We start from the raw sequence: 140,590 nt of genomic DNA on the forward strand, positions 1-140,590 counted from the left end.
GGTAAACAAGTAGGCTGAGATCCAGTAGTTCCGAGGGAAACCGGACAATCTTTGGGGGCCAAAACAATACACCTGCCCATGTGGGGCACCTGAATTGGGATTGTTGGTATCAACCTCCATGTACTGGAGCACACAAAAGCCATGACTGAGGCACTGCATGAGTCTGGGAGCAGATTCTCTGTGTTTGTGGGGGTGGGGATCATGGGCTCACCCCTGAGCACTGCCATTGCTTGAGAGTTGAGGTGGTGATGGTTTGAGCTAGGCATGACCATGGAACTCACCCACAGTCATGGGTACTGGGGTTAGGAACAGGCCAGGCTGGTTCAGGCCACAGGCACACCCAAGAAATGGGTTTGGAGCGGGTCGGGCTGTAACATCCACCAGCATGCACAGAGGCTGAAACTGGGAGGGAAGGCTATGCTGGGCAAGGACCTGGCACCCAATGGAATGCATGAGATCTGGGTCTGGGAGTGGGTCTGGTGGGGGAAATTGGGTAACACCCCTGGTAGGCTCTTGCTGATGAGCACATGATTCAGGGCTGGGTGTTGGTCAGGTCAGGCAGGGCTGCATTACTTGTTTGCAGGTGTGTAGGGTGGTTCTGCGACTAGGGTAAGGCCAAACCATAGCACAACTGGCATGTGTGAAGGCCAGGATAGGGTGCAGACCATGCCAGGTTATGCTCAACTGTCAGACTCACCAGTCTGCCTGGCAGGGGATGGGGGCAGGTGGGGTAGGGATAGACTACAGCATGCACCAATGAGAGACAGTAATGGTGACAGGTTAGGCCGCAGCACCTGATGGGTTATGCCAGGCTGGGTCAGAGCAACCACCAGCATGAACAAGCTCTGCGGTTGGAAGCAAGCCTGGTTGGGGAGTTAAGGGGAAACCCCTACTGGGCTGCAGTCCCCACTCGTGAGAGCAAGAACATGTATGGGGACAGCGAGCTGAGCTGGACATGGATTCGGTATCCCTCAGAATGGATGTAGACTGGATCTGGTGTGTCCCAGGCTGGGTTAGGCTCTAGCACCCATGGGTGCTTACAAGAGCCAGAGTAGGTATAGGACAGGCTGGACTAGGTCTCAGCATCCACTGAACCATGTTGAGAGCTGTGTCTGGGTGTGGACCAGGCAAGGTGTGTTGCACCCAACAGTAAGAGCCAGAATGAGTGTGGGTTGATTGGGAAAGGCTGCTGTGCCTGCCAGGACAGGAGGTAAGCCAAGTCAGGCCATGTCAAGAATCCAATGGTGTGCATGAGATCTGCCATTGGGAAGCGACCTCATATAGAAACTTGGGGAAACTCTTCTGTGAGGATACAGTCTCTGCAGGCGAGTACAATCATCAAGCCTGGGAGCAGTTCAGACCAAATCAGGTTACAGTTCCTTTCAGCATACGTGTGGGGCAGGTTTGGGAAAGGCCAGGCTGGGCCAGTTCATAGCACTCACTGACATGTGAGAATCAGAATGGGATCCAGGACAAGCTAGATTGGGCCAGAACAACAGCCAGTTAACATTAAGGCCCGGACTGGGGGCAGGCTGGCAGGGCTGGACTAGCATGCAGTATCCACCAGCATGAGTTAGTACTGGAGGCAGACTGGGCTGAGCCAGGCTGCAGCACCCACTGGTAAATGTCAGTCTGGGTTGTACCTCTCACCAGCACATGTAAGATCTGGGATAAGGGGTGAGCCCCATAGAGGGCCTGTGGGGACACCCTGCTGAGCCACTGCTACCATTGATGAGCATGACAGTTAGGATGGGGATAGAATAATCTGGGCAGAGCTACAACACCCATTGCCCTGCACGCTAGATGGGTTAGGGAGCGCGACAGGGTGGGCTAAGTGACCATACCCACTGATGCATGCATGAGCCTGAGTTAAGTGCAGGCAAGTTGGGCTTTGCCACAGCATCGGGTAGCAGGTGCTAGCAAACAGAGAAAGTGCCATCAGGCAAAACGATAAAACCACCTGAAAAGTGCAAGATCTGGGGAGGGAATAGGCCTAGTAGGGAAATTGTGCATACCCTTCTAACGGGATGAAGCTCTCACTGGTGAGCATGAGATCCAGGGATGCTGATGGGGATAGGCTTGACTGGACAGGTGGTGGCATCTGCTGGCATTACTATGGGCTGGATAGTGGGTCTGGTTGGGCAGAGCTGAACTCCAGACCTACTGGTATATAAAAAGCTGAATGAGATGCAGGATGGACTGGACCAATCAGCTGCACATACCAGCATTCATGGCTGGAGGTGGAACTGGAAGGGATTTTTGGGTATTGGTCAGATGAGACTGCAGTTCCCACTGGTGTGTGTGGTGGACAGGGTTAGGTGGTCTGCGGTATCCATTGTTTTGTTTATGATATAGCTTTGTGATTAGCAGATGATAGGTTTGTTGTAGGCTAATATGGGTGGATTAAACTGGATTCTGCACTGGTTGGCACACACAGGAGTCAGGTCTGGGTCTGGTGAGGTTTCTTCAGAGAACCCCCTAATTGGATCACTGGACGCAGATCTCCATCCATGGTTAATCACAAGATCTGTGTTTTTACCATAGAGTGCATGTGTAAAAGGTGGATTTTCACAGTTGCTCAGGCCTTTACATTGGACAACATGCCAAGATGCTCATGGGGGGGGGGGTGCATAATAACAAGTTCACTGAGGTCTGCAGAGGATGTCTAATACCATAGAAGTTAGAACAAATTGGACAGCTCTCCTGCAAACTTTGACAGTGAGTATCTGGGGGAATTTTCAACCAACGGGCTTTGGAAGGATTTCCTAAACCTTAGAGCAAGAAAAGCAATATAATCTCAGGACTACTAAAACCACTTAAGCAGTATCCTCAGAACATGCTCCACATCAGGGACCCTGGAATGATAACCAGTGGTACTATCTCCATTCCAGGTACTACTGTGGCTGGACTGCAGGGAGTCCCCTTCTACCCCTTTCTCTCTCCACTCTCCCCAGATGCAGGAAGAAAAAAAGGAGATTGGAGACAATTGTCTCATCTACTTTCCCCCATTCCTCAATACTTCCCACCCAAATCAGTGGTCCACATGGGCATGCATCCCTCTCAACTATACATAAAGATCATAAAACATAAAATGAAAATGTTATTTAAAAACTTATTACTATTTTTAAAAATGAATGGGCTAGGCTATGGTATCTGCCAGATCATGAGGTTGGGTTATACCAGGCTGGCCTAGGCCCCAGTACTTGCCAGCAAGAGCCGTGACAGGTGTGAGAATGGCAAGCTAGCCCACAGTATCCACTACTGAAATGTCAAGATTTGGGGTGGGCCATGTCAGACTGGGCGACAGCAATCATCAGCACATTGAAGACCAGGGATTGAGAGGTGACCTGGTAGGGGAACTTTGGGGGCCCCTTGGCAGCCCACATCTCCCTACTTGGGAGCTCAATAGTTGGGGCTGGGGACAGTGAGAGCCAGAATTGTGTACAGGCCAGGCCAAGCTGGGTTACATTTGCCAGTTCACATCAGGGCTGGGGTATGAGAGATTGTATTAAGGCTCTGAATCCGTTGGTGAGAGCTGGGACTGGTAAGGGTGGGACTGGACAAGGTGGCAACACTCATTGGCACATGTGTGGGCCAGGACTGGGTTGGCAGTGTGGGCTGAACTAAACCGCAGTACCCATGGGTGTGCATAAGAGCCAGATGGGATGTGGGATAGACTGGGCTAGGCTGTAGCACATGCTCACACATGCAAAAATGTGCTGGGGCAGGCCTGGAGGGAATTACTGGAGGGGTTTCTCTGACTATGCTGCAGCACTGCTGGTGTGCATAAAGACTGGACCTATATAGTCTTGGCTGGACTAGGCTTCAGCATCTGTCTACTCGTGTAAGAGGGTGGTGGACTGGAGTAGAACTGATCAGACAGTTGCATCCACCAAGATGTGCACTGGCTGCTACAGGTGACAGACGAAACCTGGCCCCACACTAGCTGGTGCACAAAGTCAAGTCTGAGATCACTCCAGGTAAGGTTTCTTGGGGGAATCCCTAAATAGACCACTGAACTCAGACCCCGACCACAGGGAAAATCAGATTTGAGGTGTGACCCTGGAATGCATGTATCAGGACTGGGCCTCCTCTGTTGTTGATGCCTGTGCAGTGGACAGCATGTCCAGATGCACACAGGGGACATGAGTGGCAGCTCATTTAGGTCAGGGGAGGACATGGAGTGCCTTGTCAGAGGACAGAAAGCAGAACATACGGGACAACTCCCCTGTCAAAGCTTTGCAGCAAGTATCTGGGCCTGTGCATGCAATGTACTAGGGTGGACTTGGGAAGATTTTCCCATAGCTGGTGCAATGAAGCCAACAATGTCTCAGAAGTATCAAAACACCTATGGAACATTGTTCCACACAATGGGTTCTCTAATCAAAGGATCCTCTCCCATCCCCACTTGCTGATGTAGTTTGACAGCAAGGAGCAGCTCTTTCCTTTCTCTCACCCCAGCATACACAGGAGGAAAAAAAAAATTTAAAACAGTTGTCCTACCCCTCTTCCTGCACACCTCAACTTTCCGCATCCTAATGAGAGGCCACATTGATGTGCAACCCTCAACTATGTAAACTGTACTACAAATAAAATCAAATTTAGAGAGACAGATACTTTCACCCACTGGCTCATTCCCCTTGATGGTCACAGGGACCAGCCAAAGCCTGGAGTCAGGAGGGCTAGGCCACCTCACCTGCCAGATCATGAGATACATGTAGTACATATAATCATTTTTGAAATGTCCCTTTTTGGTCATAATACTTTCTCTTAAAGTTATCCTTGACATTTTACTTTCAACTTTTTAAAAAGATTTATTTATTTATTTATTGGAAAGTCAGATATACAGAGAGGAGGAAAGACAGAGAGGAAGATCTTTCGTCCCATGATTCACTCCCCAAGTGAGTGCAAAGGCCAATGCTATGCCGGTTAGAAGCTGGGAACCAGGAACTTCTTCCGGGTCTCCCACATGGGTGCAGGGTTCCCAAAGCTTTGGGCTGTCCTCGACTGCTTTCCCAGGCCACAGCAGGGAGCTAGATGGGAAGTGGAGCTGCCGGGATTAGAACCGGCGCCCATATGGGATCCCGGCGTATTCAAGGCGATGACTTTAGGGCTACTTTCAACTTTTACCATATCTAAAGCGGTCTTTCAAAAACATCATATGGTTGGCCTTTTCTGAATGACAAAGTATTTTTTCTTAAATCTGATCTTCTCAGGCCTTTAGTACTTAATGCAGTTACAAATACAGTTCATCAGTTTTTCAGTTGCACATTTTACTTCCCACATTAGTATTATGTGTCCCTGATTTACTAGACCACACCTTGTTTTTTTCTTACGTGAAAATTCCAAGTTCTTGATATTTGAGAAGTGAAACTTTCATTTCCTTCTATTTCTCCATGAAATTGTAAAAATTGAGAAAAGCATCCTTTTAAAGAAGCTCTGTACTCACCACAGCATTCTGCATACAGCATGTGGTCAATAAAAGTTGCCGAATAGGCTGGCTCTTGTACACATGCACACAGAGCTTACATTCCATTTTTCTGGTCTAGTTCAGCACGAGCTATGGTTCTTTCTGTGCCCATGAAGGGAACAAATGATAGCAAGACTACAACACTGAACTTGGGGCTGGTAGGATTAGCCTCTGATTGCAGCAATGGCATCCCATATGAGAGCACTGGTTCAAGTCCCAGCAATTCAACTTCTGACACAGCTTCCTGCTAATGCACCAGGAAAGGCAATGGAAGACGGTCACAGTGCTTGGGCTCCCACCACTGCTGTGAGAGATCCAAATGGAGTTCTGCCTGCTGGCTCTGGCCTAGCCCAGATCAGGCTGTTGCAGTTATTTGGAAAGTGAATTTGTGGATAAAAGACCTTTTCTCTCTTACAACCTCTCCTTCAGTCCCTCTCCTCTTTCAGTCAAACACATTTTTAAATTGTGGCATCACCTGAGGTTCTTATACCTAGCCTCACCTTCCTGACTTTGACCGTTTCAGTGATGTTGTTTCTGTTTAATGTTTGACAGCTGTCTAAAGAAAAGGTTCACATTTAGAACAGAACATTTTTACATTCTTAGATTCTGGTCTCTTACTATACCATGATTTTTTACTTCATAAACGAAATTAGGAACATTCATAAGGGGAAGAGAGAGTGTGAGTGTGTATGTGTGTGTGGTGGGGGTAGGTCTTAAAGCAACCCTGCTCTGTAGTCACCTTTGTGAAACATTAGTAATGTTGGGAGGGTGGGGCAAAATTTGGGTCTGCTCCCTGACCAACATATGTATGTGTGCACAGAAACACATTGAGAGAATAGGAGACGAAACATCAGTTAAGATGATCTTAACAAGGTTCAAAAGACTGGTGTGTTCCTAAAGGAGGGAAGGACCTGGGGTTGTCAACAAGAGAATGCTAATTGCAGTTATCTCAAGCAAGTTGGTGAGCAGCAAATGAGAGGGCCCCAAGTCAGTAATTTCCCAACCTTCTCTCAACAACCATGGGTTTCCAAGGTGAAACTTCCTTCAGAAGAGCCCCCCTGGACAAATGCTGCTTCTGCATCTACGCCTAAGATTTGATTGCCAGAAGGTGAGGGATAGAATAAGGACGGGGGTGAGGAAGGAAAAGAGCCGCAAGTCACTGACACCAAACAGGAAACCTAGGTCAGACTGATTGTTGATTTTATTTGATTAAACCTTTTTCCCCCTAACTCTGAGAAACCAGCACAGTGAAGCGGAAATAGCTTGACCAGGTATTAAAATACATTATAAAGTACACTTCCCTTTCTTGTATTTAAAAGAAAAAAGCATGGTCCTCATACAAAACAGAAACGAAATGCATAAAGTGTTAACAGGAATTTTTTAATGAAAGCAGTTTTGAAGATAGCTTCTCTGAGTCACCCTTTATAAGGGTGTAAAGTCACCCTTCACAGAGAAACAAGAAACCTGAAATCGGGAGGAGGTGGGCTCTGCACAAAGTCTTCATCTTCTCATAGTTTGAGTTTGCGAGGAGAGCCTAAATGTTGTTGCTGTGGGTTTCCTTCTAGATTCGGATATCCTGGGGCAGCTGGCAGAATGCTGGCTTCATGAAGCCTCTGTTCAACAGGCTCTTCCACATCCCTCCCCTACCCAGGCTGTGGGACTGTCCTGCGGCCAGCTGGTCCTAGACAATGAGGCAGAAGTACTCACAGATGTCCTTTTCAACCCTCACCCAGACGAGACACTCATCACAGCAAACACACACACCCTGCCACTTGGCTGGTTCAGAGCTATAGATATCAGATTGGCTGGGATGGGGATCACCTTGTGTGGTTAAGTTTTTCTTGTATTATTTCACTTAAGAGTTACAGAGGGACGAATGGAGCAGTGGAAATGGGTTTTCTATCCACTGGTTCACTCCCCACATGGCTACAATGGTTAGAGCTGGGTTGCTTCAATGCCAGGAGCAGCATCTTCCTGGTCTCCAACATGGGTACCGTGGCCCGTGTGAGCTCTTTGGTCATCCTCTACTGCCTTCCCAGACCATCAGCAGAAAGCTGATTGTTACTGGAGCACCCATATAGGATGCCAGTGCCTCAACAGAGGATGAGCCTGCTACACTTCTGTGCCTAAGATTTTTAAAGTTCCTCAGTAGTTAAGGCTGAGAAGGTGATTTAAATGATCAGGTCTTTGGTTTCATGCATTTCGGAAAACTGTTCTCTGGTGAGGCATAATTGAGAGAATCTAAAACTGCTTTTCAGCTACACTGCTGCATAAACATTATGCTTTCACAGCCTCAGAATCTCCCACGGTGGGGCCAACAGGTTGGGTTCGTGGAGGAATGCTCACATTTTAGCAGCTCTTTGGCAGCACATCTGTTCTGGGGAGCAGGTGAGAGTTGTCAGGCATATTGACTGCAGTTGAGATGTGCTGTTGCTGCAAACCAGATGCTGCCCCTGGCCTCTCAAAGTTGTCCTTTGGTGGCCAGGTGCACAAGAAGCATCTCAACAGGCCAGCTGCTTTTGCAAGCTGTTAAAGCCTTCTCCACCTCCACAGATAGATTAGCAAGCTGCTCTTTTCCTGTGGTCTTTCATTCAGTTTCTGTTATTTTCATGTTCAAAATAAACACCTGGATGCTCATTTTAAAATGTGTTGGGTGGGGGTGAGGGAGATAAGCATTTAGCCATCAGTATGTTTTCATACTGGAGTGCCCGGCTTTTGATTCTCAATCCACCTTTCTAATTCCACTTCCTGCCAAGGCAGACCCTGCGAGGCAGTGGTTATCTTGAGTTCTTGCCACCACATGGGGTATCTAAATTTCTGTGCTCTGGCCAGTTCCCAGGGATTGCAGACACTTGGTACAGGCTCTTCACTACCCCAAGGGAGAAATCCTTCTGAGATTTAAACAAACATTTGTAAGGCACAGCACCACTCTCTCCCTCCCTTATATCTTTTTGCTTCTCCCACTCTCTCTCACACACATATGCAAAATCATCCATTGGCCTTTCAATCGCCAAATGGTTGCAACAGCCAGGGCTCCACCAGGCTGAAGGCAGGAGCTGAAAATTCCAACTCTATATAAAGATGGACTTACTAGGGGGACTAGCTCACCCACTCAAGGCAGCTGAGAAATCTAACAGGTGTGCAGGTGGAAGACCCAAGCATGTCTGTAGGGTTGTTCAGCCCAATTTTGAGGGTTTCAGAACCAGAGAAGCTGAGGGTGAATTTTTAAGTTTGGCCACTGGTGGAAGTCCTAGAGTCCAGAGGCCAGCAGCTGTCTAACACAAGAGTCCAGCAAGTTCATCTTTCAGACACTGATCAATTCACCTCCTTTGTAACTGTTCCCAGGGCCCCAGCCAATGGATGAAGTCTGTCCAAATCAAGGGCAGAATTCAATGCCCAGACAAACCCAAATGCATTTCCTTAAGCAAGCTGACACTGAAAACTAATCACACAACCAAAAGTCAAACTAATATGGCTGTCTCTGTTCTTCCATAATAAATCCAATTTCCCTTTGCTCAGCACCTAATATTGTCAACTTTCAATTCAGGGTACAGTGGCCGAATCCTATATTTTTAATGGTGAATATGGCACAATTTGTACATCTTACCATTTTCTACACATTTTACAGTTTTCAACTCTTTTGTGAATTGCCTGTGTAGACTCAACATTTAATATTTTTATTTTTAAATCAAGGTAGAAGAACATTTTGCGTTTTCTGGGTTCTAGTAGTTGGTATTATCAATGTGGTAAATACCTTCTCACCACATATAGCTTGCCTTTTCACTGTCACTCTGCTATCTTTGGATGAACTGTGACATAGCAAGATACCTTTGTCAGGTTAAGGAAATCCATTCACATTCCTACTTACATGAAATATGAATTATATAAACTGCTCTTTGTTTTTTTCCATCTATCAATAGTTATATGATTATTTCTATAATGTTAATGGAACACATAAAAGCCACCGTTTGCTAATGTGAAACCATGAACGAATTCCTAAGATAAATCCAATCAATTCTTCTATCTTCTCCACAAGACTTTTACTTCTTCCACCTTAACAAACAGTCCCCTCGACGCCATAGTTCTAATGCAACAACCTTACATCACAGCCCATTTTCAGAACTTTTATTTAAAAATCCTCACCCCACTTAAATCTAGATTTACCTTCATCACTCCACTGAAATTGTTCTTGATTGTAATGACTAGACTTGGCACTGCTTGAGAAAGCAAAAGGCAAATTATCCATAATTTGTCCATCCTAAAATGTATATTCACTCCTCCCCTGCATCTTAATGGGACATGCCTTACAATCAATAATTGAAAGCAATGAATCATAGTTGAATTAAATTTGACTCTTTGTTTACATAAATGTTATATAGTTTCAAATATGGTGTTTCTGAAATTCAATGTTTAAAAACGAATACTTAATTTTTGTGCTGTACCAGCTTTCAACTCTCATCATCAGTTCTTCAAATATTCCACATCCTTTTCTCTTCCATTCCAACTGTTTCCTCTCATTTTCCTTGTGTTCCTCTTCGAATCTTTTTTCCACTAGCCATTGCTTCTGGATGTGTTCATTCCCTCTCATGGTTTTGTTACTATTACCTACAAGCAGGAGGATATGCCTGTAACTCATGATAGTATGTAGGCATGACTTCCAGACACAGCAGTGATTCATTCTTGTTCCCACTGAAAAGTACCAAGTCCAATAATGCTTTGGGTCAAGTTCCCAGCCCTGAAACTGATGTACCAAACTAAGTTTGCACAAGCAATTATGCCGTGAAACTCAGTGTGCCAGACAAAGTGGTTCTCAATACACAATCTGATGGCTACACAAACACGGATCAGGCCTGTAAAGAGCCACTGCAGACTTTCAGGCTTAATCTAAGATATACACTGCCCACATGATCTTTGTCCTTGCAGGCTCTTGGGAGTCTAGGTCAGTGTGCTGCTTTCCTCCCAATTTCTTGGCACTTGTCACCTCTACTAATCACCCAAACATGCACACCATTTCTGCTTTCCTCTGTTGATGAATGCCTGCTACTTAGGTGCAACATTTTCCATAGAAATTAAATTTCTAGTCAACAAAAGCCAAATGTAAGAATTTATGCACCACAAACCTATCAGGATCTGTGATGCAAACGAAGTTACCAGCCCTGCCCTATAGAGCTCACAATTTAGTAGGGAAGACATGACAGTACATGGTAAACCAACACATAAAATAATAAGGTTGGGATCAACACCATATGGGATGTAAGCAGGGCAATCTGATGGAGGCTAAGAAACAACGACTTTAGACAGCCAGATCACAGAATGCCACTGTGGGTTTAAAGCCTGACAGTAATTACAATGTGCAGTCTGAGGCAAATTTCTTAACCTGTCAAAATGATTTTGCCATTTGTAAACTGGAGATAATCATAGCGAACTCAACAATTGCTCTGTTAGTGATCGTAAAAACTCTTCTGGATGTCTTGTTTTATAAGATTCTCATGATCAATCTGTGCATATTTCCCTCAATTGTCCTTTGAAAATTTCCAGTTATCCTTAGTCATTGCTGACAAGTTTAATCTGCTATTTCTACTTGTTCAGCAAATCAGTCAGTTGCCTTATCTATGTGTTCTTAGAGCACTCTGCTCTTCATCTTTTACCATTAAAGTTGCAACCTTCCCATTTCACTGCTCAGTGCATACTACTGTAGTGCAACTTTGGTACCTATTTTCTATCCCAAGTGTCTGACACAAAGCCTGCCACAACTGAAAGCCAAAGGAGGCAAAAAAAAAAAAAAAAAAAGAAGAAGACGTCGTGAGGGAAAGTCTAAACAAGATCCTGAAAGCCACAGGACATGAAAATCAAAGGCCATACATATAGCTGAACTGGGCTTAAAGGCACACTGTATTCTCCAAGTCCTGAATGATGTCCATTCACTGACTCTTCTGAGTGACTTACATAGCTAGGTCATCCTGAAAAGGGTTTAGTTTGAAAAGGCGAGTGTTAACTTTTGCTACTACAATTGATGAACAGGGCCACGTTAAGTCAAAGTGCTGACAGGAGACTCTTACGGGAGTGGCGAGGGCTATTTAAGGCTCTTGAGAATGGATTGAGAATGGAGCAATCCAAGCTGGACAAGCAGTAGAAAGGAAAGCCAATAAGAGTGAACAAGTAGGAGTGGTGTTAGGGATTCCAGAGGTTCAGTGGGGGAAAATGTTAGAGGTAAAACAATCAAAACGTTGAACGTTCTAGATTGTTGGGTTAAAACAAAACCCAAAAGAATGTTGAAGACAGAACGGCATGATTAGAGATGGGAAAGAACTTTGTAAGCTAGGAAGAAAAGCTTTCAGCAATGCAAAAGGAGTGAACAGTTGGTTATAAGTGAACAGAGAGGGCTTATGGCATGGGCTTTGGAAGGGGAGCAACTATCAGCTTTCAAGCCAACACTTGCTGCAGCACACAAATTTGTTAGAGCAAGTAAGTAGAGAGAAAAATCAAAAGAAAGGTTCCAAAGAAGCCAAGCATGGTTCAGGAGGGAGGAAGTGGATGGGCAAGTGGGTAATTAAAATCAACACGGGATGAAGTGACAGTTAAAATGCATGAAAAAGAGGTTTGCATTTCTTGAGAAGGAATGCACAAAAACCAAAGCTGAGTCTCATGGACGATTTCTTCCTCTCATGCTTAGTGTAAAACTTATCATTGTCTCCATTAAATGACTCATCTCTGTTTAATCTCGTCTTTGTAAATAGCATCATTAACTTCCAACTTATAATAATGGAATAGGAAGATAATAACACCATTATCTTCCAGGCTTAAGAAACGTACTCAGACTTTACTCCCATTTCCAAATAGCCACAAGATCTTGAGTTTTACTTTGCAGTTGTCCCAACATCCATTCCATCTTTATTATATGGTCATTTTCTGAAGCAAGTTTTCATAACTTTTTTGGCTAGATTCCCACATCTATCTCCTAAATACATGTGATAACTAATGACACTTTAGTCAGATTTAGAGACAGGTCTACATCAGATTTCCCACTATTTGTTCACTGTGATTTTAAGAAAGCTACCTCAATGCCTCTTCATTCGTAAACACTACCTTCCTTTGGTAAACTGCTGCAAAGAATGAAATACTATTGGGACACCGCCACCTTCTTCTTAGAGAAGAATTCTTAATTTTTAACAACTTGATTATAAACCCTTTAAACTTGAGATTAGGTCTTTTATTTGCAGCTGTCACACTAAACAAACATTTTCTAAATAGTCTGAAGAAGACAAAATAAGAAATATAATCTACAACTTAAGTTTCAAGAACACAAAGATGTTTTGTAAAGTGCCATATAGAAGGGTAGGGGGCATGGGACTTGGGTAATGCATGTGCCAGGCCAATCAAGAAAACATGACATCTTGACCATTTGAAATACCAATACTTTTCCTTTCCCCACAGCTGCTCTTTAAACATAGTTAAGACTGACTGCCAATATAAAATGAGAAAATAACACAAAGTGAAACAGTCAGACAAGGTCATCCCTGTGTTTATTGTTTGAGCCTTACCACTCTTCCAGTTTGGGTTGCATTGCCTTTGGCTCAGTGGATCCTACTGTCTTTAGGGACCTCAGAAAGGTCAAAATGGAGCCTACAAGAGGAGGAAAAGAGAGAGCTGGGTACTGAGGGCTGGCCCTAGACAGAAACAATTTTCAAAAGATGGCAACATAACTTTGAACCAAAATTTGAAAATGTAGTCAGAAAGAAAATTTGTGTTACCACAAGTACAAATAAAAATATGTAAAAAATCAGCTGAATATTTACATTTAGGTGTTTCTGGAACACAACACATATTTAAGGCTGAGAAAGACTGAAAGAATCTCTGCCAATTACTTTCCAATCAATTCTTCCAGTTTATCAGGGTCAGAAGAGCAGAGGGTCTCAGCGCTGATGCCAGGTTTTGAAGACAAAAATGTGCATTCTTGGGAACCGTAACTAGACAAGCTTTCTCCTATCATTACACTGCAGCATAAATTTGCACAACAATTTGGAAAGGGACCAGAAAGCCATTCACATCCTTGACGTAGGACATTTAATTCTAGGAATTTATCCTTTTAGAAACAACTTATACACTTATATTCATTTAGCCTTATAAGATGTAGTCTGTAACACTCTATGGATTACAGCATAGCCACACAATGAAATATCATGTAATTAATCACTGGTGACTTTTTTAATGACATAAAATAATGCCTATAGATTGAGGGCAAAATAAGGATGCATTTTTTTTTTCTGAGAAGAAATGAAACTGTAAAAACAATCACAAGTAACAAGTAGTCTGGCAAGAAATATATAAAAATGTGGAATTCCAATTTTTTTCTGTCCTGTGATAAAATTATAGGCATTTGTTATTTTTCTTTAAACTTTTCTGTATTGCCTAATTTTCCCTAATAATCATGTACTATTGACAAACAGGAACAAAAACTATTCAATTCATAAAGCATCAAAGATGAATAGACATTTTTATATGGCTTTGTCTCTTCTATAAATTGTAGTGTGGTTTCTAATTAAGAAAATAAAAAGGTGGTGGTACAGTTTAAACCAATCATTTATTGCACAGCAACATCAAATTCTTAGAAAAAAAATTCATAAACATTTTCTACAAGTCTCACCAACTCATGTAGAACTGCAGCAGCAAGGATAGTGATTCTCACTTCAAGCTCCAAACCACAGCAACCCAGGGCCACTAAATCCCACGTGTGAACGAAGTTGAAATGGTGTATTGCTTTACAGTTTCCAAGATGAGACCAGCTGGGAATTCATTATGACATTCCACAGAAATTGGGCAGGGGGAAAACTGTTCACTAGAAACAGAATAAACCAGTTGTGTTTGTGTGTGTGTGTGTATGAATGTGTATGTGTGTTAAACCCAACTGGCCATACAGAATGAAAATAATATTTGAGAATTGAATGCTTTTTAGTAAAACAAAAAATGATTTACTGAAGAAAAAATGTAAACATAACTAAATGAATACTCCATTGGCAAAAGACAGACAACTTACTTATTAGGTTTTAAAGCACAAGTATCTGAAGGGTCTGAGTATCAAAATCAGCATAGGCTCTCTGTTCAACATGACTTCACTGAAACCCAACACTTTCTCTTCAATGTTCTTCAGACAACACTAAGAGCAATTTGCTTTATACTAAGAGACCAAGAGTTACAGACCTACTTAATTACCCCCACAATCTCTTTACCTATGCATCGTTGTTTTTGTTCTAGCTCTTTTGGAACACAGGTTAGGTGACACATAATCTAAATTCTCCTTGGCTGTTTCATTTCCTCCTTTGTAATTATCTAAGGACAGATGCCAAGCATTCCTAGCTTTTGGCCAGAAACAGAAATAAAATCCTAAAGCGGTTCATCTAAGGGTCAGAAAGTATTGAACAGAAGCAGACCTTATGTGTGAAATTATACTCAGCACCTATTATATTGTAGGTATTTATTGAAGCAAAGCCCTCAGTATTTCTAAGTTAAAAAAAAAAAAAAGTCAAAATGGTTGACTAAGAGATTTGCGGGGTATTAACTGTTCCTCTCCTACACCAAGAAATCCCTGACAACTGTTGGTAGGTTGACATCCACGTAACAGCTAATGAAACCTTTTTTTTTTCACTAAACTCAGTTAAACTGAAATTTGAACTAGCAAAATACATTGCTAAAGAGGCAAAATAGTGAATATACTGAAATAAAGAAAATGGTTTAATCAGGATGTTGCCACAAAGCCAAAGGCATAAAAAGTACTTACCACCTTTAAGGTACATAAATGCTGTAAACCTCAACCTTAAGATGAAAAATTTACAAGTGTATTTTTGAAGAGTCAGTAACCCATGATAGTTTTATATGTAATATCAGTGTGAAGCACCATAAATGAACACTAAAACTGTTTACAATAGATCACAAGCACAGAAACAGAAGTATCAATTACAAGAATCAAGTAAGCAAACTAATTTCTATTTTCATTTACTTTATAAAACTTGATTAAATTGTAAGAAAATCTCTGATAATCTTAAGGGTAATAAAATGATAACAAACATGTTAATTTCTTTATTTACAAATACTACACAAATCAGGTCACTTTTTCTATCTGATTACATATTAAGATTTTATATTAAGAGCAGCAACATAAAATCTCAATGGGTAGAAACATCATTATTTGGATTAAAATACTTTACAAAACATGGATTGGAAGTTTAGAAACTAAAAAAAGAGGTAAGAGTGGAAACTATGGTGCAACTACTATAGAGATATTCAGGTTCGCTTTGTTTTTCTTATGTCTTAAGGTAAACAATGGCCTTCCCAAATGCATAGTACACTACATAAAAGATGCTGTAGACAAAGAGATGATGTAGAAGGCCACAAGAAATGAAAACAGTACAGACAGAGCACACATGAGCCAGGAGAATCTGAGGAGGCATAAAACACAAAGGGACAAGTCAGCTCCCTCGAGTTTCCTCAACTCTGAAGCAATGTACCTACCCCTAGTCTAACTGAAATTGGAGGCAATTTTTAAGAGACTGCAGTTCACTACTTACTCATCTAACAAAGAATTTTGTTTTTAAAGCAGACCTGCCTTGGGAGAGAAAGCCTGTATCAGGATTAAGTCCTTCTTGAGAGTTCAAGACTGATTTAAAAGCAAAAGACAGCACATTATGGATAAAAATTTTATCCACCAGTAAAACTGTTTTCTGAGTGGTTTAAAATCAAATACACAAGAAAGAGTAGTTTTCAGACTGCACCCACTAAACCCCTGGGAATGGGGTGTTTGGAATGGTACGGTATGACATGTACCTTCCTCCCCAACCTGGCCTTACTTCAATTCAAAAATTCCTAATTTGGTTTTGTCTTTTGCAGCTTTAGGATAGATTTCCTTAAAAACAGAAAAGAAAAAGAAAAAGGAACCTGATGTTGTCTCTACCTCTTGACACTGGTCTTTTCTTTAAGCTTCAAAACCACTGATAAGACTGAAGCTGTACTGCTGAGAAAAGCAATGAACTATAAACCCTGATTTTTATGTTTTATTAAAATATAAAATTTCAACAAAGATGTATATGTGAATCTTTAAAGCAAATGAGTACTTAGGAAGCAATAAAACTTTGTTATTCCAAACTCTCTTTAAATCTGTTTTATTGCTGCCTCTAGGCAGACAATATGGATCATGAACACTCCAGCCATACCTTACCTCCAAAGATGTTTCACTCAACAGCTGCACAGAAATCCTTTTTTGAGAGAACTTTAGAATGAGAATGTATAATTACCAAGACAAACATGTAAGGGCAAAATCTGTTAGTGTTCTTAACATGACCACTAACAGAACAGCCAAGTCCCACAACACCCCTCTGCACTCAACACAGTGTCAAAGCTGGAACAGCCACAGGGAAAAGATGTGTAACACATAGGCCAGTCGTCTTTGATAAGACCACAAAGAAAAGTGGAATTGCAAGAAAACGGAACTCAAGTGTTGGCCACTTATTCAAACTTCACTCCAACAAAATAGAACAAATTTCTATGAAAAAGATTCATTCAGTGAACATGACTTCTTTCTGTATTTTTTCCTGCACATAAAACAGAAGTTGCTGTCATTCTAGAATCAGTGATTACATCTTTTTAATTAGAAAAGTTTAATATTTACATGATTTTTATTGCTGTTTAACAAAAATTTTTTTGAAACTCACTTGTAGCATCCATCCAATAATGCATGAAAATTGCAATCCACCACTCAAGAGGATACAGTTATGGCTGAATGTGTCTGAAGCTCAGAGTTGAGTACAGCACAAGTAAGACAAATCCTTGAATGTCATTCGGTTCTTGCTGCTGTCATCTGTGTTCATCTCTCAGAAAGCAAAAGAATCCATCCGACATTTCAATAAATACCAAAATAATTGCCAAAAAATATATATATATAGCTTCCACGGACCACAGATCCAAGAAAGAGCAGTTCTGATGAATGATTCTCAGAATCAAGTGAGTTCTCCTTTAGTCCAATGAGATGATATCAGGAATGTTACTTCCACTGCTGGTTATGACCCCTGTCTCACTCCTGCTGCTGGATGAACTAACATGAGTACTGCTTTCATGGGAACTGGTGGTGGTGACAGACGTACTGCTTGCTGTTAAGGGTGAGGTGAGACTATCCAAAAACATAGGAGGACAGTACTGCTTGAAACAAACAATGATGCCAATGAGGAAAAGGCTACACTGATTTTAATAAATGAAAAACTGTTAGATATGCATAAGTGATAGTTGCATATTTAAATCCCATTAGGGTTTAAAAGTATCTCAAAACTTCACATCTTCAGATGAAAGGTGCATGAATTTAGCTTGCCATTTGACATTACTTAGTGAGTGCAGCATATTAGTGATTCTCTCAAAATGCATACAACATATCATATACACAGTTCAAAGCATAGATGATGTCAACAATGACTGAAGTAATTAAAAACTAATATCACCCCAACTGTCACACTTAATCTCTAAACAATCTGCCCACTAATTGCACTGACAGTTTAAATCACACTGTAAAATTCTAATGCTTCTTCAATGAGGTAGAAATACTAACATTTAACATTTCTTTAAGATTTATTGTCAAACTGATTCTTTGTGAATGCTAACAGTGACCAGCTGAATGATAGTGCTAGCCCCTTTTGTGTGTAGAAGTGATGATACTTGTGTAGTTAGATTTCATTCTAACATGGAGATTCCGCAGCAACTAACAACAGGATGCTCAGGATGACTTAAATGCAATATAAAAATTTTAGAACACACTGCAAATGAGACCTACTCTAATCTTCCTCAAGACGCCTGAAGACCCGTCTCCAAATGTTCAGATATCAAGTCCTTCTTACCATCTTCGCTACCAACTCCAAAACAAATACAAATCAGAGGATGTTTTAAAGATGACCAAGAGTACAGAGAGGCAAAAACTAAAAGCTCTCTTTTCCGATTTCCACCCTATTTTAGGTGAGAAACAACTGTACTGAATTCAACAAAGTGAGGTCTAATTAATATTCCAAGTGAGGTCTAATAACATTCCAAGAAGGTATGTTCTAAATCTGTGCAAAAGATCAATGAGGATATCCTATTTATTTAATATTTCCCATTCTGAATCTTATTCAGCTGGCTGTTGGAGATACTGCATTACAAAGAGGAACTTAAAAAAAATTGCTTAGGACCTGGTGGCGTGGCCTTGTGGCTTAAGTCCTCACCTTGACCGCACTGGAATCCCATACGGGTGCCAGATCTAATCCAGGGAGCTCTACTTCCCATCCCGCTCCCTGCTTGTGGCCTGGGAAAGCAGTCAAGGACGGCCCAATGCTTTGGGATCCTGCACCTGCATGGGAGACCTGGAGAAGTTCCTGGCTCCTGGTTCTGGATCGGCACAGCACTGGCCGTTGTGCTCACTGGGGGAGTGAATCATCGGACGAAGATCTTCCTCTCTATCTCTACTCCTCTTTATATATCTGACTTTGTAATAAAAATAAATAATCTTAAAAAAAAAGTTGCAAAGAATACATGATTTCAAGGACCATAACGGGAACAACCCTGGGTTTAAGCTGCCAAGCAGAAGAGCAATATATAAAACTCAGGCTACCTTTGAATAGAATTAAGCTACTTAATGTTGTAGACAGATAACTGTCTTGGTTCATCAGTAGGATGAACAAATTCAAGAGACAGTGGTTATAGGGGAGAAGACTGGTTCTTCAAAACCTTCTAAGAAGCCTTAAAAACTGCTGAACTGCCATACCTTCTTTGAAATCAAATCAATTTTAGTATACTGAGGGGAAAATCTGGAGAAAATGCCAATAAAGTTACATTTGTATTTATATTCCCTCTCAGCCTGTTGGGTGTGCCAAAGTATAAAGATACTCCTTTTCATTTATAAAATGAGTGCAAAGATGCAAGTAGCTCTGTTTCTCCCTAAATTCCTCCTTCCTTATACACATACATACAATGGGCACTTATCTGCACAAGGATAACAGCAATTAAAGGATAGTAACAAGGGAAATTAGAAAAACCTATGGATTTTAGAGTAAAGTGAAGGTACAATTTTACCTCTCTTCTCCTAATTTTTGAAATAAGTTAGCTCACTATGTGTGCCTAATAGAGCTATAACATAAAAATCTTAGGTTTTAAGATTAATAAAAAAAGGTACTACTTACATGGAAAAATCAATAGTCTTTTAATAGAAAAAAGCCCATTTCTTAGAAAAACAGGTGCCTTTGACTACAGAAGTTAACACCTATTAATGCTGCCAAAGCCTACTGCATATCGTCTTGTCTCAGATTTCCAGGTCTGTCTGATTAGGTGCAGAGCCTAGAACAGGAGGCTGATCCCAGCAACCCTGGAGGCAGTGGCTGACAATTCTTCCTCTATCCCTTCCTACATTTAACATCAGCTATTTGTACCTTTTTCCAACTGATTCACATTTTCCTTTTTCTTTTCTGATGTCTCTCCCAACTCTGCTTGGCCTATGCTCTAAACCTGTCAGGGAATCCCATGCTCACTGGTCTTTCAGGCCAGAACCCTAGGAACCCAGAGTTTCTTATCTTTGATAGAGACAACAGGTATGACTGGGATACAGCAACTTTTAACTGGGGCACCCCAAAGTCTAAATTTGACTGTCCTACAAAATGGAGAACTAAGCTAATGAATCAAGTCTGTTTAATCAGCAATATCTATTACTTTCCATGTATATAATGATTACATGCAACCAAATATTTGACTTGTACAATTTTAACCTCCAGATCAACACTACACTTATTCTCAATACTCAGACACTTCCAAGAAATGCCACTTGACTGAGTTTGATAAATTAAAAATGTAGGTATAAAATTTAAAGAACCAAAAAACAGCAACTTTATTTTTCCTAATGTAAGTTTGGATAGTTACACAGTACATATTTTTCATTAGTGTTAAGTAATGAAGTGTTGTCTGTCCTGATTTTATGCAACTGGTCATTTTTAGTTAGTATGACATAACCAACAATCAAATACAAATTAGTTGCTTAAATTCAGGATACATACCTGGGGATCAACTGGAATAAGGGAAAGAAAATCCAAACCTAAAACAAAAATGCTTTGTTAATAGTTGTCTCATATTTTGGAGACTAGAATTATTTCCCCAATTCATTCTGTATTTCTTGTAAGTCACAAAACTCTGGTTATTCCTTCCCACTGTGCCATACGAAGGTTCTATATTATAACCAGGGATAGTTAATGTGCATGAAACCCAAAACTGAACCCAAATTTTGTAAGACAATTAAGGAAAACCTTTCCGCAACTCAAGAGGCAGCAGTCCAAAGAGCAAGAGACTGGTAAAACAGGTGTCTCCTCTTTTACCACTTAACAGGATGAGAGGCAATAAATGATTAGACAATGATCATATGTGTTCTTTCTCGCTCTCTCTAAAGCATACTAATGCTCATGACATACTTTTTATTTATTTATTTTTTAAAAGGATCACATTAAGGTAGACCTAAAATATCAATTTAAACAGATGTCTACTTCACTGACAGTCACTGCCCCTCTGTTCCCACATTAAGTAGACAGTTTGATACTCTGTACAAATCAAGTGGCTGGAAGAGCTGCTCACTAACAAGCCCAAGTGTATCAATGGGTACTGCGTTCTAAGCTAAAACAGTTTTCTAAGTCAAAGAATTTTCCAACTATGGTTTAGAAATAGGAATGCTAAAAACACTGCCCAATAATATCACTCTCAAATAATACTAAAACTTCAAGATTAAAGCAATAAACATCAAAGGCAGTTCCGTCAGACTTCCCTATGTATCTACACACTCAATTGTTTCAAAACATTAAAAATCAAATATGAGGGGTAAGTCATTAAGAGCGGCTAATTTCTATTCAACCCATCAGTTTTATAGGATGGCATTCAATATCACCCCCAAATGTAACAGCCACATAGAGTGCACATTTGATGTTGTGACTCAAAACACAGTGTTATCAGAGGAAATGACTTCTAAAATATTTAGTATCCTGTATGAACAATCTTAACTCAAAAACTATGAAGTATACTTATTCTGTTACAATCTGTAAGTATTACAAATATAAGGTGCAGCACCAACCATGAGAAACAAAGTCAAATAATATCTGAAGCATGTTAAACTGTCAATTTCTTATTTTAGACCTATGTCACTAGTTTGATGATACAGCAGTTTAAGCCAACAATGGAAAACAGAATTACCACAAAATCTTCCAAGGACAATCCCATTAAATCAATCATCACTAAGTGACAGAGCTCAGTATGTAGAGAGCTACTCTCTTCAAATTTTTCATTTTTTTTTTCAGAAAATCCTTTTTTTTTTTTTGGCTGAATGGTATTTCAGTAATTGTTTCCCAAATTTTGACAGTTTGTTTTATACATTCAGCATCTTTATTATGGACTATGATAAAAATCCTACTAGAATATTATTTATATGATTGCTTTAATTTTATTTAGCTGTAAATAACATTTTTTATAGTCAAAATTTTATGTTCAGTTGTCTTCAATATTTATTAACCCAGAAACTTAAACTTTAATAACTCATAGCTTACTTTATGGAGAAATAACTGCTAGAATACTGTAAATTAAAGTCAAATCACCAAAAAATGCTCATTTTCTTAATGTTCAACTACCCCATGTCATAATTTCACTTTATATAAATACACAGGCTTGTAATTCAAACTGTTTTTTGTCTATCACTGGAGGATGTATATTAAGATCACAAACTCTTATCTGATTTCAATGTCCATGTTTTCAAAAATAATGCAGTTTTCACTGATGTTTTCACGAGTGTAGTGAACAGAAAGTCTATTAAGAAAGGAATTAAGAGATTGACTTGATCTGAATTCCTACATGACTCAGCCATGGACAACAAGGATATGGTGACTTATACAATGCTATAATGAATTTCTAAATTTCAATCACAACTTTTAGATTGTTCTCCAATAACACAGATACTATAACACAAGTGCTATCTACACAAAATCCATTAGGTTTTAGTGTAAATATTTGATTAAAATAACTGTTTCTGAAATACTACCAGTGAAGTTTCTTATTTTCAGCTGTTATTCCTTCTAATAAGAGCTACACTAACAAAGTCCTACATTTTTAAATTTTAACATTAACTTTTATATGAAAGTTTAATCAATAGTGATTAAAATTTTACCGCCTCATTAAAGTGATAGCAAAATATTATTTCCTTATTTCACCAAGTTTCAGTTGTGACAAAAGTCATATTGATATGTTATATGCTCTCCAAGCATCTTATGGTTGAAAATGCTCACTTTACCTAAAAAGTAAATGCTATTAAAATTTTGGATGATACACACTAATTGCTTTTGAGTTTTGAAGTGCTTCATCTCTGGAAACTGATTTATTAGCTTTCTTCCTCATGGATGATAATACATTTTCCTTACCCAGGTCATAAACTTTAAACAAAACAGGACTACTACATGATTAAATATGTAAATGTTTAGCACTTTCAAATTTTAATGATACAACTTTTGAGCACCATTCGCACCTGACAATATGGCACTAGCAATAATAAGGCAGTCATATTTTTTCTTGAAATAATCAAGCTGTTTTCCATTCCATAAATACAAATTATTTGTTTTATTTTGCATCATTCATTGTTGCACAGAATCAGAAGATGCTCCAAGCTGCAGTTCATTATTAATATCATTTCTTCTTTGTTCTCCTGCAGATTCAGAAGATTCATATTTATGATGTTTAAAAGGAATGTTAAGAAATTTATTAAAACTTTGTCATCTCTCCGGTCTTGATGTTCTATTTAATACTTTATTATATAACTATTAAATTTATCAATACAAAAATTCTGCACAGTATGACTTACTACATAAATATTATACACAAAGACCAAAGTAATTACTAAATACAAAACAGTACTGTAACAAAAAAAAATTAAAAAGCAAGGTAAAAACTAAAACTAGAAAGGTGTGAGAAAACTACTAAGAGAAATAACTAGAATCTGCTAATACTTATAGATTCCACTCTACTCAGTCCATCAACTGCTAAGAAAACCTGTCGCTATTTTAACAAATTTTACCATCTTTGTTTATACTGTTTACAAGCCAGCCCTGGATCTTAGTATTTCCTGATAGCACTGAAGCACATTTTACCACATACAGTTCAGACATATTTTATTGCATTTTTCTCAAATATACACATGTCTTCAGACACAAAATGTGATTTCCTGTTCAAGTTTTGAAATAAATTCTCCCAAATTAAAAATTCACCCAGATTCACATAACTTTGTACATTGTGTCTATGCTTTTACTAAATGATCAGATCATATTAAATGAACAGAAACTCTCCCTGTCTTGTTTCACTTCAATTTTTCTGGAGTGCTCATTTATAAAGCATACCAAGACCACACATGAACACTCTGCAACTAAGGAAATGTTAAACACGTGACAGAAAAGAACAACCTAAACAAATTTCAAGTGGCAAAACTAATCTGAAGTAAATGATGTTTTAACAACATAAATGTTGTCCAATAGACATTATGTTTAAAATAAAGACCTCAGTAAGAGAATGAAGAAAAAGAAACCTTTGATCAAAATCCATTTCATAAATCCAGAGAAAAAAATTAATAACAAGGGGAAGAAACTGTTTTCCAACAAAAGGGTTTCCCTACTTTGAACAGTAAGGAATGTGACAAATGCAAGTGGCACTGTTCTGATGTGCTCAAAAGTGACCAAAAAGACCACATAAAGAATGGCTATGGAGGGAAGAAGAGGAGTAAAATCTTACATTACAGCTTTGGTTGTACAAACTCTGGTACTAAGGGTACTCTGGTACTAATTTAAGAAACCCTGAATTTTAGTTATCACAATATTTAACTATCCCTGAATATTAAAAAGAACTGTTTGAGAAAAACATACTCAATATTACTTTTATATGGAGAAACAGATGATAAACAAATGGTCCAAACTGACATCAATATATTCTGAAGTTGACAAGCTACCAAGAGGATGAGAAAGTTCTCTCCCTAATCTGCAAAGAACTTAAGACAAACACCCCAGGGGAAAAACCACTTGGGCACAATCTATGCATAAAAGCAGTTCCATGAAATTCCCTTGCATCTTATTAGATTTTCTGTCATCACAAATCCAGATTGCACTGTAGTTAAAATGATACTTTTATATTAAGCCTTAATCTCTTGCACCTGTATTTAAATTTTTAACTAAAATTTGCTCCACAGATTAAAGGCTTTTCAACAAAAACAAAAACTTTCCACATACCTGGCAAATCTGATGTCATGCTTGACATTGGCGTGTGGTGGAATGGTACTGAGTAGTCTGTTAATGAAGGCGGAATAGCAGCAGGATCAACCGAAGTCACACTGGGCACCCTTACAGGTGGCTGATACATGAGAACCCTGTTTTGAACAGCATGGGAAATGACAATCTGGCTGTTAGTTCACAGTTAAGGAGAGCAGTACCACTGGGCATTCCCCGCTCTTTGTTCACTAAATTTTGGCACAACTCCACAGCTCTCACACACATCTATTCTAAGTACTCCACTCTCCTACTCCCCTCTTTCTTCAGCCTTCCTTTTGGCATGGGTGCCTCTCACACAGCTCTACTGCAACAGCAAGATGCATTAAAATATCACACATATAGTGCTGAAGTAAGACTCAAATTCTTTAACCACAAACAAATACACTTTACATGAGATTTTGTTAATAAAGATGTAGCATGTACATGGATATTATGAATTTTATATATGAAGATTAAAAGTTAAAAGGAAGACACTTAAGATTTGATTTGAATCAGGCACCTCTCTAAGCCAAGCCACTCACTACAGTTCAACCAGAATTTCAACTGTAATTTAAACCATTTTATTTATTTGCAACCTTATCTGGAAAACACCTAAGCTCAAGCCTGGCAACCTGGCAGCTACAAGCCCACAACAGTTGATTAGACTAAGCTGACAATTTAGAATTTAAAATATAATAATCAGAAGTAAAAATTGGCTATGACAATAATAACATCTCTTCTAAAAGTTCGTGACTGACTTAGAAATAAGCTGTTCACACTACTAAAAATAAAAAAAGCTAAAAACATAGACTACTTTACAATTTAATATTATATACATATACACCTATATCACTAAATTTCAAGCAGAATAATTAAGCACATTTTTGAAAAATTCCAGGTTTGAAGAAATACTTATGCATACATCTTAATACACATTTTCTCCTAGCCCAAGGAAACGATCAGAGCTTCCCATGAAAAATACTCTGAATGCAAGAGGAAACTGAGCAATAATGATGATTTCAGGACTAAAGGTGATCAACCTATCAACAGCAATGAGATGCAAACAGAGAGAGAGAGAAAGAGCTTTCTGAGAAACATCTTTCTTAAAATCAAGGCCATGAACACAAAAAACAGAGCTGGGGCCGGGCCAGGCCAAAGTCAAAAGGACAGAATTCACTTTGGTCTCTCATCTAGATGGCAGGAACCCAAGTATCTGAGTCAAAATGTACAGTCTGTCAGGACATGAACTGACAGGAAGCTGGAATCAAGAGAGGAGCCAGGACTTGAATCTACGAACTCAACAACTAAGAATGAGAGGGTCCCCAGTGGTGTCTTAACTACCACACCAAATAATCACCCTAGAAATTGTCTTTCAATATCAGAAGTCTTTTGGATTTTTGGATAAACATGCTAGTTTCTCCTGGTAAGCACTACAATCGTTTGCAAAGAAAGGAGTTAGGATTTCCATCAAAATGTTAACAGTGACTCTCTCAAGGTCAGAAGCTTTGTACTGTCTTCTTTGTGCTTTGTAAAACTGCTTACATAAATTTTAACATTATACTTCTTAAAAAAAAAAACTGATCAGGGCCAGAGTTGTAATGTGCCACCATCCCATATGGGCAACAGGTTGATGTCCTGGGTGTTCCATTTCCATTTCAGCTTCCTGCTAACGTCCCCCCACCCCCCGCAAAAAAAGCAGTGGCCTACACACCCGGGTCATCATGTGGAAGCTGTGTAATAATCTGGTGCCTGGCTTCAGCCTTACCCAGCTGTAACCAGTGAAGGGCACAGGGGAGTGAACAAGATCTCTCTCTCAAATAAATAAACCAATTTTAAAAAGCTGACTGCATAATTTATCAGCTGGTAAAAATAGGTTATCCTGATTTTTTATTCTCTATTCTTTCTCATTTGCTTAGTGTTACTAAGCAGTCCAATGGCAAACCTAACACAAATGAGGAAAACTGCAAACTTTATTCAACATTGAGCCACAAAAAAGGATTTGAAAGGGATTAAAGGAACAAAACCACAAAAGCCAAAGAGCAGGAAGAGATCACAGAGACTGCTCTGTGCCAGAGCCTCACTATGATACTGTGAAATATGATATCAATGATAATGTGGAAAACGTGATTTCAGCACAAATACCAGATATGTGGTCTGAAAGTCCCAATGAAAAATTTTTCTATCTTTCCATTCTGCCTACATGTGCTCAATGGCATTGATATAACCCAGCTACTTAATGCCTCCTTTTTAAGAACTAAAAGGAAGCTATCACATTGTTCTGGTTGGCCAGCTACAATCTTAAGCCCCATTCATCCAACATGCTCCCGGTCCCAGTGTTTGACCTTCCTGTTCCACCCTAGCTGTCCTCACTTGATAACACCTGACAATTAGGACTAACTATAATGCACTAGGTAGAACCATATAGGTTAAAGGGACAAAACTGGAATGGTCGCCACTCCTGTGCCAAGCAGGCTAGAGGGCAGCAATTGTGCAGCAGTGGCCCGTGGGAGCCTGAGGATGCGGGCTCTGTGGTGAAGCTGGTAGGGGGACTGAGGGGCGCTCCCCTGATGGACCACTGCTCCCAATGGTGAGCATGAGAGATGGAATGGGGGCAGATCAGGCCAGGCTGACTGTACCTACTGGCGCACGCATAAGTCAGAGTGGGTGTGGTTTGGCTGGGCTTTGCCTTACCATCAGATGGCAGATGCTGGCATGGGGGGATGCAAATTCCAAGCTAAACTGCAGAACCACCTGGACAGTGCAAAATCTGGGACTGGAAGTAGCCCCATTAGAAAAAAATTGGCATCTTCCTCTTGGGTTGCCACTCCCACTGGTGAGCAGGCATGGCTAGACAGAGAGTAGCAGCCACTAGAGCCAGTGTGGACTAAATAGTGGGGATGGTTGGGTTGAACTAGGCTTCAATATCCACTGACACATATGAGAGCTTAATGGGATGTGGGACAGCCTGGATCAATCTGCTGTATAAACTGACAAACACAAGACCCAGGCCAGCAGGCAGGTCTGGTGGAGGTTTCTGCGGGGTCACCACAACTAGACTGGAGTTCCCACTAGTTTGCAAGAAGGCCAAGTGTTCGGTGGGGAGAATCGGGCTGGGCTACAACAACCATTGGTTTGTGCAGAAGATAGGCTGGGGGCTGGAAGCAGAACTGACCCAGCCAATTGCAACCACCAGCACGTGCATAAGCTGACTGGGGCAACAGACTGCGCCAGACCCTGTATTGGCAAGCACACACAAGAATCAGGTCTGGGATCATCTCAGATTAAGTTTCTTTGGGGATTCCCCACAACTGAACTGCTGAACTCAGAGCCCCACCCATAAAGAGGAGTGCAGGTTCCATGGTCTGTGGAGTGTATGTGTCAGAACTGGGCTACTTCTGTGGCTACTTCTGAGCAGTCGACAGCATATCCAGGTGCACATGGAGAATATGGCAGTACCTTGGAACCTGCAGACGACACCTGGTACCATAACAGAGCACAGAGAACAGAACAAATCGATCAACTATCCCAGCCAAGCACTGGCACCAAATATCTGGGGCACACAGAGACTCTGAGGTGGTCTATGTCAGCTAGTGGATTCGGGAAATATTTCATCATGCTTGGAGCAGCAAGACTGACAGCAATTCAGAATTGCTGAACTATCAAAACCACCTGAGCAGGACCCCTGAAGCATGCCCCACATCTGGGACCCTAGGATGGCATCAGGTGGCTATCCTCCATACCAGGGTACAGAGGTATTTGGGTGCTGAGTGTGGCTTCCCCCCTAAACTCCCCCTTTTCCTCACATGCAGGAAGAAAAAAAGAAAACGTAGAAACAATGGTCTAACTTTGCTGTAACCCTTAACCCCTCTGCACCCCAAACAACTATGTAAAAATCATCAAAAATAAAATAAAAATAAATAAATAATTTAAAAAGGGATCAAACTGGTAGAGTACAAAGACTAGATGTCAGACTTCTTTTATTAATGCTACCTAAAAAACAAAAACAAACTTCAGTAAAATCTTCAAACTAGTAAGAGAACTCTGAGATTTCAAAGTTTTTATCAGGAACAGCTATTAACCTATTTAAAAAGTCTTTCCAACATCTATTAAGATGCAAATATAAACGTCCTTTATGACAAGTTTCACCTTTTCAGCTTATTCTAATAGTAAAGCACTCAGGAAAATGATCTGATAATAGTGGATATCATTTTACTACACAAAGTGCTTTTAAGATTAAATCAATTTCTTTTGTTTATTTCCATGAGGATCTGTTTCCCAAGGGTTCTCATATGTATGTAATGCTACATAATGGAAGCTTACTGTAATTCTATGATTTTAATGCAACGAGCATGACAGCTGTAACTTACATACACTTCATAAACCAAAACTTTTGTTAGCTATAAATATTCACTTATAAAAGTTTCATTTCTTGTTTTGCTTTTTGCTTCAATCTCAGTGATAGACCCTAGCCCTGGAGTAGCTGACCATAGGCATATACCCCATCCTTAGTCCTCTGCATGCTAAGGTCATCTCAGATTTGTTAAATGTATATCATTCCTCTAGTTTCATTCCCCCATCAAGATTTGATAAAAATGTGGTAAAGGGCAGACAGGAGACCCCTATGATAGGCACCAGGAACGCCCTTCAAGATCACAGCAATTCAGCAGTAAGCACCATTATGTACAACAATGTACTCACAACCCACATTTTTCCAGCCTCTATTCTGAAGGACTCAATAAAGTAAAATCCAGAAAAATCATATCTAAATGTTCATTCAGGATTTACTACATAGCAATACACATTTCAAATCTTTATATATATACGTACATGTACATATATATGTATTTATCAATCATTCATATCAGAAAACTCATTTGAAGTGCTTTCCTCATTTTCTCTTCCATTGAAATAAAATCTCAAAATAGGTAAAAGAAAATATGTGCCCTTACTGTAATATGTAAGCCATATTTGTAAACATAAATATGTTAACAATGGGAGACATGGAGAAAGCTCCTGGCTTCGGATAGGCTTAGCTTTGGCTATTGTGGCCATACGGGCAGTGAACCAGCAGATGGAAGACCTTTCCTTCTCTGTCTCTTCTCTCTGAAAATCTGCTGTCCTAATAAAAATAAATAAATCTTTTTTTAAAAGATTGATAGCTATAGAGCTGTTTTAAAGTAATTATTTTACAAACATAAAAATGAATGTTGTAAAAGTACATCAAGTGGTGCCCACACAGTGGTGTAAGTAGATTAAGCCACCACATGCAATGCCAGCATCACATACGGGCAGCAGTTCAAGTTCTGGCTGCTCTCCTTCTGATTCAACTCCCCACTAAGGATCTGGAAAGGCAAGACAGACCAAGTACTCGGGTCCATTATTCACATGGGAGATCTGAATGGAGTTCCAGGCTCCTGGATTTGACTTAACTCAAACCCAGCTACTGTAGTCATTTAAAGGGTTCTTCTCTATAACTCAGAAAAGAAAAATGTATCAAGGGAATGAGCATTTAAAGCTCAGTGATGAAGACATCCATGTCCCAGATCTCTACTAATTACTGTTTTTAAAATTTTTAGGGAGTCAGCACTGGCTGCTCTAGTAATTGGACTCCTACCACCCACATGGGAGAGTCCTACCTCCAAGCTTCGCACTGGAGCAGCCCCTGGTGTTTCAGATATTTAGGTAACAAACCAGCATATAGAATGTCTAATGTTAAAGGAAGAAAGGAGTATACTAAGAGTGTAATTCCACATACATAAAGTGCCTAGGTTAGGAAAATCTGTGAAGAAAAAAAGCTTAATTTTTACCTAGATGTGGGCTATGAACTAGAATAAACTTCAAAAGAATGTTACGCTGGTCTCTACAGGCATCAAAATTACACTAAGGTCTGACATGGTGGCTCAACAGGCTTAACCTCTGTCTGCAAGTGCCGGCATCCCATGTGGTTGCCAGTTTGTATCCCGGCTTCTTTATTTCCTATCAAGCTCCCTGCTTATAGGTGGAGAAAGCAGTGGAGGATACCCCAAGTCCCTAGGCCCCTGAATTCACATGAGACCTGGAAGAAGTTCTTGGCTCCCAGCTTCAAATTGGCTCAGCTGCAGCCATTACAGTCATTTGGAGAATAAATCAGTGGATGGAAGGCCTCTCTCACTTTCCTTTTCTCTGTAAATATCTTGCAAATGAAAATAAATATTTAAAAAGACACTTTAATGCTGGATGGTTACAGGTACAACTCCATGAATTTTAACAAATCACAGACTTGAGTTACTATATACCTAAGATGGCTAAATTTTGTTGCATATATTGTACCTCAAAAACCCAGTTAGGGGGGAGAATGTGGATTGATACACCATCAAAGAGGTGAAACCAGCAAGTGTGACAACATATACACAAGGATTATCAAAGGAGACCTGGTTACTTACTTTCTTACTTGTTCCAAAGTTTCCCTGTAAGAAGCACCTGTTGTTAAAAAGGAATGACTACAAGAAGATGACTCATAACATACACATGCTAGAATGCTCTGTGTTCCCATATTTGGTTCTGGAGATAGTGAGAAAGGAAGGGAATCAATTTTCATTGAAAAGCTACCATGTACCTAGACACTGAAGCTAAGTTCTTCCACTATTTCAGTGAAACTCAGTAATAAGTCTATGAGGTAGACATTATTCATCGCCGTTTTATGGAATAAAGGCAGCACAAACAAATACTTCATCCAGTATCACAGACAAGCAAATAACTGTGCTAACATTGGAATTCATACTCAGATTCCCAATTCCATACTCCATTTTACCAGATTTCTGCGTGGTGGTCAGAGATGCAAAATTTCCTTACAAACAGATTTAGCAAAAAACAAAAATATCAGGTATGAAATAATACATCAAGTTCTCACCTCTCCCAAGATGTGAATCACATTTTCTTCATCAAAATTTGCCAAATCAAAAACAATCTCCTTACTTGAAATAGATGGCCAATTAAAATAACTTCTACAGCTATGCTGCTTCTCTAAGAGACATGTACAAACCTATCTCAAGAACACTTGGTCCCAAGCATAACAATGGAGAACTATAAATTAACAAACCCTTTGGTTGGGCTGCTTTGTGTTTCTGACATAAAAATGCATTTCCTTTTGGCAGGAGGGTCTTCATCTTCATCAGAAGAACTTTCTATTGTTAGGTCAATAACATCCACTTTCTTCTTGCTTGCCTCACTGGCTACAGTTACTGAACAAGGCTTACTGAGGACACTTGAACCTGTATGCAATAAAACAGAAGGAAGAATATCAAAAGTATGATGCAAACTTTAGCTGGTCAAGTCTTATTTGTCAAGTAGGTCTAGGGCAATACACAACTGTGAAGCTACACGCTCTGTCCCTAACTCTCGATAGATTTGAACAAGGACAGTTTCCCAGCGGAGACAAAGGAAGTTCTGCCCCTTGACAGCACACTTGCTCCTTATGTATGCAGATCCTGCTGCACAATCTTCTTCCCAGGAGACAAGTCATTTCAGACAGAGCTCTGCAGTTAGGAAATTGGTCTCGGATCATGGCACAGAGAATGTAATTTTATCAGCTCTGTGTTTTCACAAACATGTGGCACAATTAAGTCAGATTTCAACATTTGTATTCTAGCAATCATGCTAATACAAACATAAAACATCACATCTGAAATGTTAATTCTTTTCACAGAAAGGTACATTGTTTGAATCATGGCTAATAAAAAAAAGGCAGCAGTAACCAATCATCAAAAGGCTTCTCAATTTTCTCAAAGACTGGAGAAACCCTGATCACTGTACTCAAGTTCAGTGTCAATCACATAGGAGTCATTAATTTTGGCATAATTCCTTAATTTTTTCCATCTCTTCTTACTCTGACATAAAAATGCATATTCCTTTTGGCAGGAGGGTCTCCATCTTCATCAGAAGAACTTTCTATTGTTAGGTCAGTGAATAGAAAAATCTATTCACTTCATAAATTACATTATTTGTTAGAATTTCAAATACAGTCAGAATAAAACTCAAATGCAGTCAGAGGATTGTATCAGATTTAAAAAGAAACTTTAAGTATGCCTAAAAGTTTCAGTTACTTGAACTGAATGTAGTTTGCTTGCTCAGTATAGACAAGCGCAGAAAACTAAGCTGAAGACTAAGTGTAAACATTCTAGTTAACATTTCCTTCCCAAAAAAATCAAAGGAAATTTTTTCCCTTTCTTAGCAACCAACCTGTGATTGCTACCTTTCCTTATTTATTCATCAAACATATAACCTCTCCAGGCAAACCTCTACCTATAATTATCTATATAACCTCTGGAAATAATTTTGAAAAATGTTTCATGGAGTTATCAATTATGTTTTGTTTTATCACAAATTTTAGTTGGTCCTTAGCTGCAGGCATCTGCCTAGGTTGCATTGTACCTAAACAGGTGTTACACTGCTAGGAGAAAACAGCTAACAGCTGGTGGGTATCCTGGGCCTGGTTAATGCCAAATTTGTGTTAACTATACCAGTGTGCCAGTATTGTTGTCTATTCCACACACACAAAGATATGTGGGGGATAGACTACAGCACAGCAACAGACTGGGAACCAGCACAAGTATGCCTGGGCCCTGGGCAGGCAGGCTGGCATGGCACACTGCCAGACAACCAGACATGGGACACTATGGATCACTCAGAGAAGTAGGTCTGGAGATGTGTGGAAGGGGGGATTGCTAAGGGATATGACATGACAAGGAGCGACTTCTGGGGGTGGGGTGGGAAACTTCATCCAGCCAGGCTACTGAACATGCAGTTAAAAGAGGGAGCTAAGACCAGGTGGTTTTGAGGAGGGAATCTGAGGATCTTCGGAGGCCAAACCAAACACCTGCCTATGTGGGAGACCTGAACTGGGAGTGTTGGTATCGACCACTGCCCACTAGTACACACAAAAGCCATGACCGGAAGCTTGCCTGGAAGGGTTCAATCACAGTACCTACCAGTTCGTGCTGTGACAGGGGGTGGACATGTTAAGATTGGGCCATAACACCAGTTCACACAGAACTGGGTCTGGTAGCAGATTTTGTGGGGGATCGTGGGACCACCCCAATGGGACTGCCATACCATCTGGTATGTTCAAGGGCTGGGGGTGGTGATAGGCCATGCTAGGCATGACCATGGAACTCACTCACACTCATTGGTACTGGGGATGAGAATAAGCCAGGCTGCTGCAGGCTGTAGAACCCACAGGCACACCCTAGAATTGGCCAGGCCACAACATCCACCAGCACACACAGAGGCTGAGACTCCTGGAGCAGACTGTATGGGTGATGGCCAAACACCTGACGGCACACATGAGATCTGGATCTGGGAGTGGGCCGGGTGGGGGGACTTGGGGAGTTCCGCTGGCGAGCTTCACTACTGTTGGTGAGCACATTGAGTCAGGGCTGATACTGGTCAGGCTGGGCAAGGCTGCTTCACTTGTTGGCAGGGGTGTGGGTTGGTTTTGTAGGGGGGTGGATCGGACAGGGCCAGGCCAAACAATAGAACACTGGCATGTGCAGGAGCCAGATAGCGTGTGGGATATGCTGGGCTAGTATAGGCTATCACACCTACTGGTTTAGATGAAAGGAAAGGACTGGGGCAAGCTGAGCAGATCTAGGCTACAGCATTCACCATTAAAAGTTGGGACTTACGGCAGGCCAGGCCAGGCCAGGCTGCATCATCTGATGGCACAGGCCAAGGTAGGTGATAGGTTATGCTGGGCTGCGTCACAGCAACCACTGGCATGCACAAGATCTGTGACTAGGGACAAGCTTGGTTGGAGACATAAGGGGCTATCTCTGCTGGGCTGCAGTTCCCACTAGTGAGTGTGACAGCTTGAATGGAGGCAGCAAACGGCTAGACATGGCTATAGCATCTCTTGGCATGGGTGTGGACTGGTTCTGGGGTGTTCCAGACTGAGCTATGCTCCAGCAATCACTGGAACTCACAAGAGCCAGGTAGTTGCAGGACAGGCTGTGCTAGGTCTCTTGTGTCACTGAACGATGCAAGAGCTGGGACCGAGGATAGGCCTCTAGCACCCAACAGTAAGACTTGGAATGGGTGTGAGCTGACTGGGCCAGCTGCTGTACCTGCCAGGACAGGAGGTGAGCCAAGTCAAGCTAAGTCAAGAACCCACCAGTGTGTGTGAAATCTGCCACTGGGAGATGATCTGACAGAGGAGCTTGGAGAACTCTTCTGTCAGGACACAGTCCCTGCAAGTGAGCACAAGAACTAAGACTAGGAGCAGCCCAGGCCAGTATACAAAACTTAGTGGCATATGTGAAAGTCAGGTCAGGGGGCGGGCCAAGCTAGGCCAGTTCATGGCAGATGTGAGAACCAGGATGGGCTCTAAGATGGACTAGGTTGGGCCACTTCATCAGCCAATTGACATTAGGGTCGTTCACATTAGGACTGGTGGCTGGTTGGGCTGGGCTAGGCTGCAGCATTCACCAGCATTAGCTCAAACTGGGGACAAGGCGAGCCGAGCCAGGCTATAGCACCCGCTGGTGGATGCCAATATGAGGTGGGCCATGCCAAAATGGGATGCAGCTCCCTGCTGGGCCATACCTCTTGCTGGTAAGTCTGAGAGCTGGGACTGGGGACAGAACAGGCTGGGCAGGGCTACAAAAACAAAACAAAACAAAAAAATGCACTAGTCTGCCTACGGGCTGGGTTAAAGGGAAGAGCCAGGCTGGGCTGACAATATCCACTAGTACATTCATGAGCGAGGGTAACTGGGCCTTGTCAGCCAATGGACCTTGGAAAGATTGGATTTCTTCAACCTTGGAGTGGCAAAATCAACAGCATCTCAGGACTATCAAGTGCAAGTGGCAGCATCAGCTGTCAAGTGCTGGGACTGGGGGCAAGTCCTGTCAGACTAGATCATAAAATCACCTGGAAAGTGCAAGATCTAGGACTGATATTGGGCCCAGTAGGGAAACTGTGGGTAACTCTCTGATGGGCTGCAACTTCCAGTGGGAAGCATGAGAACCAGGACTGGGGGAGAGCCAGCCTGCATAGGTGATAGCACCCACCAGCACAAATATGGGCTGTACAGCGGGGTTGGTTGGGTTGAGCTAGGCTCCAATTCCCATTGATGTGTATGAGAGCTGAATGGGATGTGGGACAGACTGGACCAGTCTGCTACTCATATCAACATGCACAGGAACCAGGGCAAGGAGCAGGCCTGGTGGGGGTTACTGGAGGTTGCTCTGACTAGACTGCAGTTCCTCCTGGTGTACATGAGGGCACAGAGTACGGTGGGCAGGGTTAGGCTGGACTATAGCATCCACTGGTTTGCATAGGAGAGGAAACTATGAACAGAACTGTCCAGGTGACTGTGTGTGTAGGCTAATGTTTGTGATGGACTGAGCTAGTCCATACACTAGTTTGTACACGCAGGAGTCAGGTTGGGGTCAACTCTGACGACGTTTTTTTCAGGATCCAACCAACTGAATCAGAGGACTCAGAACTCCAACCATGGTGAAAATCACATAACATGTGATTTGAGAATGGAGTGCATGTGTGAGAATTGGGTCTCCATGGCTGCTGAGGCAGTGCAGTGGACAGCATGCCCAGATGCTCAAGACATGACAGCTAATTAATTGAAGCCTGCAGAGAATGTCTACTACCATGGAGAGCAGAATAAATTAGACAGCTCCTCTGCATCGGGGCAAATCCAGACTCTAAGGTGGACTACGTCAGCCAATGGACTTCGGAAAGACTGGATTTCCTCAACCTTGGAGCGGCAAAATCAACAGCATGTCAGGACTATCAAAGTCACTCAAGCAGGATCCACAGAATGTGCTCCACATCAGGGACCCTGGGATGACACTGGTTGGCCTTTCCATTCCCAGGTGGTTGGCCTGTTGGGAGTGGCCCTCTCACCTTCTCTCCCCTCTTTCCCCAGATACAGGAAGAAAAAAGGAGACTGGAGGCAGTCATCTCATCCACTTTCCCCCATTCCTCGACCCTCCCCACCCAAATCAGTGGTCCACATGGGCATGCATCTTTCTCAAATACGTAAACATCATCAAAAATAAAATGAATATATTATAAAATGTCTGTTGGTAAAACTATTTAGATGATTAGATCACTGATTTTTTTTATATGGAATGTATATGATAAAAAGGCTGTACAATGGTAGAAACTTTAGCACAGATCTAGGGTGAGTGTTTGATCTAATGTTTAAAACCCTGCTTGGGACACCTGTATCTTTTATCAGAATGCTCAGGTCTGAGCCTCAGCTCTGCTCCCAAGTCCAGTTTCCCGTTAATGCACTCCTCCTGCCACTAAGGTAAGGGCTGTTGGGTCCCCATCACAAAATTAGATGCCTGAATCACTGAAGGCATCTGGGAGTAAACCAGAGGACAGCAGTTCTCTATCTGCTTCTCTGTCACTCATATGAAAATAAAATGTAGGGCATTTTTTAAGGGAAAAATAAAAATTACTAGAGGAGAGAGGAATTATATGTGACATGATCAAAAGGTGAAGTAACAAAACGAACTCCAAAGGCAGTGCTATTGGTCAGGGTTAATGATGAGGATAATGTGCAATTCTCACTGTTTAACCTCCTGCTGCACTTACTTTCTATCTTTGTACATGGTTGGCTGGATACTTTCATAGCTTCCTTCTTCGGTCTCATTGGACACCAGGAACCATCTTCTTGGAATTTAATCTCATCCACATCAGAACAATCATTGAGAATTTCCATAAACAGCCTAAAAATCAATTAAGATATGTATATAAAAGTAAATCAATGCTTTGTTGAAAAACAAAATAAGAAAATAATATTGCAGGCAAAAATATCTTAAAAAAACTATAGCTCATTGACATGTACAAAAGTTAAATGGGATGTGGGACAGACTGAACAAGTTTGTATTACATACTGGCAGCAATGGGAACCAGGGAAGGGGGCAGGCCTGGAGGAGGTTATGGGGAGTCACCCCAACTAGGCTGAAGCTCCCACTAATTTGTGTGAGGGTCAAGTATTAAGTGGGTAGGATCGGGCTGGACCGCAACAACCATTGGTTCATGTGGAAAACAGGGCTGGAAACAGAACTGACCCAGCAATTGCAACCACTAGCATGTGCATAAGTTGGCTGGGGCAACGAATGGTGCAGAATCCTATACTGGCAAGCACACACAACAATCAGGTCTAGGATCAACTCAGACGAAGTTTTTTGGGGGATTCCTCCAACTAAATTGCTGATCTCAGAACCTCAACCATCAAGAGACTATGTTAGCCAGTGGATTCTGAAAAGACGTCATTGTGCTTGGAATGCCGAGATTGGCAGCAATTCAGAACTGTTGAACTACCAAAACTGCTTGAACAGGACTCTTGGAGCATGCCCCACATTTGGGACCTGGGATGGGTGGAAGGTTGGGTGGGGCTTCTCCCTTTATCCCTTATCCCAGATATAGAAAAAAAAAAAAATTAATGTGGAAACAATGGTCTTACACACCTTCCTGTAGCCCTTGACCCTTTGTGCCCTAATCAACTATGCAAAGATTATTAAATAAAAATATGTATATAAAAAAAGAAAAACAAAATAAGAAAATAACACTGCAGGCAAAAATGATATCTTAAAAAAAACCCCACAAAACTATAGCTACTTTCCCACCTAGGTTTCAGGTCTAAAACAGGCAACACAAGAATTAAGTGGCTTATAAAGGAATCATCCAAAACATTAATGGCCAGAGACAAAGAGAAAGCAGAAAATGTGTAGTCCTTTGAACAGATCAATAAAACTGACAGACTTGTAGTCAGATTTAGTTAAACTCATTAGAAAAGAGGTATTCTGAGGAGCCCTATATCTAATAAGGACACCACTTCTGAAGTTTAAAACTTAACTATGAAGAAACTTGCATGCTCCAATGTCACCACGGAACTCTACAATATTTCATGAGGAACAGCAACTACATTCAAACTCATTATATAAAATGGCATTACCAGAGATTAAAACCAAACACATGAAAAGAAAGCTTTCCAAAACAAATATAAAAGACAACATATAATGATCAGTTGGGGTTTAGCCCCAGAAAGCAAGGTTAGTTTAACATTTGAAAAGCCCATCAACATAATTCATGAAAAAAACAAACAAATCAGTGCAATAATAAAAAACAAAGAAAAGGCGTTAAATCAGCAACCTCTGTAAGAGCAATATTAAAAAATCCAAATTACATTTCTATTTACCGGCATCACACATTTAAAAGTACTTCAATAATAACAAAACACTCACAAATAAATTTGACAAATGGTGTATAAAACTACAGAACAGGACTAGGACTTGATTAACCAGAGATATCTAACAAGATCCAACACTGTTATGCTATACAGACAATGCAGATCAAAATAACAGTAGATAATTCCTTCTGATAAACTGACTTTTCAGTTTTTATTTATTTGAAAGGCAGTGAGAGAAGAAAAGAAAGAAAGAGGGAGAGAGAAAAAGAGAGAGAGAGACAGACAGAAACACAAACAGGCAGGCAGGGAGAGTTTCCCATCACGGTTTCATTTCCCAAATGCCCTAACAGCTGGAGCTGAATCCGGCCAAAACCAAGAATTCCATATTAGTGCTAGCTAGCCACATCCTGCTGCTCCATTTCTGATATTTCTGATCCAGCTTCCTACTTGTAGTCTAGGAAAGCAGTGGAGGATAGCCCCAAAGCCGTTGGGATCCTGCACCTGTGTGGGAGACCTTGAACAGATTCCTGGCTTCAAACTAGCTCAGTTCTGGCTGTTGTGGCCATTTGTGAAGTGAACTAGTGGATGGATGTAAGGCCTCTTTCTGTCTCTCTTTCTCTGTATAAATCTGTATTTGCAATAAAAATAAATAAAAGTATGAACAGGCATTTAAAGATGACATGAAGATGGAGAATAAACAAAGAGATATAACAGATACAATGTAATAAGGGATATATAAATTTTAAAAATATCACCAGCATGTCAAAATTTAAAGACTAACCGTCCCAAATGTTGGTGAGAACAGGGAGCAACTCTACCTCCCAAATACTGTTAATGGGTATAAACAACAGGACCACCACTTTGGAAAACACTTTAAAAGTTAAGCATATATATGGCATGTGGCCAATCATTCTATACGGACTTGAGCATGAATATTTCACATCACCTTTACTTTCAGTAGCTGAAATAACCAACTAAACGTGAACCAATAAATCACAGTATATGTAGGCAATACAGCACAACTCAGCAATAGAAATGAATTATTGATACATACTGTAAAAGAGATGAACCTCAAGTAAAAGTACTGAGTAAAGCAAACTACACAAAGGAACCACACAATTCCACTCACATAAAATTCTAGGAACTCAAACTAATCTACAGAAATTGTACACTTCACACACATACACTTCTTAAACTTGTACAGTTGATAACAAAAAAAAAGTTGAAAAGTAAGTCAATTTCTTTTCCATGACAAGATCTTTGCCTGCCTCAACTACACCGAAAACTTAGCATAACTCCAAGAAAAATAAAACCCAAACGGCAATGTTTTATGTAATTTGGAAAAGAAAATTAGTTAAGTGAAAGCAGTAGATACCATTTTAAAAGACAAAAGGGTAATGTATCAGAGTAGTCAAGTAAGTCTAATCGAAAAGCTATTTTCTGAATCAAGAAATCAGCTGACATTCTAAAATAAGATTTACTTTAGTTATACAAGGCTAAAAAAGGGTTGAGAAGTGGGCAATAGCACTGGGGCAGGAGAGTGAAATTATACAAGAGAGTATTTTAATAACAAAAAATCTTAATGTTACACATATTCTTTGTGCACGTCTATTTCTATGACATTATCTTAAAGGAAATTCCATGTATACTAAATGTTACCTTCAAAAATGTTCATATCACAAATCAACTTAAATGGAAAAAAAAATTACAGAATGTCAAGTCTTCACAAAGCCCCAAACATCAATGAGCAATGAGCCATGACACATACAATTCTCAAATACTCTGACAGGATTCTACAAATAATAATCAATCTCGTTTGCTATCTATACTGAGAGATTTGTTTAAAAAAAAAAAAGAAAAAAAAAAACCTCTGGCAGAATGTAAACTTATTCATCTGAGCCAAAGTTACACAGGAGGTTTTTGTGCTACTTGCTACTGTCATACTTCTAAGCAGGCAATTTTTCAAATCAAGCTAAAAAAAATTACACAAAAACCTAGAAGAGAAAAAAATGAGAAAGGTGAAAAGTCATGTTCATTATTTAATGCTCTGTTCCTTTTGGAAAATGCACTGCAAGTATGTTTAAATAGTATCTTGTAAAAGTACCTTGTAAAAATATAAATGCTTTTAAATAGATGGCATACTTCTCACTCCATACTGACTGAAGAATCACACATACATTCAAATTACTGTGTAAAGTGTTACTTAATTCTTTGTAAGGAATAAATAACAGCACAGCACCAAAGGATATTTCTCTACTGAAGACTTTAAGGCTTTCATAATTATATATTCTTTTTTAAAAAATAAATATTTATTTTATTATTCCATGATACAGTTTCAAAGGCTCTGGGATTTCTCTTCCTTCTTCCCCAAAGCCCTCCGCCCCGATATCTCTTATATCATTACAACAGTATAGTCCTTCAAAATCCAAAGTCCATCACTCTTCAACTTAAGTGTATCCTGACAATGTAAGCATGCACAATGGCAAAGAGTCCAGCATCCTATTGTCAAGATACATTCAACAGTCTCATTGGGAGTCATTATTATATATTCTAAATCACAGTGTTAGTATATGAATGATATAAATAATTTTTTAAAAAAAATATTAGTTGAAAAAAGAGGTACCTTACTTGTTAAAAATCAGTTCAATACCATTTTATAAATTTGGACACATTCAACACAGTACTTACCAACTTCGAAACAAAACCTCATCAATCCTAACACTTCCTCTAGTTTTCCTTTTTCTTTTGAATAAATTGTATTGCCTAGATAAGCAAAATTTCTTCTTTCCACAAAGCAGATTAACCTCTACTGCACAGTTCCTAATAAAATATGGTCTTGGAAAGCCTGTTTTCCCAGCATAAATTACATTACAGGCTAAGAACCCCTAACCTGAAATTTTTCGACACCAACAGAATGATCACAAGAGTTTGGATCCAGGTACCATATATCTTAAAAAGTACAAGAAAGGATTTTGAATGTTTTCACTACAAATGGATGATAAACAACTGACGAGCTAGATACTTTTAGCTTTATGTGAATACTGCACAACATATAATACATAAGTGAAACATTTTAAATACAAAATATTTAAAATCTATGTAACTAGTTAAGTAAAATAATCAGAATTTTGGATTTTCAGATTAGATGTTCCATCAGGAGAGTTTACACAAATACAACAAAAAACTCCAAAATCTAGAACACATTTGCTTGCAAGCATTCAACATGGGACACTAAACTGTATGAAGATTAAAAAGCTACTAATCACAGTTTTAAAACAAAATTGCATATAATTAACTAGAAAACAGAAAACAAGTACCTTGACTGCACTCTAAAGAAGAATTTATGTTAGGCCATACTGAATGAAGACAGCCAACGGTCAATAAAACAAGGTGTGCTTACCCATCTAATATTAGACTTTCATAGGCAGCTTTCTTGTCACACACAGGACAAATCCAAGTGGGCTTCTTCTCATTCATTTGTAGATAAAGGGCAGCATCAAAACACTGCAGATGGGTACAGGTCACTGCACGGCATGGGATTGTCAGCCTCATTTTCCCTAACTAAAGTAGAGGAAACACAACACAGAAAACTAGTTGGAAAAAGAAGGCTAAGTCTCAAAGTAACAGTCAGTTCTAAAAGTCTGAAGAAGCCACAGAACATGATCAAAATGAAAAAGAAATTCAAGTCAGAATTAATTCCCAAAGAGTACTATACATATACAAAGAAAACAAGACCCCTACCTGGATCCCCAGCTTCCCTAATAATAGCTTCCCTGTTAATTCATTTCTTGCATGTCCTTTCCTATATGCTGAATCCATCATTTATATATTTAAAAAAGAAAATTTCAGAAGTGTTGGCAGACTTTACTATAAATCATTTTAATTGTCGTATAACCTGTTGATTAATATACAGATTGGTACATAGAAGAGTATATCACAGAAAGGCATAATTAATTTATTCCAGTACACTGGTGATGGATATTTAAAATTTTCAAGTTTCTACAATTACAAGCAGTGCTATAGCAAGAATTTACAGTGTATTCCTAGAAATGAAATATTTTAAAATTTAAGTCACATGGAAAATTATTTTCCACAGTTTCCGACCTACCTAACCAATACACACATAAAATATGCGCAGTTCATTTGCCCTTATCAATATATTAGTAAACTTTTTGACCTTTACAAATTTGGTATGTGAATAATACTTGGGAACTGTCTCCTTTATTTTAACTGGTAGCCATCACTCCTTTTAAGGGGAAAAAAAAGAAACAAATATAGCAACACACACTTGTTTCCCTCATTTTTATTTGAAAGGTAAAGAGAAAGAAAGAAAAAAAAAAAGACAAGAGAGAGAGAAATCTGCCATCTGCTGGTTCACAAAGAAACCAGGAGCCCTGAACTCAAATCCACTTCTCCCTTGTGGAGAAGCCATCAGCTGTTGCCTCCTGGGTGTGTATAAGCAGGCAGCTGGAATTAGGAGTGGGCTCGCCTATATGGGACTGCAGTGCCCACTGTTTTACATGGAGAGAGAGGGGTGGAGACAGGTCAAGACAGACTGGAGCATGGACCTCACAAGACAGGAACACACTTAACACTCACAGGCTGGGCTGCAGCACCATTCACATGTAAGTAAGCTGGGACTGGGGGCAGTTCAAATAGTCAGTCCATAGCACACATCAGTATGAGTTAGATTCAGGTCAGGGTGTAGGCCAGGCCAGGATGAACTCAATATCCACTAGTTCACAGGAGGGATAGGGGTGGGCTGGGCCAGGCTAGGCTGTTATACCCACTGGCAAGAGCTGGGACTGGGGACAAGCCAGTAAGCCAGGCTATAGCAGCTGCTGGTGAATGCCAGGACTCGGGGTGGGCAATCTTAGACTGGGCTGCAGCACCTGCTGGCACACACAAGACCCGGGGCGGGGGGAGTGAGCCTGGTAGCAGATCTGTGGGCACTCCCCTGCTAAGCTGTACCTAACACTGGTGAGCACATGAACCAGAACTAGGAGTGAGCCAGGCTGTATAAGGCAATAGCATCTGTGGGTTTGCACAAGAGCAAAACAAAATGTGGGCTGGGCCAGTCTAAGCTGCAGCAGAGGCTGGCATGTGCAAAAAACAAGGCCTGGTGGAGGTTACTGGGGGTCATCCCAACTAGGCCAGGGCACCTGCTAGTCTGCATGAGGACCAGGTCTGTGGCGAGCTGGTTGGGCTAGGCCATAGCACCTGTTGGTTCATGTGAGCTATGGCGCTGAGGGGGAACTGACCAAGCTGCATCCACCACTTTGTGCGTGACAGACCACACCTGATCCTGCACTGGATGGCACACATTTCTCCTGTGCATATATCAAGAGTGGGCCTTCTCAGTGGATGATGTATGTGTAGCTGACAGCATGCTCAGATGCACCAGGGGACATGATGGCTAGCATTCTAGGCCAGCAAGGAACGTTAACTGCCTGGATCAAAGGAAAGAAAGCTGAACAGGTTGGACAATTCTCCTGGCAAAGCCACACAGCAATGTTCCTAGGTCTGTAGATGCATTGAGCTAGACTATATCAACCAGCAGATCCTGGAACGATCTTCTCAACACTGGAGCAACAAAACTGGTAACATAACATGGCTATCAAAACCACTCAAGAAACACTCTTTGAGTCTAGTCGTCTCATATCTTTTTGCACTTAGTCATTCCATGAAGAACAGAAATTATAACGCTTATCCATTAAGATCCAACATGGGAAAACACAAAATTGATAATTCTATCATGATGCTACTGCTCACTCCCCGACTTACTTTTTAGGAAAATTAAGAATTTTATAAATTCCCCAGAATGTTTTGTTGCTTTACTTACAGGGCACATTAAGGATACCCGAAGGCTAGTCGTAGCAATTTCACTATCAGGATCTGCTGTAAGTTTTTCTTTAACTTTAAAAAGGGAAAAAGAATAAAATTTTTAGAAAATAACACTGAAATATGAACAGAACCACAGAAATGTCTTACTTTAAAATTTCTCAAACATCCTAAATAAGTCAACAAATTATAAATTGTTAAGTAATGTATTGAAAACAAAACCTAAAATTCCAAGAGTTGGGCTAAAGACTGATGAACACAAGTTTTAGATGATATACCTGGTTAAGACATAAGAACCAACTAAGGAGAGGAACCTGGGCCACAGCAGTACTGAGTGTCACTGCTCTCTAACACATGGTCATTACTTGTTAATAACGCAACTTCAGATGTTATCAACAACTGGTGAAAGCATTCTTACACTTCAATAGTTCAAGCTATGTGATTTTATTCACCAGGTAATCTATATAAGCCAATGATTACATGCCAATACAATATATACTAGTGTGTTGATGAGGTTTTTGTGTTTGCTTTTCCCCCACTAAAGTACCTCATGTGATCTTACAAACATTACTTACTTAGTGCTCTGGAATGATCAGGGTTTCTAATACCTTTCATTTTTAATCTCTGTAATAACATAGCTGAAGTGAGCTGTCGTACAAGATATACAGACATGGAGTAATTCTACAAAGAAAGATAATCTGTATTAAAGATGAGCATTAACGTTCTTTTTATTTACAGAAAATATTTATATAATAAATTTTCATTTCTAAAAATAGCAATCAGAGTAGCTTCCACAGGAAGACCAACGCCTGGGAAGTGTACAAAATCAACTCCATTACTCCAGGAAAGATAAAAGGTCAATTATTTTAGACATTACTTCTTAATCACACATCACTTCAAAGTATCCATTGGCAAAGTAATATAGATCAGTGGTTTACAAAGCAAGTTGCTAACTTAGCAAAATTGGTACCTTAGGGGCCATCAAGAAGAATGTACCCACCCATGCCTACTTCTAACCAAAACCATTCCAGTTTAGACTACTGTATGTAATAGATTTCTCACAATTTTCTTTAAAAATAGATTCTATTGCAGAAAAAAAGTTCAAAGACCAGTGGTCTGAATGAGTGTTTCAAAGTTCTAACTGGCAGAACAATTTACCTACTACATGGCCTGAGCAAATCACTCACACAAACCCAGTTTCCTGCTTTCCTCTGAAGAAAGCTTTGGCAAATTAGCTCCTGTTCCCAAAAAGTCATGAGCCAGGGGCAGCCACTCAAAGGCATGTGAAGAAATAATAAGAACCAAAGATACAAGGCCAAAAAATAATGTCATCTGATCCCACACCTCTTAGATCTAGCATAAAAACAGCCTTGGAAACTATTTATAGGACTATGAGGAGATCAAACATAATTTTGCTTAAGTGCTGGGGGGAAAAACACCTCTTACCACTTCACTATATGCATATTTCCCCATATAACTGATTCTACAATAAACAGAACATTTTAATTACTGCCAAATCAAATCACTGAAGTACTATGTCTAACAGTCTACAAGTACGAGTCATCCAATACAGTGTATAAATTTAGTCAATTATTTTAATTATAAGAAACAATTATTACTCTTGTTACATGGAAAAACTGCTAAGTTTTTATTATCTACAATCACTTATTTAGTAGAGAGGCTGCAACAGAGTACTCCAAATCACAACATGGAAACATCTACCCATTTCCCACAAAGGCTGATAAGGCCAAACTGTTTTTATACCTTTCCTTATTCATCCCCAACAGCTTCCAGGTTACTAAGCTACCAATTAACACACACATACACAATCATGATGAAAGCACTACCAGGAAAATTAAACAACGGTATCTAGAAAACTTCAGAATCAGAGGTTCAAATCATGAGACTCTTCATTTACCATGAAGTTACCCTCCAATACTCAAAACACAATTTTACCTTTCCAATCTCAGATGCCCAAGAGATGGAAATCTGGTTTGGCACGGCTGAGGATAACCTAACTAAAGATGTGATATTCAAGGGACGCCCAGGGCGCTTCTGTTCAATTCCATTTTTAGGTGGTGGTGCATAACCCTGTAGTCAAAGGAAACAAAATTAGTTCAAATTCTCCCCAAGTGCCTAAATCATTTAATCAAGATATAATTTCAGTTAGACTATTTTTTATCCTAGAAACCACCTTGTCTAAAAAAGTAGAAAAACACAAAATCCATGTTCCATCACTAATGCCATGTTGGATATGAATCTTTCCGAAATAGGACATCAAGCTTCAGAGACAGCATCACCCCTTTAAATAACTCATTTAAGGAAACCCCATTTTAACGCATGATCATAATGAGGGTAAGGGAGAGTAAGGGCAAACTTTGGGAATTAAAAAACAGGCAAATTAATACATCTCAAAGCAATTATTAAAATTTCATGACAAAAACTGTTTTCCAACTACCTTTTCTCAATAAGAAATTGTCATCTTTGTGGCCAGAGTTGTGATGTGTCATGTTAAGTTGCCACCTGTGACACCATCCCATGTGGTCACCAATTCCAGTCCTGGCTGCTCCACCTCTCATCAAGCTCTCTAATGTGTCTGAGAAAACAGAGAAGAAGGCCAAAGTGTCTGGACTCCTGCCACCTAGGTGGGAGACCCAGATGGAGTTCTGGGTGCTTAACCTTGGCATGACACAGTTCCTACAGCTGCAGCCATTTGGGGGAGGGAACCAGCAGATAGATATTCTCTAACACTACCTTTCAAATATATAAATCTTAAAAAATGTTAAGAAGGAAGAGAATTGTCGTTCATTACTTATTCTCTATACAGCACGGAAATAAGAGCAAATTGACTGACAAGTTATTCCTTTTAGACACAAAGCAATAACTTCCCACCACTTTTCACTGAGTCATCAATGCGTATTTTTTTTAAATGAAAATCTGCAATATGTGGGAGAGGTGCAGATACAATATGGCTCTTAAAACCATATTCATCCAACTAATGTCTCAGATTTCCTTGCAAGTGTCGACATCCTAAACTGCATATGTTAATGCTGATAAATCTAGACTTTAATAAAATTACCAAAGAAAGGTTTTCAGATAACAGCCAGGATTCAGGTTCCTTCCTCAAAATGTCCTAAAATTATTTGCTGGGAGAAGAGTGTAGCTAACTAGTTATATCACGGGAATAGCATCAAAGTTGCACCAAGTATAGGCAATGATAATGCATCACAGCTGTTACCCTGTCATCAAGTTTAACATCATTCTGTATTGCAATGAGGTTGATACAACAGGACTAAGAAACATCCTATCAACTACTACTTGAGAATGCTCATCATTGTTCCATAAGAGGTATATACTAACTAATATATAAAATCACACAATTTGTTAGCCTTATTCACAACTTGTAACAAAATTTTGAAAACTATTATGAGTTAAGACAAAAAGAACTGTATTTGAGAGGCAGAGAAGGGGAAAAAGAGAAGGATGAAAGGAGAGAAGTGTGCTGCTGCACCCATTTGCTGGTTCACTCCCTAAATCTGCTGAGCAGACAGGGTGGGCAGGCTCAAGCCAGGAGCCAGGAAACCCAAAGACCCAACTACTGAGCCTCCCAGGGTGTGCACTGCAAGAAGCTGGGATCAGCAGTGGTGCTAGACTCCATTCCGAGCACTCTGATATGAGATGTGGGCGGCTCAAACACTTCCCCCTCAACTTATATTTTAATATGAAAGTTAGAATAACTGAGCATATGTCTGTTTAGAGGTTTTACTCAACTAAATTTACCTGCGTGGAATACAGGAAGTCTGTCTATAACCATACTAGAAAATGATGTGACAAACAACAAGCAGAAGAAATATCAACCTCTGTATCTTGGTAATTTTGTATAAAACTTTTATTTTGCCTATTTTTGGCTTGGAAGATAACTCTGTCCTTTGTTATTTCTACTGACAGGTCAACCAAATAAGAATAATGGCACAAAGTTTGCCAACATGCTAAAAATAACTTATGAACTAGGTTAACATGAACTCTGTATATTGTAATTTGTGTCATAAGGCAAAGTGAGTAATGTGGGCAGGAAGGTTGACAGCAATTCCAAGATAAAATGTTAATAAATTCATAATAACACACTGATCTTGATCATCTGAAGCATTTCAATGTATTCTTTAACTCACTGGAGGGTTTGATTTCATCAACTGTTCTGCTTTATCTGCTGTAACTATATTCTTCCCCTACATTAGTTGTACTATCCGACCCCCATCATCACTGATCTGGTTATCAATGGGCTGTGGTTGAGATTCTGTATGTGTTTGGGGCTCGCACTGTAGTGCAGTCAGTTGAAGTGCCACCTGAGACATCCCATATGGGCATCAGCTGGAGTCCTAGCTGTTCCCTTACGCTAATATGCCGGGGGGCGGGGGAGAACACACAGAAGACAGCCCAGATATTTGGGCTCCTTTCAGCCATGAGAAAGGCCTAAAAGATTCCGAGCTCCTGGTTTTTAGCCTGGCTCAATGCCAGTCATTGCTGCCCATCTGAGGAATGAACTAGAGGATGGGAGCTCTCTCCCTCCCTCTGTAACTTTGCCTTTCAAGTACATACATAGATCCTAAAATATGTTATGTGAACGTGTAGCCTTCACATGCTTCTAACATTCTCAATGAAAAAGCATAATAAAGTTCATCTGACAGGGAACCTAAGGGGTAAATCTTTCTAAATAAGGATTGCTTAAAAAGCAGCAGCAGACAACCCGTTAACCCAATACTTCAGTAAAAGGAATACTTTACACCACATACAATAACAATATCCTATCCTACTTGGGATTAGGACAAACGTTTACAAAGATGTGTCTTTACATTTCCTCCTCAATTTTAAAATAATTACTTCTATTTTAGTTTATTTATTTATTTGTATGAAAAATGGGATTAGAAGATAAGTTTATTTGGTACGTAAAATGTATGCCTATAAGAGATCTCCAAACAAAAAGTACACATTAAAAATTATGAATGGATCTGAATGTTTCATAAAACCAAAATTTTTAACTATATTTTTTTGTGAACTTTATGAAATATCCTGTCACCAATACAGATTTTCAAACACACACAAAAGTAGAGAGAACAGGAAGTACCCACAAACCAACTTCAGTAACAACCAACATAAAAACACATCTGGTTTCATTTGCCACAAAACATACACCCACCACACATATACTTTTCACCATACTTAAATAAGAGCTTTGGATGTGCCATGTGACCCACATAAATTGTAGCATGCATCAAGTAAGGCCTTAAGAAAAAAAAACATTAATCGGGCCAGTGCTATGACTCAACAGGCTAATCCTCTACCTCCAAAGCTGGCATCCCCTAACAGTGGAGATTTAGGTCCAGGCTGCTCCACTTCCCATTGAGCTCCCTGTTTTGGCCTGGAAAAGCAGTGGAGAATGCCTATGTGGGTGCAGGGTCCCAAGGCCTTGAGCCATCCTCTGTTGCCTTACCTGGTCAAACACAAACATGGATCAGAAGTAGAGCAGCTGGGACATGATCCAGTAGCCATATGCAATGCCAGAGCTTGCAGGCAGATGGTAGGCTAGCTGAGCCATCACAATAGTCCCATGCCATTTTCTTACATTACAACGTTTAACTGGCAGACCCCAAATGCACCTCCAGCGTGTAGTGCTTGACAAACAGGTCATATTCTTTTTTTTTTAAGATTTATTTTTATTATTTTTTTTAATTGGAAAGGCGGATATACAGAGAGGAGATACAGAGAGGAAGATCTTCCGTCCCATGATTCACTCCCCAAGTGAGCGCAATGGTCGATGCTATGCCGATCCGAAGCCAGGAGCCTCTTCCAGGTCTCCCACGCGGGTGCAGGGTTCCAAAGCTTTGGGCCATCCTCGACTGCCTTCCCGGGCCACGGGCAGGGAGCTGGAAGGGAAGCAGGGCTGCCGGGATTAGAACCGGCGCCCGTATGGGATCTCGGGCGTGCAAGGCGAGGACCTTTAACCACTTGCGCCACTGCGCCGGGCCCAAACAGGTCATATTCTATTACCCTCGCTTGGAATATGGCTTTGCTAGCCTTCTAAATAACAATACCAACACAGTTAACATATTCCAAGCCTCACTGGAAATCAGTTAAATAAAGTGTTAAGACCCAAGCAAACACAAATTGAAGAGTCTAGAGATATCTATTAGGCAAGCAATGCACTGAGTGTGCTATATAAATATATCCTAGGTTTTGTGTTTAAACAACAGGGCATTAAATATCACTGCACCTTTTCTGAGATACATCAACAAAGTACAAGACTGGAATTTTTTTTAAAGAAAGAATTATTTATTCATTTGAAAGGCAGAGCAACATAGAGATCCTCCCTCTCAAAATGTCTCCAACAGCTGGGGCTGGGCGAGGATCTTCATCCTGGTCTCACCCATGGGTTGCAAGGGTCCAAGCACTTGGAGCATTTTTTTTTTGCTGCCTTCCCAGGGTCAATACCAGGAAGCAGACCAACTAGGACTCAAATTGGCACACCAATGTAATACCTGGTATTGTAAACAGCATCCAAAATTTGGTAACACTGGTCCCTAAGACTGGAATTCTTGATCTCTATGGTCAACAGCTCCCCACTGCCTGTACTTTTCATCAGGTCCCATTTCAACAAGGACCAAGTATAGCTAATCCAAACAGCTATCACAAAATGCTGCTATATGGGAAGTACCCAAGTCCTGTACTGATATGCTGGTTGATATGATCCAAAAAGTCTTTGACAGGTTCCTGATTTCTAGAATAAGATGGTCCAAGTTCATCTTTTCCATTTCCCCCAGATCTTCAGTCAGCGATTATTTCTCCAAGGAGCTGCAGATCTCTCTAGTGGACAAGAGTATTTAAGCTAGATAGTACTAGCTTGAGTTAACACTGTTTCTAGACTTGTCAATGTAACATTAAACTTATGGGAAAACCAAGTAAATAAAATGCAACTTACAGGCAAAGGAAACAGCTTTCCATTAACTTTTATACACAGACTATTAGGATAGTTATCTTCTTGAGGACAACTTGTCTCTGCAAGGCAAAGCCTACATTAAAAAAAAAGGAGGAAAGAAAATTCTTCAACAGTATACTCAAACATGCTTATGTGTTTTCAAATTCATGACTACATATATGTACATAATGAACCAGTATAATGCTAAGGTAACAGAAAAATCTCAAACTCACCGCAATTGAACTTGGACTGTATAATCTCTCCTGCCACCTGGCAAAAAATCTCTGAAGAAAAAAAAAAAAATCAAGTGAGTTAAGAAAACACAGTGAGAATTCATAAGAACATTTTTACCAGAAAGAAACTTATATTAACATTCTTATTCTTATTCCTTAGAAGATAAACACTGATCTACTAAGTCTTTTTCAAAACATTAGAATAATAACTCCCACTTTTTTAACCTTTACCCACGTCTACAGAAATGTTAATGGACATTCAACTCACAGGTAGCTTGATAACACAGTCTTTTTCAAAAGAGAATAAATCTGCTTAACTAGAAAAGGAGCACCCCAGTTTCTGAAATTGCTACTTGATCTATTTGCTTAGTGATTCTTAACCTTGGCTAAACAGTCCAATCATATGAAGGCTTAAAAAAAAATAATAGGACAACCCATTCACTAGATAGTCCTCCAGGTCTTACATGTAGCCTCACAATTAGCTTTACAGTTACTTGGGCAATTCTACTATAGATCAAAATAAAGCAACAGTACCTAGAGTCACAGCATCTCTATACCATGGCAACTTCATACCTAAGCATAAAACTAAAAGCACAGAACTTACTCCCATTTCTACATGAGATTGTATGAATCCTATACAAAAAAATCTTTGATACTGAACTTTCCAAACCCTAGTCACTCAGAATGGAGGCCACGATGAATCAGCATTGCTATTCCTCAGCAGCTTATCTGAAATGCAGAATCTTGGGCCCCATCCCAGACCTAACAGAGTCTGCATTTGAACAAACTCCCCAGGTTACAACTGGTGTACAATATAACTGAAAATATTATCCTAAGTCTTGGGGTTTGTCAGAGACATCACTAGGGTGGTCCTTTCTTGAGAAATCTAGACGAGTACATTTAGCCCTCACGACTATGGCTCGGATATTAGTTTAGATGTTGGATGTCCCCCAAAGACCCATGTGTAAATGCTATTAAGAGGGCAGAAACATAGCCCAATTATGGTACAGGGGCCTTCAGGGAGAAAATGAATCAGGTTAAGGTTAAAGTCCATGCTAAATAAATTTATTGGGGAGAGAGGGACACATGCTTCCTCTTGCTATGTGGAGACCCATGCATTCTATCAGTAGAAAAATCCTTCATCAGAGTCAGAAGCTCAGAGGTCTTCTGCTCTTTGACTGAAGCTCCAGAATCATGAGCCAAAAGAAACCTTAAGGAACTCTCCGTATTCCATTGTAGCAACAAAGTTAACACACTCTGTGTTCTAGAACGGCTGTTTGCTTCCAATCCTCTGCTCACTAGAGGGCAGCGGAGCAACCAGTTTGAGTTCTTCAGTCCCAAGCATTCTTTCCTTCGAATTCTACATTTCTGCCATCTACTTCACTGAGCTGTGACAACTATTTATGTTAATACCTGTAAAGTATCTAAGCTTTAGACAGGCAACAAGTGTGAGCAGCTGGCTATTATTTTTATTTCCTTAGGATTTGAGTCTATAAAAAAAGAGGTTGCTATTATTAAGAAATTTATGAATACAAGTAGTTAAATAAATAGAACTATAATTTAATAGAAAATAAGTGCATAGTACAGTGAGAAATAAAGAATATGTGTGGAAAAAGCTGGAAAAGCATCACAGAGAAGGTTAAGACTTGAACTAAGGGTTCAAGTCTCCCTCAGGTTACAGGGAGAGTAGGGAGAAAGAGTCTGATAAGCAAAGGTACAGAGATGTACAACTGCGTGGGTAACTAAGGAAAGGCAAACAGGAAATCCTTGCCAGCCAGGGAACAGTACCAGGAAATACTACGATTTTTTAAAAAGGAGGGGTCAGAGGTGGGCACACAGGACACTACAGAGAGCTACCAGTCAACACAGCATGGGTTCTTGAGGCCTCACCACAGGATTTTTAAACAAAAAACTAAATGGACTTTACAGTCATCATGAGGTCAGCTGAGAGATGCAGTTAGGAGACCATCACAATAACACAGGCAAGAGATGAGGGCTGTTTAAACATGAATAACATTGAATGGTATTGAGGCATAAGATCGGGCAGGGCTCAGTGACTGACCAGATATAGCAAGGCAGAGTGAGGGGAGGGGAGCATCTAGGATTTTGCTCAGGTTTCCAAACATGGAGAGATGGAGATGCTCTTCACCAGGATAAGAACTTGAGCAGTATGTGACAAGAAGGGAGTTGGATGGGAAGTGGAACAGCCAGCATCTATACCGTATCCCAGTACTTGAAAGGCAAGGATTTAACCATTAGGTCTTGATGAAAGAAACAGATTCCTTGGAGAAGTGATCAGAACAATTAGAGCAACACAAATTACTACCTTTATTTACTTAGTAACTTACTCTATACTGATACAAGTAAATCAATAAAGTAAATAAAGGGAAAAGGACAGTTCTTCCTTACCACCAGTATAAAAAATAGAACCACAGAAAACAATCAATAGAATATAACAATGTTTTAGCCAAATTCATAACTGAACAAGACTTGTAAAGGAACAGTAAATTGGTGGCTGTAATTTTGAAGGGAAATAGAATGTTCCCAGTCTCCAAGTTAACTTTCTCAAAAAAAAATATCCATCAACAAAAACAGCTAATTAAGACTCCAGTGCAAACAATACCTTTATCAAGTGATCAAGGTTAATATCACCAAAAACAACACATCAGCATTACGTAGCTCCTCAGGCAACCAGCATTCAGGTCCCTCACACCTGCATGGAAGACTAAGACTACACCCTGGCTCCCGGCTTAGGCCTGCCTCAGCTCCAGCTACTGCAGGTTTTCAAGGAGTGAACCAGTAGGTGGAAGATTTTATTCTGCCTTCAAATAAATTTAAAAAATTTTTAAAATTATTACCAAATATGACAAATACTAACTTAAAAGTTGAAGTTTTATGCAAAAGTTTTTTCTAATTCATAATTTTTTTTCTAATACATAAAATGCTTTTCTAATTGTAATCAAAATAGAGTCCTATTACTCAAGGAAAAATAGCCTGTTACAAACTAAGTCTTCATATGAGTCCATAACTCCCTTGCACCTACACTTGAAAACAGCACTTTGAAAGAGCAAATTAAGGTTAAATAAGGGCCAGAAGGATGGACTTTTAATCGAACATGAGTGCCGCCTTCCTAACAGAATACACCAGGGATGCACAGATACTAAGGAGAAGGGAAGTGATGAAACAGTAAGCAATAGAAGTGAAAAACAAAGGCCTAAGGAGAAACCAAATTGGCTAATAATTTGATTTTCGACTGACACCTCTAAAATTTTATTTATGCTGAAGCCTCCCAGAAGCCACCCAGTTCAGTGTTTTATTATGGCATCCCTAGCAGACTAAGCTATAACAGTCAAGAAGAAACACATCCCCAACATTCCTCTTACCTGGATATGCATATCTCTCTAACTTGTTGAGGTGTCAATGCAAAAATAAAAAACTTCTCTTGAAATCGTTGAATACTGCTTTGAACTGAGGAGAAAAAAGAAAAATAATTTCAATAACAAATGTAAGAAAACAAGCAGGGACTTCTGATAAAAAGTATCTGCCAACTTCTAAAATGTTTAAATGTGAAATATTTTTAAATCAGGAAAAGACTGAACTGCATTCATCTTGGAACCATGAGTCACCCTAAGAGATATGTCTTTCATTTTTTAAAACATTTATTTATTGGGCCCGGCGCGGTGGCACAGTGGTTAAGGTCCTCGCCTTGCATGCCCGGGATCCCATATGGGCGCCAGTTCTAATCCTGGCAGCCCCGCTTCCCTTCCAGCTCCCTGCCCGTGGCCCGGGAAGGCAGTTGAGGACGGCCCAAAGCTTTGGGACCCTGCACCCGCGTGGGAGACCTGGAAGAGGCTCCTGGCTTCGGATCGGCATAGCATCGACCATTGCGCTCACTTGGGGAGTGAATCATCGGATGGAAGATCTTCCTCTCTGTCTTTCCTCTCTGTATATCCGCCTTTCCAATGAAAAAATAATAAAAATAAAAATCTTTAAAAAAACATTTATTTATTTTGATTATAAAGGCAGATTTACAGAGAGAAGGAGGGAGAAAGATCTTCTGTCCACTGGTTCACCCCCCAAGTGACTGCAACTGCTGGAGCTGAGCCAACCCGAAGCCATGAGCTTCCTGTGAGTCTCCCACGCGGGTGCAGGGTCCCAAGACTTTGGGCCATCCTCCCCTGCTTCTCCAGGCAATAAGCAGAGAGTTGGATGGGAAGTGGAGCAGCAGGGATTAGAATCAGCATCCATATGGGATTCCAAGACATGCAAGGTGAGGACTTTAGCCACTAGGCCACTGCATTGAGCCAAAGATACCATAGATTTAAGCATTTAATCATTCTTTATCCCAATTAAAAAAAAAGTCCATGCACAATTTCACGGAATTTCTTGGTACCAAAATAAACTTGTATTAAACTTGTATTGACAGGAACTGGTTTGAATCACTAGTAAGAACATCAGCTTGAAAGAGAGTTAACTAAGAACACTCATGAATTCTGTCAACACTGAAACAAAGTGAAACAAATTTACAATTAAGCGTGGGCATAAGAATGGAGAAACTGAGACTGCTGTGGCACAGTGTGTAACACCACTGCCTGCCACCTTAGCATCCCTTTTGGGCACCAGTTCTAGTCTAGATGTTCCACCTCCAATCCAGCTCCCTGTTAACGACCTGAGAAAAGTAGTGGAGGATGGTTCATATGTCTGGGCTCCTGCCACCCATATGTGAGACCCAAATGGAGCTTCTGGCTCCTGGTTTTGGATTGGCCCAGCGCTGGCCAATGCGATAATCTGGGGAGTGAAGCAGTGGACCAAAGACTGTGACTCTATAACTGTGACTTTCAAAAATAAATAAATAAATCTTTAAAGGGAAAAAAAAGGAAAGAATGAAGAAATCTCTACCACTGTATAAAAAGTTCATAAAGACAATGTTCTAAATAAGTTAGCAGTTTATATACTAACTTGTTTTAAGTGGGAAAGAAAATTATGTTGAGCATGAAATATCCCATGCACATAAATCTTGAGAAGAAAATTATTCTGTCCCTTTACTGGAGACAAGTGATCAGCAGCAATGACCAACACCACAGATGTCTGTGTCACTTCAGCTTACACATGCTGAACCAATCTCCTAACCAACAGCTGGCCCAGATCAGTTGTAAACAAGAGAGCAGCTTTCAGCAAAAATGTTAAATGAGCATGTTAAGATCCTAAATTTTCTTAGAGGAATTGAAGTGCAGCTTTATCAGGATGATCCTGAAGTCAGAGCTCAGAGCAATACCTACCAGGAGCAGGAAGTGGGCTAGTCAGATCACAAAGTGGCCTGACTGGTCAGAAGCAAAGGGCATGTGGACAGCTTTTTCGGATGTTGGGTCTTTTGGTGGTAGGAGAGAAGCTGACTTTCTGGAGGGCCACATAGTGAAGATACCTGCTATTACAAGAATGTTCTCAAGAAAGTTAGCCAAAGCTTTAACAGAAAAACACCTGGCAAAGTTTCACTACACAGTCCTAGTCCTTCACAACACTGCTCCTGGGCCATTCCTCTCATGAAGCAAAGGCAAACTTAACCCACTTCACAGTCCTGACTTGACTCCTCCTCTTCTGTTCCTTACTCATCAAAAATCTTCAAAGAACACTAAGATTCCTTCAGGTAGCATTCATATGGCTAAACTCCCAGGAGCTCCAGTTGTTTCAGCATGGACTATGTGGCTGTTATCACTTAACAAAGTCACATAGAGTCAACACATTATAGATTGAAAAATAAACTTTATATTTATTTTTATCTTTTATCTGAATTTCCCCACAAATTTTCTGAAGTTTTCTCATATACTAAAAACACAACAAAAGAAGTCAAGAAATAGTCCCCAAGAAAGTACTCATTTGTCATGTTTTGTTTTCATTGTTTTATATTTAATTGCTCAGAAAACAAAATTTTAGATTTTAAAACTTGTTATTCAGATAGTTATTAAGATACATAATCATCTGGAGCCAGCAATGTGGTACATTGGGTTAATCGGTCTCCTACAATGCTGGTATCCCAGGTAAGTGCCAAGCTCAAGTTCCAGCTGCTCTACTCTCTATCCAAATCCTGGGGAAAACCAGTTTCTTAGAAAAACAGAAAAAAAGGCACAAATACTTGGGTCTCTACACCCATGTGGGAGAGGTGGATAAAGTTCCTACTTCTGTCTTTGCCCAGCATGCTTCATGGTAAAAATAAGTAAAAAAGAAAAAAAAAATCCACAAATCAAGGATGTGGGAAGAAAGTCTTCCATTTTCCAACAACTTGTATAACACAGACATTAAATCCCAAATACAACCACAATATCTTCCATCACACCCTTCTTGTAACAACTCTGATATTCCTCCGGTTAAGGAACAGTGGGGTCTACATCATCCTCCCATTTCAGTTCAAATGAGATTTCTTGGAACAAATACAATATAAGGGATGCTACATAACATGCAATGATAGTAATGTAAGTCCCACAACTGCTTCCTTGCTGTCAAAACACTCACTTTCGGAATCCAGCTCTCATGCTAGAAAGAAAATCAAACTAGATCACATAGAGAAGCCACATGTGGGGACTCCAACCAACAGCAAAGCTGAGGTCAAGCCATCAGGTAGCAGCATGGCCACCAGACTTGTCAGCAAGGATGTCTCCAAATGATCCAACCTTCTAATCATCAAGTCATCTTCTCAGCTAAGGCCACAGGCATGCTGGGATAAGGAAGCCCTTCCAAATTACTAACCCAGAGAATTCATGAGCATAACCATTTGTTTTCCACCACTCTGTTTCCACACTATGTTACACAGCAGCAGTGAGTAAAACAGTGCTATGATCTCATGAAGCAATTTAACACAATCTTTTAAATTCCAAATTATATTCAGATTCATTTATGAATGCTACAAATTGATGAGGCCAGCTGAAATTTTGTGTAACTATATTTCCAAGAAATATCATCAGAAAAGATGGTCACAGAACAAAAACTCTCATGGTGGACAGATGGTCACAGCACAGACTCTATGATACATTACTCCTTGAGATTACATGTGATACAGAAACTTACATTTCAAAAATGCTTTATGAATGAGAAGAAAAAATATGACACGGAAATAAGCAGCTACTGATATGGCTAGTGTAATAAAAAGTGAAATTCTGAGGGACTTTCCCTGTTATAGTTCTGTAATGTTTGAATTTAACTACAAGCACGAATTACTTTTGCAATTTAAAAAGAAGAAATTTCAAGGAATCAAGGATTTATATACAAAAAACCTTAGATTTCACAGATTATTAAACAGTTAGACCTACCAATATTTACTATATATAAAAACTGGGGCCCGGCGTGATGGCACAGTGGTTAAGGTCCTCGCCTTGCGCACCCAGGATCCCCTATGGGCGCCAGTTCTAGTCCCGGCAGCCCCGCTTCCCACCCAGCTCCCTGCCAGTGATTTAACTCAGGAAAAAAAGAGGCAAGAAGACCTTTAAGATGTAGCAACTTTGATTTTTCTGCAATGTGAAAGTAGATCCACAGGTGTTCACTCACTCCCAAGGCTGGGAACAGGCCAGGTTGGGCTAGGCTGTAGCACCTATTGGCTCACAAGAGAACCGGGCTGGGGGAAGGTCAGGTTAGGTTAGACTGTAGCACCTAGCAGCACTCAGAAAAACTGGAGCTGGTGACAGGCCGGGAAAGGGTTATCAGAGGTCACCCCAAGTAGGCCTCAGCACTCAATGGTGTGCATCTGAGCCAGACGAAGGAGGGCTGGGCTCAATAACTCCAGGTTGATAGGGCAGCTGAGAAATAAGGCAGGCAATGGGATTGACCAGAAAGCTACACCCACCAGTACACGAAATGGTTGTTGTAGGAGATGGACTGAACCTGATCCTGCACTAACAAGTACACGCAAGAGTCAAATCTGAGGACTTCCCAGGTGAGGTTTCTTGGAGGACTCCACAACTAGACCACGGGAATCAAATCGACCCATAGGGAAAACCATGAGATACAGGGTCTCACCTTGGAATGCATGTATTGGGACTAGGTCTTCTCAGTTGCTGATTCCTGTACAGTGGAGAGCATGCCCAGATGCACACAGGAGACAGGACTACCAGTTCATCTAAGCCAGCAGAGGATGTCAAGTACTTCCTCAGAGGATAGCAAACAAAGCAAACTGGACAACTTTCCTGACCAAGCTTTGCAACAACTGTCTGGGTCTGTGATGCACTAAGGTGGACTTTGGATTTTCTTAACCCTGGTACGTTTTATCTAAGCCAAGTAACATAGCCATTGAGGAAAACAAAACTTTTACTGAATCCTTTCTGAGTGAGCAGGTGTCCTCTGCAACCAGCCACATTTCTGCAACAGCTTCTGTAACCACAGCCCAAGGACAGGATCCTCCCTGACCACTCATGAGGCACATTTCTGAGGAACCCTACGTGATAGTAGGGCTACTAAGGCATAGCACTAACCTGAATAATCCAAATCTTTATCAAAATACAAGTAAAGAATAATACTTGCAACAAGTGCTGACAAATAAGTAAATGAGCTATAAAACAACACACTCGCATAACCTAAAACCATGACAGAGAAAAGCAAAAACAAATTATGGACACAGAACTTTTTTCAGAAAGTTAAATGAGAAAGAAAAAACATAAGTTAACTAAGTAATAAACACTTGCTATTACAAATCTTTAAAACTTTACATTTTCAATTTTATCTAAAAATTGCAGATTTATTTTTAATAGCACCCAATATCTAAGAAGTAAAACCAATAAGATACTCTAGTTCACTTTGTTTGAAGAGTTTGAATTGGAACACTTATTTAAAGAATTAACTTGGAATGTAATACCAAGAATTTAAAATGTTTTTACTCTTTGGTCCAGTAACTTAAATACTAAAAAAAGGCAAAGCAAAACAACACATGAACAAAGATTGCATTTTAACTTCAGAACCAATGTAATAAGATAAAATATCTTATTTTAGGGCCCAACACGATAGTTCAGTAGCTAAAATCCTTGCCTTTCATGCTCTGGGATTCCATATGGGTGCCGGTTCATGTCCCGACTGCTCCACTTCCCATCCATTTCCTTGCTTGTGGCCTGAGAAAGCAGTGGAGAATGACCAAAAGTCTTGAGACCCTGCATCCATGTGGGAGACCTGGGAGAAGCTCCTAGCTCCTGGCTTCAAATCGAATCAGCTCTGGCTACTTGGAGAGTAAAACTAGTGGATGGAAGATCTGTTTTTCCTCTCTGTAAAATCTGCCTTTCTAATAATATCAATAAAAACTACATATATATATATATATGTATATATATATATACACATATACGTGTGTGTATATATATAGATAGCTTATTCTATAAAGAAGCAGAGAACCTTCTATGTGCCAAGGCCATTTAGATGTTTATAACACGGATTGCTGGCCATTCCAAATTATCTACTTAAAAAGAGCCTTCTATAGATGTACTTAAGTTTCAGTCCCATTTGTGGCTGCCTTTGACAAAACTACACCAAAGAATTCTGCAAGCCTTACACCTGCCTGCAGGTGTCTACCCTGCTCTATATGCTGGGTTTGGTTAGCTAAAATTAAACTGATTAAAACAATGAGAAGGGAGAAAAAGAAACTATACTAGCCTGCCCCGAATCAGGCCACACAACCCCCACCTAGCCCCACTAACATGCCCCTCACAATTTCTTTCTGATTTATCCAAGGTGTAGTTCAATACGATCCTGAGAGGAAAAAAGCACTCGAGTTTCCAAGTGACTCAGAACAAGAGTTTTCACAGACAAAAATAAGAAAACATTTCTAGAACATTACCTTCTAAATGATTAACCTCATCAATAAATCCATGTTGGTCGCATGTAATAACTTTCAGCACTGTGATGAAAGTTACCAAGTTTTCTAAAAAACTGATATTTTAGGGGACCTGGGAAACTAGAAAATGTGGGTTAGGGGCCAGCATTGCAGTGCAGCATGGCAAGTCGCCACCTGTGATGCTGGCATCCCACAGAAACACTAGCTGGGAGTCCCAGCTGCTCCACTTCCAATCTAGTCTCTGCTACAATACCTGGCAAGTAAAATGGCCCAACTGCATGTGCTCCACCACCCTCTTGGGAGACCAGGACAATTTCAGTCTCCTGGCTTCAGCTTGGCCCAGCTCTGGCTGTTGCAGCCACGCAGGATGTGAACTTCTCTCTCCACCCCCACAACCTTCCTTATCCTCTTCTGTAACTATGCCATTCAAATAAAAAAATACTTTCCTAAGTGTGTGGAAAATTTCCTGTGCCATTCTGGAAAAGATTAACTATGGAAGAGTTCTTTCTTACTAAAGCAGTTCAAACGACATTCTAAGCAGAAACTGGGTCTCGGGGCCCGGCACAGTGGCGCAAGTGGTTGGGGTCCTCGCCTTGCACGCCCGGGATCCCATATGGGCGCCGGTTCTATCCCGGCAGCCCCACTTCCCTTCCAGCTCCCTGCCTGTGGCCTGGGAAAGCAGTCGAGGACGGCCCAAAGCTTTGGGACCCTGCACCCGCGTGGGAGACCCGAAAGAGTCTCCTGGCTTCGGATCGGCATAGCATCGACCGTTGCGCTCACTTGGGGAGTGAATCATCGGACAGATGGAAGATCTTCTTCTGTCTTTCCTCTCTGTATATCCGCCTTTCCAATAACAAAAATAATAAAAATAAATCTTTAAAAAAAGAAAAAAAGAAACTGGGTCTCTTTGAAAAATATAAAAAATATATAGGTAAATAATACTAAGTTCCTTTTTATTCACAAAGAAACCATCTAAGTCCCATGTGATGAGAATGCTCACTGAAGTTGCAGCCTGAGGAACTGGGGAGGAAAACGAAATAAAAGGCAAACAAACTCCAGAAGCAGAGCTATCTTTGCTTACCAATGCCACGCTATAGTACACAGTAAGCTGTGAGGATTACATAGCAAACTAGTACTTGAATTCAGGAAAGCAGCAGGATATAAGGTTAACATGAAAATTCAGCAGCATTCTTATATATAACACCAATCAGTATAAAAAGATTATGAAAATAATTCCATCTATAATAGCATAAAGATACTTTGAGGAACCACCACCATGGGCATAGCAAATTAGGCTACCACCTACAATGCCAGCAACCCTTCTGGGCACCAGTTTGTGTCCTAGCTGCTCCACTTCCAATCCAGTTCCTTGCCTATGGCTTGGGAAAGTAATAGAGGATGGCCCAAGTTCTTGGGTCCCTGCTGCCCATGTAGACGATCAGGAAGAAGCTCCAGGCTACTGGCTTCAGAGTGCCTCAGCTGTGGACATGCAGCCATTTGGGAAGTGATTCAGTCAAACAAAAATCTTAAAAATAAAAAATACATTGGGAGCTGGTGTGGTGGGAAACAGGTTAATTCTCCATTTGCCGGTGCCAACATCCCATATGGGCATTAGTTTGTATACTGGTTGCTCCACTTTCCATTCAGCTCCCTATTACTGACGAGGGAAAGTAGCAGAACGGGTCCTTGCCTCCCACATGGGTGAACCAGATGAACCTCCAGACTTCTGGCTCTGATCTGGCCTATCTGTTGGTCACTGCAGACATCAGGGAAATGAAAATTTCTCCAACTCTCTCTCTCTCTGTAACTCAAGCAGCTCAAGTGACCTTAACAGACCAGAGAATTTATTTTTTTAAAGAGAAATCAGTTTACCTGTTTTTTTTAAAAAAAAAAAAAGAATTAAATCTAGATCACCTTGCTCATGGCGTGGTGGCAGGCAGGCAGCTGCGGCAGCGGGCCCGCCCCAGGACAGTGCCTTGTCCAGGCGCCCCAGCGCGCGGCCTGCGGCGGGGGGCATCCTTGTGCCTTAGACCTGCCCACCTGGGCTGACCGGGGACCCCCGAGACCCCCCCCCACCCGCAGGCATCCCCACCCCTCAATCAAGTGACGTGATTGGCTGCGGTCTCCCGTGACCAAATACTCTTGCTCCGTTTATATGCAAGAGATAGTTTTTAAGTAACTTTTTATAGCGTGATACAGTGGTATGCGTGTGTCCGAACTTGTATTCTCTACTCTGTGTATTTTATTCTTTGTAACTCGGCCCCCAGGCAGGCCCGCTGCCACGGCCTGCGCTGCCTTAACCCTCCCGCGCCGCGAAGCGAACTCCCTTTTCAGGGCTTTGCATGTACTCTTCCCTTTGCAAATTTTGGACCAAAGTTTTGTTTCTGTTTTTATGTCTGCCTCTGGTGGTGGGACTAACTCTTGAGTCTTATGGCCCTCCCTCCCCCCCGCCCGAGCGGGCAGGCAGAGGGGTCTCCCTGGAGTTCGCTAGGGTATAAATATTTATAGTATTTTATACCTGTCGTGAGGCGGCAGCGCGGTTTCTATGGCGGCAAATGTATATTTTGGTTACGGCCTCAGCACATCGCGGAAAAAAAGAACTCTCGGTTAGGCGAACAGCCCCGCACCGTTGGTTGTTTTTGTTTTTTTAAGTTATGTTATTGGCCTGGCATGGTAGCCTACTGGCTAAAGTCCTTGCTTTACATGCACATGCCGGGATCCCATATGGGTGCTGGTTCATGTCCCGATTACTCCACTTCCCATCAGCTCCCTGCTTGTGGCCTGGGAAAGCAGTGGAGGCTGGCCCAGAGCCTTGGGACCCTACACCTGTGTAGGAGACCCAGAAGAAGCTCCTGGCTCCTGGCTTAAGGTGGTTCAGCTACAGCCATTGCAGCCCCTTGGAGAATGAACCAGCAGATGGAAGGTCTTTCTTTCTGTACCTACTTCTCTCTGTAAATCTGCTTTTCCAATAAAAATAAATAAGTTTTTTTTAAAAAAAGTTACATTATTTATGAAAAGCCAAAAAACAGCAGTCACTTAAGTGTATGCTGATAAGATGGAAAATGTAATCTATACACAGCAGAAATATGGGACTAATTTTTAGAAGAAACAGTTAAAATAATTAAGGTTGATACCTTTAGTTTTAGCTTGCCACTTTACCAGTGGCAAGTGGTAGAATGGGGAAAAGACTACTACTTTTCTTTACAATTTTATAAAGGTACTGCATTATTCAGCCTTGTAAGGGAAGGAAATTCTGACATGAACTACAACACAAAAGAACCCTGAGGAGTCATGGTTAGTGAAATAGATGAGTATGGAATGGTGGAGGATAAGAGCTGAGAGCAGGAAGAAACACAGTTATCACTTAATTGGTACACAGCTTTAGTGTCACAAGAAAAAGATTCTGGGGAGTTGTTGGTAGCAACAGATACAATACATGAATGTATTCACTAAGAAAAAAGTATAACTTAAAAATGATCAAGACAGCAGATTTAACAGGTATTTTACCACAACAACAAATTTAGAAGATAACATTCAAATGATATGAAATAACAGCCACAGTCAAGACTGTCAGTGGTTTATGTGCACATTTAAATATTTCATATTAATAATTCATTTTTTAAAATACTGACAACAAATCATATATTGATGTCTTCTTGTTTTATTTATTCACTTTCCCAGTAGAAACTGATTTTCCCAACACTTACCTAAACTTGTGGGCTTGATAAGAACATCAAGGACATCATAAAAGGGCAGGTTTTTTAACTGCACATCAGGATGGACAGGAGGAATTGGGGGAGATGGCTGCTGCATCTCAAATGCAGGCTTCGTATCTGGCATCAAGACAGAACCAACTGGAGAGGACGGTGCGTGAGAAGCAACTGAAGTAGAAGGCAAAGCGTGGATTCCGGCCACAGCCAAGTCAGGTTCCACAGGTGAGGAGCTACCATCCAAACTGAAAACTGAGGATTTGATGGTGGATAAGTCAGTAAGTCCTTCTAAAGTCCGTGGATATCGGCGGCGATACAATTCTCGGATTTTAATCTGAACAGCAGGGCTGCAGCCACTCTTCAACAAATGCAGTGCCCTCATCAGGAGGTCATGCTTGCGTCCACTTTTATTCCTTCCAGCAAAGCCCAGTAACACTTGTAGTTCAGAAACCCTAAAACTAGAAACCATGTTCTAAAAGGAAGAAAAAAAAGCCAACAGTTACCCACAAATATAAAAATGTTAGTATATAAATGCTAAGCCATGATCTATCCTGCTTGCACTAGTAGCTGGCAATTTCACATACCACGTAGAACTGTTATTACTGATAAAGTCACCATTGCCCACAAAATTAGCTCAAGTTACGTTAAGTGCATTTTGTTGTACTCTTGATTTTGGTAACCTACATACTAACAGTTTTTATTGACCACTGCGTTATCTGATTATGTTTAAATGTAAACCCAAAACTGTTTAATGACCATAAGATCTATAAAACTGATGAAAATGTTCTTTCAACCAAAGCCTTCCTATATACAAGTTACAGACTATCAGTGACTAATCAAACAAACAAACAAAAACCAGATTTTTACAAGGTGTTAAGTGTAACCTGTGTTGCCAAATAACAATTTTACAGAATCAGGACAGAACTGTGAGCCAAAATTAAGTGACTTCTCTACCCAACAAAAACACAACTGAACAGGAAACACAGTAAGAAAACAAAGATGCTTTAAACAATAAAGCTAAACATCGCCAACATCTATTTCAGAATGCAAACAGCTAAAACAATTGCATTCACAAGGAAATGAGTAGCCCTAAATCTTACAAAGGGTTAAGATACCTTCCTTCCACTCTTGATTTGTTCTTGGGTGTAAGTTCATACACAGGGCCTTTGTGGAGCAGGGGCCTTCTGTGGCTTCACTCTTTTCTATGAACCCAAGGGCAGGTGAGAAGGGGGAAGGGAAAGGGCCTAGGCTAGTGTGGTATGCCCCTGGGCACTGCCTGGGGTCTCACATATGCACTTGTGCCACAGGCAAGTGGAACGGTAAGGTCCCAGACCTGCATGCATGTCAGAGGACCACATCTTGGAACCTATCCATGATGTTGGGTCTCTAGTAGGTAAACAGAGCTCCAGGCTAACATGCCACCACACCAAAAGACTGGGTTTGCAAAGATTGGCCTGGGGAACCCATATGTTCCAAAGCACAGGGACTGTGAATTGCTCAGAGAAGGGGTTATGGAGATGTGAGGGAGAGAGGACCACTGAGCAAGTATGTCGCAGGCGAGGAATGAATTCTGGAGGATATCCACCAACAAGGCCACTGTATTTACAGGCTAATGAAGAGGGGCTGAGCCTCAGCAATTCAAAGAGAGGAAGTTAGAGGACCCTTCTGGGTCAGACTGATGCACCTGCCCACATAGGACACCTGAGCTGGGCTAGTTAACATGGCTCACCAATGATCACCATGCACCAGTGCACACTAAAACTAGAGCTGGGACCTACCTCACAGGGCTAGATAACAGTACCCTCCAGTGAGTGTCAGAACACGGCACAGGTAACACAAGGCTGGGCCATGACACTGATCAGCATGCAACGAACAAAGGTCTGGTGGGCAGATTCTGTGGGGCTATGTGGGCCCAGCCCCTGTGGAACTGCAATTTTCACTGGTTGGCTTAAGAGCTGGGGGTAGTAACCGGCTGAGCTAGCCATGACCATGGAAACTTCCGACACTTATGGGTACTGGGGTTGGGAACAGGCCAGGCTGTTTCAGGCTGCAGCACCTACAGGCACAACCAAGAACAGGGTATGGGGCAGGCCAGACCATGTCATCCATCAGCTCATACAAAGGCCAGGATTCAGGAGGCAGACTATGCCAGGTAAAGGCCAGCACCTTCTGGCACATGTGAGATCTGGGTCTGGGAGTGGGTCTGGTTGGGGAACTTGGTAAACTCCCCTGGTGGGACACTGCTCTCACTGGTGAACATGTGACTCAGGCCTGGGTGTTGGTCAGGACAGGTAAGACAGCTCCATCCATCAGCAAGTATGTAGTTTAGTTCGGGGGGGGGGGGGGGCGGGCAGACCAGGCAGAACGCAGGTCATGCCAGGCTAAGCTAAAACACATACTGGTTTGCATAAGCCAGGGATGAGAGCATACTGGGCAGGGCTAGGCTGCAGCATCCACTGGCAAAGGCCATGACCAGAGATGGGCTATGCCAAGCTGGGACAGAGCAGCCACTGAAATGCAAGATCTGTGGCTGGAAACAAGCCTGACTGGGGAAAGCTAAGGGCTCGCACTAATGGGCCATGATTCCCCACCAGTGAGTGTGAGCTGGAATGGGGGCAACGATCAGTATAGGACATGACTGCAGTATCCTTTGGTGGCACTGGTATGTAAACCTGGTCTTAGGTGTGCCACACTGGGCTAAACTCTGGCACCTGTTGGTGCTTGTGAGAACCGGCGAGGGTGTAGGACAGGTTGGCCTAGGTCTTGGAACCCACTGAAATGCACAAGAACTGAGTCTGGGCTTGGACCAGGTGTGGCTGGGCTTTAGTACCCAACCCTAAGAACCAGAATGGGTGTGGGCTGGTTGGGCAAGGTCACTATTCCTGTCACGACAGGAGGTAGACTAAGCAGTAATCACACTGGATAGTGCTGTTCTACATCATACCATAAATTACAATGTCATGGTCATCACTGTTTCCTCCATAAGCAAAATGAAGACGTCATTATATCATCCATATACACTAGGGACAAAAAAAGACAGGAAACTAGAAATACTGTGGCCTAGGTCATGACACACTAATTACATCTCACTCATGGTTTCATACATGAAAAAGTATTAACTTTTTAAGTGTTTCCTGGGCAAAGAATGAGATCTATTTCTCAAGAACTCTCAATATTTTCATAAGTGTAAGATACCAACAAAGGCACTCACATAGACACAAGATCTCTCTCTAAAAGACCAGATTCTCTTAAAACTCGTTACGTTTGCTTCACTCCTTGCATTTTCAGACATCCTTACTTTAAGAGAAACCTTTCTGCTATTTTTAAAATATTTATTTATTTTTATTAGAAAGTCAGATTTATAGAGGGAAGGAGAGACAAAGTACCTTGGATACTGGGGCAGTTGGGAGGCTGGGTATGACCTCTTATCTTCCTCCTTTCCCCCAGATACAGGAAGATGTAAAAAAATTGGAAACAATGAGCACACCCACTTTCCCCTAACCTTCAATCCTTCCCACCCTGATCAACTATATAAACATCATCAAAAATAAATTACAAAATTTAACCAAAACATAGTTCAATGAAGGCAAGAAAACAAAGACCAGAACAGCACAAAACAAATGAAAAGCTGAAAATGAATGTAAATTTATTTAAAATTCCTTAAAACAAAACAAACTCTCCACCAGAGAATAAGATTAGGCTATGTCATTACACAGCAGATGTCAGAGATAATACTAGGGTGCTTCAAACAGTTTGTGGGGGCCGGAACATTGGTTCAACCAGCTGATCCTCCACCTCCAAGCACTGTATCCCATATGGGTGCTGGTTTGTGTTCTGGCTGCTCCACTCTCCATCCAGCTCCTTGCACACTGCCTGGGAAAGCAGCAGCAGATGTCTTTGAGATCTTCTGCAACTGTGCAGAAGACCCAGAAGAAACTGCCGGCTCTTGGCTTCAGATTGGCTCAGCTCTGGCCGTTGCAGCTATTTCAGAAGCGAATCAGCAGATGGAAGATGTCTCTTTTATCTCTGTAAATCTGCCTTTCTAATAAAAATAAATCTTATTAAAAAGTTTGTTGAAAAGCAGAAATAAAAGGTAAGTTTATTTTCAGGCAAAAATATCTTGAAATCTACACATATGAGGGGTTCTCAAAGTTTATGAAAAACCTAACAGCATGGATTTCAAAAAATATACATTGCACCAAAACAAATTAATCCTTTAATTTTATTTTCCCACAATTTTTAAAATAAGATTCAGTTTTTTTATTGGAAAGATTTACAGAAAGAAGAGACAGAAAGTTCTTCATCTGTTGGTTCACTCCTCAGTCTCAACAGTGCAGCTGAGCTGACCCGAAGACAGGAACTTCCTCCAGGCCTTCCATGTGGGTGTAGTGTCTTAGGACTTGAGCCAACCTCTGCTGCTTTCCCAGGCCATCAGCAGCGAGGCAAATGGGAAATGGAACAGCTAGCACTTGAATCAGCACTCATATGGGACGCAAGTGCCAAACACAGAAGCTTAACCTTCTATGCCTTGACACCAGTCCCTTTTTCCACGTCTAAGTACACGCAATGTAGCAATACTAAGAAAACGCCACAAATATAAATTTGAAGCTTAGATGATCAATTCCTTAAACTGTCAAAACTGAATCAATATGAAACAGTTAATGCAAACAACATTCTATCTACTAAGAACTGTAATTCCCAATTATGTAACTCCAAGACAGATTCTTGGACACAGATAATTTCACTGGAGAACTCTACCAAACATTTAAACACCAATTCTGTTTATACACCAATTCTGTATAATTTCAAGAGAATACTTACGAATTTATCTTATGAACCCAGTATTACTGTGACACCAAAACAAAACAAAGCTAAAACAAAATAAAACTACAATAACCCTCATGAATATAAACAGTAACATTTCTAACAAAATTATAAGTATAACGCAGTTATGTATAAAAGAACTGCATATTATCACCAAATGGGTTTAGTTCAAAGAATGAAGAATGGTTCAATGTTTAAAAATCAATGAAGCGGGTCCAGCGCTGTGGCCTAGCAGTCAAAGTCCTCGCCATGAGCATTCTATATGGGCGGCGGTTCTAATCCCGGCAGCCCCACTTCCCATCAAGCTCCTTGCTTGTGGCCTGGGAAAGCAGTCAAGGACAGCCCAAAGCCTTGGGACCCTGCACCAGGATAGAAGACTCAGAAGAAGCTGCTGGCGCCTGGCTTCAGATCGGATTAGCTCAGCTCCAGCTGCTGCACTCACTTGGGGAGCAGAAGATCATCCTCTCTGTTTCCCTTCTCTATATATCTGACTTTTTAGTAAAAATAAATAAAATCTTTAAAAACTAGGTAAAATCAATTAATCAAAAGAAAAAATCTAGATACTTTAATATCTAACAGTATTTAACACAAGTAAAAAAAAGCATTCCTAGATACAAAAACTCAAACAAAGTAAAAGCTTCAAGCCATAAGGAAAACATAATAAATGTAAAGTTTAATTTTTCCCATCACACCCTCCCAATTTTTAAATACTTTTAAAAATTCATAGAAATACAAATAGTAAAACTAGTAATATATGAACATTCTTTCCCACTCATCTCAGTTGTCTTAAGAAAGAATAAAGATGTGAGATCTGAACAACAAAAACAAGTCCAATTACCAGTCTTACACAAAACTTTACACCAACAAAGGGAAAATAAAAATTTGCAGAAAGAACACACAAAAACTGTCAGTGACAATCAGAAAGTCTTATCAAATGTCAAAGAACCAGTCACATCCATACCACACCACTTATCAAATCGCAAGCAAAAAATGGTAACTGAATTAATGAGAACTCTAAAAAATTTGAAAGAAAAATACGGAAAAATATTCACAAGTGAATAAAACAAAAATATCACATAGAAAACACATATGATACAGAGAAAACAATCACTATTTTTTAAATGATACAATGGATTTTGATAAACTACAAAAGTGTTAATTATAAAAAGAAATCAGTGCATGAATTTCAAAATCTTTCTGCAAGATAAATTTATTTTTCAATTCCATTTTAACACTAACTTGAAATTCTCTTTGCCTAACAAAATGCTGAAAGCCAATGATAACCATCCAATGAAAAAAAAGCAAAAACTTGGGCCCAGCACAGTGGCCTAGTGGTTAAAGTCCTCACTTTGAACATGATGGGATCTCATTTGGGCTCCGGCTCTAATCCCAGCGGCCCAACTTCTCATCCAGCTCCTTGCTTGTGGCCTGGGAGAGCAGTCGAGGATGGCCTAAAGCTTTGGGATCCTGCACCCACATGGGAGACCTGGAAGAGGCTCCTGGCTCCTGGCTTTGGATTGGCTCAGCTCCAGCAGTTGTGGTCACTTGGGGAGTGAACCATCAGACTGAAGATCTTCCTCTGTCTCTCCTCCTCTCTGTATATCTGCCTTTCTAATAAAAATAACTGAATATTTTAAAAAAAGAAATGAAAAGTAGAAATTAATGAATCAAAGATACATCTAAAACCATATAAGCAAAATATGCTTCTCTGAAATACCTCAAAAAATGGCAACCTTTAGGCTGGCACAATAGCCTAATGCTTAAATTCTTGCCTTGCATGGCCTGGATCCCATACGGGGGCCGGTTTGTGTCCTTTCTGCTCCAATTTCCTTCCATTCAGCTCCCTGCTTATGTCTCAGGAGGGCAGTGCAGGATAGCCCAAAGCCTTTGAACCCTGCTCCCACCTGGGAGGCCCAGAAGAAGCTCCTGGTCCCTGGCTTCAGATGGGCTCCACTCCAGCCATCACAGCTACTTTGGGAATGAATCAACGAATGCAAAATCTTTAAGTAGATCCACTTTTCCAATAAAAACAAATAAATCTTCAAAAAAAAACTGGCAACTTTTAGCTTCAAAAGGCATTAACAATAGTTAACTAAGAGATCAGCAATTTATTGCTGTAAATCCAAGAAAGTGGATGGAATGAACTTTCTACAATAGTACAACTACCAAAGCAGGTTTGAAAAAAAATAAAATACAGAGTTCTGTGCCCAAGCAACTGAACACAGAATTACTCCTTGATATAAATAAACTAAAACCCAGGTAATTCTAATCTTAAATCTTCCAGAAAAACCAAGTGTATTCTTTAAAAATGCCAATATTATTCATTAATAACAAACATCCTTCCTTTAGTATCTTCAAACTGAATCCTATTTAATAAAAAAAAGGATCAACAGATCAGGGCTGAATCTATTCTTGTAACACAAAGTTAGTTTAAGCATTAAGTGAATCAATAATTCACCAATTAACAGATTAAAGAAGAAAATGTAATGGTCTCAAAAGATGAATATGATTTTGATGACATTCTATGCCTATTCATGATTTATTTTAATAGTAAGCTAGCAGAGGAACATCCTCCACCTGAAAGCTCATCTACAATACACCTACAGCAAGCATCACACATACACTTAAAACTCTGAAACTCTGAAAACATTCCCTCTAAAATCAGATTCAAGATTCGGATGCCTCAGAATCAAGATTAGGGTGCAGCTTCCAGTCAACACTGTACTGGAGATCCTAGCCAGCAAAATAAGACAAGAAAAAGAAAGAGAAAAAAGCATAAGATTTGGAAAGGAAGAAACAAAGAGAAGCCATTATTCAGAAAGGATTGTCTGCAAAGAAAAAAATCCAAATGAAACCTACATATAACTTATCATATTTAGGAGTACAGCAAGATGATTATACATATCAATTTTTACTTCTATATCCTAGCAAACTGGAAAATACAATTACAGAAAAGCAATATTTGTGATTTGCTCCGAAAATAAGGTACCCAGGAATAAATGGAACAAAATAACTTTAACATTTTAATTGAAAATTATAAAACTTTATTGAAAGACTTAGGTTATAAGAAAAATGGAGCTTAATAATGTTTATGTTGAAGAACACTTATTAACTAAACATAATTCTCTCCAAACTAAATTCAATATATTTCCTATCACAATCCCAACACAGTGTGTGTGTAGCTTTGTAACTTGAAAAGATTTTATAAAATCATATGGATGAGCAAACATCCAAGAAGCCTCCTGAAATCATTTCAAAACAAGAAGAGTCAACATTACTAACATTGCTTCCAAGCTCCTTGGTGACTGACTAGAGCAACTCTGCTGGTGAGAATTCAACTCAATACAAACACACACACGGGACACACTACAAAGTCAACAGGTAACTGAGTCACCAATAGTTTAGCAAGAAAGGAAGCTTATACAGTTCAGTCTCTTGATGTCTTTTGCCCTGGAAATACCTACCAAACGGAAAAGGACAACAGAGAGGCTCAGATATTAATTAAAATTTTAGACTCACAGGGCTGGGGAAGCAAGATATTTGTAGCAGAAACAGGAAAAGTTGGTATGCCATACAAATTAGTATGAAAAACAGGGACAGTATAATGTAAAAATGAGCAAAATACATTCAATTAGCCAATAAGCATTTTAAAGGAACTTAAATTGTGATACACTAGGAGAATGGAGACTAAAACTGCTACATGTCACGGTCCTCACTAGCCCTCACTGTGAGCTGATTAAGCCACTCAATCCTGCAATGTCAGCATCCCAGTCTGTGTCCCAGTTGCTCCATTCCACTTCGGGATCAGCCGGGTTGAGCTAGGCAGCAGCTAGGCACATCAGGGTGTACAATAGCTGTGTGGGATGTGGCATGGACCAATCAGTCTGCTGCACACACCACATGCAGAAAACAGACACTGAGGGCAGGCCTGGGAAAGCCGGTGCTATATCAGCCCAAAGCCAGGAACTCCACATGGGTTTCCCACAAATTTAAGCACCTAGGCCATCATCTACTTGTTCCCTGGTATATTAGCAGAAAATTGGATTGAACGTATGGGGCAGCTGCAACTTTTACTAGGCACTCTCTAATACGGGACTCAAGCATTTCAAGTATAGCTTAATCCAGGTACTGCTTAGTATGCTGTGCCAGGCCACAATAGCATCATTCCCCTTGGGCTTTGACTGACTAACCACTGTCCTAGCAGCCAAAAGCAAGGCTACATCGACACAAACACACATGCTCACACAACATGTACAGAAGCATACTTATGTTTATATAAAAGGAACTTGGAGAAGTTCCTGGAAAAGTAGACTTAGAAGATAAGTACTGGGCCTAGCACAATGACTCAATGGCTAAATTCTCACCTTGCCAGCACCAAGATCCCATATGCATGCTAGTTCATATTCTGGCTGTTCCACTTCCCATCCAGCTCTCTGCTTGTGGCCTAGGAAAGCACAGGATGCCCCAAAACCTTGGGATCCTGCACCTGTGTGAGAGACATGGAGAAGCTCCAAGCTCCAGGCACCCAGCTTTAGGGCTCAGGTCCCACTGTAGCAAACATTTGGGGAGTGAACTAGCAGATGGAAGATCTTTCTCTCTGTCTCTCCTCTCCATAAATCTAATTTACCTTTCCAATAAAAAAATGAAGAAAAAAGAAAAGTACTCTGGTACAGAAAAAATTCTGAAATCGATAGTTTAGTAGTATACATTTTTTTCAGGCTTTCTGAACTCTATCTACACAGTCTAGGTAATAGCAGGTTATAGTATCTATATATAAAATATTATATTTGATGTTTATAAAAGGATGAAATCAATAGATTTCTTAGAACTCTTCCTAAGCCACACATGAACATAATTCTATACCTAAATTTTTATTCAAGAGCAAAAATCATTTTCAAATATTTAATAACTTCAGAAAGATTATCACCCTTTTAGACACTATTACTCAAGACTACATCAACAAAATTTAAAAGGCATCTAGAAAAATAAATAAGATTCAATTAACATCAGAACCAGCCTAGCAGTGAGTGTAACAATTTGCCCTGGATGACAGCTGGGTATAGGTCTAGAAAGTAAGCTTCCAAAATTAGAAACGGAAACCAGGATTCCAGAAAGCCAAGAAAAGCTGCATGGTAACAAGACCAGCACACGCTGTAAGGAGCTCACCTCAATGAGCTCTTCTCACTTGAGCAGGGGTGTGTTATCTTTCTCCTTCTAAGCACTACAGCTTAAAACAGTAGTAAAAGGATCTCCATAACCCACACTAACCGGTTTTGCAGAGATTAACACAGCCACAAGCATATTTAAAAAGATGCTGATACAACTCAATTTTCAAATTTTTTCCTGTAAAAGTACAGAAAAATTATGAGTTCTACACAATTAACTATCACCAAAAAAATCATCAGTAGCAAAGCTAGAAACAAGACTTTTAACTAAAGTAATAAAAATGGAAAACAACTTATTTCTAACAAACTCAATATATATTGCTTAGAGTTAATACATAGGAAAAACTGACTTTCAGGACTGACAAAAATGAAAAAACAAAATAGCTAAAACCAGTTATAATGGAAGTGAAACTTATGGGAAAGAAACTATTTTATTAATTTTCCCATATAATCTGTGTAAGTATTGTTTTCATTTAAAAAGAACAACAGAGGGGCCCAGTGCAGTGGCCTAACAGTTAAGGTCCTCGTGCTAAACGCGCCAGTTCTGGACCCAGTGGCCCAGCTTGCTCACTGCTTGTGGAAGGCATCTGAGGACGGTCCAAGGGTTTGGGACCCTGCACCCACGTGAGAGACCTGGGGGGAAGTTTCTGGCTCCTGGCTTTGGATCTGCACAGCTCCAGCCATTGTGGTCACTTGGACAGGTGAATCATCGGACAAAGGATCTTTCTTTCTGTCTCTCGTAATCTCTGTATGTCTGACATTGCAATAAAAATAAATAAATGTTAAAAAGAAGAAACAAAAGAGAACAATAGAGGGCCCGAGGCAGTAGCCTAGTGGCTGAAGTCCTCACCTTCAAGAGACACCAAAGGGAAGTCCACATGATGAGTCAGGAAGCAAAGTTAGGCAGAACCTGGATCAGGGAACTCGGTATATAAAACCAATCTTTTTTAAGAACCACTTGCCAGGGACCTTGTCCACAACATAACATAAAGACCTGCTAGGGTCCAGTATAGTGGCCTAGTGGCTAAAGTCCTCACCTTGAATGTACCTGGATCCCATATGGGTGCCAGTTCTAATTCTGGCAAGCCCCGCTTCCCATCCAGCTCCCTGCTTGTGGCCCGGGAAAGCAGTTGAGAACACCCAAAGCCTTGGGACCCTGCACCCGCATGGGAGACCCAGAAGAAGCTCCTGGCTTCAGATCAGCTCAGTTCTAGCTGTTAAGGTCACTTGGGGAATGAAATCAACGGACAGAAGATCTTCCTCTCTGTCTCTCCTCCTCTCTGTATATCTGACTTCGCAATAAAAATAAATACATTTTACAAAAAAATCTCAAGCATCAACTTCTCTGTTCACCATCTATCTGATTCATATGTTTAAATAAATAAAAACCTGCTACTGGGTCCACATCCTACACTCCACAAGTCAATCAACTCTCCACCTTCAACTCATCAGCAATCAACTAATCTATTAAACATTAATGTCAAGACTTTGGGAACTAAATCTATGTTTGAGTTGGGGAGTTAAGAACCGCTCAATCCCTAACGCTCTCAGTGCCTCAGTTTCTTCAAAGAATTATGAACATAAGAACTATGCTTGCAGTGCTCAAACAGAACCAGGCATGCAATAAACACTTGAAAATAATGAACATACAGCAGCAATATCCCCATTGTTTGCAATGGGGGAGCAGGTTACAGTCCAATTAAAACATCGGGTGACCGGGCCTGCTCAGTAAGGCAAGCCCGCAAGCATCTGCTCAACCTGTATTCTCCCCTCCTGCAAACTCCCCAATCAGCAGGTGGAGAGTCTGTGTCAAGTGACTTACAAACATTTCATGAAAATGATTCATACAGCAAAACGGAAAGGAGGCAGAAAGAAGAAAAAGGACTTTCTCTGGTTTCCATTAGTTTACAGTTTGGTCCCCCTTGAACCTGAGCACAGGCTGCCCATCTGCCCAGCGCACAGCGCTATTTCCGTTCCCACCACACAGGGAGCTCCTCCTGACAACATTCAGAAAAGCCAAAAATTCATCATTCGCTAGAAAGCCTGCAAGAGAACTTTATATACACCTTTCAGCACGCCAAAAACTAAGACAAAAAACATAACTTCTCAATCCCTCGTAAACCCAAAGCAAGAATCTACAGCTGTGCCTGGCCTGGGTGGTTCAAAACTCCACAGGTGTAAATAGCTCTACAGCTTGGGCCCAACTACTGGGGGTGAGGGGGGCCTTCAGACTCCAGCGCCGACAGACACCCTTTCCTTTCCCAACAAGGTTCTCTGTATAAACCAGTACAGAGCATAATATGCATGTGAAATACCTTCCTCTTTATCAGGAAATTTAAAAACTCATTTTAATATAGGAGAGTAAACGGCAGGCAACGTGCAACCTGTGGCAAGCTCCTTTCACACCTGCCCAACATCCTTCCTTACCCTACCCCAAACTCAGGCTTTCCCCTAATCCTTGCTCCTTCTCACGCAAGCAAGAAACCCTGCAACATTTTTCTACGCCATGCAAACTGCTTGCAGTTAATTCCCCGTCCCTCACTTCTACCTTGAAATACATTTTACGAGAGAGAGAGAAGTCAGGATTTCTCCTATAAAATCCTAAATACCCTATTTCCGTCGGAGATCCAGACAATAAAACCGGCTCTTTCATCACACTTAGTTTTTTTTCCCATAAAGATTAAAAGGTTATCAGTCCGGGCGTTCTTTCCTCTTACACTCCCACTTCAAACCTCTTCCACTCCACAACATTATCAACAATCATTTTAAAAAAAAAAAGTTATGAGCTTGTTTAACGACTAAGACGACCAAAACAAAAAAATGTATTTCCCTGCAAGAGCAGACAAGACTGCTCAGACAAACCTCCTGCCCACTCGGCCTCTGCAGATCTCTCAAGCACGGCACTTAGCAGCACGGTTTAAGCCCGGCGATCGAAGTTCCCAAAGGCCCACGCGGGGAAGCGGCGGAGGCAGGAAGGGGCCTCCTCTCCGGACGGACCTGACCATCCGCGGAGGACACGCAAAATCCCAAACGCAACTTGGCGACTCAGAAAAACAGGCGCCCGGCAAGTGAGCAGCACGCAGACTTGGCGAGCGCCACGCACAACAGGGCCCACCCCCCGCCCGGCCACAAGCCGCTCGCCACACCTCAGCCCTCGGGCGTCCCCGCCAGCTCCGACCCCACGTGTCCCCGCGCGGCCCGGGCCGGCCCCGCGTCCTCCTCGGCCCCGCTCCCCTCACGCTGGCCCGGCCAACCGGCCCCGGCCGAACCAGAAAGCGGCGGCGGCCGGGCGACGCGGCGGCTTCCCCGCCCCCCTCGCAACCCCTCCCCCGCGTCCCCGCTTACCCTCAACTCCTCGAAATCCGCCATTTTATATCACCCGCGGGCTCCGCCGCTATCGCCGCCGCCGCCGCACCCCCTCCCGCTACCGCCAACGACGCCGCCACCACGGCCGCCACCGCCGCCTCCAGCACCATCCTGCACTGGGCGCCGCCGAAGACGCCGCGGCCGCCGCCACCACGGCCGCCGCCGCCGCCGCCGCCGCCGCTGCTGCCGCCGGGCCGCTCACGTGACCGGCGCGGGAGCCCCGCCCCCCGGCGCGCCGCGGCCCCGCCCCTCGCGGCGCCCCCTGCCCACAGCGCGCGACCGCCTTCCGCCAGCCGGCTCCCGCGCCAGACGCTTCCCCGCACGCTTCCGGCGTGCTCCTCGGGCGCCGGGTCGCCTCTGGCCCGCTCCTCGCCGAGTCCGTGCCCACTGCCCGAAGCACCGTGGGCCAGAGCGGCGTCCTCGGCGGACCTAGAGGAGGGTCCGGCCTGAAGGGGGTGGCAGGGACTTGTGTCGGGGAACCTTCAGGAAGATTCTCTCGGCGCCCTTCGCAAGGTGGCTACTGACGGAGGTGCAGCTGCAAGTAGACCACCCCTCAGGGTAGTTGTGGCCGAACAGTGGAAATATGGGTTTTGGTAAGCTGTTGTTTGGATTCTGTGATTCAAATTGAGTGAGTCCTCTCATTTGGTAGTAGCCTCCAAGTACCGACTTTTGAAGGGCGCCTGAATGTCACGGACTGCAGATTTGCAAAAGTTGGGGGTGAGGGCTGGGGAAGAAATGAAACAGGAGCACTCAGAAAGGCCTTAATAAAAAGTGGAGGGGTCAGGGAAATGTGATAACGAGCGAAGAAGGCGATGCCAGGGCAGAGTAGTTGGGAGGCGGCTCCCTGGCACCATGGGGTGCTGATAAAGGATGCCAGAAGATGCTGAGTCAAGCTGGGCCGAGAAGAGCTGCATGAAAGGATTTCTAACACGAGTGATGCCGTCTGTGCCCGCCGCGCACCGAGGCCTCTTGTCTTCCAGGCCTTCCAGCAAGGGCCCCCTCCGCCTTCCACCAAGTTTTCAGACAGCTACGGGTTGGCCTTGAGACCCAGATTAAAACTTCTTTCCAACTCTTAATTTCTCTTAACTCTTGTTCTTCCTGTGCATCAGTTTGGCTCTTTGCAAAAAATCTGTTCACCTAAATCCCCCAGTTTGAATTCGGCTGCTCGTTAAATTAAACCTAGGCCTTTGCCTCCTTACTTTGAAGTCTGTCCTTAGTGGTATGTGTTTGTGTTAAAGCTAGGTCTTAAGGCGCATGCTGTAAGGCCAAAACCTGAGCTGTAATCAAGTCGGATGCCGCTGTACAAGCTTGGGCTTGCTGTGCAGGAATGCTGGCTGATCTCATTGTAACTCAGTTAGTGTGCCCACCAAAGAAACTGCCTGAAAATCCTTAAGAAAAGCTGATTAAGACTACTACGTTGCAATTTTGTCTTCTGATATCTGTTATGAACTACTCACAAGACCATGAACTTTTCCTTTGTGTGTCTGTGCCAATTATGTAGGTGTTTGTGTGATTTTTTATATGATGATAAAACTATTTTTTTTTTTATCTAAACCCCTTAGACTGTATTGACTGGTAAGTGTCTGACAAGTAATTACTGAGTAAAGGACTGAACACTGAATGAGCAGTGTCTACTAGATTTTAATTCTTTGTGATTTTAACTTGGCTTATTCCTGTCTTTAGTCGATTGTCCTTAGGCTTTCATTATCGTTGTGTAACAGACATTAAATTAATGCCGCCAGGCAAGGAGCTTTAGAGGAACAGAAAGAGGCTCTGCTGCCCAGGAACTTAACATGAGAGGGACCAACATCAATAAAACTGTTGAAAGAAGCAGGAGGCTTCTTGAGGTGTTCAATGTAGTACAGCACAGGTGGGTTGGGGAGCTTTGACTTCAGAGTCCTAGGTGCTATTCCAAATGGCCTAAGCCAAACAACTATTATATTCCTCCCAGCTGGTGATGAGATCAAAACTGGACAAGTGCATCCAAGTAGCACTGGCCATTTGCAGAATGGCAAAACCGAGATTGGCTTTGTCGTTTACCCTACCTCAGTTTTCCTGAGCCAGTACCTTTCCTGTACTGTTTAGATGATTTGGGTTCAATTTTTTTTATCATTTGTACTCAAAAGAATTGTAACTCAGGGTACTAATGTGTCTCCCCAGAGCAGAAGTTCTTATTTTCTGAACTGTCCGGCGAGCGGTAGTGGGTGGAAAGGATGCCTCAGTCTTCACCCTAGTGAGCTCTTCCACCCAAATCTGTGCATTGTAGCCATCAAAAAGATCCCTGCATTGATCTGGATGCGGCTTTCACGTGGCATAGGGAGGGAGGGATGGTAGTCTCAGAATTCATGGTAGGTCACATACAGAAGAAACTCCTCCAACGGGCATAAACAAAAAACTTCTCCTCTTTATATTCCAATGATAAAAGGTATTAACACTGAATTGAGCCAGGTAATTATCTGGTTAGTCCTCCCTCTTAACACGGTTCCAATTAGAAGGCTCATTATAAGTATTGTGATTAAAAGTGTCCTAAGATTATACTACATGAAGTCAAAAGTCTCAGGAGTGGCTTTTCAATTTATTAGCTGTGTAACTTGAGTAAAGTTTCAACCTAATTTTCTTACTCTGAAGCAAATGATTACACCTGATCTCAGGGTGTGAGGATTAAAAGGAAATGAGATATCAAGTGTACTTTCTCAATTTACAGAGTGAAGGAAGATAAAAGTCTTTGTCCCTAAAGGACTGATAAACACACACTAAGAAAAATAATACTAATAAGCCTTGCATTAAGAAGCAAATGATCTATGTGATATATTCTAGTTATTTTAGAAAAGAATATTCAAGGGCCCGGCAGTGTGGCCTAGCAGCTAAAGTCCTCACCTTGAATGCGCCAGGATCCCATATGGACGCCGGTTATAATCCCGGCAGCCCCACTTCCCATCCAGCTCCCTGCTTGTGGTCTGGGAAAGCAGTCGAGGACGGCCCAAAGCTTTGGGAACCTGCACCCGTGTGGAATACCCGAAAGAAGTTCCTGGATCCTGGCTTCGGACTAGCATAGCATCGGCCGTTGCGCTCACTTGGGGAGTGAATCATCGGATGGAAGATCTTCCTCTCTGTTTCTCTTCCTCTCTGTATATCTGACTTTCCAATAAATAAATAAATCTTAAAAAAAAAAAAAAAAAGAAAAGAATATTCAAGGCCTGATGTGGTAGCCTAGCTGCTAAAGTCCTTACCTTGCACACACCAAGATCCCATATGGGTACTGGTTCCTATCATGACTGCTCCCTTCCAGCTCCCTGCTTGTGGCCTGGGAAAGAGTAAAAGACAGCCCAAAGCCTTGGGACCCTATACTGCCTGAGAGACGCAGAAGAGTCTCCTGGCTTTGAATCACCTCAAGTCCAGCCGTTGTGGCCACTTGGGGAGTGAACCAGCAGACTGAAGATCTTCCTCTGTCTCTCCTTCCTTCTGTATATCTGCCTTTCCAATAAAAATAAATCTTTCTTAGAAAGAATACTCAACCTAAATGGACCGTTGATTGAATATTGAGTTTAGTTTCAAGTACCTATCTTGTTTTTCTCTTACAAATTTTATTTATTTTTATTGGAAAGGCAGGTAAGGTTTACAGAGAAAAGCAGATAGAAAGAAAGGTCTTCCATGCACTGGTTTACTCTCCAAATGGCTGCAGTGGCAGAGCTGAGCCGATCCAGAGCCAGGAGCTAGGAGCTTCTTCCAGGTCTCCTTCGCGGGTACAGTCTGAAGGCTTTGGGCTATTCTCTACTGCTGTCGCAGGCCACAAGCAGGAAGCTAGATAGAGGGGGAGCAACTATAAGAAGTTGTCTATCAAGAAAATCTAAAGCAGCGGCTGGTGTGGTGGTGCAACAGGCAAATCCTCCACCTTGTAGAACTAGTTCATATCTCAGCTGCTCCACTTCCCATCCAGCTCTTTGTTTATGGCCCAGGAAAGCAGCAAAGAATTGCTCAAAGGCTTGGGATTCCTCTGTAAAATTTGCCTTTAAAATAAAAATACATATTTTTTTTTTAAATTGAGAGCAATTACAGCAAAATGTGAGGATTTGACAGACTTAGAAGGTGGATATACCAATATATTGTTCTATGCACATCAAGTGGGCCCGGCGCGGTGGCCTAGCAGTTAAAGTCCTTGCCTTGAATGTGCTGGGATCCCATAGGGGTGCCAGTTCTAATCCTGGCAGCCGCACTTCCTATCCAGCTCTCTGCTTGTGGCCTGGGAAAGCAGCCAAGGACAGCCCAAAGCCTTGGGACTCTGCACCCGTGTGGGAGACCTGGAAGAAGTTCCTGGCTCTTCGCTTTGGATCGGTGCAGTTCAGTCATTGCGGTCACTCGGGGAGTAAATCAGTGGACGCAAGATCTTTCTCTCTGTCTCTCTTCCTCTCTATATATCTGATTTTGCAATAAAACAAATAAATAACTCTTTAAGAAATATTTAATAAAGTAAGTCCTAAATCTCTACATTTTGCAGGAAGTTCATGCTATTGCCACCTTTGATCTCGGATGACTGCAGTAGCTTTCCATCTATATCTCCTTTCTGTCTTGTCCCAGAACAGTCCTGCTCAGTATAACAGCATTATCCGCTATTGATGCAAACCATCTTCTTATTCACAACCTTTCAATTGGTTTACATTACTCCAAAGGTAAGAATCGAGTTGTCAGTCGAGAGGACCTTGCTTTCATCTGCTGCCTTTAGCTCTTGTTCCCTTCATTTCGCCAACCTTCTTCCTTTACCATCACTATCGCCTGTTTTATTTTTCTGATGAACTTCTCACTGCCTCAAATTATATTCATCCGTGGATTACGAGTACAGTGGTTCCAACTCTCTCCAGATCCCAACAGAAGATAAACCCCGCGAAGTCTGAGACTGTTGCTTCCTGCATCTCCATTAGCAAAAACTTTAACTCATAGCAGGTATGAAATAAATATGTCCTAAGTTAATGAAAGCTTGCCTTTCTTCTGATTCCGAAAAGGGTAGAGATGCCATCTCAGTGGTAGATGCAGTGTAACCACATGTGGAGGCTGGACATTATGTGGTCTTGTATCCACAACAGCTAACTGTGCCAGGCATTTCCAAGCACTGCCACTACATACTCTTCAGGGTTCGTGCCAGCCTTGCTCTCCTCCGTAGGCTCTGCAAAACTGCATCCTGAGATTTTACATCCTATCCACAGCTGACGCAATTTGGAAACAACACGGACAGAGGAAAAGCCAACCGTGAGCCAGAGGGAGCGGACATTCTTTTCCTAGCATGTTGGAACCAAGTGGTGTGCAGGCTGAAGGAGTTGGAGGATGAGTCATGTTCATACTGGGCACCCCTGAGTGAAGGGAACAACTGCTGAGGTCCCTGCGCTGGCCATCGCCTTTCAGTCTTGTTTCCTGCGTTTAATGATTGCAGATCCTACTTTATTCTCCCAGCAAACCCTGTACCCTTCATTTTTAAAATTAATCAAGTTGGTTTTCCTTAAAATCCATTCTAAAAAACAAAACACACATGTTCTCATCATCAGGGGACCTTGACTCGGGCAGCCCTTCCCACACTCTGTCTTCTGTCATCTTTGCCACGGTGTGAGAGGGATGAAGAAAGGAGGCTCGAACAGGTATAAAACCTGTCCTAGAATCAGAACAGCAAGTGAAGGGGCAAGATTCCAACTCTGGCCTGCGTGATTTTGCAGGGAACTTGAATCACCCCACGTGGCTGCAAAAAAGGCTGTGTTGGAATAGAGAAGAAAATAGGAAGACAGGGTAAATTAAAAGATGGCACAGTCAGGGGTGGGGGAATAATGACAGTGTTTCATATTCATATTTCATTTTTTAAAAATGTGTTTATTCTTATTTAAAAAGTACATTTACAGAAAGACAAGAGAGATCAGTCTTCTATCTGCTAGTTCACCACCCTCGGTGATCGCAGTGGCCAGAGTACAGCCAATCCAAAGCCAGGAACCAGGAGCTTCTTTTCAGGTCTCCCATATGAGAGCAGGGGCCCAGTGACTTGAACCGTCCTCTACTGCTTTCCCAGTCCATAAGCAGGGAGCTGGATTGGAAATAGAGCAGCCAGGACACAAACGAATGCCCATATGGGATCCCAGCACTGCAGGTAGAAGATCAGTTTGCTACACCACCATGCTGGCCAAAAATCCGTATTTCAATCTGTGACTAAGCTCTAGTGAAACTATTTTTTACATTTCAATAATTATGGGAAGAAAGAGAGGCATACCAACACAGAACATCTGTATGATTAAAATAGTCTTTCCTCTCATTAATATAGCTGGGAGTTTGTAAAGAACAAGAGGTTAAATATTTAAGCAGCTTGGTAAAGCTTACAAAAGTCAGTGATTTTTTTTTTTTTTTTTTGCACAGTTGCGATGCTACCACATTAAGGGCATAATAATTACAGGACTGCTGCCAAGACCCAGGATTGAACCAAGGATCTTTAGATCTTCTGTTTAAAGCTCTCCCAAATGAGCTATTTTGGCAACCTAAACGTGAAATTGGACCAACATATATTCAACAGTGACTTATAGTTGAGGTTTGTCATTTCTGAAAACTACCCCCTTATTTCTGCATGTCTAAAGAAGCTTTGCTAAAGCTAGTGTGACATAAGTGAGGTTGAGAGTATGGAATTCCAAATTGGTTACCCAGGGGGAAGATAGAGAAACATACATAGATTGATGATGGGTTGATTTGAGAATAGTCAATTAAAAATGTTATGATTTTAAAATCCTCAGAATTCACTTTATAAAATATCCTTGTAAAAGAATAAGTGTGATAACTCATTTTCTCTAATGGAAATTGGATTGTGTTTTTCAGTTCCTTAACAAACATGTGCCTTGAGAAGCGCATACTATCAATATACGCATCATCCTAACTTATGTTGCTTCAGTTATTATTTAGATGATAAAGCAAAAAAGTTGATCGCATATTTATAAAAGGAGAGAAAAATACAACTTCCTAAAACACCAGAGTTCTTATTCTCCTGTGGATAATAATGGTTTATAAGCAATAAATTGATATATAGAACCCATTTTGAAGGATTTATTTATTTTTATTAGAAAGGCAGATGTACAGAGAAAAAGAGATGCAAAGATTTTCCATCTGCTGGTTCACTCCCTAAATGGCCACAATGGCTGGAACTGCACGGATCAGGAGCCAGGAGCTTCCCCCAGGTCTCCCACGCAAGTGTAGGGTCCCAAGAACTTGGACCATCTTCTACAGCTTTCAAGCCACAAACAGGGAGCTGGATGGGAGGCAGAGCTGGCAGGGCACGAACTGGCACACATGTGGGATCCTGGTGCATGCAAGGCGAGGACATTAGCCACTAAGCTACCACGCTGGGCCCACAGGACCCATTATTTAAGACACTCCCCACTCCCACCCCCAGCATCTAAGATAATATTCTAGTGGGAAGTTTGCGCCCCAATAGGTATTTTTGATTGCCACACTTTGGCAGTGCTACTGGCATCTAGTGAATAGAGACAAGGGAATCATAGCCTCCAGGACAACCCTCTTCCCACGACAGAATTATCTAGAACCAAATGATGGCCCTCGACTTAAAAAAAAAAAAAGCCTTCCCTAGCCTAGGCGATACTCAGAAATTTGAGTTACTTTCTGAAAATGTGTTGAATTTGAAGCCATGGCTTTAATTAAAGCAAATTTTAAGTTGGGGTCATATGAGGTTGAGGAAGGAGTTCCCCATCCAGCAGCAGGATCTGGCTTCTCTGGGTGCCCACCAAAGTGCCTGGTGGGCAGCCGTGTGCCGTGATCTCCACCCTCGAGCGTGCATTCCGGGAACAGCTCTGGGACCAAACGCGTGCCTCTGCGAGTCCCTTCTCTGAGGCTAACGCTGCCCCCAGGGCCTCTCCTGGACTCTCTGGCAGTCGCTCTAATCCTCCATGAATATTTTCACTAGATATACAATTGTAACTGGATTTTTTTTTTCTTTCATCACTTTAAAGATATACACACAAACCTGAGATACTACCAATTCAATCACAGAAAACCATAACAAGGATAGTGTTGTAATAACACAAATCATGTGCATTTGTTGATTTCCTAATGCCTGTAGAAGTTATGTCGATCTTACTTGGTTTCGAGAGGTGAAGAGACACAGAGAGAAACACCTAGACGCTAGGTCCCACCCGCTGCTTCTCTCCCCAGATGCCCCCAGAAGTAGTCAGTATATTGCCTCACAGCGTGTACCTTATCAGGAAGCTGGAAGGTGGAGCAGAGCCAGGAATTGAACCCAGGCACTTTGGTAAGAGATGCGAGCATCCTAACTGGGTGCTTAACTGCAAGGCCAAAATCCTGTTCCTTATATCTTAATAGGTTAGACTATAGTATATAACAGCATTATGGGGTTTTGTTGTTGTTTAAGATTTATCTTTATTATTTTTATTGAGAAGTCAGATGTACAGAAAGGAGGATAGGAAGATCTTCCATACGATGATTTATTCCCCAAGCGGCCGCAATGGCCGGAGCTACACTGATCCGAAGCCAAGAGCCAGGAGCATCTTCTGGGTCTTCCACGCTGGTCCCAAGGCTTTGGGCCGTCCTTAACTGCTTTGCCGGGCCACAAGCAGGAATCTAAATGGGAAGCATGGCTGCTAGGATTAGAACCAGTGCCCATATGGGATTCCAGTGTGTGCAAGGTGAGGACTTCAGCAGCTAGGCTACCATGCCAGGCCCTAACAACATTATGTTTAAGAAAGCAACATTTATACCTTATTTTTTTTTTTACTTTAATTTACTTTTATTGGAAAGGCAGGTTTACAGAGAGAAGGAGAGAAAAGATCTTACATATACTGACGGCTCACTCCCAAGTGACCACAATGACCGAAGTTAAGCCAATCTGAAGCCAGGAGAATGCAAGCTCCCAAGGCTTTCGGCCATCCTTGAATGTTTTCCCAGGCTACCAACAGGGAGCTGGATGGGCTGTGAAGCAGCCAGGACACGAATCGGCTCCCATATGGGATCCTGGTGGATGCAAGGAAAGGACTTTTGCTACTGAGCAATTAATTGCGCCAGGCCCTATAGCTTAATTTCTTTAAAAAAAAAAAGAAATTTTTTTTAAATTATTTATTTGAAAGCCAGAGTTACAGAAAGAGAGAGCTCTTCTATCCACTGTCTACTTCCCAATGGCCAGGGCAAAGCCAGGCCAAATTCAGGTGTCTGGAGCTTCTTGCAAACCTCCCATGTATGTACAGGAGCCTAAGCACTTGAACTATTTTCTGTTGCTTTCCCAGGCACATTAGTAGGGAGCTGGATCTGAAACGGGACTCAAACCATAGGATATCATCGTCAGAGGCCTTAAATGCCGGCCTAATATAGCTTAATTTAAAATTTTTTTTTATAAAAAGATTTCATGAGTTCATTTGAAAGGCTAAGTAACACACAGAGAGTAATGGTGAGAGACAGATCTTTAATTCACTGGTTTATTTCCTAAATGGCCTCAACTACCAGGCTGGGCCAGGCTGAAGCCAGGGTTCAGGAACTCCATCTGCGTCTCCCATGTCAGTGTCAGAAACCCAGACACTCCAAGCCATTTTCTGCTGCCCTCCCAAGCCATGAGCCAAAGATTTTGCCACAATATGTGATGTAATTTGACAGCATTTTACCCCTAGTAGATCTTGTGTCAAAATTGGAGTCAAGAGCCCGGTACAATAGCTCAGTGGCTCAATCCCTGCTTTGAATGCACAGGAATCCCATATGTGTACTAGTTCCTGAGCCAGCTGCTCTACTTCCCGTCAAGCTCCCTGGTTGAGGCCTGGGAAAGCAGAAGAGAATGGCCCAAAGCCTTGGGATCCTGTACCCACGTAGGAGACCCAGAAGAGACAACTCCTGGCTCCTACCTTTGAAATAGCTTAGCTCTGGCCCTTGAAGCCATCTGGAAAGTGAGCCAGGGGATGGAATATCTTTCTCTGTATCTTCTATTTAAATCTTCCCTTCTAATTAAAAAAATAAAACTGGAGTCTATCCTCTCAAACTCTATAGATGCTTTATCCACTAAACTTAAGTAACAGTCAGAATCCTTTGTTGTCATGTCAACATTCACAGCATCTTTACCAGGAGTAGTTTCCATCTCTAGATATCACTTTGCTTGTTCAGAAGTAGTAATTCCTCCAATCCAACTGTATCAAAGGATCACGGCACTTCAGTTGTGTTGTAAGGCTCTACTTCTAAGATTGTGTTTCTCACTACTTCCATAGTACATGCAGTCAGTTCCTCTACTGAGATGTTGAGTTCGTCAGAGTCAACCAGGATCATTACAATAAACTCCCAAACAACTTCATGTTGATGCATTGATCTCCCATGAGTCACAGATAAGCTTACTGGCACCTAGAATGCTCAATCCTGCCAGGAGATTTTCAATTAATTTTGCATAGAATGACCAGAGAAATTCTCTCTCTCTGTTTTTAAAGATTTGTTTTTTACTATAATGAAAATAGATACAAGATAGCTGAATAGTAATCTATAGCCATTTTAAGGTGTATAGAACCCGATTGTGTATAAACTAAAATTGAAATGTTAACGAAGGAGTCACAGGATGTGGTAAAGAACTTGCATTTCTTTTAACATGTTGGTTACTCAATACTATGTCAATTAATTCCATAATGTTATAAATTGTTGCTGATGTTATGTCGGGGCTTTTAATTGATAGGGATGATACTCTGCCAGCTCTACCTTCAGACCAGAAATGGTCTCCCCAACAAGCTGTTGGGGAGGGGTGGGGTGAATCCCAGTACCTATAAAACTGTGTCACATAATGCAATGTAACTAATTTTAAAAAAAGATTTATTTGTTTTTACTGGAAAGGCAGATTTATAAAAAGAAAAGACAGAAAAGAAGATCATTCATTTTGTGGTTCACTCCCCAAGTACCTGCAATGACCAGAGCTGAGCCAATCTGAAGCCAGGAGCTTCTTCTGGGTCTCCCACATGGGTACAGGGTTCCAAGCCTTTGGGCTATCCTCTACTGCTTTTCTAGGCCACAAGCAGGGAACTGGATGGGAAGTAGAGCAGCTGGAGAACTGGTCCCCATATGGGATCCCATCACATGCAAGGTAAGGACTTTCACCACTAGGCCACCGTGCCAGGTTCCAGAGAAATTATTACTTAAGGAAGCTATAGCTTATGAAATACATTTCTTAAGTAATAAAGACTTCAAGTTCAAAATTACTTCTTGTCTGTGGAGTTCAGAAAGGAGCTTGTGTTGCAGGCAGAAAAATAGCATGCATCTTGTACACCCTTTTGGGTAACCAGATGTATTGTTAGTGAGCAGTGACGTTTTGAATCTTCTTCTGAGGAGTGAGTCTCAACAGTGTGCTTAAAATATTCAGTAAGCCATGTTGCAAACAGATGTGCAGTCCCAGCTGTGTTGTTCCACTTAGAGAACACAAGCAAAGCAGATGTAGGCTCCCAGGATTTTTACAATGGTAAATGAGTCTTGGCTGCAACTTAAATCACCCTCTGCTTTAGTCCTCAGCAAAAGAATTAGCCAGTTCTTTCAAGCTTTGAAGTGAGACATTGATGTCCTCATTCCAGATGTCCAAGTCCTTGATGGGCTCCTCTTCCAATGTCAGGTGGTTTTATCCATAGTGAAAATCTGTTGTCCATCATAGTCACCCTCACCAATGATCTCAACCACATCCTCTGGACGAGGTGGAGCTTCATGTTGCGCTTTTATGTTATGTTACAGAGACAACTTCTTTCCTTATACCTCACACATCAGCCTCTACTGACTCAAACTTTATCTTCATGACCTCTGCCAGGAATTTATTCTGGATTAGATTCAGTTTATGACAGTGTGGTTGCTGATTTGATTTTTCTACTCAGATTAATAAAGCTCTCTCTATATCAGCAATAATGTGGTTTCACTTATTATTTGTACTTTCACTGGAGCACCACTTGTTTTTTGTTTGTTTGTTTTTTTTGTTAAGTTATATTTTTCATTGGAAAGGCAGATTTACAGAGAGAAGGAGAGACAGAGAGAATGATCCTCCATCTCCTGGCTCACTCCCCAAGTGGCCAAAACGGTCAGAGCTGAGCCAATTAGAAACCAGAAGCCATGAGACTTCTCTGAGTCTCCCAGGCAGGTACAGGATTCCAACGCCTCAAGCCATTCTCTGCTGCTTTCCAAGGCTACTGTTGGGGAGCATGATGGGAAGTGGAGCAGCTCGCAGTGGGATCCGAACAAGCACTCACAAGGAATCCCAGCATTTGGAAGTGGAGGATCAGCCAGTTGAGCCATTGTGCCTGTCCCAGGAGTAGCACTTGTAATTCCATTTAGGAATTTTTCCTTTCCTATTTGGCCAACTGTTGCAAGACGCCGAGTGTTTGGCCTACCTTGGTTTTCACATGTCTTCCTCCTCAAGCTTAATTATTTTTAGATTTTGATTTAAAGAGATGGATATGGAACACTCTCAATTGAACGTTTGTAAGCTGTTAATTGGCATAATTCCAAAATTTTTGTGTCTCAGAGATTAGGGAGAGAGGGTATGACCCATTGACAGAATAGTCACAACACACCTCATACTTAAAAAAATAAGTTCGTCTTTTAAAAAGGGGGAGAAGGGGACCTGGCGCAATAGCGTAGTGCTTGAAGTCCTTGCCTTGTATGCACCAGGATCCCATATGGTTGCTGGTTCTAATCCTGGCAGCCCTGCTTCCTGTCCAGCTCCCTACTTGTGGCCTGGGAAAGCAGTCAAGGACGGCTCAAAGCCTTGGGACCCTGCACTTGCATGGGAGGCCCGGAAGAGCTCCTGGCTCCTGACTTCGGATTGGCTCAGCTCCAGGTGTTGTAGTCACTTGGGGAGTGAATCAGTAGAAGGAAGATCTTCCTCTGTCTCTCCTCCTCTCTGTATATCTGCCTTTCCAATAAAAAAAAAAAATAAATCTTAAAAAAAAAAAGAGGGGGGGAGGAAGCTGACTCTGTGGCATTGCACCTAAACCTCTGCCTGCAGTACCAGCATCCCATATAGGTGTCAGTTCATATCCTGGCTGCTTTACTTCTAATCTAGTTCTCTGTTAATGTGCCTAGGAAAGCAGCAGAGGATGGGTTAAGTCCTTGGATGCATAAGCCCATGTGAGAGACTTGGATGAAGCTCCTGGACCCTGGCTTCAGCCTGGCCCCACCCTGGTTCCTGCAGCCATTTAGGAAGGAACTAACAGACAGAGGATTTTTATTTGTCTCTCCTTTTCCCTGTAAATCTAATTTTCCAATAAATAAATAAATATTTTAAAAACAAGTTCATAGGCTTGGCACAATGGCCTAGTGGCTAACGTCCTTGCTTCACATGCACAGGGATCCCATATGGGCACTGGTTCTAATCCCAGCAGCCCTGCTTCCCATCTAGCTTCCTGCTTGCGGCCTGGGAAAGCAGTCAAGGACAGCCCGAAGCCTTGAGACCCTGCACTAGCATGGGAGACCCAGAAGAAGTTCCTGGCTCCTGGCTTCAGCACAGCTTGGGTCAGCACAGCTCTAGCCATTACAGTCACTTGGAGAATGAATCATCGTATGGAAGATCTTCCTTTCTGTTTCTCCTTCTCTCTGTATATCTGCCTTTGCAATAAAAATAAATACATCTTTTTTTTTTTAAAGATTTATTTTTATTATTTTTTATTGGAAAGGCAGATATACAGAGAGGAGAGACAGAGAGGAAGATCTTCCATCCGATGATTCACTCCCCAAGTGAGCCGCAACGGGCCGATACTATGCCGATCCGAAGCCAGGAGCCTCTTCCGGGTCTCCCACGCGGGTGCAGGGTCCCAAAGCTTTGGGCCGTCCTCAACTGCTTTCCCAGGCCACAGGCAGGGAGCTGGAAGGGAAGCGGGGCTGCCGGGATTAGAACCGGCGCCCATATGGGATCCCGGGCGTGCAAGGCGAGGACTTAACCACTTGCGCCACCGCGCCGGGCCCTAAATACATCTTTTTTAAAAAATGTAAGTTCATGTGAGATCAGCATGGTGGCATTGTAGACTAATCCTCCACCTGAGGTGTCAGCATCTCATATAGTGCTATCTTGAGTTCTGGCAGCTCCACTTCTGATTGAACTTCCTGTTAATGGACTGGGAAAGCAGTAGAAGATAGCCCAAGGTCTTAGTATCCTGTACGCATGTGGGAGACCCAGAGGAGATCCCTGACTCCTGGCCCCTTGTTTCAGACTGGCCCAGCTCCAGCCATTGTGGCCATGTGGGAAGTGAACCAGTGAATGGAAGATATTTCCCTGTCTCCTGATCTCTCTATCACTGACTTTCAGGTAAAAATGAGTAAATATTTTAAAAAAATATTAAGTTCATGGCAGCTGCCATCTTGAGGGCTGGTGTACCACTGAAACAGCAGGCCGGGCGCCTGCGCTGGTGTAAGGGCTGTAGATCTCTCAGGGAAGACAGTTTGTGCATGTGCAGGAGTAGGGAACCACTAAGGGATTACTTTAAAGGTATGGGGATGGCATCTATGGGATGCCAAGGTCTAGGCCACCGCACTTGTAGGTAAACAAAGGGGTCTGTAACTGGATGGGGTCTTAGCACCCACAGGTGCATGTGAAAGCTGAGCCTGGGCCAGCCTGTAGCACCCTCTGCAGCTGCAAGAGTCAGAATGGGATGCAGGCCAGGCCAAGTTGGGTCACAACACCAACCAGTTGACATGAGGGCTGGGACTGGGGCAGGTTCAAAGGAGCCAGGCTGTAGCACCCACGGGTGAATGCCTAGATGAAGCAGGCATGCCAGATTCAACTGTAGCACCCACTAGCATGTGTAAGACACCAAGTTGGGAGCTAGCCGGTAGGGGGACTTCGAGACTCTCCTGCTAGGCTACTGCTCCCATTGGTGAGTGTGGGCGCTGGGACTAGGGTTCAACCAGGCTGGGTAGGACTACAACACTCATAGGCCTGCATGTTAGCTGGGGATAGTGGAGGCCCAGGCTAGGCTAGACCATCACATCCACTGGCACATGCAAGAGCCAAAATAATTGTGGGCCAGCTGAGTTTTGCCACAGCCTCAGGGCAAGTACAGGGTCTGGGTGCAAGTCATATCAGGCTGGACTGGAATACCCTCCCGGCAAGTGCAAGACCCAGGTCTTGGAATCGATCTCCTAGGGAAGCTGGGCATTTCTCTGTTGGGCTGCAGCTCCCTCTAGTGGACATGGGGGACAGAACTAGGGGTAAGCCAGGCTGGACAGCACTCATTGGTACCGGGTGGGTCTGGGGGTGGGTTAGGCTGAACTAAACCACAGCACTCCTGAGTGTGTCTGAAAGCTAGATGGGATGCAAGAAGCACCAAACTAGTCTCCTGCACATGTCAGCATGTGCAGAAAGCGGGGCTAGGGACAGGCTTGATGTGAGTTACTGTGGGTTGTCCTGACTAGGCTGCAGTTCTCGCTGGTATGTGTAAGGGCTGGATTTATGGCAGGTGGTTCAGCTAGCCTGTAGCATCCATGGATTCGCATAAGGGATGGGTCTGGGGGCAGAACTGACTAGGCAACTGCATTCACTAGTGGGTGCTTAGGGTGATCTGAGTATCAGACAGGCAGATCCTGCACTAACTGGCATACACAATAATCAGGTTTAGTATCAGTCCAGGTGAGGTTTCCTGGGGGACTACCTAACTAGATCACTGGACTCAAACTCCAGCCATAATGAAAACCACAAGATATACAGTATGAGTTGGGACTGCGCCCCCTCAGCTGTTGATGCCTGTGTTGTGGACAGCATGCACAGGTGCACACAGAGGACAGTCAGTCTGCTTATCTGGGCCAGCAGAAGATATCAAGCGCCTCACCAGAGAATGGAAAGCAGAACATGTTGGCCAATTCTCCTGGCCAAGTTTTGCAGCAAGTGTCTGGGTACGCGGATGCCCTAAGGTGGACCTTGTCAACAAATAGAACTTAGAAAAATTTTTCTCAACCCTGGAGCAACAGAAACCAACATCTCAGAATTATCAAGACCAGTCAGGTAACACCCTCAGAACATTTCTTCCCACATCAGTCTCTAAGATGACATCAAGTGGCCATCCCTCATCCCTGGATGCTGATGTAGTTTCGCAGTAAGGAGCAGGGCATTTCCTTGCTCCCACCCCTGCAGATAGAGGAGAAAAGGGGAAAAAAAAGAGGAAACATTTTCCCACTCACCTTCCTCCATGCTTCGACCCTCCCCACCCTAATCAGTGGCCTGTATGGCCATACATAAACAACATTAAAAATTAAATCAAAATTTTAAAATGAGTTCATTATCTTATATGGGTGCGGTTTATGGTACCCCAAGCAATTACAATGGTAACCATCAAAGATCAATGATCTTAGCAATCATAAGAGATATGATAATAAGGTAATAACAGTGAAGATGTTATCAATGTGTGACCAGAGAACTGAATTGAACCCATGAATTTGATAGACTAACTTGATGTAAAGCTGCCACAAACTTTCAATTTGTAAAAAATGTTATTTGTAAAGTACAAATAAGTGAAGCATAATGAAATGACATGTATTTAATATGCTTATATATCATATAGGTCATTTTCTGATGCTATAGATGTTAGTAAATTACAGCTATTATTACTAACAAAAACTGAATAACAATTCCAAATAATTCTAAATTTGTGTACAATGAAAAGTGTAATCTTACATCTTGTTGGATTTTCTAAACAATGATTGATGACTGTGGTAACCAACGTTTCAAAGATTTATTTTATTGGAAAGTCAGATATACAGAGAGGAGGAGAGACAGCAAGAAAGATCTTCTGTCCAATGATTCACTCCCCAAGTGACCACAACAGTCGATCCAAGCCAGGAGCCAGGAACTTCTTCTGGGTCTCCCATGCTAGTGCAGGGTCTCAAGGCTTCGGGCTGTCCTTGACTGCTTTCCCAGGCCAAAGCAGGGAGCCGGATGGGAAGTGGAGCTGCCGGGATTAGAACCAGCGCCCATATGGGATCCTGGCGTTCAAGGTGAGGACTTAAGCCGCTAGGCCACTGTGCCAGGCCCAAGTAACCAATGTTTCAAAGGCATAGGGGAAGAATGAGAAAGGACTTGGAGGGGAGGAATAGTCAGTTCTTGAAGATTAGCTGTAAGGCGAAAACAGAGCAGAGGAAATCGTAGAGCCCACGCTTGTCCACTTGTACTGAGAGCAGGTCTAACTTGGAGACCGTCAGAGGAACAAGGAAAACATGGTGTTTACTTTGCCTCTGGAAAGCTCCTGAGAAGCCGATTTTTCCAGTGGGAAACAGGTGGGGACAAACGCAGGCGTGGACTTCCCAACCTCCACCATGTTGGGGTGGGGGAGGGATGAGCCGTCGCAGCTTAGGGCCGGGAACACCGCAGAAACGAAGGACCAGCACTGTGATAATAAAGACTTGAGCCAACTTGAGTCGCGAGCCCTCCCCCCGCTCTGTCAATCACCTTCTGTCGGCCTCCCGATTGGCCAGGGCCACACAAACGTCCCGCATTCTACAAGCTTAGTTCTGCCTTGATTGACGTGGAGAGGAATCCGCCCACGGCTGGTGACTGGCTGATGGGCAGAGGCTCCAGCCAATCCCGAGAGGGGCGGGCTGGTTGAGCGTTGGGTGTCGCCCCTCACCAGCCGGCTTCCTCAGAAGTCCCAGTCAAGAAGCCTGCTCCCTGTCTCCCCTCTGACGAGTCGTTAGGCCGCGTACGATGGAACTTTCTTACCAGACCCTCAAATTTACGCAGCAGGCGCGGGAAGCGGTAAGGACAGTATACACAAACTAGAACTGAGGCAGAAATTCCTCCCCAGCTAGTTATCGGGCTTGTCTCCGGTTGCTATGGCGACATCGTCCGCCGCCCAAATGGCGCACACGCAGGCGCAGTAAGAGGCCCTAGGCTCCGCGGGTTAAAGCTGGCGGGGAGGGTAGGAAAGTGGGTGGCGAAGTGAGACGCTGAGCGGGGTGAAGTTTGAGATGGGCTGGGTTTGAGCATCTTGGTGACAGGAGGATTAATCTGGGACAGAGGAGGGTTTGGGCGTTACGGTGGGTTTGATGAAAGGGAAGACATGGCAGCTTTGCGTTGTGGTTGGTGGGGGAGGTGTAATTAGGTTGCATCTTGATGGGTAAGTGGGTTTGAGGAGTGGTCATCTTGGGATTGAGTTCCAGCACAGATCCGGATTGCACCAAGCTGGTAAAGTTCACCCTGGGAGGCAGGAGATGATGGCCTAGTACCGCCCTGCCAACTGCATGGCAGCATCTGGATTGGGTTTCCGGCTCCAGCTGCTGTGGGCCACCGTGTGTGTGTGTGTGTGTGTGTGTGTGTGTGTGTGTGTCCTCTGCCTGCCTTCAAAATAATAAAAGAATACATGGGGGGGGGGGGAAGAGGAGGAACGCATTGTGCTGGAGTTGGAACCTACTGATCTTGATTCAGCACTCCCATGGACACAGATCCTGGGTATTTAATTCCCCCTTCTTCCTTTTTCTCAGCTTGTCTATAATCTTTTTCAAAGCTGTAAAGTTTATATGAATTTTACAATATATCCAGTAGTGTCTTGCTACCTTTGTCATCTAACACTGACCAGCAATACTTTCCACAACAACAAAACAAGAGTCAAGGATATACCAAAAATGATGGGAAGTTTAAAAAAGGATGTTTTTGGTTGCCAGCTCTGTGGTACAGTGCTAGTGATCCTGGCAACCCGTATTGGAGTGCTGATTCAAGTGGCTATACTGCCTCGGATTCAGCTTCCTGCTAACATGCCTGTGACGGCAGTGGTATTTTATTTTTGATGTTATTTACATAGTTGACAAGGATGTATACCAATGAAGACCACTGAATCAGGTGGAGAGAGTTGAAGTATGGGGGGAAGGTGGGTGGAACAAATGCCTTCAACTTTTTTTTTCTTCCCTTTTTTCCTGTATCTGGGTTGGGTGGAAAGGAGGGATGGGGAGGGGGCTGCTCCTAGCTTCCAAACTACATCAGTACCTGAAGATCAGGGATGTTCACTTGATGTCATCTTATAAACCCTGATATAGAGGAGAATGCTCCAAGGATACCACTTACGTGATTTTGATTGTTCTGAAACATTACTGGTCCCATTGCTCCAAGGCTGAGAAATCCACTCATCCAGACATTGCACTTTGATGGCTTTATTTTTCTAGTGTTTATTAGGAATCTGGGGGAAGAGATTACACTACAGGTGGGGAAGGTGACCTGTTGAAAAAGCTATAAACACAACACATTGTGCTGAAACACATCAGCCAGTTGCTTCTTAAGAAAAAATATAAAGCAGATAAATTTTTTGGAAAAGAATATGAATGGCGTTTCACATTGACTGATGGCTTAGCCTCTATTATTATTCTGAGGAATCAATCTCTCAATTGAGAATGTGTTGCTGTTTGAAGGTGCTAGAAAAACAACTGCAAATCAATCCCAAGATTAGCAGGAAAAAAGAAATAACCAAGATAAGGGAGGAAATCAACCAAATACAGACCAAAAGAACAATACATAAGATCAGTGAATCAAAGAGCTGATTATCTTAAAAAATCAACAAAGTAGTTTCCCCACTAACCCAACTAATAAAAAAAAATGGAGGGAGAAGATGCAAATGAATAGCATCAGAGATGAAAAAGGAAATTTAACAACAGACACCTCAGACATAATACTCAAGAACTGTTATAAATAACTATATGCCAACAAATCAGAACACCTAGAAGAAATGGATAGATTTTTGGACACCTAGAATCTACTAAAATCGAATCATAAGGCAATTATTAATCTAAGTAGACCTATAACAAGGACCTAGATTGAATCAGTGACTAAATCCTTTCCAACCAAGAAAAGTCCTGGACCAAATGGCTTCACAGCAAAATTCTGCAAATGTTTCAGGAAAAACTTACCCCAATCCTCCACAAGCTATTCCAAACAGCTGGAATTGAGACAATCCTTCCAAACTCTTTCTGTGAAGTCAATATCAACTTAATGCCAAAGCCAGATACAGATACAACAGAGAAAGAGAACTACAAACTGATATTTCTGATGAACACAGACTCAAAAAATTCTCAACAAAATGCTACCCAAAAAGACCCAACAATACATCAGACAGTTCATTCACCCAGACAAGGTAGGATTTATCCCCTACGTGAAGGGTTGGTTTAATATACAAAAATGAATAAACATGATATACACATGAAGAAATTGAAAAATCAAAACCATATGACATTCTCAGTAAGTTCAGAGAAGGCAATTGATAGCACCCAACACCACTTCATGCTAAAATAAATAGGCAAAGAAGGAACATTCTACAACACAATTAAAGCAATATATAAAAAACCCAATGCTAACATCACACTAAATGGGAAAAGCCTGGAAACTTTAATAAGATATAAAACTAGGAAAAAATGTCTAATTTTTTATGATTTATTTTATTTTTATTGGAAAATCAGATATACAGAGTGGAGGAGAGACAGAAAGGAGGATCTTTCATCCACTGATTCACTCCCCAAGTGACTGCAACGACTGGAGCTGAGTCAGTCTTAACCCAGGAAACAGGAGCCTCTTCCAGGTCTCCCATGCGGGTACAGGATTCCAAGGCGTTGGGCCATCCTCTGCTGCTTTCCCAGGCCACAAGCAGGGAGCTGGATGGGAAATGGGACCAGTGGGATCATAACATAACTTGCACCCATATGAGATCCCAGTGCATGCAAGGGAAAGGCTTTTAGCCACTAGGCTACGGCACCAAGCTCATGATGCTGTCTTTGCCATTGGTATTCCATATAGTATTGGAAATCCTTGCTAGTGCGATTATGTAAGAAAAAGAAATTAAAGAAATTCAAATCAGAAATGAGGAATTAAAACTATTCCTGCTTGCAGACAACATAATTCTCTACACAGGAGAACCAAAAGCCTCAAGATACTATTGGAATTCATAAGAAAATTTGGCAGGATAACAGGATGCAAAGTTAATGAACATAAGTTGATGGTGCTAGTATACACAAATAACTCCATGACTGAGAAAGAGCTTTAAGTACAGTCCCCTTTAAAATAGCAGAGAGGACTCTTAAATTAACCTAACCAAACATACAGTAGACCTTTATGATGGAAATTGCAAAACAGTAAAAAAAAGAAATAGAAGAAAACATTAAAAGATAGAGAAATGTACCATGTACTTGGATTGGCAGGATCAGTATCATCAAGATGTCCATATTATCAAAAGTATATACAGATTCAATGTGATCCCAATCAATATTGCAACATTCTTCTCAGAAATAGAAAAGATGATACAAAAATTCATCTGTAAACACAAGAGAGCATGAATAGTCAAAGCTATACTGAAGAATGAAAATCAAGCTGGAGGAGTGACCATTTCAGACCTCGAGATGTACTCCAGGTCAGTAATCAGTAAACAGTCTGGTACTGGTACAGAAACAGAAGATCGATGGAACAGAATACAAATCCCAAAAGGGAGCCCACACATGTACAGCCAACAACTCTTTTAACAAGAGAACTGAAAATAATCCAGGGGAATAGTCTGGGTTCTTTAACAAATGCTTTTGGGACAACTGGATAGCAGGCTGCAGAAGTAAGAAGCAAGACTTCCAACTTTCACTTTATACAAAAATCATTTCTAAATGGATCAAGGACCTAAATCTGCACCCACGAGTCATCAAACTATTAGAGCAAAACATAGGATGTACTCTCCATGCTACAGGGATTGGGAAAGACTTCTTAGGAAAGTCCCACAAAGCACAGGCAGTCAAAGCCAAAATAAACACATGGAACTATATCAAACTTAAAAGCTTTTGTGTGGCAAAGGAAGTGATCAACAAAGTGAAGAAGCAACCAACAGAATGGGGAAAAACCTTGCATACCACACAAGTGATAGAGGATTAATATCCAGGATTTACAAAAAGCTTCAGAAACTTAATGATAGCAAAACAAACAACCCTGTGAAGAAATGGGCAAAGGAAAAAAATATATTGTTCAAAAAAAATTTCAAATGGCTAACAGACATATAGAAAACCCTCAGGCTTCCTTACTAAAAGTGAAATACAGATAAAAACCACACTGAGGTTCCAACTAACTCCAAAGAGATTGGCCTACATTCAGAACCCCACCAACAACAGCTAATGGTGTGGACACGAGGAGAAAGATACTCTACTTCACTGTTGGTGACAGTGTAGGCTGCTACCACCAAATGAAAGTCAGCATAGAGTGCTAAGAAGACTGAAAATTGATATGCTATATGACCCCGGTATCCCTCTTCTGGGACTATGTCCAAAGGAAATGAAATCTGCATACAAGAAAGTGACCTGTAGTTCTTTATTTGTAGCAGCTCAGTCTACAATAATGAAGACATGGAAACAATCCAAATGCTTGTTGAAAGAGGAATGGATAAAGAAGCTATTGTACATCAGGTCTATAGAATGCTACTAAACTGCTAAAAAAAAAAAAAGAAATCTTCCATTTGTTCCATTTGCAACAAAACGATACCAAATGAAATAAGCTAATCCGAAAAGGGCAAATATCATATGTTCTTTCTGATACAAAGCAACCTTCATGCAAAATATAAAATCATTGGGTATATATGGGTAAAGATGCATGTAAATACAGTCACCTAAAGGAACTGCATGAAAAAAGACTTAAGACTATCATACTGAGAAGTAACGATATGTGGAAGCATGCATCTCTACTCCTGAATCAAAAATGAACTCCCAATGAAAGGCAAATCTATCTTAACAATAGGATGCTTAACTTTTTGTCATTTTCTATACCTAAAATGTCAGTATACACTTAAATAGGAGAATGATGGACTTATGACTGGTTTTGAAGGACTATTGTACTACTATAGGGGAAATCAGTGGACATGGGAGGATGGAGGAGATATTGGAAGGGGAAATCCCTGAGCCAATGGAACTGTATCCTAAAATAAATAAATAAATATTTTTTAAAAAGAAAGCATTACCCAGAGAGAGATATGTATCTTCTATCTGCTGGTTCACTCCCCAAATGGCTGCAATGTCCAGACTATACTATAGTTTAGACTGTTGCTGGAATATGCAGTGGTGGTTGACTAGTTCAACTGGGCCAACTGAGGCTGGGAGTCAGCAGCTGTTTTGGGCCCCCTGTGAGGATGAAGAGACACAAGGTCTTGAGCCATACTCCATCGTTTTCCCAGGCCGTAAGCAGGGAGCTGAATTGTAAGTGGAGTATCCTGGACACGATCTGGCACCCCATGATATGCCAGTGCTGCAGGCACATTATTAGCTTGTTACACTACTGTCAGCAGCAGATTGTATTTTATCCCATAGGGGATGCTTTTTTGCAGCATACTATAGTTTCCTGTCTTTCTGCTTTTCTTCCTGCTGTCCTTCCTTTCTTACATTACTAAGTCTTAAATTCTTGCCAGTTCCTTAGGATATAAATGTGTCATTCTTTGCCAGCCCTCTTTTGATGCAGTGCCTCTCTTTGGTAGAGTGAAGAAACATTCTTACCCCCTTATTCCAGGAAACTATAATTGAATATTTGCTTGGTCATGCTTTCCCCACACCAGAGCAAACTACAAACTCCTTGAAAGTAAGAATTCGGCAGATTTCTTTTCTGATACGTTGATTATGTTTTTGTTTAGCTTCTCAGTACTCAGTGTGAACAAATATTAAATACTTGGGCTTTTACAAATTATTTTCATTTGTTTGAGAGGCAGAGTCATAGACAAAGGAAGGCACAGAGAAGGAGAGAAAGAAAAGGGAATTTTTAAAAAAGATTTATTGATTTTTTATGGAGAGACAGATAGTGATTATTATCTATACATAAGAATGACTGGAAGCCTTACGTGATACACATATCATGTGTACATACAAAACCGTCATGAAACAAAATCGCCTTATTAATACTCCATATCATGGCATGTACTGGGGAGAAGTGGCTACTGCCCAGCCGATCCTATTACATAAAAAAAAAGACCCAATATAAGTGTTAGCTAATTAATGAAGTGCTTGACTAGTTTTAAAAATGAGTATTGTTAAATGCCTTAGCTTTTATTAACTGCAAGGGCTCTTAAACAAAAGAGAGAGTAATTGAAACTTTAATTACATCAGTGTTTTTCTTCACAAAGAACTGAAGCTTATTAAACTTTAAATGTTCAAACATTTAAGTATCTATTGAAATACAAATAGCTATAAACAATGTCATTTCTAAATACTAATTAAACAGAGTCTAAATCACCATAAGCTAAGCTGAATTTTAAGTAACTATTATGTTTTAAGTGCTTGGCTCTTATGCAAGGGAGATTAACCACTTCACTACTGACCACCACTGCAGTCTTGTGGGCTCCTTTCAAAATGCTGTGGCTGTTGAACCATATTCTTTCTCTACCTGGACAAGGATAAGCAGGGAGACGGATCAGCCAACCTACAACACTTTGCTGATCCACACTGATACTCCTAGAGACCTTTGCTTCACCTCCCCTCTTTTTCTCCACCCTTTCCCCCTCCTCTTCCTTCTGCACCTTGCCCTGCTCCATCGGAACCAATAACTGGGATTTGTTTCTTTCAGGTTTTGTGTTAAAACATTCTTACTCGATTTCTTTTGTAAAATAATGATTGTTAGGGCCCAGCGCACTGGCCTAGTGACTAAAGTCCTTGCCTTGAATGTGCTAGGATCCCATATGGGCACCAGTTCTAATCCTGGCAGCCCCGCTTTCCATCCAACTCCCTGCTTGTGGCCTGGGAGAGCAGTCAAGGATGGCCCTTGGGACCCTGCACCCACGTGGGAGACCTGGAAGAGGATTAGGCTCCTGCTTTCAGATTTGCATACCGCCTGCTGATGTGGTCACTTGAGGATCTTCGTATCTGTCTCTCCTCTCTGTATATCTGCTTTTCCAATAAAAATAAATCTTTATTAAAAAAAATACAGACATTCATAACTTTTGACATGTCATCAGAAAGTCATCAGAAAGTCATTAGATATATAAAACTAGGCCAGGGTACAACTTCCTTAACAGAGGTATAAATAGCACAGAAGATGATATTAGTAGATGAGGACTTTAAGGAGAACTAACCAAAATATGTTTAAGGGTATAAAGGAAAATGTGATTTGGGCCCAGTGTGATCATTCAAATGGCTAACCCTCCACTTCCAGATGCCAGGATCCTATATGGGGACCAGTTCATGTCCCAGCTGCTTCACTTCCCTTCCAGCTCCCTGCCTGTGGCATGGGAAAGCAGCAGAGGATGGCCCAAAACCTTGGGATCCTGCACTCATTTGGGAAGCTGGGAAGAAACTCCTGGCTCCTGGCTTTGGATAGGCGTAGATCTAGCCTTTGCTGCCATTTGGGGAGTGAGCCAGTGGGTGGAAGATCTTTATCTCTGTCTCTCCATTTTCTGTAAATCTATGTTTATAGTAAAAATGCACTTTTAATAAAGAAACCCTGATCAAAAAGAAGAGAAACAAGGTGTTTTAGTAAGAATAAGTAAGACAAATGGAACTTCTATTGTTGAAAGATGCAGTATGTTTCTTTTAAGTGTATATGAAAGTCAGAATAACAGAGAAAGGGAAAGACAGAGATCTTGCATCTGCTTGTTCACTCCCTAAAAGGCCCAACAGCCAGCACTGGACCAGGCTAGCCAAAATTCAGGGGACCAAGCATTTGATCCATTATTTTTTCAGGCCATTAGTAGGAAGCTGGGTTGGAAGTAGAATGTCAGCATCCTAGGCATCTGCTGTGCCACCATGCTGGCCCCAGGTATAGTATCTTAATTGAAAAATTCATGGAGGGACATGGAAGGTGGGGGACTGAAGAAATCACACCACGCAGAGGAACATGAGGTCTCCATGCCTGAAAGACACAGTCAAGAAAGACCTGATATTTATATACCAGAGGGCAGGTAGAGAGAAGAAAGCACCGAAAAAGAAAAAAGAAAATTACCAATATTTTTTCTGTAGGTTCCAGAAACTGAACCTTTCAAGCAGGTACATACTTTCTGGCTTTGACAAAGCAAGCTGCTGTTAGCTATGTTGTTGGTTATGGAGAAGTCTCTGTGGCAAGGAACTGAGAGAAGTTTATGGCCGATAGCTGTCCAGAAAATGCAGTTCTCAGCCCTATTACCCATAAAGTGCTGAATTCTGGTAGCAGCAGAGAAGTAGAAGGAATATTTTGAAGTAGTAGAAATGCCCTAAATCTTTATCGTGATGTTAATTATATGTGTGTACATATTTGTCAAAAGTCATTCAATTGTATAGTTTAAAAGGTTTCACTTTATTGTATGTAAGTGTTAGCTTAATAAAATTGATTTTAGATGTGATTTTAAAGTAAATGCCTTCTTTTCTACCATCCACTCCTGCCTATTTTATTTCTCATCCTATAAGAAACTACCACAAGTAATTACCTAGTTAACTATTCAAGAAAACTTCTGCAAGCACATATGCATTTACATGCTTTTCTTTCTACAGAAGAGACCATTTTCTCCATTCTGTATTTGTTTCCTCACTTTATTACATATCTTGAAATTCTTTTCATATAGTTTCATCCACTAAATATTATGGAGGACTTCAGGCACAATAGATACAGAGACATGATGACAAAATAGCAGTACATTTAAAATATTTTATGTGCATTGTTTATTTATAGTATCTTTTTAAAAAATTTAAGAAATTTTCATTTTGATTTTCAGTATTGTTTACATAATTGGGTCTGATGTATGCCCATAATGGCCTCTGACAGATGAAGAGGGTCAAGGTATGGAAAAGGTGGGAGGAAAAAATGTTTCAGGGTTTTTTTTTTTCCCCTGTGTTTGCAGCTGGGAAGGGGAGGAGACCACATCTTGCTGGCAAAGTATATCAGTACCCGGAATGGAGGGCAGTTTTTGGATGACACATTAGAGACCCTGATGTGGGGAACAGTGCTCCAAGAATGTTACATGAGTGGTTTTGATAGTTCTGAAATGCAGTCAGCTGTCTTACACCAGGGTTGAGAAAATCTTTCCAAGGTTTGTTGGCTGACCAAGTCCACCTTCGTACATCCATAGACCCAGTCACTTGCTGCAAAGCTTGGCCAGGAAAATGGCCCATCCTGTTCTTTCCATCCTCTGGCAAGGTACTCAATATCCTCTGCTGGCCTAGATGAGCTGGCTGTCATGTTTCCTATGCACCTGGGCATGCTGTCCACTACATGGGCATCAGCAACTAAGGAGAGCCACTCCATAACAGCACTACTTCTATAAAATCCTACAAGTGAAAGTGTTATGTCAAAGAGCTTATGTATTTTTGATACAGGTAAACCTGATATAAAAATATTTATAAAAATTAATGGTGGGCCTGGAGTGATAGCATAGTGGTTAAAGCCTTCACCTTGCACACACCAGGATCCCATATGGGCATCGATTCTAATCCTGGTGGTCCCCGGTTCCCATCCAGCTCCCTGTCTGTGGCCTGGGAAAGCAAACGAGGACTGCCCAAAGCCTTGGGACCCTGCACCCATGTGGGAGACCTGGAAGAGCTCCTGGTTCCTGGCTTCAGATTGGCTCAACTCCAGCCGTTGCAGTCGCTTGGGGAGTGAACCATCAGATGGAAGATCTTCCTCTCTGTCTCTTCTTCTTTCTCTATATCTGGCTTTCCAATAAATAAATAAATAAATCTTTAAAAAAATGAGTGGCAACCAATCACACGAAGACATATGGGAGCTTGTTATTGAGAGCCAGCTATGGCAAGAGATTCAGCAACCATCATTGCATTTGCAAACACTGAAAGACAGAAAAAATATGGGATAACCTCATGGTGGAAAACAAGCACGGATTGTGACTGGGGTGTATTAACTTGGAGAAGTTCTAAGTGGGCTAACTATAAGCAGAGCATTATATGTCAGTGATGTCTATCGCCATATTTGGCTTTGTCTGATTGGGCCTTTCTTGGGTGCTTGAGTGAAAATGGGAAAGATGGCGTCATTGTTTATCCTAGGCTAAGTGCTCCAGGGCTTGTGGTTTGTCATCCTGAGCTGCTGCTTCTCCTTCTCTTCTGTCTTTTTAAGATTTGTTTATTTAGTTGAAAGATAGAGTTACACACAGAAAGAGGGAGAGACACAGATGAAGAAATCCTGCATCTGCTGACTCAACATCGAAATAGCCTCAAGGAAGCCGGGTGCTCGAAACCTCACCTGGGTCTCCCACATGGGCTGAGTGGCCTGCAAACCTGGGCCATCCTCTGCTACCGTCCCAGGCACATCAACAGGGAGCTGAAACTGCAGCAGCTGGGACTCCGACAGCTGACAATGTTACTTGCTACACCACAATGCAGGCCCCATATCCTGAGCTTCTTATGTAGATCTGGCCATTATCTAATTATATATTCAGTCTCTCAACCTAGAAGCAATAATGCAATACTAAAAAATGCAAGTTTAATTTTTCCCAGTTACCTTCGTAGAGTTTGGATTATATTATACACCTCCTATCATTGTATGCTGATCTTTTCTAACAAGCATAGTGCTGCTTTTTCTAACTGTACTCAACTAAAAAGTATAAAAATGTATTATTAACTGGTATTTTTGTAAAATGGAACATTTCTGATATTTTAATACTTTCATGTTTTAAGAACTCAAATGGGTTTCCTGTTCTGTGAGTTATTTTGTCATACAAAAAAATTTTTAAAGAGTTATTTATTTTGAAAGTCAAAAGTACAGAAAGGGAAAGATATAAAAAGAGATAATGCGTTTAAGGGACAGATGACTACAATGGGCAAGCCTGGGCAGGCTAAAGTCAGCAGCCAGGATGTTCATCTAGGACTTCCATGTGGACGCAGGGGCCCAAATACTTGGATCACCTTCCATTGTTATTCTAGGTTTGCTTGCAAATGGCAGGCAGCTGAATTGGAAGCAGAGATGCCAGGACGGAAAACAGTGTCCTTATGGGGTAAAGGTGGAACAGCTTGCATAGCAAACTACTAGTGTTGGCACCTATGTGATGTACCTTTCGATGCACTTTGACCATTTTTTTTTTAACTTTTATGTGTCAAGCTTGTAAATCCTAACTAATAGCTCTTGCTGTCCAGATCCCTGCTGATGCAATAGTAAAGCAGGGCTGAACTTATGAGATTCTGTAACCCCCATGGCAGAGGCAGAATGAGCTACGGGCCTTGACTTAGTACTGCTGCAGTACTGACTGTTGCAGCTAACTGGGAATGTGGAAGCAGACAAAAAATATTTCTGTCTTTTTAAATAATTATTTATTTTTCTTGAAAACGAATATTGACACAGAGACACAGAGAAGAAAATTAAATGTTCTAGTTCACACCACAAATAAAGAAAACACAAGAACTGGGCAGATTTGAAGCAGAAAAAGGAGCCATATCACGACATCCAAAGAAACACGGGGACGCACACATGTGGAAAGAGGTTATATTCCTAGGCTCTAAGCAGGGAACACGAAAGGAACAATAGCACTGGGCCAAATTCAAATCAACCTAAACACATAATAGAAGACACAAGATTGGCAGAGAAAGTATGAAGCCTGAAACAGACAGAAAAAAACCATTGAACATCCCTCTGTGAATTTCGAATACAATAAAAATGCAAAATCAATCAAATATATTTTGAAACAAATATAAGACCAGTGGCTCATCTAAACACTGAGGCAACAAAGTAGTTCTTTTACGTTATGCTGATTAGCATGTGAAAGGCAGGATACAGAGAGAAAAGAGGAAGAGATAGAGAAACAGAAAGGCAGAGAGAGAAAGCATGCTTGCATTCTCTGCTACATAATTCCCCAGGAGTCAGGAATGCTGATCCCGAGCCAGCAGTCGGGAGCTTCCTGCAGGCTTCCCTTGTGGGTGCAGGAGCCCAAAGCCTTGGGGCATGTGGCGCTGCTTCTGCCAGGCGACTGGAAGGGAGCCACACTGGAAGTGGAGCAGCCAGGAAAGGGCTGTGCATATGGTGGAGAGGGTGGAGGTGGGGTGGGAGTGTCTGCAGAGGCAGGGGTGGCATCACCTGCTACGCCACCAGGCAGGTCCCCAGGGGCTACCTTTGCTTGTGTTTTTGTGGTACTGGCTGGAAAAGAAACTTTGATGTGCCGAATGGATGCATCTGAACTCGGCACGGCTCTGGGTTTGCTTCCAAGATGGACAAGACAAAGAGTCCACGACTGCAGGCGTAGTGAGTTGTGCAATCACTTTATTAGTCCTGTAAGTACAATCTAGGGGCATGGGCGAGTGGAAACAATGTCACTGTCTCCCAAAGAACTACTGGGTCAGGAGAGCACAGTTTCTCCCACAGAAGGAGCGAGTTCATAACAAGAGTCCAATGTGTCCCACAAGCCTCGTGGCGTGGGAGGCCTCTCAGTCTCTGGAATGGCCAGGTGTCCTCACAGCTGAATCCCACCTGGGAGCAGCGCACAAGAGTGCTGGGCAGTAGAGAAGAGCGCCAAGTGTGTGCACGAGTGCCAAAGTGGAAGGATGCAGGCTTCCCAGGCCCCAGTGCTGGTGGCTGTGCTTCTAAGTTGCACTCCGTGGTCGGGTGGACACTGCCCTTCTTGGAGCTTGTCCCTGGCCCAGTGCCACTGTCTGCGGAGGGTCGGTGCTCAGGGAAGTCATCTGCGGGAGCATATTTTCTTGAGGTCTTGAATGGCTTTAGCCATGAGAGGAGCTGGATTCTTGGTGGTGGGTTTTGTGGCTCCGAGGCTGGATGGGGCGTTGGCTCTGGCTGCCGGGGTTCGCCTCCCAGGTGCTGGGCTGAAGCTGCTGCTGTGGGAGCTGTGGCAGGCAGGAGCCTGGGTGCTGCTGGGTGCTGCCGGGAAGAAGATCATCTTGGCCTGGCGGCCTTTCTGCTTGTTGACCTGTGCGGCGACGATGGCCGTGGTCACTCGGTGGAGGCGCTGCTCACGGGCATCCCGAAGGCGCAGGTACATCTCTCGCCACGATTCCCACTCCTGCGGCTTTTCTTCTTTAAACTCTCGCTGGCAATGAGTTTTCCAGAAGGCATCTGTCTCTGGCACGAGCTGTGGGTTGGCTTTTTCGGCGTGCAAGAGCTGCTGTGGCGTCAGCTTGTGCAGAGTCGGTTGCAGCACGTGGCGGGGGACTCCTGCCGTTGTGCGAGAAAGGGAATGGATGTGTTTGGGTGCCAGGCTGCACTGCGGGTCCGGGTCCGGGTCCGGGTCCGGGGTCATCGTGGAGGTGCAGTAGGTGGCGCCAGAATAGACGGGCATCCTGGTGTTGATTCTTTGTCCGGTAAATCCGACATTTTCCTCCGGCTGGGGTGAGGAGGGCGCTTCTGTGGCTGGTGGGAAGCAAGGCAGGAGTTGCAGCGCATGGGGACTGTCCTGGGTCCCAGGGCGCGCGTGCGTGGGCGTCGTTCCCAGCTGGGCTAAGCCGCCAGCTGCAGCGGGCTGCAGGTTCTCTGCCTGGCTTTCCTTCAGCCGAGGGCATTGGGGAGCCGAAGGCACCTGCTGGCGAGTGCTGGCAGAATCTTGTTTTGCAGTCTTGCCTGGTTGTTGGGAAGCCGAGGCCTTCCGAGACTGCAGGACTTTCCAAGTTGTGCGAGCCTTCCGCCGCTTCTTGTTGTTGTAGTTGTAGTCGTAGGTCATGTACTGCTCGAAAGTCATAGGCGGCTCCTTGGTGGCAGCGTCTTGCGGGTCGAGGGGCTTGGCCGCAGCGCTCTGCAGGAGCTTTGTGGCGGGGTGCTGGGTGTCCTTGGGCGGGCCGGCCTGGGCGCTGTGTGCAGCGGGCGGCTGGGGCTTGTGGCGGGAGGCGATGCGAGGCGAGGGCGCCTCAGGTGTGCTGGCCCTGGGCGGGCAGGCGTCCTGGCGCGGGAACATAGCGGGCTTCTGGTTTGGGCTGGCGGCTGCTTTCTCCGGGTCTTCTGGCCGCTGTGGCTGAGGCAGTGACTGGGCCTGGGCGGGTCCCTGTGCAGGCGCGTGGCAGCCCCCTGCGGGCTCGCGGTCCTCCTGCTGGACTGTGCAGGGCTCCAGGGCCATCATCAGGTCCGCAGAGTCGGCCCAGAGCTGATGGGTTGGCGACTCGCAGAAGTGCTGTGCTGGAAAGCAGGCCCGGGCGCCTCTGGCCTGCCTCTTGGCTTGCACTTGGTCGTCGTGGTCGCTCTCCTGGTCGACAGCCATCTGGCTGGGAGTGTGAGGTTCGAGAGTCCAAAGCATTCTGGGCCTTTTGCGTCTGTGCGCAGGGCTGTGGCTCTGCCCCTCGCAAGCCGGCCAGGGTTTCCAGAAGCCTCCGTGGGCGTCCTGTTCACCCTTCTCCTCTTTCTCCTCTACCTGCTCTTCCTCCTCCTCCTCCTCCTCCCGCTGCTTCTGGTCATTGTCATCATCGTCTGGCTCTTCGCGGTTGGGCGCCCAGTGCTGCGGGGTCGGCAGGAAGCTTGACTTACCACGAGCCAGCTTCTTCCACTGTGCCGCCAGGTCCCGGGCAAAGGTGCCCACGAGCAGGTGTTTGCGGAAGCCCTTCACGGTCTTTCGGACTCGGGTCTCGGCCAGAATGTCCGGGGTCATGGGCAGAGCCGAGAGCTCGCTAAGATACTTGCGCAGTTTCTTGGGGTCGCTGTGGACAGCCAGTCGGGCCTGCAACCGCCTGACCTTTTGCAGTGCCGGTCCTGTGGCCATGGCAGTGTGTCCCGCGTGGAGGGCGTGTGCAGCGTTTGCGCGGTCGGTTGGTGAGCAGGGCTGGGCAGGCGTTGCTTGGCTGCTTGGCGTGGGTGCTGGGGTTGCGGATCCAGCGGGTTCAGCAGGGCCAGTGGTGGCGGAGTGCGCCGGGACTGGCGGTTTGCAGCTGCAGCTAGCCAGCCAGCTGGCTCAGGACGCGGGCCTTTAATCTCCAGCCAGGCACCTGCTAGCGAGCCACGCCCCAGGGTAGGCCCACCCTGTGCTGATTGGTTTAGGCACCGCCCATTGAGTCTGCACACCACCCGCCTAAAGGACCACAGTTCTCCCCAGCTGGCAAACACAGGCACTGGCTCCGCGGGGGGTGGTGCTGGGTGTGTGGGGTGGTGGAGGTGTTGATTCTGGGATGGGTGGGATAGAGGGTATAGGGCCTAGGATCTAGGGTGTAGGGGAAGCTTCGGGAGCACTTGCCTAAGAAGTGTAGCATAGAACCCTAAGAGGTGAAGGAGACAGGAACTGGAGCCCAGTGGGCTGTGGTGGGGGCAGGTGGCAAGGCACAGCCTGAGAAAAGCCAGGGAATGGAGACCACGGGCCGGGGAGGTTTGGTGTCAAGTGCAACCGATTGGCCCGGGAGGGCAGGAGCAGTGGCTGAGCTTTTTTGGCCGCCACACGGTGTGTGTCAGAGGTGTGGGCATCAACTCAGGGATGCTGGAAGCAGTGAATGACTGGGGACCTGAGTGTGTGCAGCCCTGAGCCTGAGCCAGAGCAGCTGCAGACAGCCCCAGTGGGCTTTGGGGGCATTTGCCCTCACCCTAGACGGTCTCACGTTGAGGGGTACCATGAGGAAGACTGGAGAAGCTCTGTTCCCTTCCGATGTCAGTATTGATGGCAAATCCCGACGAGGTGGGGCTCTTGGAGATTGATCCTAGATCATGTCACCAGACCCCTCAGCGGGTTTTCCTGTTTGCCTTTTGGCTTTCATGATTCGGTAAGGCTTAGATTTTTATGTGGGATGAAGCGTTTGTGTGAGTTCTGAGTGCTTTCAGAATCCTGGCTGTTGTCAAAGCCTCAGATGAGATTATGTTGATGAGGCATCAATCCTGTGTAAGGGGCCCCACAGCATGATTGACCTTGCTAATCCTTTGTTGCATCCCATATGGGTGTGGGTTCATGACCTGGCTGCTCCTCTTTCTATCCAGCTGCCTGCTTGGGTCTGGGAAAGCAGTGGAGAGCGGCCCAAAGCCCTGGGACTCTGCGCCTGCGTGGGAGACCCAGAAGAAGCTCCTGGTTGCTGGCTTCCCATGGGCTCAGCTCCGAGCCTTTGCGGCCCTTTGGGAGGTGGGCCCGAGGATGGAAGTTGTCTTTCTCCTCGTCTCTGTGAATTTGCCTTTCTGATACAAATATATGTGAAAGTACATAAAGAAAGTGACTTAAAAGTTAATTAAAGAAACAAAGAACCCTAACTTTGGACCAAAAAACTCTTGCGGAAGGAAATACCGGCAACAAGAAGATCATCAATAAAAGAAAAACACCATATGCCCCAGAACCCAGAAGCCCTAAGGTGTTGATCCATCCATCCTTTGCAACTGCTTTTCTTTTCTTTTCTTTTTTCATTTTAGACTTATTATTATTATTATTACAAAGTCAGATATGCAGAGAGGAGGAGAGATAGAGAAGAAGATTTTCTGTTCGGTGATTCACTGCCCAAGTGACCGCAACAGCCGGTGATGAGCCAGTCCGAAGCCAGGAGCCAGGGACCTCCTCCAGGTCTCCCACACGGGTGCAGGGTCCCAAGGCCCTGGGCCGTCCTCGACTGCCTTCCCAGGCCACAAGCAGGGAGCTGGATGGGAAGCGGAGCAGCTGGAATTATATTGGCGACCCTATGGGATCCCGGGTGTTCAAGGTGAGGACTTAAGCCGCTAGGCCGTGCCGCCGGGCCCTGCAAATGCTTTTCTATGTGTGTAGGCCAGGGATCTTGCAAAGTTCATTCGACCAAAGTGCATTCGACACGTGCACAGCTATGTCTAGACTATCAGATGATTTGAATGTGGTTGCTTTGTACCAGAATAAACGGGTACTCATGGATTGTTGAGGTGTTTGGATAAAATGTAGCTGGCAGCACTAAGAAGGATCAGGCAGATTTGGAGGCCGAGAACTCTGAGGTCACCCACCCCCATCTGGAGCCTCCACAGGGGATGGAAGAAGTCCAGACTCTGCCGTGCAGAAACCAGCGCCATCGGAACGACGGCCAGGAGCCCTGAGCGATCTGCTGACACAGAAGAATAACAAACTTCCTTCGGGACTAGGGAGGTGAGCTCTTTCTGGTGCTTGCCTGGCTCCGGCTCTGGGTCCCCACGCTCCCTCGTGGTGCCCATTAGGATCGCTCCAGTAACCCCTCAAAGCAAACAAACAAACATAGAAACAAACAAAAATCTAGAATCAGACAGACAACAAGGAAAGCTTAGAATCAGACAGGAAATGGCCAGCGTGGATCCAAACATGCCTCACTAAGTGGGACACAAAGATTAGTAACGCCTCACTGGTGTATTGGGGATTTCTCTGCACACCCATCCTAAAAAATGTACTGTACCTAAACTGATAACTGTATGGGATCAGGGTGAATATAAACCAAAAATTGAAATGTCAATGAAGAAGTCACAGGATGTAGTTAAGAAACCGCGTTTTCCTATCAACATACTATTAATCAATACCATGTCAATTAATGGCATAAGGTTGTAAATGGCTGTTGATGTTATGTTCGGGCTTTTAATTGATTGGGATGATAATTTGCTGGCTTTACCTTCAGACCAGAGATGGTCTCACCAAGAAATCGTTGAACCCACTAGGATAATAAGACACTGGACTTTATGCTTGAGAAATACTTCCAATGAAAGAGCCTCCACTGAATTTGAACTGTGGTAACGCAGCAAGGTGGAGAAATCCACCATGGGGAGAAGGTTCGGGGGAGGGGTGGGGGGAATCCCAGTGCCCATAACACTGTGTCACATAATGCAATGCAATTAATAAAAAAGAAAAAAAAGAGAAGAAGAAAAAGAAGAAGAAGGATCAGGCAGAGCTGAGCCGATCCAAAGCCAGGAAGCAGGAGCTTTTGGCAGGTTTCTCACGCTGGTGCAGGTGCAGGCTCTCAAGGCCTTGGGACATGTGTCACCCCTTTGCTAGGCAATGGCAGGGAGCTGGATGGGAAGTGGAGCAGGCGTGACCCATATTGGTGTCCATCAAGGATCCCAGTACTTGCTGGGAGGATTAGTCAATGGAGCCATCTCAGCGGCTCCCCCACCTGTGTATTTGTCGCTTTAATTTTTATTGATTTACACGTGCAAAGCAGATTGCAGAAAAAAATATGCCTGTATTATTTTACATATAAAATATATTTAAATTAAATAGATATTTTAAATATATATTTTAGATGTATTTCTCCTTTTTCTGTCCGGCATATATATGGAGAGAGAGAGCTAGGTTGCTTTCTCTGCTTTCTCTCCCCAGGAGTCAGGAATGCTGATCCCGAGCCAGCAGTCGGGAGCTTCCTGCAGGCTTCCCTTGTGGGTGCAGGAGCCCAAAGCCTTGGGGCATGTGGCGCTGCTTCTGCCAGGCGACTGGAAGGGAGCCACACTGGAAGTGGAGCAGCCAGGAAAGGGCTGTGCATATGGTGGAGAGGGTGGAGGTGGGGTGGGAGTGTCTGCAGAGGCAGGGGTGGCATCACCTGCTACGCCACCAGGCAGGTCCCCAGGGGCTACCTTTGCTTGTGTTTTTGTGGTACTGGCTGGAAAAGAAACTTTGATGTGCCGAATGGATGCATCTGAACTCGGCACGGCTCTGGGTTTGTTTCTAAGATGGGCAAGACAAAGAGTCCACGACTGCAGGCGTAGTGAGTTGTGCAATCACTTTATTAGTCCTGTAAGTACAATCTAGGGGCATGGGCGAGTGGAAACAATGTCACTGTCTCCCAAAGAACTACTGGGTCAGGAGAGCACAGTTTCTCCCACAGAAGGAGCGAGTTCATAACAAGAGTCCAATGTGTCCCACAAGCCTCGTGGCGTGGGAGGCCTCTCAGTCTCTGGAATGGCCAGGTGTCCTCACAGCTGAATCCCACCTGGGAGCAGCGCACAAGAGTGCTGGGCAGTAGAGAAGAGCGCCAAGTGTGTGCACGAGTGCCAAAGTGGAAGGATGCAGGCTTCCCAGGCCCCAGTGCTGGTGGCTGTGCTTCTAAGTTGCACTCCGTGGTCGGGTGGACACTGCCCTTCTTGGAGCTTGTCCCTGGCCCAGTGCCACTGTCTGCGGAGGGTCGGTGCTCAGGGAAGTCATCTGCGGGAGCATATTTTCTTGAGGTCTTGAATGGCTTTAGCCATGAGAGGAGCTGGATTCTTGGTGGTGGGTTTTGTGGCTCCGAGGCTGGATGGGGCGTTGGCTCTGGCTGCCGGGGTTCGCCTCCCAGGTGCTGGGCTGAAGCTGCTGCTGTGGGAGCTGTGGCAGGCAGGAGCCTGGGTGCTGCTGGGTGCTGCCGGGAAGAAGATCATCTTGGCCTGGCGGCCTTTCTGCTTGTTGACCTGTGCGGCGACGATGGCCGTGGTCACTCGGTGGAGGCGCTGCTCACGGGCATCCCGAAGGCGCAGGTACATCTCTCGCCACGATTCCCACTCCTGCGGCTTTTCTTCTTTAAACTCTCGCTGGCAATGAGTTTTCCAGAAGGCATCTGTCTCTGGCACGAGCTGTGGGTTGGCTTTTTCGGCGTGCAAGAGCTGCTGTGGCGTCAGCTTGTGCAGAGTCGGTTGCAGCACGTGGCAGGGGACTCCTGCCGTTGTGCGAGAAAGGGAATGGATGTGTTTGGGTGCCAGGCTGCACTGCGGGTCCGGGTCCGGGTCCGGGTCCGGGGTCATCGTGGAGGTGCAGTAGGTGGCGCCAGAATAGACGGGCATCCTGGTGTTGATTCTTTGTCCGGTAAATCCGACATTTTCCTCCGGCTGGGGTGAGGAGGGCGCTTCTGTGGCTGGTGGGAAGCAAGGCAGGAGTTGCAGCGCATGGGGACTGTCCTGGGTCCCAGGGCGCGCGTGCGTGGGCGTCGTTCCCAGCTGGGCTAAGCCGCCAGCTGCAGCGGGCTGCAGGTTCTCTGCCTGGCTTTCCTTCAGCCGAGGGCATTGGGGAGCCGAAGGCACCTGCTGGCGAGTGCTGGCAGAATCTTGTTTTGCAGTCTTGCCTGGTTGTTGGGAAGCCGAGGCCTTCCGAGACTGCAGGACTTTCCAAGTTGTGCGAGCCTTCCGCCGCTTCTTGTTGTTGTAGTTGTAGTCGTAGGTCATGTACTGCTCGAAAGTCATAGGCGGCTCCTTGGTGGCAGCGTCTTGCGGGTCGAGGGGCTTGGCCGCAGCGCTCTGCAGGAGCTTTGTGGCGGGGTGCTGGGTGTCCTTGGGCGGGCCGGCCTGGGCGCTGTGTGCAGCGGGCGGCTGGGGCTTGTGGCGGGAGGCGATGCGAGGCGAGGGCGCCTCAGGTGTGCTGGCCCTGGGCGGGCAGGCGTCCTGGCGCGGGAACATAGCGGGCTTCTGGTTTGGGCTGGCGGCTGCTTTCTCCGGGTCTTCTGGCCGCTGTGGCTGAGGCAGTGACTGGGCCTGGGCGGGTCCCTGTGCAGGCGCGTGGCAGCCCCCTGCGGGCTCGCGGTCCTCCTGCTGGACTGTGCAGGGCTCCAGGGCCATCATCAGGTCCGCAGAGTCGGCCCAGAGCTGATGGGTTGGCGACTCGCAGAAGTGCTGTGCTGGAAAGCAGGCCCGGGCGCCTCTGGCCTGCCTCTTGGCTTGCACTTGGTCGTCGTGGTCGCTCTCCTGGTCGACAGCCATCTGGCTGGGAGTGTGAGGTTCGAGAGTCCAAAGCATTCTGGGCCTTTTGCGTCTGTGCGCAGGGCTGTGGCTCTGCCCCTCGCAAGCCGGCCAGGGTTTCCAGAAGCCTCCGTGGGCGTCCTGTTCACCCTTCTCCTCTTTCTCCTCTACCTGCTCTTCCTCCTCCTCCTCCTCCTCCCGCTGCTTCTGGTCATTGTCATCATCGTCTGGCTCTTCGCGGTTGGGCGCCCAGTGCTGCGGGGTCGGCAGGAAGCTTGACTTACCACGAGCCAGCTTCTTCCACTGTGCCGCCAGGTCCCGGGCAAAGGTGCCCACGAGCAGGTGTTTGCGGAAGCCCTTCACGGTCTTTCGGACTCGGGTCTCGGCCAGAATGTCCGGGGTCATGGGCAGAGCCGAGAGCTCGCTAAGATACTTGCGCAGTTTCTTGGGGTCGCTGTGGACAGCCAGTCGGGCCTGCAACCGCCTGACCTTTTGCAGTGCCGGTCCTGTGGCCATGGCAGTGTGTCCCGCGTGGAGGGCGTGTGCAGCGTTTGCGCGGTCGGTTGGTGAGCAGGGCTGGGCAGGCGTTGCTTGGCTGCTTGGCGTGGGTGCTGGGGTTGCGGATCCAGCGGGTTCAGCAGGGCCAGTGGTGGCGGAGTGCGCCGGGACTGGCGGTTTGCAGCTGCAGCTAGCCAGCCAGCTGGCTCAGGACGCGGGCCTTTAATCTCCAGCCAGGCACCTGCTAGCGAGCCACGCCCCAGGGTAGGCCCACCCTGTGCTGATTGGTTTAGGCACCGCCCATTGAGTCTGCACACCACCCGCCTAAAGGACCACAGTTCTCCCCAGCTGGCAAACACAGGCACTGGCTCCGCGGGGGGTGGTGCTGGGTGTGTGGGGTGGTGGAGGTGTTGATTCTGGGATGGGTGGGATAGAGGGTATAGGGCCTAGGATCTAGGGTGTAGGGGAAGCTTCGGGAGCACTTGCCTAAGAAGTGTAGCATAGAACCCTAAGAGGTGAAGGAGACAGGAACTGGAGCCCAGTGGGCTGTGGTGGGGGCAGGTGGCAAGGCACAGCCTGAGAAAAGCCAGGGAATGGAGACCACGGGCCGGGGAGGTTTGGTGTCAAGTGCAACCGATTGGCCCGGGAGGGCAGGAGCAGTGGCTGAGCTTTTTTGGCCGCCACACGGTGTGTGTCAGAGGTGTGGGCATCAACTCAGGGATGCTGGAAGCAGTGAATGACTGGGGACCTGAGTGTGTGCAGCCCTGAGCCTGAGCCAGAGCAGCTGCAGACAGCCCCAGTGGGCTTTGGGGGCATTTGCCCTCACCCTAGACGGTCTCACGTTGAGGGGTACCATGAGGAAGACTGGAGAAGCTCTGTTCCCTTCCGATGTCAGTATTGATGGCAAATCCCGACGAGGTGGGGCTCTTGGAGATTGATCCTAGATCATGTCACCAGACCCCTCAGCGGGTTTTCCTGTTTGCCTTTTGGCTTTCATGATTCGGTAAGGCTTAGATTTTTATGTGGGATGAAGCGTTTGTGTGAGTTCTGAGTGCTTTCAGAATCCTGGCTGTTGTCAAAGCCTCAGATGAGATTATGTTGATGAGGCATCAATCCTGTGTAAGGGGCCCCACAGCATGATTGACCTTGCTAATCCTTTGTTGCATCCCATATGGGTGTGGGTTCATGACCTGGCTGCTCCTCTTTCTATCCAGCTGCCTGCTTGGGTCTGGGAAAGCAGTGGAGAGCGGCCCAAAGCCCTGGGACTCTGCGCCTGCGTGGGAGACCCAGAAGAAGCTCCTGGTTGCTGGCTTCCCATGGGCTCAGCTCCGAGCCTTTGCGGCCCTTTGGGAGGTGGGCCCGAGGATGGAAGTTGTCTTTCTCCTCGTCTCTGTGAATTTGCCTTTCTGATACAAATATATGTGAAAGTACATAAAGAAAGTGACTTAAAAGTTAATTAAAGAAACAAAGAACCCTAACTTTGGACCAAAAAACTCTTGCGGAAGGAAATACCGGCAACAAGAAGATCATCAATAAAAGAAAAACACCATATGCCCCAGAACCCAGAAGCCCTAAGGTGTTGATCCATCCATCCTTTGCAACTGCTTTTCTTTTCTTTTCTTTTTTCATTTTAGACTTATTATTATTATTATTACAAAGTCAGATATGCAGAGAGGAGGAGAGATAGAGAAGAAGATTTTCTGTTCGGTGATTCACTGCCCAAGTGACCGCAACAGCCGGTGATGAGCCAGTCCGAAGCCAGGAGCCAGGGACCTCCTCCAGGTCTCCCACACGGGTGCAGGGTCCCAAGGCCCTGGGCCGTCCTCGACTGCCTTCCCAGGCCACAAGCAGGGAGCTGGATGGGAAGCGGAGCAGCTGGAATTATATTGGCGACCCTATGGGATCCCGGGTGTTCAAGGTGAGGACTTAAGCCGCTAGGCCGTGCCGCCGGGCCCTGCAAATGCTTTTCTATGTGTGTAGGCCAGGGATCTTGCAAAGTTCATTCGACCAAAGTGCATTCGACACGTGCACAGCTATGTCTAGACTATCAGATGATTTGAATGTGGTTGCTTTGTACCAGAATAAACGGGTACTCATGGATTGTTGAGGTGTTTGGATAAAATGTAGCTGGCAGCACTAAGAAGGATCAGGCAGATTTGGAGGCCGAGAACTCTGAGGTCACCCACCCCCATCTGGAGCCTCCACAGGGGATGGAAGAAGTCCAGACTCTGCCGTGCAGAAACCAGCGCCATCGGAACGACGGCCAGGAGCCCTGAGCGATCTGCTGACACAGAAGAATAACAAACTTCCTTCGGGACTAGGGAGGTGAGCTCTTTCTGGTGCTTGCCTGGCTCCGGCTCTGGGTCCCCACGCTCCCTCGTGGTGCCCATTAGGATCGCTCCAGTAACCCCTCAAAGCAAACAAACAAACATAGAAACAAACAAAAATCTAGAATCAGACAGACAACAAGGAAAGCTTAGAATCAGACAGGAAATGGCCAGCGTGGATCCAAACATGCCTCACTAAGTGGGACACAAAGATTAGTAACGCCTCACTGGTGTATTGGGGATTTCTCTGCACACCCATCCTAAAAAATGTACTGTACCTAAACTGATAACTGTATGGGATCAGGGTGAATATAAACCAAAAATTGAAATGTCAATGAAGAAGTCACAGGATGTAGTTAAGAAACCGCGTTTTCCTATCAACATACTATTAATCAATACCATGTCAATTAATGGCATAAGGTTGTAAATGGCTGTTGATGTTATGTTCGGGCTTTTAATTGATTGGGATGATAATTTGCTGGCTTTACCTTCAGACCAGAGATGGTCTCACCAAGAAATCGTTGAACCCACTAGGATAATAAGACACTGGACTTTATGCTTGAGAAATACTTCCAATGAAAGAGCCTCCACTGAATTTGAACTGTGGTAACGCAGCAAGGTGGAGAAATCCACCATGGGGAGAAGGTTCGGGGGAGGGGTGGGGGGAATCCCAGTGCCCATAACACTGTGTCACATAATGCAATGCAATTAATAAAAAAGAAAAAAAAGAGAAGAAGAAAAAGAAGAAGAAGGATCAGGCAGAGCTGAGCCGATCCAAAGCCAGGAAGCAGGAGCTTTTGGCAGGTTTCTCACGCTGGTGCAGGTGCAGGCTCTCAAGGCCTTGGGACATGTGTCACCCCTTTGCTAGGCAATGGCAGGGAGCTGGATGGGAAGTGGAGCAGGCGTGACCCATATTGGTGTCCATCAAGGATCCCAGTACTTGCTGGGAGGATTAGTCAATGGAGCCATCTCAGCGGCTCCCCCACCTGTGTATTTGTCGCTTTAATTTTTATTGATTTACACGTGCAAAGCAGATTGCAGAAAAAAATATGCCTGTATTATTTTACATATAAAATATATTTAAATTAAATAGATATTTTAAATATATATTTTAGATGTATTTCTCCTTTTTCTGTCCGGCATATATATGGAGAGAGAGAGCTAGGTTGCTTTCTCTGCTTTCTCTCCCCAGGAGTCAGGAATGCTGATCCCGAGCCAGCAGTCGGGAGCTTCCTGCAGGCTTCCCTTGTGGGTGCAGGAGCCCAAAGCCTTGGGGCATGTGGCGCTGCTTCTGCCAGGCGACTGGAAGGGAGCCACACTGGAAGTGGAGCAGCCAGGAAAGGGCTGTGCATATGGTGGAGAGGGTGGAGGTGGGGTGGGAGTGTCTGCAGAGGCAGGGGTGGCATCACCTGCTACGCCACCAGGCAGGTCCCCAGGGGCTACCTTTGCTTGTGTTTTTGTGGTACTGGCTGGAAAAGAAACTTTGATGTGCCGAATGGATGCATCTGAACTCGGCACGGCTCTGGGTTTGTTTCTAAGATGGGCAAGACAAAGAGTCCACGACTGCAGGCGTAGTGAGTTGTGCAATCACTTTATTAGTCCTGTAAGTACAATCTAGGGGCATGGGCGAGTGGAAACAATGTCACTGTCTCCCAAAGAACTACTGGGTCAGGAGAGCACAGTTTCTCCCACAGAAGGAGCGAGTTCATAACAAGAGTCCAATGTGTCCCACAAGCCTCGTGGCGTGGGAGGCCTCTCAGTCTCTGGAATGGCCAGGTGTCCTCACAGCTGAATCCCACCTGGGAGCAGCGCACAAGAGTGCTGGGCAGTAGAGAAGAGCGCCAAGTGTGTGCACGAGTGCCAAAGTGGAAGGATGCAGGCTTCCCAGGCCCCAGTGCTGGTGGCTGTGCTTCTAAGTTGCACTCCGTGGTCGGGTGGACACTGCCCTTCTTGGAGCTTGTCCCTGGCCCAGTGCCACTGTCTGCGGAGGGTCGGTGCTCAGGGAAGTCATCTGCGGGAGCATATTTTCTTGAGGTCTTGAATGGCTTTAGCCATGAGAGGAGCTGGATTCTTGGTGGTGGGTTTTGTGGCTCCGAGGCTGGATGGGGCGTTGGCTCTGGCTGCCGGGGTTCGCCTCCCAGGTGCTGGGCTGAAGCTGCTGCTGTGGGAGCTGTGGCAGGCAGGAGCCTGGGTGCTGCTGGGTGCTGCCGGGAAGAAGATCATCTTGGCCTGGCGGCCTTTCTGCTTGTTGACCTGTGCGGCGACGATGGCCGTGGTCACTCGGTGGAGGCGCTGCTCACGGGCATCCCGAAGGCGCAGGTACATCTCTCGCCACGATTCCCACTCCTGCGGCTTTTCTTCTTTAAACTCTCGCTGGCAATGAGTTTTCCAGAAGGCATCTGTCTCTGGCACGAGCTGTGGGTTGGCTTTTTCGGCGTGCAAGAGCTGCTGTGGCGTCAGCTTGTGCAGAGTCGGTTGCAGCACGTGGCAGGGGACTCCTGCCGTTGTGCGAGAAAGGGAATGGATGTGTTTGGGTGCCAGGCTGCACTGCGGGTCCGGGTCCGGGTCCGGGTCCGGGGTCATCGTGGAGGTGCAGTAGGTGGCGCCAGAATAGACGGGCATCCTGGTGTTGATTCTTTGTCCGGTAAATCCGACATTTTCCTCCGGCTGGGGTGAGGAGGGCGCTTCTGTGGCTGGTGGGAAGCAAGGCAGGAGTTGCAGCGCATGGGGACTGTCCTGGGTCCCAGGGCGCGCGTGCGTGGGCGTCGTTCCCAGCTGGGCTAAGCCGCCAGCTGCAGCGGGCTGCAGGTTCTCTGCCTGGCTTTCCTTCAGCCGAGGGCATTGGGGAGCCGAAGGCACCTGCTGGCGAGTGCTGGCAGAATCTTGTTTTGCAGTCTTGCCTGGTTGTTGGGAAGCCGAGGCCTTCCGAGACTGCAGGACTTTCCAAGTTGTGCGAGCCTTCCGCCGCTTCTTGTTGTTGTAGTTGTAGTCGTAGGTCATGTACTGCTCGAAAGTCATAGGCGGCTCCTTGGTGGCAGCGTCTTGCGGGTCGAGGGGCTTGGCCGCAGCGCTCTGCAGGAGCTTTGTGGCGGGGTGCTGGGTGTCCTTGGGCGGGCCGGCCTGGGCGCTGTGTGCAGCGGGCGGCTGGGGCTTGTGGCGGGAGGCGATGCGAGGCGAGGGCGCCTCAGGTGTGCTGGCCCTGGGCGGGCAGGCGTCCTGGCGCGGGAACATAGCGGGCTTCTGGTTTGGGCTGGCGGCTGCTTTCTCCGGGTCTTCTGGCCGCTGTGGCTGAGGCAGTGACTGGGCCTGGGCGGGTCCCTGTGCAGGCGCGTGGCAGCCCCCTGCGGGCTCGCGGTCCTCCTGCTGGACTGTGCAGGGCTCCAGGGCCATCATCAGGTCCGCAGAGTCGGCCCAGAGCTGATGGGTTGGCGACTCGCAGAAGTGCTGTGCTGGAAAGCAGGCCCGGGCGCCTCTGGCCTGCCTCTTGGCTTGCACTTGGTCGTCGTGGTCGCTCTCCTGGTCGACAGCCATCTGGCTGGGAGTGTGAGGTTCGAGAGTCCAAAGCATTCTGGGCCTTTTGCGTCTGTGCGCAGGGCTGTGGCTCTGCCCCTCGCAAGCCGGCCAGGGTTTCCAGAAGCCTCCGTGGGCGTCCTGTTCACCCTTCTCCTCTTTCTCCTCTACCTGCTCTTCCTCCTCCTCCTCCTCCTCCCGCTGCTTCTGGTCATTGTCATCATCGTCTGGCTCTTCGCGGTTGGGCGCCCAGTGCTGCGGGGTCGGCAGGAAGCTTGACTTACCACGAGCCAGCTTCTTCCACTGTGCCGCCAGGTCCCGGGCAAAGGTGCCCACGAGCAGGTGTTTGCGGAAGCCCTTCACGGTCTTTCGGACTCGGGTCTCGGCCAGAATGTCCGGGGTCATGGGCAGAGCCGAGAGCTCGCTAAGATACTTGCGCAGTTTCTTGGGGTCGCTGTGGACAGCCAGTCGGGCCTGCAACCGCCTGACCTTTTGCAGTGCCGGTCCTGTGGCCATGGCAGTGTGTCCCGCGTGGAGGGCGTGTGCAGCGTTTGCGCGGTCGGTTGGTGAGCAGGGCTGGGCAGGCGTTGCTTGGCTGCTTGGCGTGGGTGCTGGGGTTGCGGATCCAGCGGGTTCAGCAGGGCCAGTGGTGGCGGAGTGCGCCGGGACTGGCGGTTTGCAGCTGCAGCTAGCCAGCCAGCTGGCTCAGGACGCGGGCCTTTAATCTCCAGCCAGGCACCTGCTAGCGAGCCACGCCCCAGGGTAGGCCCACCCTGTGCTGATTGGTTTAGGCACCGCCCATTGAGTCTGCACACCACCCGCCTAAAGGACCACAGTTCTCCCCAGCTGGCAAACACAGGCACTGGCTCCGCGGGGGGTGGTGCTGGGTGTGTGGGGTGGTGGAGGTGTTGATTCTGGGATGGGTGGGATAGAGGGTATAGGGCCTAGGATCTAGGGTGTAGGGGAAGCTTCGGGAGCACTTGCCTAAGAAGTGTAGCATAGAACCCTAAGAGGTGAAGGAGACAGGAACTGGAGCCCAGTGGGCTGTGGTGGGGGCAGGTGGCAAGGCACAGCCTGAGAAAAGCCAGGGAATGGAGACCACGGGCCGGGGAGGTTTGGTGTCAAGTGCAACCGATTGGCCCGGGAGGGCAGGAGCAGTGGCTGAGCTTTTTTGGCCGCCACACGGTGTGTGTCAGAGGTGTGGGCATCAACTCAGGGATGCTGGAAGCAGTGAATGACTGGGGACCTGAGTGTGTGCAGCCCTGAGCCTGAGCCAGAGCAGCTGCAGACAGCCCCAGTGGGCTTTGGGGGCATTTGCCCTCACCCTAGACGGTCTCACGTTGAGGGGTACCATGAGGAAGACTGGAGAAGCTCTGTTCCCTTCCGATGTCAGTATTGATGGCAAATCCCGACGAGGTGGGGCTCTTGGAGATTGATCCTAGATCATGTCACCAGACCCCTCAGCGGGTTTTCCTGTTTGCCTTTTGGCTTTCATGATTCGGTAAGGCTTAGATTTTTATGTGGGATGAAGCGTTTGTGTGAGTTCTGAGTGCTTTCAGAATCCTGGCTGTTGTCAAAGCCTCAGATGAGATTATGTTGATGAGGCATCAATCCTGTGTAAGGGGCCCCACAGCATGATTGACCTTGCTAATCCTTTGTTGCATCCCATATGGGTGTGGGTTCATGACCTGGCTGCTCCTCTTTCTATCCAGCTGCCTGCTTGGGTCTGGGAAAGCAGTGGAGAGCGGCCCAAAGCCCTGGGACTCTGCGCCTGCGTGGGAGACCCAGAAGAAGCTCCTGGTTGCTGGCTTCCCATGGGCTCAGCTCCGAGCCTTTGCGGCCCTTTGGGAGGTGGGCCCGAGGATGGAAGTTGTCTTTCTCCTCGTCTCTGTGAATTTGCCTTTCTGATACAAATATATGTGAAAGTACATAAAGAAAGTGACTTAAAAGTTAATTAAAGAAACAAAGAACCCTAACTTTGGACCAAAAAACTCTTGCGGAAGGAAATACCGGCAACAAGAAGATCATCAATAAAAGAAAAACACCATATGCCCCAGAACCCAGAAGCCCTAAGGTGTTGATCCATCCATCCTTTGCAACTGCTTTTCTTTTCTTTTCTTTTTTCATTTTAGACTTATTATTATTATTATTACAAAGTCAGATATGCAGAGAGGAGGAGAGATAGAGAAGAAGATTTTCTGTTCGGTGATTCACTGCCCAAGTGACCGCAACAGCCGGTGATGAGCCAGTCCGAAGCCAGGAGCCAGGGACCTCCTCCAGGTCTCCCACACGGGTGCAGGGTCCCAAGGCCCTGGGCCGTCCTCGACTGCCTTCCCAGGCCACAAGCAGGGAGCTGGATGGGAAGCGGAGCAGCTGGAATTATATTGGCGACCCTATGGGATCCCGGGTGTTCAAGGTGAGGACTTAAGCCGCTAGGCCGTGCCGCCGGGCCCTGCAAATGCTTTTCTATGTGTGTAGGCCAGGGATCTTGCAAAGTTCATTCGACCAAAGTGCATTCGACACGTGCACAGCTATGTCTAGACTATCAGATGATTTGAATGTGGTTGCTTTGTACCAGAATAAACGGGTACTCATGGATTGTTGAGGTGTTTGGATAAAATGTAGCTGGCAGCACTAAGAAGGATCAGGCAGATTTGGAGGCCGAGAACTCTGAGGTCACCCACCCCCATCTGGAGCCTCCACAGGGGATGGAAGAAGTCCAGACTCTGCCGTGCAGAAACCAGCGCCATCGGAACGACGGCCAGGAGCCCTGAGCGATCTGCTGACACAGAAGAATAACAAACTTCCTTCGGGACTAGGGAGGTGAGCTCTTTCTGGTGCTTGCCTGGCTCCGGCTCTGGGTCCCCACGCTCCCTCGTGGTGCCCATTAGGATCGCTCCAGTAACCCCTCAAAGCAAACAAACAAACATAGAAACAAACAAAAATCTAGAATCAGACAGACAACAAGGAAAGCTTAGAATCAGACAGGAAATGGCCAGCGTGGATCCAAACATGCCTCACTAAGTGGGACACAAAGATTAGTAACGCCTCACTGGTGTATTGGGGATTTCTCTGCACACCCATCCTAAAAAATGTACTGTACCTAAACTGATAACTGTATGGGATCAGGGTGAATATAAACCAAAAATTGAAATGTCAATGAAGAAGTCACAGGATGTAGTTAAGAAACCGCGTTTTCCTATCAACATACTATTAATCAATACCATGTCAATTAATGGCATAAGGTTGTAAATGGCTGTTGATGTTATGTTCGGGCTTTTAATTGATTGGGATGATAATTTGCTGGCTTTACCTTCAGACCAGAGATGGTCTCACCAAGAAATCGTTGAACCCACTAGGATAATAAGACACTGGACTTTATGCTTGAGAAATACTTCCAATGAAAGAGCCTCCACTGAATTTGAACTGTGGTAACGCAGCAAGGTGGAGAAATCCACCATGGGGAGAAGGTTCGGGGGAGGGGTGGGGGGAATCCCAGTGCCCATAACACTGTGTCACATAATGCAATGCAATTAATAAAAAAGAAAAAAAAGAGAAGAAGAAAAAGAAGAAGAAGGATCAGGCAGAGCTGAGCCGATCCAAAGCCAGGAAGCAGGAGCTTTTGGCAGGTTTCTCACGCTGGTGCAGGTGCAGGCTCTCAAGGCCTTGGGACATGTGTCACCCCTTTGCTAGGCAATGGCAGGGAGCTGGATGGGAAGTGGAGCAGGCGTGACCCATATTGGTGTCCATCAAGGATCCCAGTACTTGCTGGGAGGATTAGTCAATGGAGCCATCTCAGCGGCTCCCCCACCTGTGTATTTGTCGCTTTAATTTTTATTGATTTACACGTGCAAAGCAGATTGCAGAAAAAAATATGCCTGTATTATTTTACATATAAAATATATTTAAATTAAATAGATATTTTAAATATATATTTTAGATGTATTTCTCCTTTTTCTGTCCGGCATATATATGGAGAGAGAGAGCTAGGTTGCTTTCTCTGCTTTCTCTCCCCAGGAGTCAGGAATGCTGATCCCGAGCCAGCAGTCGGGAGCTTCCTGCAGGCTTCCCTTGTGGGTGCAGGAGCCCAAAGCCTTGGGGCATGTGGCGCTGCTTCTGCCAGGCGACTGGAAGGGAGCCACACTGGAAGTGGAGCAGCCAGGAAAGGGCTGTGCATATGGTGGAGAGGGTGGAGGTGGGGTGGGAGTGTCTGCAGAGGCAGGGGTGGCATCACCTGCTACGCCACCAGGCAGGTCCCCAGGGGCTACCTTTGCTTGTGTTTTTGTGGTACTGGCTGGAAAAGAAACTTTGATGTGCCGAATGGATGCATCTGAACTCGGCACGGCTCTGGGTTTGTTTCTAAGATGGGCAAGACAAAGAGTCCACGACTGCAGGCGTAGTGAGTTGTGCAATCACTTTATTAGTCCTGTAAGTACAATCTAGGGGCATGGGCGAGTGGAAACAATGTCACTGTCTCCCAAAGAACTACTGGGTCAGGAGAGCACAGTTTCTCCCACAGAAGGAGCGAGTTCATAACAAGAGTCCAATGTGTCCCACAAGCCTCGTGGCGTGGGAGGCCTCTCAGTCTCTGGAATGGCCAGGTGTCCTCACAGCTGAATCCCACCTGGGAGCAGCGCACAAGAGTGCTGGGCAGTAGAGAAGAGCGCCAAGTGTGTGCACGAGTGCCAAAGTGGAAGGATGCAGGCTTCCCAGGCCCCAGTGCTGGTGGCTGTGCTTCTAAGTTGCACTCCGTGGTCGGGTGGACACTGCCCTTCTTGGAGCTTGTCCCTGGCCCAGTGCCACTGTCTGCGGAGGGTCGGTGCTCAGGGAAGTCATCTGCGGGAGCATATTTTCTTGAGGTCTTGAATGGCTTTAGCCATGAGAGGAGCTGGATTCTTGGTGGTGGGTTTTGTGGCTCCGAGGCTGGATGGGGCGTTGGCTCTGGCTGCCGGGGTTCGCCTCCCAGGTGCTGGGCTGAAGCTGCTGCTGTGGGAGCTGTGGCAGGCAGGAGCCTGGGTGCTGCTGGGTGCTGCCGGGAAGAAGATCATCTTGGCCTGGCGGCCTTTCTGCTTGTTGACCTGTGCGGCGACGATGGCCGTGGTCACTCGGTGGAGGCGCTGCTCACGGGCATCCCGAAGGCGCAGGTACATCTCTCGCCACGATTCCCACTCCTGCGGCTTTTCTTCTTTAAACTCTCGCTGGCAATGAGTTTTCCAGAAGGCATCTGTCTCTGGCACGAGCTGTGGGTTGGCTTTTTCGGCGTGCAAGAGCTGCTGTGGCGTCAGCTTGTGCAGAGTCGGTTGCAGCACGTGGCAGGGGACTCCTGCCGTTGTGCGAGAAAGGGAATGGATGTGTTTGGGTGCCAGGCTGCACTGCGGGTCCGGGTCCGGGTCCGGGTCCGGGGTCATCGTGGAGGTGCAGTAGGTGGCGCCAGAATAGACGGGCATCCTGGTGTTGATTCTTTGTCCGGTAAATCCGACATTTTCCTCCGGCTGGGGTGAGGAGGGCGCTTCTGTGGCTGGTGGGAAGCAAGGCAGGAGTTGCAGCGCATGGGGACTGTCCTGGGTCCCAGGGCGCGCGTGCGTGGGCGTCGTTCCCAGCTGGGCTAAGCCGCCAGCTGCAGCGGGCTGCAGGTTCTCTGCCTGGCTTTCCTTCAGCCGAGGGCATTGGGGAGCCGAAGGCACCTGCTGGCGAGTGCTGGCAGAATCTTGTTTTGCAGTCTTGCCTGGTTGTTGGGAAGCCGAGGCCTTCCGAGACTGCAGGACTTTCCAAGTTGTGCGAGCCTTCCGCCGCTTCTTGTTGTTGTAGTTGTAGTCGTAGGTCATGTACTGCTCGAAAGTCATAGGCGGCTCCTTGGTGGCAGCGTCTTGCGGGTCGAGGGGCTTGGCCGCAGCGCTCTGCAGGAGCTTTGTGGCGGGGTGCTGGGTGTCCTTGGGCGGGCCGGCCTGGGCGCTGTGTGCAGCGGGCGGCTGGGGCTTGTGGCGGGAGGCGATGCGAGGCGAGGGCGCCTCAGGTGTGCTGGCCCTGGGCGGGCAGGCGTCCTGGCGCGGGAACATAGCGGGCTTCTGGTTTGGGCTGGCGGCTGCTTTCTCCGGGTCTTCTGGCCGCTGTGGCTGAGGCAGTGACTGGGCCTGGGCGGGTCCCTGTGCAGGCGCGTGGCAGCCCCCTGCGGGCTCGCGGTCCTCCTGCTGGACTGTGCAGGGCTCCAGGGCCATCATCAGGTCCGCAGAGTCGGCCCAGAGCTGATGGGTTGGCGACTCGCAGAAGTGCTGTGCTGGAAAGCAGGCCCGGGCGCCTCTGGCCTGCCTCTTGGCTTGCACTTGGTCGTCGTGGTCGCTCTCCTGGTCGACAGCCATCTGGCTGGGAGTGTGAGGTTCGAGAGTCCAAAGCATTCTGGGCCTTTTGCGTCTGTGCGCAGGGCTGTGGCTCTGCCCCTCGCAAGCCGGCCAGGGTTTCCAGAAGCCTCCGTGGGCGTCCTGTTCACCCTTCTCCTCTTTCTCCTCTACCTGCTCTTCCTCCTCCTCCTCCTCCTCCCGCTGCTTCTGGTCATTGTCATCATCGTCTGGCTCTTCGCGGTTGGGCGCCCAGTGCTGCGGGGTCGGCAGGAAGCTTGACTTACCACGAGCCAGCTTCTTCCACTGTGCCGCCAGGTCCCGGGCAAAGGTGCCCACGAGCAGGTGTTTGCGGAAGCCCTTCACGGTCTTTCGGACTCGGGTCTCGGCCAGAATGTCCGGGGTCATGGGCAGAGCCGAGAGCTCGCTAAGATACTTGCGCAGTTTCTTGGGGTCGCTGTGGACAGCCAGTCGGGCCTGCAACCGCCTGACCTTTTGCAGTGCCGGTCCTGTGGCCATGGCAGTGTGTCCCGCGTGGAGGGCGTGTGCAGCGTTTGCGCGGTCGGTTGGTGAGCAGGGCTGGGCAGGCGTTGCTTGGCTGCTTGGCGTGGGTGCTGGGGTTGCGGATCCAGCGGGTTCAGCAGGGCCAGTGGTGGCGGAGTGCGCCGGGACTGGCGGTTTGCAGCTGCAGCTAGCCAGCCAGCTGGCTCAGGACGCGGGCCTTTAATCTCCAGCCAGGCACCTGCTAGCGAGCCACGCCCCAGGGTAGGCCCACCCTGTGCTGATTGGTTTAGGCACCGCCCATTGAGTCTGCACACCACCCGCCTAAAGGACCACAGTTCTCCCCAGCTGGCAAACACAGGCACTGGCTCCGCGGGGGGTGGTGCTGGGTGTGTGGGGTGGTGGAGGTGTTGATTCTGGGATGGGTGGGATAGAGGGTATAGGGCCTAGGATCTAGGGTGTAGGGGAAGCTTCGGGAGCACTTGCCTAAGAAGTGTAGCATAGAACCCTAAGAGGTGAAGGAGACAGGAACTGGAGCCCAGTGGGCTGTGGTGGGGGCAGGTGGCAAGGCACAGCCTGAGAAAAGCCAGGGAATGGAGACCACGGGCCGGGGAGGTTTGGTGTCAAGTGCAACCGATTGGCCCGGGAGGGCAGGAGCAGTGGCTGAGCTTTTTTGGCCGCCACACGGTGTGTGTCAGAGGTGTGGGCATCAACTCAGGGATGCTGGAAGCAGTGAATGACTGGGGACCTGAGTGTGTGCAGCCCTGAGCCTGAGCCAGAGCAGCTGCAGACAGCCCCAGTGGGCTTTGGGGGCATTTGCCCTCACCCTAGACGGTCTCACGTTGAGGGGTACCATGAGGAAGACTGGAGAAGCTCTGTTCCCTTCCGATGTCAGTATTGATGGCAAATCCCGACGAGGTGGGGCTCTTGGAGATTGATCCTAGATCATGTCACCAGACCCCTCAGCGGGTTTTCCTGTTTGCCTTTTGGCTTTCATGATTCGGTAAGGCTTAGATTTTTATGTGGGATGAAGCGTTTGTGTGAGTTCTGAGTGCTTTCAGAATCCTGGCTGTTGTCAAAGCCTCAGATGAGATTATGTTGATGAGGCATCAATCCTGTGTAAGGGGCCCCACAGCATGATTGACCTTGCTAATCCTTTGTTGCATCCCATATGGGTGTGGGTTCATGACCTGGCTGCTCCTCTTTCTATCCAGCTGCCTGCTTGGGTCTGGGAAAGCAGTGGAGTGTGGCCTAAAGCCCTGGGACTCTGCGCCTGCGTGGGAGACCCAGAAGAAGCTCCTGGTTGCTGGCTTCCCATGGGCTCAGCTCCGAGCCTTTGCGGCCCTTTGGGAGGTGGGCCCGAGGATGGAAGTTGTCTTTCTCCTCGTCTCTGTGAATTTGCCTTTCTGATACAAATATATGTGAAAGTACATAAAGAAAGTGACTTAAAAGTTAATTAAAGAAACAAAGAACCCTAACTTTGGACCAAAAAACTCTTGCGGAAGGAAATACCGGCAACAAGAAGATCATCAATAAAAGAAAAACACCATATGCCCCAGAACCCAGAAGCCCTAAGGTGTTGATCCATCCATCCTTTGCAACTGCTTTTCTTTTCTTTTCTTTTTTCATTTTAGACTTATTATTATTATTATTACAAAGTCAGATATGCAGAGAGGAGGAGAGATAGAGAAGAAGATTTTCTGTTCGGTGATTCACTGCCCAAGTGACCGCAACAGCCGGTGCTGCGCCAATCCGAAGCCAGGAGCCAGGCAGGGACCTCCTCCAGGTCTCCCACACGGGTGCAGGGTCCCAAGGCCCTGGGCCGTCCTCGACTGCCTTCCCAGGCCACAAGCAGGGAGCTGGATGGGAAGCGGAGCAGATGGAATTATATTGGCGACCATATGGGATCCTGGGTGTTTTTATACCACGTATCTTGCAAAGTTCATTCGACCAAAGTGCATTCGACACGTGCACAGCTATGTCTAGACTATCAGATGATTTGAATGTGGTTGCTTTGTACCAGAATAAACGGGTACTCATGGATTGTTGATGTGTTGCAATAAAATAATGCTTCAGCAGTAAGAAGCCTCAGGGTTCACGTTGAGAATTTGTCTCTCTGAGACCCACATGAATTCTGCTCAGACTGAAACGAATGCAACCAGCAGGTATATCCTCATTTGGAGTGGGAGAAGGATGAACTTTTGTCCCATGCTTGATGTGGTGCTTGCTGGTATTGCCCCCATGAATTTAGTCGATTTGACGACCACATGGATTTTCTGGACCATCCCCCTTTATTACAAAGTCATATATACAGAGAGAGTAGGAGAGACAAAGAGGACGATCTTCCTTCCAATGAGTCACTCCCCAAGGGACTGTAACAGCCGGTTGTACGTCTGTAGGAATCCAGGAGCCAGGAACTTCATCCGGGTCTCCCATGCGCGTGCAGGGTCCTAAGCTTTGGGACTCTCCTTACAGTTTTCTCAGATTACATGCTGGGAGCTAAAGTGGAACTGTTGTAGCTGTGATTAGAACCATTGCCAATTCCGTTTGGTGGCACAATTAATGTGAGGATTTTAACCCCTAGGCCACTGTGCTGATCCCTGTTGTCATTTGGTTTAAAGTTATTCGTATATTACTCTCAATTTTTTTTGCTTTTAGATTTCAAAGTGATTAATATTTTTCCAGTTTAAACACTTTATGTATTATGTTTTTTTCCCCTGAATTTGCTGCTTCATACGATATTTCTGCATTTTCAAAAATAAGATTCAGGACTTGAATAATATTTGAACAAAAATGCTTAAAGAGACTGGACAGTTTCCTAGGTAATGAAATACTAGTTTTTTTTTCATTACTGAATTACTGTCTGATTTGTATCTATGTATCCTTTCTAACCACTTTGTTTTTGCATAAATTTATTGGATTTTCAAAAGTTTATGGGAAATGCATTTTGATGAACCAGTCTGCTTAGATTTTATTGTTTTTTTCTCTTTTTGTATCTAAGTCAGTCGTAGCAAGTGTTTTAACATGTCTGTACATAATGTAGTTTGAGATCTTAATCTGCTTAAGAACTCTGGCGTAGCAGCACAAATTGTGTAAAAGTTAACAAATTCAAATATCACCTGTGTGCTGAATTGGTGTGCTTGGTGTGATCTCTTTCCTTCTTATTTAGGTTTTTTGGATCGTGTGTGTTTTTGATTTTCTTTTGTTCTATACTCTGTTAATTGAGGGTTGTCTGAATTCATGTTTGTACAAGCCCTCATTCTTTTGATATTTTTTATTATTATTAATTTAAAGACTTATTTTTTTATTGTAAAGTGTCAATGTTGAGGGAATCAAGATGCCTCACTAGGGTAAAGACCCGTTTAAACAGACAAAGAAACATTGTGAAGCAAAAAGCCAGTGTGAAGCAAAAATTGCACATTCCATGAAAATGAGAAGACAGAACAACAGTAGAGGGGCCCCTTGAGCCTAAGAGACACAGGAAAACAGAGGACACTGCCGTGTGGTGTTACAGTGACTGATACCCCAGCGGCATTCAGCAAGCAGCGATCTGAACTCCACTGGCAGCCAGAACTCCACCAGCAACCAGGTGTGAAGGGACTTTCACTGGGAGCTCAGGAGGTAAACCAAGGCAAAGAACTGCCTGTCCTGCTGGTCTGAATGATTTGACCAGGAGCAGAGAGACAGCAATATATCCCAGATGAGCAGTGAGGAAACAGGATGGATTTCACAACCCATTCTGCCCCCTAGAGCCATATATGGTGCCATTTGTTTAAGGAGGCAAGGGCTATGGACAGTGCTGCGCATGCACTGAACTGAGAGTGAACTATTTCTGGCTCAGTGAACAACTTGGCACCCTACAGGTTCCATCCAAGACAGGTCTGAGTAGCCCTCAGATCTGACGGCCAGTAGATCAAGAACTTTAGTAGTGGTGCATTGGGCGCCTTTTTGTATAGTGTGGCAAGGACTTTAAGACTCTGGGGACAACAGTGAATTGCGCATGAGCTGAGCTGTAAAGAACTCACTGAGCTCATTACATTGCACTGGTCCCACAGGAAAATAATACCAACTATTGCATCGTATGGGTCAAAATAGGTCTGTCTAGCCTCAGACCTGAAGGCCAACAGGTTCCGGAAAGATCACCACTAACAACAACCTAGCTATGTAGGACACCTAGTGTTTCCCTAATCCTGGAAACTGCCTTAACAGGAAGTAGGAGAAAGGTGGTATAGACAATGGTGCAGCCTCAGCACAGTATCACAGGAGGTGGAGACTGGTGAGCCAGGACCTGGGGCTACGGAGACCATAGTGGAAATCTAACATAAGAATCCAGTCCTGGAACTTGCTGAAGGGAATGGCACAAGTGACTGCAAAGAAAAGAGCCGTGTACCAACTGTAATAAGTAAAATTGAGCTGTAGACCTGTGGGTGGCAGAGCTTAGAAACCTGCCTCCAAGGAGAAGAATCTGATAATCAGAAGTACAATGACAAAATGAAGAAGAAGGGGCAGAGGCACAATGAATGTTACTGAAGAAACTTCTGCAAAGGAGCAAAACCTTTGCTAACATCAGAGCTACCTGAGGAATACATCGAGAAAATGGGGGACACAGAATTCAAAACACTTGTTTATAAAACTTGTTATCAACAATGAGAAGCACGTAAAGCAGGCACTCAAGGAATTTAAGGAATGTGTCACACTGGAAATCAATCAAATGAAAGCTAATATATCAGGAATGAAGAATACAGTGGAGCAAGTTAAAAGTACAGTGGATAGTCACCAAAATAGAATGAAGGAGCCAGAAGACAGAATGTCAGAATGGGAAGATATTTCCTGTCACCAGGGAGAAACAAACAAAAAAACTGGAAGCAGAGCTGGATCAAGACAAAAACAGTATTAGAGAATTGAAAGACACACTTAAAAGGCCAAATAAAAGAGTTATGGGAATCCCAGAAGGTGCAGAAAGAGAAGCTGGGTTTACAAATGTATTTAATGAAATAATAAGGGAAAATTTTCCTAATCTAGAGAAACAACTGGGAAACAACATCCAGGAGGGGCACAGAACTCCCAACAGGGTTGACCAAAAGCGATCTTCACGACGACACATGATACTCAAGCTCTCTTCAATCGAACATAAGGAAAAGATCCTTAAATGTGCATGTGAAAAATAATCAACTGACATATAAAGGAATGTCAATTAAATTCACAGGAGACCTTTCACAGGAAACTCTACAGGCCAGAAAAATGGAGCAACATATTCCAGATTCTAAAAGAAAAAAATTGTCAGCCTAGGATAACATATCCAGCAAAGCTTTCTTGTGTCTTTGAAAATGAAATAAAATTTTTCCACAGGAAAGAAAAGTTCAAAGAATATGCCTCTTCCAAACCTGTCCTACAAATGATACTTAAAGATGTTCTCTTGACAGGGAGAAGAATAGCGCCCACCAAAATCAAAGGCAAATGCGAAGAACATCCCAGTAAAAATAAGAGAAGACTGAATTAATGAACAACTCATTGCTAAAATGACAGGACCAAAATACCACCCATTCATATTAACTCTGAATGTAAATGGCTGAAACTCATCAGTCAAACATCATAGATTAGTAGACTGGATTAAAAAACAAAACCCATCTGTTTATCACCTATAGGATTCACATTTCACCAACAAAGATCAGCGGAATATGTATCTCATGGATTTTTTTAAATTTTCATCTCTTTAAAACACTTTTGATTAAATTCTTCAGTGACTCATAGATCATACAACAGCATCATTTTCTTCAAGAAGGTTCTTTTTTATTTTTTCTTTTTATTTCATTTTATGACACATTTTCATAGGCTCTGGGATTCCCCCAACCCCTCTCCAATCCCTCCCCTCCATGTTGAATTCCTCCACATTGTTGCAGTAGTACAGTTCAAATCCAGTCATGATTCCTTCATTGCGAGCATGGACCATGCATAGAGTCCAGCATCTTATTGTCCGGGCAAATTCAGCAGTTGCATTGGGAGACCATCCCTGGCCTGAACATATAGCTGGCAGAATGTCATCTCCTCCAACGAAAAGCCACTACACAACTTCAACAACAATTTACAACATTGTGGAGTTAATTGACATGGTATCGAGTGACCAATAGGTTAGAAGATGCAAGTTCTTAACCATGTCCTGTGACTACTTCATTGACAATTCAATTAATTTATACACAACTGGCTGCTATACACCTTAAAATGGCTATAGGGTACTATTCAGTTGTCTTGTGTCTATTTTCATTTTTATATTTAGCAGCTTATAGTATTGAAGCATAATTTTTACTGAACTTGGTTAATTTCAGGATAGTCCAAACAGGCTTATAACTCTAACAAGGCATATGTTAACACTTGAGGCACAGAACAGTTTTAGGAGTGGTGTGCAGAGAAATCTTCAAATCCTTAGTGAGGAGTAACTAATCTGTGTCCTACCTAGTAAGGTATATGTGAGTCCAAGCTGACTATTTCCTGTCTGTTCTAAGCATTCCTTATTGGTCTCTGTCTATTGGATCTAATTTGTGGGGGAGGGGAGCTCCAGAGCGACCCTGACGGTCATTGTAAGAGAGGATGGGGATCCAAAGATGGAACTAAGCAAGGACCAGAGAAAGCTCCTCTCCCAAGTCCCTAAGGAAGTTTACTGTTCTTCTGTTTCTGAGGACCACTCAGGGCTCCTGGCTATTGTTCCAATGACATTAGATCCTGTAAGGAAGGATCTGGGCTTCTTCTATCCCATGTGGGAGATCAATAGGGAATGGATGACCTCACAGTTCTTGACTTCCGAGAGCACTCCAATTCCCTATGGTCTCCTTGGCAGTTGGGATATAGTCCTTGGTTCCCGGTACTGATAGTCCTTGGTGAGGATCCATGAGTCTCCAGGGTTAGGATATAAGCCTCCTCCTGTTCTGCTCCACTCTCAGGTCCTCCAATCCCCACTCTGTGCATATGACTTCCTGTTAAGAGGCTGTCAAGATTGCTCTTGGATTCTACTGTATGTCTTTATAGTTTTTGCTAATGTCTAATGCAGATTTGAGTCTGTTATCTGTAAGTTACCTGTGATAATCTTGATAGGTCATACTTAACATCTTCCTCACACACTCTAAGAAGGAGGAAGATTTCTCTGCTCTCCCAATCCATTATAGAATAACATAGGGTATTAAAAGCATATCAGGCTTTTCAGTTCTTTAATGTAGATCATAAGCAGTCTGACTCTCATTAATTGTTGATTCATTGGTTACATCACAATATCTTATTGTATATGATACAGGCTGTTTGAGGTTGAAATAATATTACAATTTACAGGTACTATTTTTCGCATTGACATCATTACATCTTAAATTAAAGCATACATGTGGTATCTAACCTTTTGGGTTTGGCTCATTTCCCTTAGCATAATGGTTTCCAATTGGGCCCATTTGGCCATGAAGAAATGCATTTCGTTTTTTCTTAATAGCTGAGTAGTATTCCATGGAGTAGATGAACCATATCTTTCTTATCCAATCTTCTGTTGTTGGGCATTTCGGCTGCTTCCAAGTTTTTGCAATTATTGATTATGCTGCTATGAACATGGGGGTGCATGTTGGTTTCTGGTGTAAGAGTTGTTTTGGATATATTCCTGGAAGTGTTGTTGCTGATCATACGGAATGCAAATTTTCAGTTGTTTGAGTATTCTCCATACTGATTTCCATAGGGGCTGTACCAACCTGCAGCCACACCAACAATGGAGTAGGGTTCCCTTTTCCCCATATCCTCACCAGCAAGTGTTGTTGGTGGTTTTTTTTTGTATGTAAGCCATTCTTACTGGCGTTAGATGATGATGTCTTAATTTGGATTTCCCTTATTGACAGAGAGATTGAGCATTTTTTCATATGTTTGTTTACCATTTGGGTTTGTTCCTTTGTAAAGTTTCTGCCCATTTCCCATGCCCATTTCTTTTTTTTTTTTTTAAAGATTTATTTTTATTATTTTTTTCATTGGAAAGGCGGATATACAGAGAGGAGAGACAGAGAGGAAGATCTTCCGTCCCATGATTCACTCCCCAAGTGAGCGCAAGGGGCCGATACTATGCCGATCCGAAGCCAGGAGCCTCTTCCAGGTCTCCCACGCGGGTGCAGGGTCCCAAAGCTTTGGGCCATCCTTGACTGCTTTCCCGGGCCACAGGCAGGGAGCTGGAAGGGAAGCGGAACCGGCGCCCATATGGGATCCCGGGCGTGCAAGGCGAGGACCTTTAACCACTTGCGCCACTGCGCCGGGCCCCCATGCCCATTTCTTGAGTGGTTGGTTTGTTTTGGTGTTTTGGTTGTTCTGGAGATCTTTATATGTTCTGGAGATTAGCCCCCTATCATCTATGTAGTGTACAAAGATCTTCTCCCGTTCTGTGGGTTGCTTTTTTTACTTTGTTGATTGTTTCCTTTGCTGTACAGAAGCTTCTTAGTTTGATGTAGTCCCATTTGTTAATTTTGGTCTTGATTGCTATTGCTTTTTATTTATTTATTTATTTATTTTCAGGAAGTCAGGGCCTACATCTAAATCTTGCAGGGTGTTTCCAACATTTTCTTCCAAAAGTTTGAAGGTTTCTGGATGTAAGTTTAGGCCTGTTATCCATTTAAATTTGATCTTAGTGTATGGTGAAAGATGTGGGTCTAATTTCTTGTTTCTGCAGGCTATCAACCAGTTATCCCAACAGCATTTATTGAAGAGATCTTCAAGAAGGTTCTTATTTTCTTTTTCATTTCTTCAGCAACACATTATTCATCCAGCAGCAAGTTATTTAACTTCATGGTGTTGTTGATTTCTTTTTTTTGTCTTCCTGAAGTTGATTTTGTTTTGTGGCTTTTCATTTAAGGGGATATATAGTAACTGTGTATTGGAGACTGTCATATCTAGCAGCATGTTATTTAACTTCATGGCATTGTAAATCCTGTTTTTCTTCCTGTTGTTGATATTGTATTGTGGCTTTTAATTTAAGGGGAAGTATAGTAACTGTGTAATGGAGACTGTCATATCCAGATGAAAGGATACAATGTAGTATGCATCTCTACTTCCAGACAAAGATGGACTCCCCATGAAACTGTTAACTATATCTTGACAAAAGGATGGTGAACTCTCTGCCATTATCCATGCCCACAATGATGGACATATGACTGTGTATGAAGAACTATACTATAGTGATGATACAGGGGAACTCAGTGAGTGGGGAGAGAACTGGGGAGAGGATAAAGGAAATTCCAGGGCCTATAGAACTGTATCATACAATGATACTAATAAAAAGAAGCATTAAATAAATTAGTAAATAAAATAAAATAAAATAAAGTGTGAATTTTAAAATAGAAGGAGGGGGCCTGGCTCTGTAACCTAGTTGCTAAAGTCCTCACCTTGCATGCACCAAGATCCCATATGGATGCCAGTCCTTGTCCCAGCAGCCCTGCTTCCCATACACCTCCCTGCTTGTGGCCTGGGAAATCAGTAGAGGACTACCCAATGTTTTGGAACTCTGCAACCATGTGGAAGATCCAGAAAAAGCTCCAGATTTTTGGCTTCAGATTGACTCAGCTCCGACCATTGCAACTACTTGGGGAGCGAATCAGCAGATGGAAGATCTTCCTCTCTGTCTCTCCTTCTCTCTGTATATCTGACTTTCCAACAAAAATAAATTAAACAAAAAAGAAAGAAGTTACATAAATATCTTGCATTCTCTGGTTCTCTACCCAAATGGGTAAAAAAGCTTGGTGCTGAGCTGATCTAACACCAAGAGTCAGAAGCTTATTTGGGGCCTACCAGGTATAGGATCCTAAAGCTTTAGGTCATCCTCCTTCACTTTCCCAGGCCATAAGCATGGAGGTAGATGAAAATTGGAGTATCTGGGGCACAAACCTCTAGCCATATGAGATGCTGATACTTGCACACAGAAGGTTACCAATTGAATATTCATATTCCCCCTTCCCTCTTTTTTGTAAGATTCTTTTAAATTTGGAAAGCAGTTTTACGGAACAAAAGGAGAACAGAGAAAGGAAATTAACACAATAGCTTAACTCCCTAATTTTCCACCTCAACCCTCAGCAGCCCATATGGGTGCCAATCTGTGTCCTGGCTGCTCTCCTTCCCTTCCAGCTCCCTGCCTATGACCTGGAAAAGCAGTGGAGGATGTCCCAAGTCCTTGG

General features: G+C 44.0%; 5 protein-coding genes across 8 annotated transcripts; all 5 read right to left on the bottom strand.

The window, feature by feature from the left end:
- Positions 1-14,496: 14,496 nt before the first annotated feature.
- On the bottom strand, positions 14,497-79,044 carry PIAS2 (protein inhibitor of activated STAT 2). 4 transcript variants are annotated; one of them, XM_040984977.1, is made up of 14 exons: positions 78,865-78,943; positions 65,528-66,002; positions 55,402-55,486; positions 52,019-52,069; positions 51,789-51,879; positions 46,772-46,906; positions 45,391-45,496; positions 44,817-44,890; positions 42,375-42,535; positions 37,375-37,508; positions 31,856-32,027; positions 24,760-24,896; positions 20,521-20,558; positions 14,497-17,330 (listed from the first exon to the last, which is right to left on the bottom strand). In XM_040984977.1, exons 1-14 carry the CDS (start codon positions 78,886-78,888, stop codon positions 17,325-17,327), a joined length of 1,689 nt encoding a protein of 562 aa, XP_040840911.1. In that variant the 5' UTR covers positions 78,889-78,943; the 3' UTR covers positions 14,497-17,324. The 4 variants fall into 4 exon arrangements, with proteins under 4 accessions (XP_040840911.1, XP_040840908.1, XP_040840909.1 ...); XM_040984974.1 differs by having other exon boundaries at positions 14,497-17,653; XM_040984975.1 differs by having other exon boundaries at positions 14,497-17,656.
- A 30,365-nt stretch (positions 79,045-109,409) lies between these two features.
- LOC121159507 (elongin-A-like) lies at positions 109,410-111,428 on the bottom strand. The gene is made up of 2 exons (XM_040984664.1): positions 111,115-111,428; positions 109,410-110,937 (listed from the first exon to the last, which is right to left on the bottom strand). The coding sequence occupies exons 1-2, from the start codon at positions 111,426-111,428 to the stop codon at positions 109,410-109,412; spliced, it is 1,842 nt and encodes a 613-aa protein (XP_040840598.1).
- A 4,316-nt stretch (positions 111,429-115,744) lies between these two features.
- LOC121159508 (elongin-A-like) lies at positions 115,745-117,763 on the bottom strand. Its single transcript, XM_040984665.1, has 2 exons — positions 117,450-117,763; positions 115,745-117,272 (listed from the first exon to the last, which is right to left on the bottom strand). The coding sequence occupies exons 1-2, from the start codon at positions 117,761-117,763 to the stop codon at positions 115,745-115,747; spliced, it is 1,842 nt and encodes a 613-aa protein (XP_040840599.1).
- A 4,316-nt stretch (positions 117,764-122,079) lies between these two features.
- Positions 122,080-124,098, bottom strand: LOC121159509 (elongin-A-like). Its single transcript, XM_040984666.1, has 2 exons — positions 123,785-124,098; positions 122,080-123,607 (listed from the first exon to the last, which is right to left on the bottom strand). The coding sequence occupies exons 1-2, from the start codon at positions 124,096-124,098 to the stop codon at positions 122,080-122,082; spliced, it is 1,842 nt and encodes a 613-aa protein (XP_040840600.1).
- A 4,316-nt stretch (positions 124,099-128,414) lies between these two features.
- On the bottom strand, positions 128,415-130,433 carry LOC121159510 (elongin-A-like). Its single transcript, XM_040984668.1, has 2 exons — positions 130,120-130,433; positions 128,415-129,942 (listed from the first exon to the last, which is right to left on the bottom strand). The coding sequence occupies exons 1-2, from the start codon at positions 130,431-130,433 to the stop codon at positions 128,415-128,417; spliced, it is 1,842 nt and encodes a 613-aa protein (XP_040840602.1).
- Between the last annotated feature and the right edge of the window lie 10,157 nt (positions 130,434-140,590).

Source organism: Ochotona curzoniae, unplaced genomic scaffold, assembly GCF_017591425.1.
Source record: "Ochotona curzoniae isolate NIBS_2020 unplaced genomic scaffold, NIBS_Ocur_1.0 contig_43, whole genome shotgun sequence".
NCBI lineage: Eukaryota > Metazoa > Chordata > Mammalia > Lagomorpha > Ochotonidae > Ochotona > Ochotona curzoniae.

What these genes read in the sequence shown, in the direction of transcription:
- LOC121159509 (XM_040984666.1), bottom strand. Translation starts at nt 124,098, where the DNA reads ATGGCCACAGGACCGGCACTGCAAAAGGTCAGGCGGTTGCAGGCCCGA. An exon ending in GATGACAATGACCAGAAGCA is followed by an intron (nt 123,608 to 123,784) that starts GCGGGAGGAGGA and finishes TCACACTCCCAG; the next exon opens with CCAGATGGCTGTCGACCAGG.
- PIAS2 (XM_040984975.1), bottom strand. Translation starts at nt 78,888, where the DNA reads ATGGCGGATTTCGAGGAGTTGAGG. An exon ending in CGGATTTCGAGGAGTTGAGG is followed by an intron (nt 66,003 to 78,864) that starts GTAAGCGGGGAC and finishes TCTTCCTTTTAG; the next exon opens with AACATGGTTTCTAGTTTTAG. An exon ending in CAAAGCAGCCCAACCAAAGG is followed by an intron (nt 24,897 to 31,855) that starts GTTTGTTAATTT and finishes TGTTCAAAACAG; the next exon opens with GGTTCTCATGTATCAGCCAC.
- LOC121159507 (XM_040984664.1), bottom strand. Translation starts at nt 111,428, where the DNA reads ATGGCCACAGGACCGGCACTGCAAAAGGTCAGGCGGTTGCAGGCCCGA. An exon ending in GATGACAATGACCAGAAGCA is followed by an intron (nt 110,938 to 111,114) that starts GCGGGAGGAGGA and finishes TCACACTCCCAG; the next exon opens with CCAGATGGCTGTCGACCAGG.
- LOC121159510 (XM_040984668.1), bottom strand. Translation starts at nt 130,433, where the DNA reads ATGGCCACAGGACCGGCACTGCAAAAGGTCAGGCGGTTGCAGGCCCGA. An exon ending in GATGACAATGACCAGAAGCA is followed by an intron (nt 129,943 to 130,119) that starts GCGGGAGGAGGA and finishes TCACACTCCCAG; the next exon opens with CCAGATGGCTGTCGACCAGG.
- LOC121159508 (XM_040984665.1), bottom strand. Translation starts at nt 117,763, where the DNA reads ATGGCCACAGGACCGGCACTGCAAAAGGTCAGGCGGTTGCAGGCCCGA. An exon ending in GATGACAATGACCAGAAGCA is followed by an intron (nt 117,273 to 117,449) that starts GCGGGAGGAGGA and finishes TCACACTCCCAG; the next exon opens with CCAGATGGCTGTCGACCAGG.